Below are 142,415 nucleotides of genomic sequence, written 5' to 3' on the forward strand. Positions count from 1 at the left end.
TATTTTTTGTCATTGTCCTTTACTTTAGGAACAGTATCAACATAATTAACTTGCTCTAGGGACTGTCCAGTGAGAATCAGGAATATCTATGGTTAATACTTTAAACATGATCGGGCCATATTGTAAAGTAGCCCATACACAGACATAGAGGCAGACAGATAGCATCCTCTCTGCTGGACCTGTAACCCGAGCTGGTCCCTGAGAGAGATATTGATTTTACCTTTAACTGTTTGCTGTGAACCGAAAATGCAGGTTAAGTAGAAGGGAAACAGATACGCTCGGCAGCCCTTGTATTCTAGGGAGGCAGGCACAGCCACGGAGGAAAGCGGGAGAGCTGTGTTTATCCATGGGGCTGGTGAGAGTTGAGAAGAACTGTCCTATCTCACAGCGACTGATCACCTATCGATCTCCTCTATTGTCTGCTAAACACATGCTAAATGCACACTAACGACGCTAACCGCTGACATCCTACTCCCAGGGCTCTAAAGAGAGGAAATCTTGGAAATATTTTGCTGTGCAACCTGAAGTTTTAATTTGGGAGCACCAGTGCAAAAAAAATTATATATATATATATACACTGCTCAAAAAAATAAAGGGAACACTTAAACAACACAATGTAACTCCAAGTCAATCACACTTCTGTGAAATCAAACTGTCCACTTAGGAAGCAACACTGATTGATAATAAATTTCACATGCTGTTGTGCAAATGGAATAGACAAAAGGTGGAAATTATAGGCAATTAGCAAGACACCCCCAATAAAGGAGTGGTTCTGCAGGTTGTGACCACAGACCACTTCTCAGTTCCTATGCTTCCTGGCTGATGTTTTGGTCACTTTTGAATGCTGGCGGTGCTTTCACTCTAGTGGTAGCATGAGACGGAGTCTACAACCCACACAAGTGGCTCAGGTAGTGCAGCTCATCCAGGATGGCACATCAATGCGAGCTGTGGCAAGAAGGTTTGCTGTGTCTGTCAGCGTAGTGTCCAGAGCATGGAGGCGCTACCAGGAGACAGGCCAGTACATCAGAAGACGTGGAGGAGGCCGTAGGAGGGCAACAACCCAGCGGCAGGACCGCTACCTCCGCCTTTGTGCAAGGAGGAGCACTGCCAGAGCCCTGCAAAATGACCTCCAGCAGGCCACAAATGTGCATGTGTCAGCATATGGTCTCACAAGGGGTCTGAGGATCTCATCTCGGTACCTAATGGCAGTCAGGCTACCTCTGGCGAGCACATGGAGGGCTGTGCGGCCCCACAAAGAAATGCCACCCCACACCATGACTGACCCACCGCCAAACCGGTCATGCTGGAGGATGTTGCAGGCAGCAGAACGTTCTCCACGGCGTCTCCAGACTTTGTCACGTCTGTCACATGTGCTCATGTGCTCAGTGTGAACCTGCTTTCATCTGTGAAGAGCACAGGGCGCCAGTGGCGAATTTGCCAATCTTGGTGTTCTCTGGCAAATGCCAAACGTCCTGCACGGTGTTGGGCTGTAAGCACAACCCCCACCTGTGGACGTCGGGCCCTCATACCACCCTCATGGAGTCTGTTTCTGACCGTTTGAGCAGACACATGCACATTTGTTTCCACTTGTAATTCCGACTTAGAGGGTAGTTCAAGTCAAACCTTCCAGTCAGAACTAGAAATGTACGATAACTCTGATAGAACGCTGCATATGACACAACACTCCCTGGAAACTATATTGAGAATAATAGCCAAAACCTTGTGAGACAGAGAAATGTATATCTTCAGCTTCAAGGCTTTTTCAAGACTCATGGTAATGATGGGGGGAAAAGTTATTGTTCAAAAAGCTTTTGTTGTCTTGGCATATATCTACAAGTAACTAAAATGTGGATAAACAATCCAAATATTTATTTGTCTGTCTGTCTGTCTCTCTCCCAGCCTCTCTCTCTCCCAGCCTCTCTCTCTCCCAGCCTCTCTCTCTCCCAGCATCTCTCTCTCCCAGCCTCTGTCAATCAACAGGGCATCATAGCCTTTGATGACAATGTCAGGTCGCGGCGAGAACACCAGCTGTCTCTTATTAGAAGTGCTCCCAGTCAATCTGTTAGCAGGCCAATACAGAGCTCAAATCTGAGCCAATTAGGAGCAGTGTGTGAAAGGGCTAAAGGATCTAAAGGGCTATCTGTCGTCACTCTGATCGCACCAGAAACATAAACACATAAGAGTTTATGCGTTCACATGGATTAAGGAAATATGTCTGTCAACAGAACATGTACAGCAATTGAGACAATAATACATATGCAGTTCACACTCAAGAAAACTACATTTTTCAACTTAACCATCTAAATTATGATGATCATTCATTGAATTTAGATAGCACTTTTCCAATGCACAAAGTGCTTAACATTATAAGGAGGGTGGGACCTCACTTCACCCATTACTATTCTGCAGCACCAATTGGACATGAAAAACCAATAAGTCTTCAATGGGACCAGATAAACCAATAAATAAGTTGTCAAGATGTCTTACCTGTGATGACCGAGTAGCTCTGTGAGATGCTGGAGCCCAGATCTGAGCTGGCGCTGGTGGATAGGCAGGGTTTGGTCTCATCTAGACTGCTGTTCGGGGATGGGAAAGAGGACTCATTTGCCTGTGGAATAAAATACACAACATTAGCATTGGTCTTTTAGCACATACGCATGCAAGCGCTAGCACACACCCTCACTGCCTGTCTAAACTTGTCCTGTGAGTGACCCAAACAAAGCCTATCAAATGTCAAACCCACCGAATACAACAAAAGCTATCTCTGACTACAGTCAAGTCTTCAGCCAAAACCCAAAAGGAGTGTGACCGCTAATGACCATTTGGGAAGCCCATCCTTAAACAACAATGGTTTTAAGGTGTAGAAACCGATAAACACATCTGAAGGGCCTCTGTAATCTTCTAATTGCAATTCCTCCTGAATATTTATGCATTCTGCTGTGACCCCCTCGTGCTTGAACCAAAGGCCTGTGATGTATGCATACATTAGGCTATGTCTGAGAGGAAGAGAGAGAGGAATGAGAGAGGGATTGCGAGAAGGAGTGAAAGGCTAGGAGTGTCAGCTGGTTCTTTGTGCTCGGTTGCGGTCATCCCTGTGACCAGTCAAGGGAGGAGACATTCAGGGCTTTGTTACAGGAGGCACATGTGGTCGTGCTTTTTTAAAAGGGGAGGAAAAAACCTTGACATCAAAACCCGTGTTTTGAAGTTTCAGGATGAATAAATAAAACTTTTGTCGAATTTTAGGGGTTTGCGACGTCAAGATGTGAGATGAGCGTGGCTACTGTGTTTCTGTAGAAAACCACACATGTTAAATCTTGAAAGCATGCATTAAAAGAGATGCTTTTAACTTCATTGAGAGGAAGTTCCTGAATTTGGGAACTTTGTGTATTTGAATGTGTTTTATCAAGGTTAATTCACTTCTAAATCAGTCTATGAATGGGCAATAGCCCTTCTTTAGAGTAATAGTCAGCCATTACTTCCTGTTTGGTGTTTATTCCCCTTGAATTATTATACAATTATAAGGGTTAAGGCTCTATAGGCGGTGAGGAAGACTTCCTGTCTGTCCCTCGTGTGTGTGGGTCTCTGTCTGTGGGTGTGTTTGTATCAATGGGGGCCGCCCCATTCCCAAAGGGGCCGAAACGATGACCCCATCCTTGTCTGCCTCTATCCCCGTTCAACTCTAATTGTCTGCTTACCACTGTTCCTTGGCACTCCTCTGGATGTTCCTCTCTATTGCACTGGGCCTAGGGAGCACAACAGCCATTTTGTTATGCTAATGGGCTGTGGGCTGGGTGGAGGGTAGGGCGGAATGCTGGGTGGAGGCCGAGTGGCGAGCACAGAGGGCCCCTGAGTGGCCTGGGCCACATGGCAGCCAGAAGTGTGGGAGGGATGAGAGCCATTCAACCAGGCAGGCCTTCTCCAAAATTGCTTTTTAATGCCCTGACGCAGACACCCCAGATACGACCCTAATAGCCTAATAGTCAAGCACCTTTTCACCAGTTGAAAAAAAGAGGAGGAAAGAGGGGGATGAAAATAACGAAAAAAAAGGCTCCAATGAAAGCGGGCTAGTCTGATTAATATTACGTTAGATGAAAACAGATTTTTCTGGACCATTCTGGGGCGGCTTCTCTCCCCTCTCCCCCCTCCCCCCTCCTTCCTCCCTCCTTCTCTCCCCTCCTTCCTTTGTTTCAATACCTTCTCCTCCAATCTTTATGATTGCAAGTCATTTCCAATTCGTTTTGGTATTGATCTTGTGGTAGGAATCAGTTTGGTAATTAGTTGCATTAGGGGCCTGTCCCGCCAGCTGAGGGGCTGTCCCCATCCTGATTTATCACCGATCTAATTCGCTACGATCGCACCCGAGATGAAAATGAACTCAATTAGGCCACTAGCCACGGCTGCTAAGGCTGCATGGGCAGTAGCTCTGGGAGTTTCAAGAGAGAAACTAATAGTCTCTTGTTTAATGAAAGTAAATAAAGGTTATCCGACGAAATAGGGCCCATAGCTTTAAATAAGAAGTTGGAAGCAATTAGGGATTTATATTGTCGCTGGAGCTGGTTTGAGTGGGCCACCTCATTCAATGATGGAATGGCGTTCTCTGGAAATTTGACCTCAACTGCTCATACATGCGTGGGGAACAAAATTGTAAAACAGTGAACATTTTTAACAGTGAAATAAGGAAATTGCAACATTTTTATAATGAGGTACGCTATATAGACAGTCATTCACTATTGCATGTGAAAATGTCACTGGATGCATTTGTAGCCATTTAACTTTAAGTTTATGTTGGTGGCCTACTTTTTGATAGTATAGACCCCTTTCTGTGTTTGCAAACGTTCCCGCACGAGGGCAATGCAAGCAATTTGGTGGCAGAACACAGGGGAGTTCTCAGAGGTTGACAGCAAAAAAAGCCTCCATTTACATGTTGCATTTCACACTACTTTTGGATTATAATTGGATTTAAGGCTCGTATTTCAATTGATTAAGGATCCCCATTAGCTGCTGCCAAGGCTAACTCTTCCTTAGGTCCAGCAACATTAAGGCAGTTATATACAGTTTAAAATATTACATGACATTACATTTAATAACACTTTAGCCAATACATTTAGTGTGTTCCCTCAGGCCACTACTCCACTATCACATATTTACAATACAACATCCATGGGTATGTGTGTGTGTCTTATCATGTGCATGTGTGTCTGTGCCTGTGTGTGTTTATTCAGAGTCCCCCGCGGTTCCATAAAGTGTATTTTATCTGTTATTTAATCTGATTCTACTGCTTGCATCAGTTACCTGATGTGGAATAGAGTTCCATGTAGCCATGGCTCTATGTAGAACTGTGTGCCTCCAATAGTCTGTTCTAAACCTGGGGATTGTGAAAAGACCTTTGGTGGCATGTCTTGTGGGGTATGCATGGGTGTCTGAAGAGACCTCTGGTGGCATGTCTTGTGGGGTATGCATGGGTGTCCTAGCTGTGTGCTAGTAGTTTAAACAGACACCTCGGTGCATTCAGCCTGTCACCACTTCTTACAAAAAAAAGTGGTGATGAAGTCCGTCTCTCCTCCACTTTGAGCCATGAGAGATTTACATGAATGTTATTAATGTTAGGTCTCTTTGTACATTTAAGGGTCAGCCGTGCTGCCCTGTTCTGAGCTAATTGTAATTTTCTGAGGTCCCTCATTTGTGGCTCTTGACCACACGACTGAACAATACTCCAGATGCGACAAAACTACAGCCTGTTGATAGTGTTTGTTAAAAAGGCAGAGCAGCACTTTATTACGGACAGACTTCTCCCCATCATAGCTGCTGTAGTTTCAACATGTTTTGACCATGATAGTTTACAATCCAGGGTTACTCCGAGCAGTTTAGTCACCTCAACTTTCTCAATTTCCACATTATTTATTACAATATTTAGTTGAGGTTTAGGGTTTAGAGAATGATTGAAATATTTACAACTAACTTATTACTTGCTCTTTATTAGGTGTTTTAGTGATTTCACTCGCTGTACTAGCTGATGTGGATAGTGTTGAGTCATCCGCATACATAGAAACACTGGCTTTACTCAAGGCCAGTAAAATGTCATTAGTAAAGATTTTAAAAAGTAAGAGGCCTAGACAGCTGCCTTGGGGAATTCCTGATTCTACCTGGATTATGTGGTAGAGGCTTCCATGAAAGAACACCCTCTGTGTTCTGTTAGACCGGTAACTGTTCATCCACAATATAGCAGGGGGTGTAAAGCCATAACACATATGTTTTTCCATCAACAGACTATGACTGATAATGTCAAAAGCTGCACTGAAGTCCAGCAAAGCTGCTCCCACAATATTTTTATCATCAATTACACTCAGGCAATCATCAGTCATTTGTGTAAGTGTTGGGCTTGTTGAATATACTTCCCTATAAGCGTGCTGAAAGTCTGTTGTCAATTTCTGTACAGTAAAATAGCATTGTATCTGGTCAAACACCATTTTTTCCAAAAGGTTACTAAGGATTGGTAACAGGCTGATTGGTTGGCTATTTGAGCCAGTAAAGGGGGCTTTACTATTCTTGGGTAGCGGAATGACTTTAGCTTCCCTCCAGGCCTGAGGGCACACACTTTCTAGTAGGCTTAGATTGAAGATATGGCAAATAGGAGTGTCGATATTGTCCACTCTTATCCTCAGTAATTTTCCATCCAAGTTGTCAGACCACGGTGGCTTGTCATTGTTGATAGACAACAATATTTTCTTCACTTCTATCACACTGACTTTATGGATGTCTAAATTACAATGCTTGTCTTTCATAATTTGATCAGTTACACTTGGATGTGTAGTGTCAGCGTTTGTTGCTGGCTTGTCATGCATAAATTTGCTAATCTTGACAGTGAAAAAATAATGGATGGCAGGAATCTTGGCCCCAGTGATGTACTGGGCCGTTCGCACTACCCTTTGTAGTGCCTTGCGGTCGAGGGTGAGCAGTTGCCATACCAGGCAGTGATGCAACCAGTCAGGATGCTCTCGATGGTGAAGCTGTAGAACCTTTTGAGGATCTGAGGACCCATGCAAAATATTTTCTGTCTCCTGAGGGGGAATAGGTTTTGTCATGCCCTCTTCACGACTGTCTTGGTGTGCTTGGACCATGTTCGTTAATTGGTGATTTGGACACTGAGAAACTTGAAGCTCTCAACCTGCTCCATTGCAGCCCCGTCGATGAGAAGGGGGCAGGCTCGGTCCTCTTTTTCCTGAAGTCCACAATCATCACCTTTGTCTTGATCACGTTGAGGGAGAGGTTTTTGTCCTGGCACCACACGAGCAGGTCTCTGACCTCCTCCTTATACAATGCCTTGCAAAAGTTTATCCCCCTTGGCGTTTTTCCTATTTTGTTGCGTTACAACCTGTAATTTAAATGGACTTTTATTTGAATTTCATGTAATGGACATACACAAATAGTCCAAATTGGTGAAGTGAAATGAAAAAAATTACTTGTTTCAAAAAATGTGAAAGAATTCTAAAGGGAATACTCTTGCGTGCATATACTGTATATACCTGTTCTGAAAGGCCCCAGAGTCTGCAACACCACTAAGCAAGGGGCACCACCAAGCAAGCGACACCATGAAGACCAAGGAGCTCTCCAAACAGGTCAGGGACAAAGTTGTGGAGAAGTACAGATCAGGGTTTGGTTATAAAGAAATATCCAAAATTTTGAACATCCCACGGAGCACCATTAAAATCATTATATATTTTTTTAAGAATATTGCACCACAACAAACCTGCAAAGAGAGGGCTGCCCACCAAATCTCACAGACCATTCAAGGAAGGGATTAATCAGAGAGGCAACAAATAGACCAAAGGATAACCCTGAAGGATCTGTCCATAGGACCACTTTAGTCTGTACATTCCACAGAGCTGGGCATTACAGAAGAGTGGCCAGAAAAAAGACATTGCTTCAATAATAAAATAAGCAAACATGTTTGGTGTTCACCAAAAGACATGTGGGAGACTACCCAAACATATGGAAGAAGGTACTCTGGTCAGATGAGACAAATGTAGCTTTTTAGCCATCAAGGAAAACGTTATGTCTGGCGCAAACCCAACACCTCTCATCACCCTGAGAATACCATCCCCACAGTGAAGCATGGTGGTGGCAGCATCATGCTGCGGGGATGTTTTTCCATCGGCAGAGACTGGGAAACTGGTCAGAATTGAAGGAATGATGGATGGTGCTAAATACAGGGAAACTAAGGGGAAACTGTTAACCTCTCTGGTACAAGTGGGATGCTAGCGTCCCACCTCGACAACAGCCAGTGAAATTGCAGGGCGCCAAAATCAAAACAACAGAAATCCCATAATTAAAACTCCTCAAACATACAAGTATTTTACACCATTATAAAGATAAACTTCTTGTAAATCCAACCACAGTGTCCAATTTCAAAAGGCTTTACTGCAAAAGCACACCATGCGATTATGTTATGTCAGCACCTAGTCACAGAAAACCATACAGCCATTTTCCAGCCAAAGAGAGGAGTCACAAAAAGCAGAAATTGAGATAAAATTAATCACTAACCTTTGATGATCTTCATCAGACGGCACTCATAGGACTTCATGTTACACAATACATGTATGTTTTGTTCGATAAAGTTCATATTTATATCCAAAAATCTCAGTTTACATTGGCGCGTTATGTTCAGAGAGAAAGTGCAGAGAGCCACATCAAATTACAGAAATGCTCATCATAAACATTGATAAACGATACAAGTGTTAAACATACGGATAAAGGTAAACTTCTCCTTAATGCAACCGCTGTGTCAGATTTCAGAAAGGCTTTACGGAGAAAGCACACTTTGCGATTATGTTAGGTCAGCACCTAGCCACAGAAACCCATACAGCCGTTTTCCAGTCAAGGAGAGTCAAAGTCAGAAATAGCATTAAAATTAATCACTTACCTTTGATGATCTTCATCTGGTGGCACTCCCAGGTCTCCATGTTAGACAATAAATGTTTGTTTTGTTCGATTATGTCCCTCTTTATGACCAAAAACCTCCTTTTTGTTCGCGCGTTTTGTCCAGTAATCCGAATGCTTAACTTCTTGTGGCTATATATATCAATAATATTTCAACCGGACAAAAGCTTCTTCAGGAGGAAAGGAGAAACAGGAAAGGCGCGTTCCCGATCAGGCGCATGGCTGATGAATGGAAATTTCCACTGCCCACTGATTGAAAGTGCTGTATCTCCCTCATTCTTCAGAGTAAAAGCCTGAAACAATGCCTAAAGACTGGCCACATGAGGAGGAAGCCACAGAGCTCGTGAACTGGGTCCTAAGTCTTTGTATGGTGGATAGGCTTTCAATGGAAAAACAGCCTTTCAAAATAATAGTACTTCCTGGTTGAATTTTCCTCGGGTTTTTGCCTGCCATATAAGTTCTGTTATACTCACAGACATTATTTTTACAGTTTTGGAAACTTTAGAGTGTTTTCTATCCAAATCTACTAATTATATGCATATCCTATCTTCTGGGCCTGAGTAGCAAGCAGTTTAATTTGGGCACGCTTTTCATCCAAAAATCCAAATGCCCCCTACCCGAGTGAAGTTAGATGTCTTGGAATGGCCTAGTCAAAGCCCAGACCTCAATCCATTTGAGAATCTGTGGTATGACTTAAAGATTGCTGTGCACCAGCGGAACCCATCCAACTTGAAGGAGCTGGAGCAGTTTTGCCTTGAAGAATGGGCAAAAATCCCAGTGGCTAAATATGCCAAGCTTATAGAGACATATCCCAAGAGACTTGCAGCTGTAATTGCTGCAAAATGTGGCTCTACAAAGTATTGACTTTGGGGGGGTGAATAGTTATGCACGCTCAAGTTCTTTTTTTTTCTTATTATTTCTTGTTTGTTTCACAAGAAAATATTTAGCATCTTCAAAGTGGTAGGCATGTTGTGTAAATAAAATGATACAAACCCACAAAAAGTCAATTTTACTTCCAGGTTGAAAGGCAACAAAGTAACAAAAATGCCAAGCGGGGTGAAAACTTTTGCAAGCCACTGTAGGCTGTCTCGTTGTAGTCGGTGATCAGGCCTACCGGTGTTGGAGTCATGCCTGCCCGTGCAGTCATGAGTGAACAGGGAATACAGGAGGGGACTGAGCATGCACCCCTGAGGGGCCCCTGTGTTGAGGATTAGCTTGGCAGATTTGTTGTTACCTACCTGGGAGTGGCCTGACAGGAAGTCCAGGATCAAGTTGCAGAGGGAGGTGTTTAGTCCCAGGGTCCGTAGATTATTGATGAGCTTTGATGGCACTCTGGTGTTGAACGCTGAGCTGTAGTCAATGAACAGCATTCTCACATCTCCCAGATGTTCCTTTTGTCCAGGTGTGAAAGGGCAGTGTGGAGTGCAATAGAGGTTGCATCATCTGTGGATCTGTTGGGGCGGTATGCAAATTGGAGTGGGTCAAGGGTTTCTGAGATAATGGTGTTGATGTGAACCATGACCAGCATTTCAAAGCACTTCATGGCTACAGACGTGAATGCTACGGTTCGGTAGTCATTTAGGCAGTGTTCTTAGTATTCTTGGGCACAGGGACTATGATGGTCTGCTTGCAACATGTTGGTATTACTGACTCAGTTAGGGACAGTTTGAAAATGTCAGTGAAGACACTTGCCAGTTCGTCAGTGCATGCTCGGAGTACACGTTCTGGTAATCCGTCTGGCTCTGCAGCCTTGTGATTGCTGACCTGTTTAAAGGTCTTACTCACATCGGCTACGGAGCTCGTGATCACACAATCATCCAGAATAGCTGATGCTCTCATGCACGCTTCAGTGCTACTTGCCTCGAAGCGAGCATAGAAATAATTTAGCTCGTCTGGTAGGCTCGTGGCACTAGGCAGCTCATGGCTATGCTTCCCTTTGTAGTATGTAATAGTTTGTAAGCCCTGCCACATCCAACGAGCGACGGAGCAGGTGTAGTACGATTCATTCTTAATCCTGTATTGACACTTTGCCTGTTTGATGGTTCATAGCAGGATTTCTTGTAAGCTTCGTGTTAGAGTCCCGCTCCTTGAAAGTGGCAGCTCTACCCTTTAGCTCAGGGCGGATGTTGCCTGTAATCCATGGGTTCTGGTTGGGGTATGTACGTACGGTCACTGTGGGGACGACAGCATTGATGCACTTATTGATGAAGCCAGTGACTGATGTGGTGTACTCCTCAATGCCATCGGAAGAATCCCAGAATATTTTCCAGTCTGTGCTAGCAAAACAGTCCTGTAGCTTAGCATCTGCTTCATCTGACCACTTTCTTATTGACCGAGTCACTGGTGCTTCCTGCTTTAGTTTTTGATTGTGAGCAGGAATCAGGAGGAAATAATTTTGGTCAGCAGGCGAGGGAGAGCTTTGTATACGTCTCTGTGTGTGGAGTTAAGGTGGTCTAGAGTTTTTTTCCCTCTGGTTGCAGGGTAACATAAGATTTTACAGTTTTTAATGTACCGTTGGTAGGATATTTGTGATCATAGTTAATTTATTTTATTATCGATTGATTGTACGTTGGCTAATAGGACAGATGGTAAAGGTAGATTACCTTCTCAGCATCGGATCCTTACAAGACACCTGGACCTTCGTCCCCAATACCGCCTTCTCTTTCTCCTGCGAATAACGGGGATGAGGGCTTTGTCGGGGGTCGGAAGTAAATCCTTCCCGTCTGACTCGTTGAAGAAAAAGTATTCCTCCAGTACGGGGTGAGTAATCACTGTCCTGATATCTAGAATCTTTTTCGGTCAAAAGACACGGTGGCAGAAACATTATGTACAAAATAAGTTACAAATAACGTGAAAAAAAACATACACAATAGCACAATTGGTCACGGGATCGTAAAACGGCAGCCATCTCTTTCGGCACCATTCTCAACACCACAGACCAATAAATATTCTTTACATAAACAACATAGGAATCACTACAAAATGTTCTGTATAACCTGTTATACACTGTCTTAGGCTTAGCCTTTGGAACTTTGGTTTTCATAGATATGGCTACTATACTGTGATCACTACATCCAATGGATCTGGATACTGCTTTAAAGCAAATTTCTGCAGCATTAGTAAAGATGTGATCAATACATATTGATAATTTCATTCATGTACTGTTTGTAATAACCCTGGTAGGTTGACTGAGGGAAGGGAAGTTACAGTTTGAATATTTTTCTTGAGTGTGCAGCTTGATGAAATTGGGTCAATATTTAAATCACCCAGAAAATATACCTCTCTGTTGATATCACATACATTATCAAGCATTTCACACGTTATCCATATACTGAATGTTAGCACTTGGTGGTCTATAGGAGCTTCCAATCTGAATGGGCTTTAGGTGAGGCAGATGAATCGTTTGAATCTCCTGCTTAATATAATGTTTGTGTCATCATCGCAAAACAACTGCAATATACTTAAAAAACACTTCAACTTCAACCAATAAAATAGCTTTTGATACAGGTTGTTAATTAGCCTTCGCTAATTAACAACTGAGCCCTAGGACCATCTGGCCTGGCGATTCCTGGCTGTCCCCAGTCCACCTGGTTGTGCTGCTGATCCAGTTTCTGCTGTTCTGCTGGCGTTTTGGAACCCTGGCCTGTTCACCAGACATGCTACCTTGTTGTACTGCTGCTCCAATTTCTGCTGTTCTGCCTGCGGCTATGGAACCCTAGCCCGTTCACTGGACGTGCTACCCAGACCTGCAGTTTCAACCCTCTTTCTCCCTCTCTGTCTCACTGTACCGCACCTGCTGTCTCGACCTCTGAATGCTCGGCTATGAAAAGCCAACTGACATTTCCTTCTGAGGTGCTGACCTGTTGCACCCTGTATAACCTCTGTGATTATTAGTTGACCCTGCTGGTCATCTATGAACGTTTGAACATCATGAGGAACACTCTGGCCTTAATGTCCATGTGCTCTTAGGAACTCCAGACACAGCCAGAAGATGACTGGCCACCCCTCAGCCTGGTTCCTCTCTAGGTTTCTTCCTAGGTTTTAGCCTTTCTAGGGAGTTTTTCCTAGCCACCGTGCTTCTATCAGCATTGCTTGCTCTTTGGGGTTATAGGCTTAGTGTTTGTATAAGCACTTTGTGACCACTGCTGATGTAAAAAGGGCTTTATAAATAAATATTATTTGATTGATTGCTTAATCCAAAATAGGTATTTTGTAAAAATCACAACCAAATATAATGTTTGTGACTGTTCAAGCAATAATCAAAACATTGTAAGCGTATGACAACCCAATAAATTTATGGCTCTGGTTACAACAACCTAGGAGGTTTATTCGTGGCGCTGACCGATGATGGGTTTGGATGGGTCCTGCTTTCTTGCTTCATCCAAAAGTTGTGCGTGACATCAGTGTGCCATGTACTTAAAAGGGGCTTATACACATAATACAAAGTGTATAATAATATTCCTTCTATCTTCAGATGTCTTTTCTGTGTCCACCTACTGCGTTGTGTTTGGATATTTACACTATATACTGTTTTTCCATCATGGCATTGTCACTCACCTGTTCTGGTTTGATGTGTTCTGAGGTGGAGAAGACATCGGGGTAGGATGGCCGCTCGAACACCCGGTCCAGAGCCTCCAGTTGCTGCTGGGTGAAGGCGTCGGCCCAGAGGTACTTCCGTAAACTCTCCATGCTGACCTGAGAGTCACTGCATTGGCCAGAGCCATCCGACCCATCTAGGGAGAGAGGGGAGTATAGGGTTAAAGGACAGGATTATTATTAATATGGCCAGCTGTTAGGAAATGGGGTGATATTTTTGTGTGGGGGGGGGGGGGGGGGGGGGAGGTCTAAAGCCAAACAGAACTGAGAGGTGGAGATGCTATTCAAACACCTATAACAACCAGCATGGAATATTCCTGCAATACTCTCACAAAGTTCCAGTATGACGTTAGGACATGATGTTCCAAATTGTTCCCTGATCATACATCAGAAATCTATAATAAGTAAATCTATAAAATGCCTGGAATCAATGAAATTGGTTATGAGAAAACATTATAGGAACATTCTGCTAGTGTTGATAAAACAACACTGATAACTACAAGCAGGGAACATTCACACAAGACTCTTATAAGGTTACGGTGTGATGTTATGACATGATTGTTCCAATAATGTTCCCTAAAAATACAGCTGAAGTCAGAAGTTTACATACACTCAGGTTGGAGTCATTAAAACCCACTTTTCAACCACTCCACACATTTCTTGTAAACAAACTATAGTTTTGGCAAGTCGGATAGGACATCTACTTTGTGCTTGACAATTTTTCCAACAATTGTTTACAGACAGATTATTTCACTGAATCACAATTCCAGAGAGTCAGAAGTTTACATACACTAAGTTGACTGTGCATTTAAACACCTTGGAAAATTCCAGAAAATTATGTCATGGCTTTAGAAGCTTCTGATAGGCTAATTGACATAATTTGAGTCAATTGGAGGTGTACCTGTGGATTTATTTCAAGGCATACCTTCAAACTCAGTGCCTCTTTGCTTGACATCATGGTAAAATCAAAAGAAATCAACCAAGTCTGGTTCATCCTTAGGAGCAATTTCAAAACCACTGAAGGTAACGCGTTCATCTGTACAAACAATAGTACTCAAGTATAAACATCATGGGACCACGCAGCCGTCATACATTTTTTTAAACATTTTAGTCATTTAGCAGACGCTCTTATCCAGAGCGACTTACAGTAGAGTGCATACATTTTATTACATTTTACATACTGAGACAAGGATATCCCTACCGGCCAAACCCTCCCTAACCCGGACGACGCTATGCCAATTGTGCGTCGCCCCACGGACCTCCTGGTTGCGGCCGGCTGCGACAGAGCCTGGGCGCGAACCCAGCCCAGCCTGGGCGCGAACCCAGAGACTCTGGTGGCGCAGCTAGCACTGCGATGCAGTGCCCTAGACCACTGCGCCACCCGGGAGTTCAGCTCAGGAAGGAGACATTCTGTCTCCTAGAGATGAAAATACTTTGGGGTGAAAAGTGCAAATCAAACACAGAACAACAGCAAAGGACCTTGTGAAGATGCTGGAGGAAATAGGTACAAAAGTATCTGTATCCACAGTAAAACGAGTCCTATATCGACATAACCTGAAAGGCTGCTCAGCAAGGAAGAAGCCACTGCTCCGAAACCGCCATAAAAAAGCCAGACTACTGTTTGCAACTGCACATGGGGACAATGATAGTACTTTTTGGAGAAATGTCTTCTGGTCGGATGAAAGAAAAATAGAACTGTTTGGCCATAATGACCATCGTTATGTTTGGAGGAAAAAGGAGGAGGCTTGCATGCCGAAGAACACCATCCCAACCATGAAGCACGGGGGTGGCAGCATCATGTTGTGGGGGTGCTTTGCTGCAGGAGGGACTGGTGCACTTCACAAAATAGATGGCATCATGAGGGAGGAAAACTTTGTGGATATATTGAAGCAACATCTCAAGACATCAGTCAGGAAGTTAAAGCTTGATCGCAAATGGGTCTTTCAAATGGACATTGACTCCAAGCATACTTCCAAAGTTGTGGCAAAATGGCTGAAGGACAACAAAGTCAAGGTATTGGAGTGGCCATCACAAAGCCCTGACTTCAAACCCATAGAACATTTGTGGGCACAACTGAAAAAGCGCATGCAAGCAAGAAGGCCTACAAACCTGACTCAGTGTGGTTTTTGGAAGGCTACCCGAAACGTTTGACCCAAGTTCAACAATTTAAAGGCAATGTTACCAGATACTTATTGGGTGTATGTAAACTTCTGACCCACTGGGAATGTGATGAAATAAATAAAAGCTGAAATAAATCATTCTCTCTACTATTATTCTGACATTTCACATTCTGAAAATAAAGGGTTGATCCTAACTGACCTAAGACAAGGAATTTTTACTAGGACGAAATGTCAGGATTTGTGAAAAACTGAGTTTAAATGTATTTGGCTAAGGTGTATGTAAACTTCCGACTTCAACTGTTCTTCAGCAATATTACCTGAATACAATGGAAGTGGCTATGACAAAACAATATGGGAACATTACACTATCTTTATGGAGATGTTGCCCAACACATCTCCACAAATGACTGAATAACCCTCTGCCAAGGACTCTCATTAAGTTATTCTTTAACATTATGTTCTAATAATGTTCTAAGAACATACATCAATGACAATTGATGTGGTTCTGAAAACATTACTGCAATGTTCTGCTAATATTGATGTATAGTGTAACATTATTACAAGAAGTTACCTAACATAAACATAGCAAACTCTAATCTACTTACATCATAATATGTTAAGGCTATTGCCCCAACATACTGTAGTTATAGCTTCATAAAGGTCATGAATGAGATTTGAACCTATGACCTACCACTTCCCAGCCTGTACTTAGCACACTGAGCTATTAGGATGGAGCTGATAAATCTATTGAGTCAGGTAGGCTAAGATTTTCAAGTCTCATGGCTATATGTCTTAATAGATATATGTAACGGTTGTCTAAGTCGTTCTCCTCCTCAGACGAGGAGGAGCATGGATCGGACCAAAACGCAGCGAGGTGTGTAGACAATGAATGAATTTTAGACAAGACGAACACGAAGCACACTTGAATAAATTACAAAATAACAAAACGACGTAGACCGACCTGAACATGAGAACTTAACAAACAACGAAGAACGCACGAACAGGAACAGACTACACAAATGAAACAGTCCCGTGTGGTACAAACACTGACACGGAAGACAATCACCCACAAACAAACAGTGAGAACAGCCTACCTTAATATGGTTCTCAATCAGAGGAAACGTCAAACACCTGCCCCTGATTGAGAACCATATAAAGCTAATTAACCATGAACCTAAACAAGAAACAAATAACAGACTGCCCACCCCAACTCACGCCCTGACCATACTAAACAAATACAAAAACAACGGAAAACAGGTCAGGAACGTGACAATATATGAATCTATTGACACATCACCACAATCAAATAACATTTTATTTGTCACATGCTTCGTAAACAATAGGTGGAGACTAACAGTGAAATACTTACTTACGGACACTTCCCAACAATCCAGAAAGAAAGATATTAATAGAAAAGTAATAATAAACACAATGAGTGACATAATACACAGGGTCACAGTACCGAGTCGATGTGCAGGGGTACGAGGTAATTGAGGTAGGTATGTACATATAACTAGGAATAAAGTGACTAGGCAACAGGATGGATAATAAATACTTATTTTCCACCATAATTTGCAAATAAATTCATTAAAAATCCTACAATTTGATTTTCTGGATTTTTCTTCTCCCATTTTGTCTGTCATAGTTGAAGTGTACCTATGATGAAAATTACAGGCCTCTCATCTTTTTAAGTGGGAGAACTTGCACAATTGGTGGCTGACTAAATACTTTTTTGCCCCACTGTATGTGATGAGTAAAAAAAGTTAGCGCTGAAAGGGTCATATGTTCTGCTAATATTGATGTATAACATTATTATATTTGGTTAACTATTTAACTAATTATTTAGCAGTCTTATGGTCTGGGGTTAGAAGTTGTTCAGAGTCCTGTTAGTTCCAGACTTGGCAGAGAGAATAGTGACTTGGATGGCTGGAGTCTTAGAAAATGTTTAGGGCCTTCCTCTGACACCGCTTGGTATAGAGGTCCTGGATGGCAGGGACCTCGGCCCCAGAGATGTACTGGGCCGTATACACCAGCCTCTGTAGTGCCTTGCGGTCAGATGAGAAGCAGTTGCCATACCAAGCGGTGATGCTGCCAGTCAAGATGCTCTCAATGGTGCAGCTGTAAAACTTTTTGAGAATCTGATGCCCCATTCCAAATCTTTTCATCCTCCTAAGTGGGAAGAGGCATTTTCGTGCCCTCTTCACAACTCTGTTGGTGTGTGTGGACCATGATAGATCCTTAGTGAACTGGACAATCTGACATGCAATAATTTCATGCTAATAACCTCTCTGGGATATGTGGGACGCTCGGGTCCAACTGGCCAACATCCAGTGAAAATGCAGAGCGCCAAACTCAAATAAATTACTATAAAAATTAAACTTTCATGAAATCACACATTCAATATAACAAATTTAAGCTACACTTGTTGTGAATCCAGCCAATGTGTCAGATTTCAAAAAAGCTTTACGGCGAAAGCAAACGATGCTATTATCTGAGGATAGCAAACAAACACAGACCATCATATTTCAACCCTCCAGGCGCGACACAAAACGCAGAAATAAAGATATAATTCATGCCTTACCTTTGACGAGCTTCTTCTGTTGGCACTCCAATATGTCCCATAAACATCACAAATGGTCCTTTTGTTTCGATTAATTCCGTCGATATATATCCAAAATGTCCATTTATTTGGCGCGTTTGATCCAGAAAAACACTGGTTCCAACTGGTTCCAACTGGTTCCAACTGGTTCCAACTGGTTCCAAGTGGAAGCGATAGGAACTGCAAGAAGGTCCCTTAGAAATCTGGATTCCCAATGAAAACTCATTGAAAAGAGTGACCTCAAAAAAAACTCGGGGTTTCGCCTGCCAAATAAGTTCTGTTATAGTCAGACATGATTCAAACTGGTTTAGAAACTTCAGAGTGTTTTCTATCCAAATCTACTAATAATATGCATATCTTAGCTTCTAGGCATGAGCAGCAGGCAGTTTAATTTGGGCACACTTTTCATCCAAAATTACGAATGCTGCCCCCTATTTTAGAGAAGTTTTAATATAATTTTAAACATTTTGGCCTAGTTTTAATCCGGAGTAAATAAAATCCGCGATATAGCCCATTTTAATTTAAAGGGAATATTACCGTGTTTGCGGTGACTGCATTCATGGTAAACACTGTATATTTCAGATCAATCAGAAATGTTATTTACATTTCAATCGCAAATCTTCCTTTCTCCGAATTGAATCCAGACCAGAGTTTGTAAGGAAGTTGAAATATCCAAATTTGACAGTATATGAAGAGGACTGGTAAGTGTAAAATATTTCTATTTCTAGATTAGTTAACCCCTCTTATATTTTTTACCTTTATTTTAGCTGGGAGTCCCAATGACAGCATTGCAACAAACACGGCACCTGTTGGTTACCTGCAGGGTACCGCTGTATTTGTTAACACGCTACTAAGGGGCGATTACATGGAGCTTCGAGCTAAAATAACCCTGACTATAAAAGCGTAATAAAAAGAGTAGACCAGATGATCTGACGTTGAACAGTGTTAAGCCGGTTTGATACTAGACAGCGGAAATGGCATGGGAAATGGTCATTGTCTGCTTTCACTACTCCAGCCCCAATCAAAAAACATCCTATTTGAGCCAATTGCAATTTTCATAAGTCCTTTTTTGTGGCACCTGACCACAAAATGTTATTGCAAGTGTAGCAAAATGCTTGTGCCTCTGGTTCCGACCGTGCCGCAATATCTAAAATGTAATCTAACAATTCCACAACAACTAACTAATGCACACAAATGTAAGTAAAGCAATGGAATAATAATATATACATATACATATACAGTTGAAGTCGGAAGTTTACATACACCTTAGCCAAATACATTTAACTTCTTTGGGGTAGGGGGCAGTATTTTCACGTCCGGATGAAAAGCATGCCCAGAGTAAAAAGCCATACAAGATAGAATATGCATATTATTAGTAGATTTGGATAGAAAACACTCTGAAGTTTCTAAAACTGTTTGAATGATGTCTGTGAGTATAACAGGACTCATATGGCAGGCAAAAACCTGAGAAAAAATCCAACCAGGAAGTGGGAAATCTGAGGTTGGTCGATTTTCAACTCAGCTCCTATTGAAGATACAGTGGGATATTGGTAATGTTGCACTTCCTAAGGCTTCCACTAGATGTCAACAGTCGTTAGAACCTTGTCTGATGCATCTACTGGGAAGTGGGGCCGAAGGAGAGAGGAATGAGTCAGGTCTATCATAACCTGAACATGCCCTGACCATGCACGTTCACGTGAGAGCGAGCTCTGTTCCATTGCACTTCTGAAGACAATGGAATACTCCGGTTGGAACATTATTGAAGAATTATGTTAAAAACATCCTAAAGATTGATTCAATACTTCGTTTGTCATGTTTTTACGGACTGTAATATAACTTTTTTAACTTTTCGTCCGTACTTTCCGCTGGACCTGCCCGCGCGTCGTGAGTTTGGAAAGTGTACTGAACGCTAGAACAACAAGGTGTACCTGTGGATGTATTTCCTACCTTCAAACTCAGTGCCTCTTTGCTTGGCATCATGGGAAAATCAAAAGAAATCAGCCAAGACCTCAGAAAAACAATTGTAGACCTCCACAAGTCTAGTTCATCCTTGGGAGCAATTTCCAAATGCCTGAAGGTGTTTTGACTACGTTTTAGCCTGTGGATTACTGAAGAAAACGCGAACAAAACTGAGGTTTTTGGATATAAAGACACTTTATCGATCAAAAGGAACATTTATTGAGTAAATGAATGTCTGCTGAGTGCAACCATATGAAGATCATCAAAGGTAAGGGATTCATTGTATCTCTATTCCTGACTTGTGTAACTCTTCTACTTGGCTGGTTACTGTTTGTAATGATTTGTCTAGTGGGCTATGTTCTCAAATAATCGTAAGGTATGCTTTCGCCGTAAAGCATTTTTTAAATCTGACACCGTGGTTGGATTCACAAGAAGTTCATCTTTAAACCTATGTAAAATATGTTTTGTTTTCTGAATTTTTATAATGAGTATTTCTGTATTTGAATTTGTCGCCCAGCAGTTTCACTGGCTGTTGAAGAGGTGGGACGCTAACGTCTCACGTACCCAAGAGAGGTTAACAGTCTGATGGCCTTGAGATAGATGTTTTTCAGTCCCAGCTTTGATGCACCTGTACTGACCTCACCTTCTGGATGGTAGCAGGGTGAACAGGCAGTGGCTCGGGTGGTTGTTGTCCTTGATGATCTTTTTGGCCTTCCTGTGACATCGGGTGCTGTAGGTGTCCTGGAGGGCAGGTAGTTTGCCCCCGGTGATGCGTTGTGCAGACCGCACCACCCTCTGGAGAGCCTTGCGGTTGTGGGTGGTGTAGTTGCCGTACCAGGTGGTGATACAGCCCGACAATTGATGAAAGTCATGAGTGATCACCTTAGACACACCTTAGACATCCCTGTGAGGATCAACGCTGGGGAGAGGAACCAGGTACAGGGAGAACATTTAATAGACAACGGACATGAAACAGGACAGGAACAGCGTCTGGACAGGGGACAAAATAACAACCTCAATGCTGACACGGGTATGTACCAGAGGAAACAGACAGAAAAAGGGGCGGCAATAAAATAGTGATGGAGTCCAGGTGGGTCCAGTGAAGAGCAGGTACGGGTAACAATGGTTATAGTTGTGCATAATGACAGGCAGTCTGGCGCCCTCGAGTGCCAGAGAGGGAGAGCGGGGGCATGCGTGACAGTACCCCCCCCCCTCTAGGGGCACCACCCGGCGTCCCACCTGGGCGAGCCTGACGAGGCATGTGCGCTAGACAAGCCGCCTGGGGTGTAGAAGCCTGACGAACCGGCAGAGGCGTTGGAGCCTGGCGAACCGGCTGAGGCGTGGGAGCCTAACGAAACGGCTGAGGCATGGGAGCCTGATGGCCGGCTGCAGCATGATGTGGGGTGGGCGCCTGCCGAGCCCACCGAGGCAAGAAAACCTCTTGAGCCAGCTAGGGCGTGGAACCCCACGAGCTAGCTGAGGTGTCCCCAGTTCCATCTACAACGGCACCCGGACCTGACGTCACCAACAAAAAACAAGGCCTTCCTGATGCTTCCGATTTTGGTGTCAGCAATCTGTGAGGATCGACGCTGGAGATAGGAAGCAGGTACAGGGAGAACATTTAATAGACAACAGACATGAAACAGGACAGGAACAGCTTCTGGACAGGAGACAAAATAACGACATCAATGCTGACACGGGGATGAAACAGAGGAAACAGACAGATAAAGGGGAGGCACTAAAATAGTGTTGGAGTATAGGTGGGTCCAATGAAGCGCAGGTGAGCGTGACAGGTGTGCGTAATGACAGGCAGTCTGGCACCCTCGACCACCAGAGAGGGAGAGTGGGAGCAGGCGTGACATGGAAATGACGAGGTGTCACGGCCGTCGTAGGGAGGAGACCAAGGCGCAGTGTGGTATACGTACATTCTTCTTTAATATAAGAATGAACACAGGACAAAAATAACTAAATAACAAAACGAACCATGAAGCTATACAAATGAGTGCTGAACAGGCAACTACACATAGACGAGAACCCACAAAACCGAAAGGGAAAATGGCAACCTAAATATGATCCCCAATCAGAAACAAGGATAAACAGCTGCCTCTGATTGGGAACCAATTCAGGCCACCATAGACATATACCTAGACTTACCAAAACCCCTACACATACAAAAAACCCTAGACAATACAAAACAAGCATACCCACCCTCGTCACACCCTGACCTAACCAAAATAATAAAGAAAACATAGATAACTAAGGTCAGGGCGTGACAGTACCCCCCCCCCCCCCCCCCCCCAAAGGTGCGGACTCCCGACCGCAAACCTGAACTTATAGGGGAGGGTCCGGGTGGGCATCTACCCTCGGTGGCGGCTCTGGTTCTGGACGCCGCCCCCCCTCTTTACACTGATCCCTCCGCCTTTGTAGATCCAGACCGTGGATCATTGCCGGAGACCCCGGGCTGGGGATCGTCACTGGAGGCCCCGGGCTGGGTATCGTCGCTGGAGGCCCCGGACTGGGGATCGTCGCTGGAGGCCCCGGACTGGGGATCGTCGCTGGAGGCCCCGGACTGGGGATCGTCGTTGGAGGTTCCGAACTGTGGCCGTCGTTGGAGGTTCCGAACTGTGCCCCGTCGTAGGAGGTTCCGAACTGTGGCCCGTCGTTGGAGGTTCCGGACTGTGGCCCGTCGTTGGAGGTTCCGGACTGTGGCCCGTCGTTGGAGGTTCCGGACTGTGGCCCGTCGTTGGAGGTTCCGGGCTGTGGCCCGTCGTTGGAGGTTCCGGACTGTGGCCCGTCGTTGGAGGTTCCGGACTGTGGCCCGTCGTTGGAGGTTCCGGACTGTGGCCCGTCGTTGGAGGTTCCGGACTGTGGCCCGTCGTTGGAGGTTCCGGACTGTGGCCCGTCGTTGGAGGTTCCGGACTGTGGCCCGTCGTTGGAGGTTCCGGACTGTGGCCCGTCGTTGGAGGTTCCGGACTGTGGCCCGTCGTTGGAGGATCCGGACTGGGTACTGTCGCCGGAAGCTCTGGACTGGGTACTGTCGCCGGAAGCTCTGGACTGGGTACTGTCGCCGGAAGCTCTGGACTGGGTACTGTCGCCGGAAGCTCTGGACTGGGTACTGTCGCCGGAAGCTCTGGACTGGGTACTGTCGCCGGAAGCTCTGGACTGGGTACTGTCGCTTTAAGCTCTGGACTATGGAAGCGCAATGGAAGCCTGATGCGTGGTGCCGGAACTGGTGGTACCGGAATGAGGACACGTACCTCAGGGCGAGTGCGGGGAAGAGGCACAGGCCGTACTGGACTGTGGAAGCGCACTGGATGCCTGATGCGTGGTGCCGGAACTGGTGGTACCGGGCTGAGGACACGCACCTCAGGGCGAGTGCGAGGAGCAGGAACAGGACGTACTGGATTGTGGAGGCGCACAGGAGGCCTGGTGTGTGGGGCCGGCACTGGTGGTACCGGGCTGGGGACACGCACCTCAGGGTGAGTGCGGGGAGGAGGCACAGGATACACTGGGCCGTGGAGACGCATTGGAGATCTGGAACGTAGAGCTGGCTCAATGCGTCATGGTTGGATGCACATTCTAGCCCGGCAAATGCGAGGAGCTGGAATAGAGCGCACCGGGCTAAGAATGCGAACTGGAGACACCATGCGCATCTCTGCATAACACGGTGCCTGATCAGTTACACGCTCCCCACGGTAAGCACGAGGAGTTGGCTCAGGTCTCCAACCTGACTCAGCCATTCTCCTCGTGTGGCCCCCCCAAAAAAATTTATTGGGGCTGCCTCTCGGGCTTCCTTGCTAACCGTGTCCCCTCGTATCGTCGCCGTTCCTCCTGTGCTATTTCCACCTGCTTCCATGGCAAGGTCTTGTCCCCTGCCATTACCTCCTCCCAGGTCCAGGATGTCCTCCACTCATCTTTCTCCCGGGTCCAGGATGTCCACTCCTCATTCACACGCTGCTTGGTCCTTTTGTGGTGGGTTCTTCTGTCACGGCCGTCGTAGGGAAGAGACCAAGGCGCAGCGTGGTATGCGTACATTCTTCTTTAATATAAGAATGAACACAGAACAAAACAAACAAAATAACAAAACGAACCGTGAAGCTATACAAATGAGTGCTGAACAGGCAACTACACATAGACAAGAACCCACAAAACCAAAAGGGAAAATGGCAACCTAAATATGATCCCCAATCAGAGACAACGATAAACAGCTGCCTTTGATTGGGAACCAATTCAGGCCACCATAGACATACATATACCTAGACTTACCAAAACCCCTAGACATACAAAAAAACCTAGACAATGCAAAACAAGCATACCCACCCTCATCACACCCTGACCTAACCAAAATAATAAAGAAAACATAGAATACTAAGGTCAGGGCGTGACACGAGGAAAGCACAATGTTTCCTTTTGTCTACTCAATTAACCATTAATCCACTGCGTCCACATATGCTGGTCCCTCCCTGTATGCAAATTATTTTACAGATATTCTTTCAAATAATGTTAATTTTTTTAAATTTAGTTCCCATATTGATTTAATAAGTCAAGGGTGCCACCTTTCAATGATTTAGAAGGTGGGATAATGATGATTCAAATGGTTCACAGTCCAGATCCGTCTACACAATCAAAATACACATTATCCTCATTTACACCTTGCGCTAACATGTGGCTTTTGTATTATATATTTTTTTATTCCAGACCACCATTAGCTGCTGCCAAGGCAGATCACAATGGGTATTTTGTTTGTCTACACCTGTCAAAATGTATTATGTTTACAGATAATTGCCATGTGTGTTGTTTCTACATGACCTTGCTTTACAACACAATTCCTAATCAATAAAGAAAACTTAATGGAATGTTAATCATTTTATGACACAGTCATAACATTCTAAAAACGTTGATGGAATGTTATGACTGTTCTCATAAGCTAATGAATTGTTTTGGAAACCTCTTAAGGATCTGCCCCTTATAAAAAAAAATAATCTTCTAAAATGACATACCCAAATCTAACTACCTGTAGCTCAGGCCCTGAAGCAAGGATATGCATTTTCTTGGTACTATTTGAAAAGAAACACTTTCAAGTTTGTGGAAATGTTAAAGGAATGTAGGAGAATATAACACAATAGATCTGGTATAAGATAATACAAAGAAAAAACAACCGTTCTTTTGTATTTTTTGTACCATCTGTGAATTGCAAGAGAAAGGCCATAATGTATTATTCCAGCCCGGGTGCAATTTAGATTCTGGCCACTAGATGGCAGCAGTGTATGCGCACATTTTTTGACTATTCCAATGAACCATTGCATTTCTGTTCAAAATGTTGTATCAAGACTGCCCAAATGTGCCTAATTTGTTTATTAATAACGTTTCATGTTCAAAACTGTGCACTATCCTCAAACAATAGCATGGTATTCTTTCACTGTAATAGCTTCTGTAAATTGGACAGTGCAGTTAGATGAACAAGAATGTAAGCTTTCTGCCAGTTTCAGATATGTCTATGTCCTGGGAAATGTTCTTGTTACTTACAACCTCATGCTAATCGCATTAGCCTACGTTAGCTCAACCATCCCGTGGAAGGGACATTGATCCCAAATAAGTTTTAATTAAAGAACAGTAAAACAAATCTGTGAACATTTTTGCAACATCGGATGATTTTTTTGTGCACCCTAATAAAAACATTGTATAATCAGTACAACCGGACAGATAACATATTTTTGGAACTTTAAAATAAAATTGTGTTCTGTGAACATTCTTGCAACAACACAGGAACATGTCATATATCCTAATACAAACATTGTATAATCATCAGGACAGATTTGTTTTATTCAAACTTTTGAGGGGAATGTTCTTATACCTTTCCCACAACTTAATTAAATGTTCTGGGAACATTCATAGAACCAATGTTGGTTTGCTGGGCTCTCTCCAGGAAGAGAAAAGAGAGAGTGGATATTCAGGACTGAAAGAGAACGGGCACTGAGGGCACACACACACACACACACTCTATAAACAAATGAGCCTCTCCTCCTCTCCTGTCCTTCCTTGACCGCTGACCCCATCAACCTGCCCCATCATGCTGCACTGCTCTCCCCTCATCTAAAACTTCTTCACAACGTCCAGAGAACGTCGCCGTGAACCTCCACGGGGAAAATCTCTGCCACCATCATCATAGCTGCTTCCCAAATGGCACCATATTCATTATATATTACATTATTTTGACCAGAGCCCTATGGCCCTGGTCAAAAGTAGTTCACTATAAAGGGAATAGAGTGTATTTGGGACGCTACCCATTCCTCCTATACACCCTCCCTTCCCTTCTTCCCCAGGCCGGGAGGCAGCTAGCGGATGAGGTAGGGCTTTAGCTCCCGTAGTACAAAACTGTCATTCTAAATTTGCAGCAGATTATGTTCTCTCCAGGGTGAAGGCAGGTGTGATATATGATATGCAAGGCCACTATCGATTGCCTGATCCGGCCTGGGCCATGGAGGGGAGGCGAAATTAACTTGGAATGAACATCTTGCCTCAACTCATTATGTGTATAATACACGACTTAATTCCACATTTTTCTGTGCTATGGAATTCATTTGATCAATCATGTTCCACTGATGGTACCATTTCAGAGGTGTTATTGCCATTCTGCCTGCCTGCTTGACCTTTTTTTTAATGGCTGAGGCCACGGGATGAACCCGACTGATGCTGAGAAATAGATCTTTAGAGTAAACTGAATAGGGCACTGGAATTGGGTGCGGTTTCAAGTGTGTTAGGAGGGAAATGTGAGTGTGAGGGGGAAAGACGGGGTGTGTGTGTGTGTGTGTGTACGAGTGAGGGGGTGTGTGTGTATGCGTGATATTTGATGAGGAATGTGTTTTTTCTCCCTGCATGTGTTGTCCTAAAATCATCTGATCATGACCACCTTATTTTAGTGCAGGGATTTCTCTGACAGCTCCATTGGGTGCCTTTCTACCTTATTAAAAAGGTTCCAAAAAACAAATAGGTTTCTGTTTGAACCTTTACAAAGACGTTGCTCAAAAAACCTATTATTATTATTATTTATTTTAGCTTTTTGGATGACTGACTGAGAGCCCATCTGACATAAATGAATGCTGGATGCTTCAATTCTACCAATACAGAATGAATAATATTGCATTATCCTCTGCGTAGTTATTGATGTAGTTCACCACTCACTGCAAGTCCTCATGCTTCAGATGTAACCTGTGCTTGCTTGGGCCAGCTCTCTTTCTGATGGGAGGCATTAGACCATTCTCCTTGTATGACTGGTGGAGTCAGGCGTGTTCTACTGATGCTGAAAGACAGATTCCAGATACAAATATTTTAGCATTATTATACAATAGATGTGAAATGACTTTCTGAGATATCACTACACAGTTCATACACGTAATGTTAGCTAGCTAGCCAACCATCTCACATCAGCTAACGTTATCTAGCTAACAGCAAGCTTTAACTTGGGGTCTTTTGTTTAGACATGTAACGTTACTGTTAGCTAGCTAGCTAAACAATGAACTATAATCCCAAGCCATAGAGTACTAGCCATACAAACCGATTGTCATAGCTAGTTAAAGTTAACCAAATAAGTTCAATGTTAGCTAGCTAACATTAGGCTATAAATATCAATGCGAAATGGCATTCTGGTGAAAACATCACTAAAGTTACACACAGTTCATACACGTTGATCGCCGTTTCTTTGTTTACTTAAATCCAGGATTTACTCATCGTCTGATTCATTTTTCAGAGTCAGAGAGAGTCAGCATGGCACGATCGTCCTCCAGAAAGTAGTCCATCACAACTTTTTCCCACTGACCTTTGTCGATAGCACCTGATAAATTCACGGCAGCAATGTTATTGAAAGCAGTAGCATCATATTTGCAGTTCTCCGTGGCTAAAGTTATATCTTTCCAAAAAAACTGCAGTAGAAAGGATTATGTTTGCATAACGAGCAGCTCATTTTATAGACAGAAGATGCTACACCGCAGACCAATCTGCAACTCATCTCTCAGCATGTCCACCCCACTCATTATCTAGCCAATCGTGGCTAGCAGGTAAGGTTCCTGACTTTTTCTTTGGCTAAACCAATAAGGCTCGTAATTTAACAACTGTATTTGTATTTACAGATGACATAAAAGTATTTTTTTTCAAATGGCTCTCCTGTGAAGTCGTGATTTGCGACATACGCCTAGTTTCCTGAAACAGGTCACATTTATAAGTGCTGAAAAGATAGCATTAAAAAAAGTGGAAACCTGCTGACCATGTATTAATGAGTTAGGCCTACCAATATTCATACATTCTAAAAAATATTGCTTAAAAGCAAGTGGAAACCGTCTGGCCATTTATAACAGCGAATAATCTCCTCAAAAATGCAATTTAATAGGATACATTGGGAAAACAATTTGAATTGCAGTGACTCAAATATATAGCCTATCATTGGTATAGTGAGTAGCCTAGCTAATTCAGATAAACAGGAGGAGGGGTACTCCCCTTTTTAATACTATAAGTCAGAATAGAAATTGACAACAGATTAATAACTTCTTTGGGCTGCAGGGGCAGTATTGAGTAGCTTGGATGGATGGTGCCCATTTCAAATGGCCTCGTACTCAATTCTTGCTCGTACAATATGCATATTATTATTACTATTGGATAGAAAACACTCTCTAGTTTCTAAAACCGTTTGAATTATATCTGTGAGTAAAACAGAACTCATTTTGCAGCAAACTTCCTGACAGGAAGTGGAAAATCTGAAATCGATGCTCTGTTCCAGGGCATCCCTATTAATTTGCTTGATATGTATTAGTATACATGCACTTCATACGCCTTCCACTAGATGTCAACAGGCAGTGAGAGAAGAAATGGAGTGTATATCTTGATCTGAGGTCGAATAAGAGCTCTTGGCATGACTTGACACCAATTTCCTGTTTTCTGGAAGGCGCGAGAAGGAACCGGGGATTGCCTTCTGAAAAGCTGTCGTTATAGACGGCTACTATCTCCGGCTTTGATTTTATTTGATAAATGTGACAATATCATCGTAAAGTATGTTTTTTCAATATAGTTTTATCATATTATTGAAATTTTTTCGGGAGGTTAGGCGTGTTGCGTTCTCTGCGTTTGTTCAGGAAGGAGAGCTTCGCGCCACTTGGCTAGTGTGCTTGCTAATTCAAGAGGGAAAAATGCCATTCTAAAACCAAACAACGATTGTTCCCGACAAAGGACCCCTTGTACAACATTCTGATGGAAGATCATCAAAGTAGGACCCATTTATGATGTTATTTCATATATCTGTCGAACATGTGTACTATTAGTTTGCGCCCAGATTTTGGGCGCTCTCTCGCCATAACGTAAGCTGCATGTCGTAATGAAGTTATTTTTAGAATTCTAACACGGCGATTGCATTAAGAACTAAGCTATCTTTAATTTGCTGTCCAACATGTATTTTTTAGTAACGTTTATGAATAGTTATTTGATTAGATTAGGTGCCTCTCCAAGATTTCTCCGGACATTGTTATTGCATTTTGCCTAGTATTCACATTGTATAACCACGATTTGTGCCGCTAAATATGCACATTTTCGAACAAACAATATATGTATTGTGTAATATGATGTTATAGGACTGTCATCTGATGAATTTTAAGAAGGTTAGTGAAAAAATTCATATCTTTTGCTGGTTTATTCGTTATCGCTACTGTTGGCTTGAATCAATGCTGTTGTGTTTTTGGCTATTGTGGTAAGCTAATATAATGCTATATTGTGTTTTCGCTGTAAAACACTTAAAGAATCGGAAATATTGGCTGGATTCACAAGATGTTTGTCTTTAATTTGCTGTACACCATGTATTTTTCATAAATGTTTTATGATGAGTATTTAGGTATTTCAATTTGGTCTCTGTAATTGTTCTAGCTGCTTCGGTGCTATTTCCGATTGTAGCTGCAATGTAAAACTATGATTTATACCTCAAATATGCAAATGTTTCGAACAAAACATAGATTTATTGTATAACTTGTTATAAGACTGTCATCTGATGAAGTTGTTTCTTGGTTAGTTTGGTTGGTTCTTGGTTAGTTAGGTTGGTTTTGTGCAAGCTACCTGTGCTGTGAAAAATGTCTGTGCTTTTTTGTATTTGGTGGTGAGCTAACATAAATATACGTGGTGTTTTCGCTGTAAAACATTTAAAAAATCGGACATGTTGGCTGGATTCACAAGATGTGTATCTTTCATTTGCTGTATTGGACTTGTTAATGTGTGAAAGTTAAATATTTCTAAAAAATATCTTTTGAATTTCGCGCCCTGCACTTGGACGGGCTGTTGTCATAAGTATAACGGCACCGCCCTGCAGCCATAAGAAGTTTTAACTATTTAAAATACAACATAGGGTCTCATGATCACCTTCTGTGTCTTCATCTGTTTCTTTCTTGTTAAGCATTTCCCATCCTGGAGTCTGAGACCATATGAGAATCTGTGGGAGAGGAGGAATCTATGACAATTTAGCATAGACACTCTAGCTACACATAACTCTACAATCATCATTATTATACCATTTAGGCTTAGCTAGTTATGTTATCCACTGCTAGGTAATAATAATAATAGCTAGTGTTTAACATTATTTGCAATCACTAACAGCTAGCTACCACAGATTAAATGGGTTAGTTATCACAATTTTTGCTTCATACACTAGTTAGATAGGAAGTTAGCCTTAAAATTGGACCCACTAGTGTGCTGACAAAGGATGCTACTGTAGCTAGCTAACATGCCAGATACCTTGGTAGAGACAGAAACTGAGTTAAGGTTAGATAACTAACGTAAACTTGTACATCGCCTTGGTCCGTACAATTGCCCTTATTTTAGCGCCCCAAAAACGTAATACTTCCAGATCAACTGTAATGTCAATACCATTGTAAAGCACAATTTCTCCCCTTTCCAACAAAATCAATTACATGACCTAAACACTGCCCGTTTCTGCATAATTCAAGCAGGCAATGAGCCCCGTCGGGTCTTTTTAAAAATGGCGGGTGGGGAAGCGAAACTAATGCGTGATAGTGAGAAGGACAGATGTCGTGTGGGAAAATTTGCCTTTTTCACTCGATCTGTCCAACTTATCACCTTATCGCCTCTAAAATGTAAATAAAACACTATAAAGAGTTTATATAATGTGTCATTACATACCTATTTGAAGGTTTGTGTCGAATTTGAATCGGGTTTTTAGGGCGGTGCTAAAGTCATCTTAGAAGTAAACAGCGGCTTTGAGAATGATGATCGCATGCAATGATGACCAAAAAAATGACGAGGTATTCCCCCCTTACCCCCGTCACTGTCCATTTCTTGTTTTTAAACGATGAGAGAAGTGCTACACCTGGTGGAGAGATTGTAAGACAGAAATAGTTGCTTTATGCGTGCTGTACGTTACGACATGACACGTCAAGATGTAACGGAGGGTCAGGTTTTTTTCAACTTTTCTCCAATACTATAGAGCCATTACCATGTCGAACAACGCTTGAATAGAAACCAAGTTCACACCCCCGATTTTGAAGTCAACACACATTAGTTTTCTTTGTAGCCTTGTTTGAATGTCGCGGTTACGCACATTTGTACGGAATAGGGTGAGTTTACGTTAGCTAGCTAATCCTAAACAGCTAGCTAAACAAATTGCATGGACATTGTCATGTCGATGTTAGCTAGCTAGCTGGCAGCTAACGTTTGCTAGCTAGCTATGCCACAGATTATCTCATGCTAAATCGCATATTCAAAAATATGTTTGAGGTATTACCTAATACTAGCTAGCTAGGACAGAGGAGCTAGGAAACGTTATCTAGCTAGCTAGCTACTTAGCTGAGCTGCTTGCTAAATCATCCAGCAGAACTTCTGTATCCAAAAGTGAAACAAATTGCATAGAGAATTTACCCTCTGTCAATATTTGTATCTGTGAACAACATTTGTTTTGCGCAATTTCTTCTGTCTGGCCTTTGCACACTTCTCAAAGCCACATCCATCCTGATTCTTCACAACACACTGTCACAAGTAGTAAGTGTCAACATTAAATTCTGGGCACGTTCCAGGTCATCAATATTTGTATTTATTATGGATACCCATTAGCTGCTGCCAAGGCCACAGCTACTCTTCCTGGGGTCCAGCAACATTAAGGCAGTTATATACAATTAAAAATATTACATGACAGTACATTTCAAAACACTTTTTTTTTAAACTAAGAACAAATTCTTATTGACAATTATGTCCTACCTCAGACAATGCTGGGCATATTATGCACCACCCTATGGGACTCCCAATCATGGCCGGATGTATGCAGCCTGGATTTGAACCAGGGGCTGCAGTGATGCCTCTTGCACTGAGATGCAGTGCCTTAGACCGCTGCGCTACTCGGGAGACCATTAAGTGTGTGCCCTCTGGCCACTACTCTACTAGCACATATCAACAATAAAAAATCTGAGTGTAGAGTGCGTGTGTTAGCATGTATCTGTGCCTGTCTCTTCACAGTCCCCGCTGTTCCATAAGGTGTATTTTTATCAGTTTAAAAAAAATCTGATTCTACTGCTTGCATCAGTTACCTGATGTAACTGATGTAACTGAACATTGTCGTGACTCTCCTGTGTAACGGCAGCCTTCCCTCTCTTCATGAGAAGAGAGGGTGTAACAGGGATCGGACCAAGACGCAGCGTAGTTTGTGCTCAACATATTTAATTACGAAAATACTGTGAACACTAAACAAATACAAAATAACAAATGTGGCAAACCGATACAGTCCTAGCTGGTGCAGAGAAAACATAAAGACAGGAAACAACCACCCACAATCCCCAACACAAAACAAGCCACCTATATATGATTCCCAATCAGAGACAACACAAAACATCTGCCTCTGATTGAGAACCATATTAGGCCAAACATAGAAACGGACAAACAAGACACACAACATAGAATGCCCACCCAGCTCACGTCCTGACCAACACTAAAACAAGCAAAACACATAAGAACTATGGTCAGAACGTGACATCCTGTGAGGATCCAAAGATCAGGTTACAATGGATCAACTTCTACCAGATTGATGTGGGAGTTTGTGACACATCACGCCCGGTCGTAAATTATATGCATCAGAGGACTCTTTTTATCATGTAGTATTGCTGATTTAGAATGTCCTTTATTAACAAATACTTTTTGCCGCCCAAAAACTCTAACGTCCAAAAGTGAACACATTGTTCCAAACATTCGAATGTGGGGAATGATGAGATATGGTCTATGAAAAATGAATGTCGATTTTGTGATGTCATTAAAAATGGTATAAAAAGGTTTTAATGAAAATATTGTAACTTGAAAAGTATACACCCTGTATATGACAGGTTTTCATCCTTTACGTTGTGTAGGAAATATAAAAGATGTTGAGAATATTTTTGTTTAGATAGGAATGTGATTTTAGTTTTCTAACGAGATTATAATTTTTATGATACTTTGCCCCAGTAAGTAGCCACACCCTAGGGAGCTCAGAGAGCGTGACAGCATGATAGAAACGCCCCTTTTTTACCAAAGTGTATAAAGGATGAGTTGAGAATGAACATATCAGACTAGAAAGACCCAAGCTGCAGCTTAGGTCTCCATTGGTTACGACCCTGAAAATCAACACAAGGTGAAGACAACAAATTAGCCTCTCTAACAATCAATGTTACAGCATCTAAGAAAGTAAATGTAAGTAGGACCATCCTGTTACTCTCTTCAAATCATCATCAACTACACTGCTCTCATCACCCCACTGGAGATCATCAACACGGCTGATTAACTGTCTTCAGAGGACCCATCTTCCTGGGAGTGAAAGTTAACACCACCCTGTTAGTCTGCTTCAGACTACAGGACAAGGCCTTGAAGCCACAGACAACTAAGAAGGACACTGTGACCTCGTGTGGACAATCAGATCCTTACACTTAAGAGCTCGGGAGAAGGCCAATGGAACCCTTTCCTCTAAAGCCTGGATCCAACAGAGATAAACGACGAAGGAAGACATTCAAACACGTAAATACATTAATTATTTCTTACCCCAAACGGGCTGCGGTTCGGGGCAAAGTATTATGATTACTTTGAGCGTAGTTCAAGTGTATAAGTTTGTCTCTCTTTCTTTGTTCCTCTCTACTCCTCCCTCTTTCGATAAACAAGCAGTCATGTTGGTGTTGGACCGCTAGGGACCTGTTTTCACCGTATTACGTTTCAAATCAATAACTTATACCATGTGTGTGTGTCCTGTGTTATCATTTAGTTAGTTGGTAAATAAATAATTAAATCAATTTGTGTGGTACGGAATGATCAGTAAAGCTGGGGTTTGTGCAGATGCAAGAATGTTACGAGTATTCAGAATGAGAATTAATATGAGGTAATGATTAATAAATGACTTATCGATATATAACTTATATATCTTCTAGAGTTTCATTTGGGAGATGGTAACTCAATAAACAACTAATTATGTGGTGCCTCAAATCCTGATGAGTTAATTGTTACATGATTAATTTATCGAGTAACAATTAAACATAGTTAGTTGATTCGATACATAACAGTCATCAGATTAATGAAAGTAAGGTCACAACACCATGTAGCCATGGCTCTATGTAGTACTGTGCACCTCGCATATTCTGTTCTTGACTTGAGGATTGTGAAGAGGCCTTTGGTGTCATGTCATGTGGGATATGCATAGGTGTCAGAGATGTGCACTAGTAGTTTAAAACCTCAAGGATCTGCCCATTTTTGCGTTTCTGTTCAACATTTTGTATCAAGACTGCCCAAATGTGCCTAATTTGTTTATTAATAACTATCATGTTCTAAATTGTGCACTCTCCTCAAACAATAGCATGGTATTCTTTCACTGTAATATCTACTGTAAATTGATTAACAAGAATGAATGAGAATTTAAGCTTTCTGCCAATATCAGATATGTCTATGTCCTGGGAAATGTTCTTGTTACTTACAACTTCATGCTAATCGCATTAGCCTATGTTAGCTCAACCGTCCCGTGGAAGGGACACCGATTCCGAAGAAGTTTTAAAGCCAGTGGCATGTCATTTGTAAAGATTGAAAAAGTAACGGGCCTAGACAGCTGCCCTGTGGAATTCCTGATTCTACCTGGATTATGTTGGAGAGGCTTCAATTAAAGAACACCCTCTGTGTTCTTTTAGACATGTAACTCTATATTCACAATATAGCAGTGGGTGTAAAGCCATAACATATGTTTTTCCAGCAGCAGACTATGATCGATCTAATCTTTTTATCATCAGTTTCTCTCAGCCAATCATCAGTAATTTGCGTAAGTGCCATTCCTGTGGAATGTCCTTCCCTATAAGCGTGCTGAAAGTCTGTTAATTTGTTTACTGTATAACAGAATTGTACCTGGTCAAACACCCTTTTTCCCAAAAGTTTACTAAGGGTTGGTAACAGCCTGATTGGTTGGTTATTTGAGCCAGTAAAGGGGGCTTTACTATTCTTGAGTAGCGGTATGACTTTTGCTTCCCTCCAAGCCTGAGGGCACACACTTTCTTGTAGGCTTAGATTGAATATATGGCAAATAGGAGTGGTCATTTTGTCCGCTATTATCCTCAGTAATTTTCCATCCAAGTTGTCAGACCCCGGTGGCTTGTCATTGATAGAGAGCAATAATTTATTCACCTCTTCCACCTCTTCCACCTCTCCTTTACAGAATTCCAAATTACAATGCTTGTCTTTCATAATTTGGTCAGTTATACTTGGATGTATAGTGTCAGCGTTTGTTGATGGCATGTGATGCCTATTTTGCTAATCTTGCTAATATAAAAATCATTAAAGTAGTTGGCAATATCAGTGGGTTTTGTGATGAATGAGCCCTCTGATTCAATGATGGCACTGAGTTTGCCTTGGTGTATTTTCAATCCTCCTCTGGGTATACTTCCGGCGCCGACCGAGATGGCCGCCTCGCTTCGCGTTCCTAGGAAACTATGCAGTATTTTGTTGTTTTATGTGTTATTCCTTACATTGGTACCCCAGGTAATCTTAGGTTTCATTACATACAGTCGGGAGGAACTACTGAATATAAGAGCAACGTCAACTCACCATCGTTACAACCAGGAATATGACTCTCCCGAAGCGGATCTGGTGTTTTGCCTTCCACCCAATACAATGGATCTGATCCCAGCCGGTGACCCTAAACAACGACGCCGAAAAAGGGGCAAACGAGGCGGTCTCCTGGTCAGGCTTCGGAGACGGGCACATCGCGCTCCACTCCCTAGCATACTACTCGCCAATGTCCAGTCTCTTGACAATAAGGTTGATGAAATCCGAGCACGGGTAACATTCCAGAGAGACATCAGGGATTGTAACGTTCTTTGCTTCACGGAAACATGGCTCACTCGAGAGACGCTAACGGAGTCGGTGCAGCCAGCTGGTTTCTTCACGCATCGCACCGACAGAAACAAACATCTTTCTGGTAAGAAGAGGGGCGGGGGTGTATGCCTTATGATCAACGAGACGTGGTGTGATCATAACAACATACAGGAACTCAAGTCATTCTGTTCACCAGATTTAGAATTCCTCACAATCAAATGTCGACCGCATTATCTACCAAGGGAATTCTCTTCGATTATAATCACAGCCGTATATATTCCCCCCCAAGCAGACACATCGATGGCCCTGAACGAACTTTATCTGACTCTTTGTAAACTGGAAACCACACACCCTGAGGCTGCATTCATCGTAGCTGGGGATTTTAACAAGGCTAATCTGAAAACAAAACTCCCTAAATTCTATCAGCATATCGATTGTGCTACCAGGGCTGGTAAAAACCTTGGATCATTGTTATACTAACTTCCGCGACGCATATAAGGCCCTCCCCCGCCCTCCTTTTCGGAAAAGCTGACCACGACTCCATTTTGTTGCTTCCAGCCTACAAACAGAAACTAAAACAGCAAGCTCCCGCGCTCAGGTCGGTTCAACGCTGGTCCGACCAATCTGATTCCACGCTTCAAGACTGCTTCGATCACGTGGATTGGGATATGTTCCGCATTACGTCCAACAACAACATTGACGAATATGCTGATTCGGTGAGCGAGTTCATTAGAAAGTGCATTGACGATGTCGTACCCACAGCAACGATTAAAACATTCCCAAACCAGAAACCGTGGATTGATGGCAGCATTCGCGTGAAACTGAAAGCGCGAACCACTGCTTTTAACCAGGGCAAGGTGACCGGAAACATGACCGAATACAAACAGTGTAGCTATTCCCTCCGCAAGGCAATCAAACAAGCTAAGTCCCAGTATAGAGACAAAGTAGAGTCGCAATTCAACAGCTCAGACACAAGAGGAATGTGGCAGGGTCTACAGTCAATCACGGATTACAAAAAGAAAACCAGCCCCGTCGCGGACCAGGATGTCTTGCTCCCAGACAGACTAAATAACTTTTTTGCTCGCTTTGAGGACAATACAGTGCCACTGACACGGCCCGCTACCAAAACCTGCGGGCTCTCCTTCACTGCAGCCGAGGTGAGTAAAACATTTAAACGTGTTAACCCTCGCAAGGCTGCAGGCCCAGACGGCATTCCCAGCCGCGTCCTCAGAGCATGCGCAGACCAGCTGGCTGGTGTGTTTACGGACATATTCAATGAATCCTTATCCCAGTCTGCTGTTCCCACATGCTTCAAGAGGGCCACCATTGTTCCTGTTCCCAAGAAAGTTAAGGTAACTGAGCTAAACAACTACTGCCCCGTAGCACTCACTTCCGTCATCATGAAGTGCTTTGAGAGACTAGTCAAGGACCATATCACCTCCACCCTACCTGACACCCTAGACCCACTCCAATTTGCTTACCGACCCAATAGGTCCACAGACGACGCAATCGCAACCACACTGCACACTGCCCTAACCCATCTGGACAAGAGGAATACCTATGTGAGAATGCTGTTCATCGACTACAGCTCAGCATTTAACACCATAGTACCCTCCAAACTCGTCATCAAGCTCGAGACCCTGGGTCTCGACCCCGCCCTGTGCAACTGGGTCCTGAACTTCCTGACGGGCCGCCCCCAGGTGGTGAGGGTAGGTAACAACATCTCCACTCCGCTGATCCTCAACACTGGGGCCCCACAAGGGTGCGTTCTGAGCCCTCTCCTGTACTCCCTGTTCACCCACGACTGCGTGGCCATGCACGCCTTCAACTCAATCATCAAGTTTGCGGACGACACTAGTGGTAGGCTTGATTACCAACAACGACGAGACGGCCTACAGGGAGGAGGTGAGGGCCCTCGGAGTGTGGTGTCAGGAAAATAACCTCACACTCAACGTCAACAAAACAAATGAGATGATTGTGGACTTCAGGAAACAGCAGAGGGAGCACCCCCCTATCCACATCGACGGGGCAGTAGTGGAGAAGGTGGAAAGTTTTAAGTTCCTCGGTGTACACATCACGGACAAACTGAATTGGTCCACCCACACAGGCAGCGTTGTGAAGAAGGCGCAGCAGCGCCTCTTCAACCTCAGGAGGCTGAAGAAATTCGGCTTGTCACCAAAAGCACTCCCAAACTTCTACAGATGCACAATCGAGAGCATCCTGTCGGGCTGTATCACCGCCTGGTATGGCAACTGCTCCGCCCACAACCGTAAGGCTCTCCAGAGGGTAGTGAGGTCTGCACAACGCATCACCGGGGGCAAACTACCTGCCCTCCAGGACACCTACACCACCCGATGTCACAGGAAGGCCATAAAGATCATCAAGGACAACAACCACCCGAGCCACTGCCTGTTCACCCCGCTATCATCCAGAAGGCGAGGTCAGTACAGGTGCATCAAAGCAGGGACCGAGAGACTGAAAAACAGCTTCTATCTCAAGGCCATCAGACTGTTAAACAGCCACCACTAACATTTAGTGGCCGCTGCCAACATACTGACTCAACTCCAGCCACTTTAATAATGGGAATTGATGGAAATTATGTAAAAATGTATCACTAGCCACTTTAAACAATGCCACTTAATATAATGTTTACATACCCTACATTACTCATCTCATATGTATATGTATATACTGTACTGTATATCATCCACTGCATCTTGCCATCTTTAAGGTAATACATGTATCACTAGCCACTTTAAACTATGCCACTTTATGTTTACATACCCTACATTACTCACCTCATATGTATAGACTGTACACTATACCATCTACTGCATCTTGCCTATGCCGTTCTGTACCATCACTCATTCATATATCTTTATGTACATATTCTTTATCCCTTTACACTTGTGTGTATAAGGTAGTAGTTGTGGAATTGTTAGGTTAGATTACTTGTTGGTTATTACTGCATTGTCGGAACTAGAAGCACAAGCATTTCGCTACACTCGCATTAACATCTGCTAACCATGTGTATGTGACAAATAAAATTTGATTTGACTTCAATAAAAAATCTAGGAGGATCATGGTTCTCACCCCCTTCCATAGACTTACACAGTAATTATGACGACTTCCGGAGGATTTCCTCCAAACTATCAGAGCTCTTGCAGTATGAACTAACATCTTGTCCAGCCAATCAATTAATCTAGTACTGAAAGCATAAGTTACAACTAGCTACCACGGCATTGGATAAAGTGTGTCGAGTAGTTGACAGAGAAAGAAAATATTTGAACAGTTTTGAACAAATTAATGTCTTCAAAAATTAAGGAGAAGCAGCAGAGAGAGAGAGTGAGAGAGAAATGTAGTTGTATTTTCTCTTCTTCTTAGTTTACCTTTAACTTACTTAGCTAATGCAGTTAATTTAGCCTGCTCAACAACCTGACTCAAACAGAGGAATGCTAGCTGGCTAAGGCTATCCAACACGGCAACTCTTCCAACTTAAGTTAAGCTTTCGGTTTTATTAATTTATTGCCACCGGGGCTGGCCATTGTAACTGCTTAATGTACACTGTACTGCGTGATTGTACACATGGATTGGATTGTGGGTTTGCTCATGTGTTAGTTCTAGTTTGTTGACTATAACATTAATTTGGTGACAACTATGTAGGCTGTGTAACGGTTAGAGGGTATGGTTTAAAGGTTTGGCTTTGAGAGGTGTTTGCGCCTGGTCACAGACAGCTGTTGTGTTGTGCACTGAAGTCCACAAGCAAAAAGGTGAAAGGAGGAGGAAGACGCGAGAAGGAATTATATAACGAGCAAAGTGATGAAAGTGAACTGTGTGTGCAGGTGATAAGGGGTGTATTCATTCCGCCGATTCTGTTGCAAAACGTTTCTTAAATGGAACAAACGGAACGAAACGGGGAGGGACCTACCTGAATTTGTCCAATAGAAACTCAAGTTTTTTGGACACCCCAGATCAGCTAGATGCAGGCCAGAGTGTGCAAGGCGGTATTGAATGTGTCACTGTCACCTTGATTACTTCAATTTGACTCTCGACCTGTGCACCTACATTATAAACTTTCGTTTGGTAGGCTAGGTTGTAGCAACCCCATCGTATAGGGCAAATTCGAGTATCATGTAGTACCCTAAACCTATCGAATATGCTGTAATAGAAATAAGGCCATGCAACAACAACAAAAAGAAAAGTCCTCACTAATCTTGAATGGCACTAACTTCCACTGCTTCCATCCCTATCCCCACCCCGTCCGTCCAGTGCATGTAACATGCTACTTTTAATTTGCGATAACACATGACTTTGCCAGATTAATGGCTCTTATGACACCTGTGTCCCTGAGGCTTGTCTTACGGGAAGGCGGTGTACATAACGCATGTCACACTATATTATCTCTACAGCCTTTCCAGTAATGGGGACCTTTTTCTTCCTCAAAGGGCAGAGGCTACTAACTTCAACCTCTTCCTTAACCACAGCTGTGCAGAATACACAGAACAGAACGGCTTCACTCATACACAGACATAATCTGTTAATAACATGGTGCTTATCTTTTCACATTCATTTTTGAATCTACAAATCATATGGCCTGGGACAAGGACTCATCTTGATATTGGATTGTGTGTGGGGGGGGGGGGGGTTCCTTATGCAAAATTGTATTTAAAAGGTCATAATTATTCATTCATATTGTAGCATTTTGCATCATAAAGTCCCATCATATATTGAATTACAGTATATGTAACAGCCACTCTGTGCCTCAACATAAATGTGGAAATTGAACTGCATGCCTTTACGTCGAACATATGATGTGCTGAAGTCACTTCATGACAATTTGTTAAAGTTACTCCCGATTGTCGCCATGAGGATATCAATAGTCACAATCAAAGTGTCTTCCCTCTTCTTCCTCAAACCCACACAGACAACTACACTCCTATAGAGGTAAAAGGCCTCTGACAGACCTAAGCAAGACAAACGGTTTGCTAAAGTTAACTTACAATGTCCTATTTTCCGCCCATCCAAGTGGTTGCCACTCCAGTGAACTAAGGAGACGGAAACATAAAAGCAGCAAGTGACCTGCTTTGATGAATGCTGCACGAGAATGCACAATGCACACCAACTGGGTTGTGCGCACGCACGCACACACCATGCACACAGGCAGGCACGCACACACGTTCTTACACACACACACAACCAAGCAAAAACACACACACACGCACAGCAACCTCAGCCCCCCTGCCTGACTCCAAGGTCTGTTCCTACACCTGTTCAGGCCTTCACCAGGGAACATGTTAATTCACAGACATTAAAAAGCCAATTGTTTGCAGAAGCGATAATCTATTAGGCCTCAGGCACTATGTGTCCACTCATTATGTTTAGCCTGAGAATGAGGCATTCTGGGTCGGGAGTGCTCGGGCTTCCACTTAATCTTGGAACGTATCTACCTCTCACTCTCTCTCTCTCTGTACACGCTCAGTTTCTACAACTGATGTACAACACTTATGACAAAACAGTCTTTGTCTGCACATTATTTTACACAACCGTTGTGGAGACACTACAGAATGGTTGTGTAAACATTTTTGTGCAGACAAACTCGCTGTTGCATGCCAAAAATATATGTTGTATGTTGTATCACAACCATTATGTCAAATGCGTTTAACATCAGTTGTACAACCTGAGTGTGTATGGGGACTCTCTCTACTTTCTTGCACTTGTCTAAAGTCTTTCCCTGCATGATAAGTATTTTTTTTTCAAATTCCTCATCCTCTTACTGTTAAGCTCTCCACTCTCACTTGCTCAATAAACAACGAGCCTGCATCCTAATTCATTGTATGTAATTCAAAAGATCTCAATTTATTCCTACCGCTGTACTCTACACAAAACAGAAACAAATGAAGAATGAGTTGTGTTTAACACCTTAATGGTCTATAAGAAGAATTAAATAAGTAGTGATATAAAGAACAGCACCCCTGGTGCCTTGCCAAAATGGATTACACTTGTATGAAGGCTGTGTGTGATTTCTAGTGCCAAGCGTCAGATAAAATTGAGATGCAGCTCTGTAGGCATAGGTGGTAAAACATACTGTTTCTACAATCTGATTGATACACAGTTCACTCCCCGGCTTGCCTGCCGATAACACAACACAACAACAAACAGGAGAGAGCAGACACAAAAGCACATGGCTCCGGCGCTGTCATAAATGCCATCCTCTTTCACACACAGAAAAGTACAGAGACGAGGGGAGAGAAATAAAACGAGGTTCTTACCATCGTCTCCTTTCCTCTTTTCACCATTGGAGCGGGGGATCCCCAGGATACCGTTGATGGAGTAGGATCCTACCGGGTTGTTGGAGGCGCCGGTCACGGGGGGAGAGGCCGTGCTAAGGACTGGGAGAGAGGAATCACGAGTTGAAGTGTGTTGTTAGTACATTTGTTAGGACTACTACTTACTTAATACTTTGTAAAAAATATGATATACTATGTATAAATATTAAATTGAGGCCCTTCTCATATTTATGGTATGTCCACTATTTGTCAGTACTGTGTATTTGTGTTTATACAGAGCCCTTTCTTATACCTAAGGCTGTACCCAGTATTTGTCTGTACATACTGTTTTATATTGTATATATTGAGGCCTTATCTCTTACCTATGGCCGGTATTTGTTAATACATACTGTGCATATTGCCCTTTCTCAAACCTGTATGATGTGTCCAGTTTGTCAGTACATACACAGTATTTACTGACAAATACGTATGTTGAGTACCTTTCTCATACCTATGGTTTGTCCAGTAAAATTTGTCAGTACAGGTTCCTAGCATGTATATATTAAGGCCTGCTCTCATACCCCTGGTGGGGCCAGTATTTGTCAGTGAATACTGTGTATATACAGTATATTGAGGTCCTTTCTCCTACCTATGGTGTGTCCAGGCGTGGAGAGTGGTGTTATGGAACCGTCAGGTGATGGGTGGAATGGCTGCTGGACTTTGGTGCGAATAATCCTGCCAAAGTGAACAACATACACGGATCAATCAACTCTTCGCCTCAGGGCATGGAGATTTGACACTGTTCCCCCAATCCCCACAATACAGCATGCTTTAACATAGCACACATCACATCCATTTATAACCCTGCATGTCTAAAATTCCTCCATCGTTTTGGGGCCTCGTATCCCGATACTCTGGTTCTGTCACAAATAACCAATCTCAGGGCATTAGAGGAGTGTGGGAGTGAATAGGGGCTGCCCCCTGAGAGAGCGGATTCAATCTAGCAGCATTCTGGGGTTAGAAATATGATTAAGTCCCAATACCCTTAAGATGTGGTATGGAGGGAAGGTCTTCATTGCACTTCGGACTGGATGATCTTGCAAACAAAGCATGAAATCACATCAATTCACCTCAATGATCAGCTTCACTGAGTCTACCTAGCCTCCTCTTATAATCTCCCTGTCTCACTTCCTATACCATACCCTTATCATTTTCTCTCTCTCTCTCCACATCTCTCTTTCTCTTCTCCTGCTCTCTTCCCCATGCCCTCCATCTCTCCCTTTCTCTCATTCTACCCTCTCCCTCTACCCTCAATCTCTTATCGCTGTCCCCCCTTTACTGTTTTTGTATATCTGTCTCACCCATTTTCATTTAACACTCACTCTGCCCCCCCACCTCCCCTCTGTTTGTTGCTCTCTCCTCCTCCCTCCTCATATCTTTCGTCTCTCTCTCTCTCTCTCTTTCCTCAGATCAGTCAGATTAGCAGTGAGACATCTCCCGATGTCTATGCGGATCAGGCTCTATTGATCTGATCTTGGGGATAGAAAAGTTGGGGGAATGCGTGACAGAGAACAGATGCAAATGGCTAGGCTATAAAGTATATCTGACAGGAAAGCCAATAGTGTCTCGTCCAAGCCCACTGCAACAACCTATATTTTTTCAATAACCTGAAAACGGAGGGGCCACATTTGAACAGAATTACAGATGACACCTTGTTACCACGACAGAAACTCTGAGATAATTTTAGAACAGTGAGCAGTACATTTGTGCTTTATAGTAATTCAGCCAGAGAGTGTAGTGTATCACACTGGGTAAGCAGTAAGACTCACTGGTTCAAAGGCTGGAAATCTAATGTGACACAATCACTTGAACATTACAATCACTATACAAAAACAAAAGAGAGTTGCCTAAAAACCATGGGAGAAAAGCAAGTCTTCCTCCATTGGACCTGTATTGGTAACGGACGTCAAACAAGGTGATGTAACTGTAGCTAGCTAATCTACAGCACTTCTGATGCTTTTTACCCATATGCAGTGCATTCGCGAAAGTATTCTGACCACTTTACTTTTTCCACATTTTGTTAAGATACAGCCTTATTCTAACATTGTTTAAATTGTTTTTTCCCCTCATCAATCTACACATAATACCCCCAAAATGACAAAGCAAAAACAGGTTTTAGATATTTTTTTATACATTCGCAAAAATATCACTGTAACGATGTGCGCTGAGAGTCGGGAAGCAATTCCAGGGAGTGAGTGTTTTAATAAAATAATCGAAACATAATTCAAAACAAAAAACACTAACAGCACACAGACCAGAAACAGAAACAATGACGCCTGGGGATTGGAACCAAAGGGACAGACATATATAGGGAAGGTAATCAAGGAAGTGATGGAGTCCAGGTCAGTCAGACGATGCGTAGGTGCGCGTAATGATGGTGAACGGTGTGCGCCATAATGAGCAGCCTGGTGACCTAGAGGCCGGAGAGGGAGCACAGGTGACAATCACATGCACATAAATATTCAGACCTTTTACTCAATACTTTGATGAAGCTGGCAGTGATTACAGCCTTGAGTGTTCTTGGGTGTGACACTACAAGCTTGGCACACTTGTATTTGGAGAGTTTCTCCCATTCTTCTCTGCAGATCTTCTCAAGCGCCCTCAGGTTGGATGGGGAGTGTTGCTGCACAACTACAGTATTTTCAGGTCTCTCCAGAGATGTTCCATCGGGTTCAAGTGCGGGCTCTGGCTGGGCATCTCAAGGACATTCCAAGACTTGTCCTGAAGCCACTGATGCGTTGTCTTGGCTGTGTGATTAGGGTCATTGTCCTGTTGGAAGGTGAACCTTCGCCCCAGTCTGATGTCCTGAGCACTCTGGAGCAGGTTTATCAAGGATCTCTCTGTACTTTGCGCCGTTCATCTATCCCTCAATCCTGACCAGTCTCCCAGTCCCTGCCGCTGAAAAACATCCCCACAGCATGATGCAGCCACCACCATGCTTCACCATAGGGACGGTGCCAGGTTTCCTCCAGACAAGACGCTTGGCATTCAGGCCAAAGCGTTCAATATTGGTTTCATCAGAGCAGAGAATCTTGTTTTCCATGATGTGAGAGTCCCTTAGGTGCCTTTTGGCAAACTCCAAGTGGGCTGTCATGTGCCTTTTATTGAGGAGTGGCTTCCGTCTGGCCACTCTACCATAAAGGCCTGATTGGTGGAGTGCTGCAGAGATGGTTGTCCTTTTGGAAGGTTCTCCCATCTCCACAGAGGAACTCTGGAGCTCTGTCAGAGTGACAATCGGGTTCATGGTCACCTCCCCTGAACAAGGACCTTCTCCCCATGATTGCTCAGTTTGGCAGGGCGGCCAGCTCTAGAAACAGTCTTGGTGGTTCCAGACTTCTTCCATTTAAGAATGATGGAGGCGACTGTGTTCTTGGGGACCTTCAATGCTGCAGAAATGTTTTGGTACCCTTCCCTAGAGCTGTGCCTCGACACAATCCAGTCTCGGTGCTCTATTGGCAATTCTTTCGACCTCTTGGTTTGGTTTTAGCTCTGACATGCACTGTCAAGTGTGGGACCTTATATAGACAGGTGTGTGCCTTTCCAAATCATGCTCAATAAATTGAATTTACCACACGTGGACTCCAATCAAGTTGTAGAAACATCTCAAGGATGATCAGTGGAAACAGGATGCACCTGAACTCAATTTCGAGTGTCAAAGCAAGATAAATAAGTTATGTTTTTTTATTTTTAATACATTTGCAAAAATGGTTTAATCTGTTTTCGCTTTGTCATTATGGGGTACTGTGTGTAGATTGATGAAAAAAAATGATTTAATCAATTTTAGAATAAGGCTGTAACATAACAAAATCTGGAAAAAGGGAAGGGGTCTGAATACTTTCCGAATGCACTCTATCTCGGGCTCCCGAGTGGCGCAGCGGTCTAAGGCACTGCATCTCAGTACAGTCCTTGGTTCAAATCCAGGCTGCATTACATCTGGCAGTGATTGGGAGTCCCATAGGGCAGCACACAATCGGCCCAGCATTGTCTGGGTTTGGCCGGGGTAGGCCGTCATTGTAAATAAGAATGTGTTCTTAACTGACTTGCCTAGTTAAATTTAAAAAAACTGACCTTATGGCTCGAGAGAGCCTAATAGATTAAAATGTATTTCCAATCTATGTTCTTGAAATGGAATTTGGGCGGGGAAATGAATTAGGTGTGTTGGCATTGTTTTCCAGAAGAAAATAAATCCTAAATAAATATTAAAATGGGGATGAATATGATTGAAAGCAGCTTATGCTGCAGGACCTTGGGTTCAATTGTTATGTTCATTAAACATGTGGTTGTTGGTGGCAACTCTTTTCTGCAGCTACAACACAAAGTGAAACCCAGTCTCTGCTTTAAACACATGAATTATTAAAGATTACACAAAGACATTCTCTTTTATCAGCGGAGCAGAGGTCAACTCTTTAACCACATGCCACGATGTTCTCTCTCCTTCTCCCTCCCTCACATTCTCTCTCCCTTGCACCATTCTACCATTTCTTTTGAAGGTAAATTCCTTCCAAAATTCTGTAGGAACATCTTTTTAAACCAAAAGCAGGCGTACTGTTGTGACTACACTGAATGTGTTAAAAGAAGAGTTTGGAGTGTGACTGTTTGAGGTTGTGGACAGGTGTCTTTTATACTGATAACAAGTTCAAACAGGTGCCATTAATACAGGTAACGGGTGGAGGACAGAGGAGCCTCTTAAAGAAGAAGTTACAGGTCTGTGAGAGACAGAAATCTTGCTTGTTTGTAGGATTTCCATTTCTAAGGGTGGATTGCATCTTTAACCTCTACTTATAGTTTTGGGCTACATCAATTCACTTATATAGCCCATATTACAGCAGGTAAAATAATCCAGAGGACTTGTGGTGTATGCAAGTGTAACGGATGTGAAATGGCTAGCTAGTTAGCGGTGGTTCCGCGGCCCTTGCAGAGCAAGGGGAACCACTACTTCAGGGTCTCAAAGCGGGTGACGTAACCGATTGAAACGCTATTAGCGCGGACCACCGCTAACTAGCTAGCCATTTCACATCCGTTACACATTGTCTAGAGGATGTGTGCTATGTCCAAGAGCACACATCTTTTGTCTGTGCTCTCTTGAAAACTAAAATAAGAAACACCCCTCCTCAACTGTCCTCTAGCAATTCAGACACCCTTCTTTGCTTTATATAATACACATATCAAAAGATGTGTAGACTATAGACAAACTTAGTCCAACAATTAATGATTAAGTTGGACGGATGTCTTTTCATGTGGATACACATTTAGAATTAAATCTGTTCAAATCTAAAGAATGTATGATTATAAAATGTGTTTTCCCCCCTTCGGCTCATTAAAATGTAATGCTAATGGCCAGGTCTATGAATAGTGCCTCCTAACCAAAGTTCATTATTTGCGCTTGCAGGTATGGGGCTTTTTCACCTTGCGCACTTCCATTTGGGGTTTTCACCGTCTGCCGTCTGAAGATACTTTGTCTAGATTGTCCTGTATAATGTGAAATGTGAGGGTGTTGAACGACTGTTTAAACCTCTCTTCCTACAGCTATTCAGTTTAATGCACTAAGTAGGCCTAAAGGCTAACTTGCTAAAATTCTGTTTAAAAAAAAAGAATTATTTGACCTTTATTTAACTAGACAAGTCAGTTAAGAACAAATTCTTATTTACAATGACGGCCTACCAAAAGGGCTTCTGTGGGGATGGGGGCTGGGATTTTTTTAAATTAAAAAATAACATAAATATAGGACAAAACACACATCACAACAAGAGAGACAACAGAACACTACATAAAGGGAGACCTAAGACAACAACATAGCAAGGCAGCAACACAGCATGGTAGCAACACATGGTAGCAGCATAAAACATGGTACAAACATTATTGGGCACAGACAACAGCACAAAGGGCAAGAAGGTAGAGACAACAATACATCACACAAAGCAATCACAACTGTCAGTAAGAGTGTCCATGATTGAGTCTTTGAAAGAAGAGATTGCGATAAAACTGTCCATTTTCAGTGTTTGTTGCAGCTCGTTCCAGTCGCTAGCTGCAGCGAACTGAAAAGACGAGCGACCCAGGGATGTGTGTGCTTTGGGGACCTTCAACAGAATGTGACTGGCAGAATGGGTGTTTTATGTGGAGGATGAGGGCTGCAGTAGATATCTCAAATAGGGGGGAGTGAGGCCTTAGAGGGTTTTACAAATAAGCATCAACCAGTGGGTCTTGCGACAGATATAGAGAGATGACCAGTTTACAGAGGAGTGTAGAGTGCAGTGATGTGTCCAATAAGGAGCATTGGTGGCAAATCTGACGGTCGAATGGTAAAGAACATCTAGCCACTCGAGAGCACCCTCGAGCCGATCTATAAATTATGTCTCCGTAATCTAGCATGGGTAGGATGGTCATCTGAATCAGGGTTAGTTTGGCAGTTGGGGTAAAAGAGGAGCGATTACGATAGAGGAAACCAAGTCTAGATTTAACTTTAGCCTGCAGCTTTGATATGTGCTCAGTTGAACATTGTGCGATGGATTTCAAAATGTAGACTATGGATTGCTTGTTGGTAAATTGTAAATAATAACAACAATAATAGCCTAAAAATAAGCCCAACGACATGCCTAATAATAATAATAGTCATCATTATAATCATAATAATAAACAATGGTAATATTATAGTGATGTCAGGGGGTGCTGAAGAAATATCAATGTCAATGAATATTTTTCTCTGCTCATACAGGAGTAATAAAGGCCTAGCGTACTAATTTGGGGGGAATACTTTTCAAATATTTTTTATATTAATACATTTTTCATTGTTATTTATCTGGGGGTGCTGCAGCATAGTGCCCCATCAATTTGTATAGGCGACAGATTGGTGTGGCAGCTCTCCTTAATGGTTGAACATTCTGCCATGTCCTTTTGGTCTGTTTTGCCCTGTAGTCGCTACCAGTTTGGAAGCCTTTGTTGAGGCCACTAGAAGTGCAAGTGATATAAAACACCAACTATTAATTAATATACTTTGATGTGTAAACACTTAACTAGCAGCCAAACTCCTTGCACCAATCCCTTGTAATTACAGTAAAATACCATGAAATATAAACCCCTCCCCTCAAATACAAAATCCCTCTCATCATCCATTCATTCCGATTCTGGTAGCCTTTACTTTTTATTTAATAACATTTTTTACAGTATTGTCCTTACATAGTACTTGCTTTGATACCGTATTTAAATTACAGGAGGTGTACCATAAAATGTAAAACAATTTCTTGCCATCAAGCTGCCTGTAAACTACTGTCAAATTCACAATAACCCCTTTACAGAGTAGGCCTGTAGGCTATATCAAAATAATCATCTATTTTTTTTCTTCTTCTACCAAACATAAAAAAATGACTCTACTAATCTCCAAATAATACGAATAACATGTATAGGCCTATCAGTCTATACTAGGTTTTATTCGCAACGTCCCTGCATGCTATAACCTCTCGGGTTCACATGTGTTTACTATGGCTCCCACACCGCTCCTATTTGAAACAGAGATCGGTTGGCTATATAAAGCAGCTGCCGGCTCTGTCGCAGTGTGGTCCGCGTATTGAACGATTTGGTTGGGTATTTCTCGCTGCAGCTGGAGCTTTTCCCCGTTGAAGGTTTTTTTATCGAGATCTGATATTCGTGGCATAAATCGCCAATCCGATGCTGACTGTGGAGGGTTGCGGTACTGAATTTCCACTTCAAAGACCACCTTTGAGGTGGACGAAACGTGTGTGCATGTGCCCTTTCACCCAAATCTGGTAATGTACAGCGTGCAGCAGATATGGCAAAACCTCTTAATTTTCACACAAGTTCTAGATCCAATAGGCAGCATGTGTCTAAACCCATATAAGTCTGATATAAATTCATCTTCGCACACAAGTAGACTTCCGTGCTTCTATTGGGCAATATTACACATAGGCCTATTATTTTTGTTATCTGTTGGGTCTACAACGAATTGATTCACTGGTCAGAGTAGGTAGGTTTACGACAATTCTCCCCTCGATATGGAGAATATAGTGAAGTTATCGCCTACCTGTTGATGGATGACACACTGGGAACGGTGTCGTTGTCACAGACGTCCTCGGACAGAAGTCGGTCTCGAATCTCCCAAGCGAACAAGGTGGGGTTCTGACGCTTGTAATCTGCGATTTTATCAACTACTTTAGGAGTCGCCACCTTTGGTTTGGAGCCCCCAATAACTCCGGGTTTAATACTGCCGGTTTCATAGTACCTGTAGGGTCAAAATATGAATTGGCTTGAATGATATGGGAAAAATACTATAGCTGAGTATTGCTGAAGGAATTTATCTGAAATATCTTAGTTGTAGTTTCATGTATCGGCCAAAATGTTCCTTTTTTAAAGCCGATATTAAAGCAATAACTGTGCTTAATATACCTGAGTTAAAGGATAGTCTGAGTAGACTAAACATTAGTTGAAGAGAGCATCTGAGATTGAAATTCAACATACTAAAATATAAAGATAACCGAATTGCTGTAAAAAGTTATATTATGGAAGGCGAATAAACAATTCCAAAATCAAACAATGTTCTCATACTTTCATCATCCACTTTGTTAAATTTTCAGCCAATAAACGAATGTATGATTAGGGTTTAGGTTTAGAGTACGGGGTTAGGTTTAGGGTAAGGGTTGGGGTTAGGGTTGGGGGTAAGGGTCTAGGGTTAGGGTTAGGGTTCAATTTAAACATAACATCACTTAAATCCAGAAATGTAGTTTGAATATAATTTCAAAATATTTTCTCTAAATGTTGGTTTTCAAAATGAAAACATGAGCTTGAATCCAGAAAATGAGAGCCCAAACGCTTTTCAGATCTAGGCCAATAATACTGATAGTATAAACTATTGCCTTGTCTGAGGCCCATTTTATAAATTAAGGAATTCATCAAAACCATTGGGGGTGATGGATACCTAATCGTCGACACAGATTCAAGCAAATTCAAGAGAAATGCCGATGACTCTGGCTAAAATAAGTACTGTGCACACATATGTCAAGATATTTCTGTTTGACACCAATTTAATTGTGCAATTATGTTTCCCTTACCTGCTGAGTATTTTGCTGACGCAGCCGTGACTGACCCGTAGTTGGCGGGAGATGTCACATGGCCTGACACTTTGGTGCGCCAGCTCGACAATTCTCTGCCTCACTACATCAGGCAGAGGTCTGCCATTCACAAACACCCCGCCTAGCTGGTTCAGACCCCCATGCCCTATATGGGATACAACACACCGAGGGAAACACAACATTACATACAAACAGAAGACATGATGCATCGTGAAACACGACATCCCTTCGAACAACATGACAGCACATCGAGCAATTACAGTAAGAGCTCTTTCTATGTCAGTTTTAAAATACACATTCATAAAGTAGCTTTCACACACACACACACAATACATTTGTTTGTACTTTTTTGTTGCCTAATGGATGATTAGCCTAATAAATAGTGGTAGTAGCATATTGCAGATTAGGAGCAGGGACTGTAATACACTAAGACTTTTCTGTAATTTCAACAGTAAAACACTGTAGAATGCACAGTAAAATACCGTGTGTTTTAACAGAAATAATAAAGTAGGTTTGCACTGCATTGTCTGTAAAATTATGAAAAATCCTGTTATTAACTGTAATTGTAATCCTCCTGTAAAAATTACTCTAACATACTATTTTTTTTTTTTTTTACAGTAATAGCTTATGCTATCAGTTTCCAGCACCATTGCCATCTTGTCGGGTAAGATGCATGAAGCTCAGATTATTTTAGTATATTAAAAAAAAAGCTTCAATACTGCAGCCTCTGGGTGCCATAGTGAATAAACAGAGAGCAGATTCGTGACCATTATGTTTGCACCATTATTTTGATCTGCACTGTTGGAGCTCAGAGCATAAGAATTTCACTGTACCCTGTAAATTCCAATGACATTTTTGTTTAACATACGTTACTTTCAAGAAGAACTGTATTTCAAATGGCACTGCAATTCCACTGCACAGAATACCATACCCTACTGTGTTTTTGGAGCGCCAAGAAACTTTTGACCACTAGTGGGTGCATGGTATTGTTGTTTCTGTCTTATTAACATATTATGAGGCTGGCATTTCTTGTAAGAGGTTATTTAACTGATATGTGGTAGTTGTGCCCCAAATATTTAATTGTGTATAGGGAATTGATTGGAGTGACAGTAAGACTCAAACCTTTGGTTGAGTATTTACAATGTCCTTGGTCTGTTTTGCTCTGTAGCCACTGCACGTTTTACAGCCTTTGATATGACCTCTAGAAGTGCAAATCATGAATACATTTTTGGTATACATATAGAATCCCTGAGCTGACAAGGTAAAAATCTGTCATTCTGCCCCTGAACTAGGCAGTTAACCCACTGTTCCCCGGTAGGCCATCATTGTAAATAAGAATTTGTTCTTAACTGACTTGCCAAGTTAGATAAAGGTTAAATAATAAATGTTTTAAAATATACTGTAATATGAAAACACATTACCTAGCAGCCAATGCACTTGCACCAATCCCATGCAATTACCATAAAATACAAACTATGCCTACCCTAAATTAATTTAATCCATTCATTCATGCATTCATTCATTACAATTACTGTAAAAAAGATGACAAAACCAACAAATTAAATGACATGTTTAAATGCCTCTAAGCATAATGAAGCCTACACTGTACAACTTTTCCTTGTAAATTTACAGCATTATACTGGCAGCAGAGCAAACTGCTGTAATCATTACAGCAGGATTATATGATTACAGGAGTTTGCTCTGGTCCCAGTATAATGCTGTAAATTTACAGGGAAAAGTTGTACAGTGTAGGCTTCATTAAACTTAGATGCATTTAAACATGTTGTCCTTTAATTTGTTGGTTTTAAAATAATCTAATGTTCCATGACACAAAGCTATGCTATTTTGTTTGTAGTGAATTGGATAGCCCAAAACGTTATACAATTTTGCCTCAACAGCGACTACCTTCACTGTGTATTGCAATATTTCCACATAGTAACCGTTCCATTGCAGCCTAAAACATGTTGCAGATATTATGTTTCAAGCTGTTTAAATTGAATTGCAAAATTATTGTAATTAATTAAAAAGAGCTTTGATAACCGGGATAGCTGGTCCAATAATGATTAATTTATCATTTAGGCTACATTTGGCAATGGTCTCTCGTTGCCTTTACTCTAATCGTAGGCTAATACAATGTAAGGAAAAAACTCATTTTCACAACAACGGTGTGCTTTAAAAATACATCTAAAGGCATATCCTATATTTCTGACGGTTATTTCGCGTCAATGAAATGATAAAAATAGACAATGTTAGACTCAAATCCCCCCAAAATGAAAGGGTCTTCTTTGGTCTCTGCATTTGAAGAGTTTCATTCCAAAACGCTATAAATCCATTTTCAGAAATGTTGGTAAATTAGCTTTTATTGTTTAAAGAAATTATGAAAGATATTGGTGTGTTTTTTCACTATGTAATCATGCCATCTTAATGTTATATTTTTCAGAAAGACAAATAATCATGGTTTTTTTTTGTTGAAAATGCTATATATCCGCCTCATTCGCTGAGAAATATGTAGTACTGCTAGGGTTTTACACAGTCAAATGTAACGAATAACGACGTTTTTAATAAGGAAATGTACAAATGGTACATTTGTGACATCAATATAAAAAACATATTTAAACAAAATCATTCAATACAGTAAAATGTGATCTGTATGTAAAACATGTACATTTGGCATTTTAGTCATTTAGCAGATGCTGTTATCCAGAGCGACTTACAGTAAATGCATTCATTTTAAGATAGCTTTGTGTCATGGAACACTAGCTATGCTATTTTGTTCTTGCCTATGCCGCCGCTCATCCATATACTTATATGTACATATTCTTATTAATTCCTTTCCACTTGTGTGTATGAGGTAGTTGTTGTGAAATTGTTAGATTACTTGTTAGCACGGTCAGAACTAGAAGCACAAGCATTTCGCTACACTCGCAATAACATCTGCTAACCATGTGTATGTGACCAATAAAATTTGATTTGAGACAACCACATATCACAGTCAAAAATACAGGATACTCCATTCCAGATAAACAATGGATATATAGCGTTTCGCAACAACAACAAATAACATTTTTATACACATCTCAAATCTATGAAAAAAAAAATGTGATATTTTACACATACATTAAGTTACCAATAAGCAATAATTTCTGATGAAAAATCACAAATGTGAAAAAGTTGTGGATATAGCGTTTTGGAAGTAATCTCTTAATTTATTTCACAGGTGCCATTTATTTCAAAGGCAATAAAAAATGATTTGTATTCAAATGTAGGCTATGGAAGGTGCAATGATGCCTTCATTCCCCACCTATTCAGGAGCGCTCATTTCAACTGACCTCTAGATTTTAGTCAGTAAACGGTATCCTATTCAGAATACTATGCCGATACGACTAAAATACAAATATGTACAATCTGAAATTACAGCTTTTACTGGGATGAAGTCTGCAGGGAAACGTTATGAGGGCTACACTGGATATTCCAACAATGCTTATGGAAAGGTTCTCAATATGATGTTATTCGTTTATAGCCTGGGTTGTTTTGAACGCACATCTTCAATTACGAGAAATATATAGAGTATTTCCTGTGCCCATAGCGAAGCTAAAACGTATAGGCTACAAATAGACTAATAATAGGCAATGTTTTTATTAGCAAATTCTTCTGAGAATGAAATCTTAACGGATTCGTTTAAATGCAGTAATGAATGCGTAATCTAACGAGATTATCATGGTGAAACGAATTCTCTACTCACGGTGCATCGCCAGGAAGGGGTCTGTTTTGCAGTGAATATCCATGGGATAGCAAAGAAAAGAAAGGCAGTCTATTGAATTCGCCGTTTTTGCCTTAGTGATATAGCTCTTTTATGCGTAAGAAGAGAGATTGCGTGACAAACAGTCTGCTTCCGTGGCCAGTAGCTCGCAAAATAACTTCATAACAGAAACCCCGCGCAAAGTTGTCTCTCCTGTATAACTCAGTCCGTTCAGTGGATACCAATGTGTCAGGTGAAGAGCATGACCAACGTTTTCACAGAGAACACAAAACGCAGCTACGTTCGTCAAACCGGGGTCACTCTTAGACGTTGTTAAAACCACATTAAAGGAAAATAAGGGCCTAACAGTCAACCGAGTCTCCCACGGTCCAGTCACGAAACTGCGGTGGAAAATCCCTCTCCCTGTCAGCGGCAGGTACTGGTGAGTCTCGGGGTTTAATAATCATAGGGCGTTCGGAGATTACAGCAGGGGCAGTAAGGACACGCCGAGAGTGGGCTCTCTCTCTGTCCCCCTCTCTTCGAGGATGGACTGTTCCTAAACGGAGGTTTGGGCTGAGAATGAAGCCCATCTCCTTGTGTGTCTGTTTCTAAAATCTGCAGTCCTACCAATCCTCCCTCTCTCCAGTTCCCTGCCCTCTCTCTCACTCCATCCCACAGATCGTCTCGCATACGGATGACTTGTCAGACTAAGGCAATAGATTCCAACACTTTGTGATTCGCCAACGCAAAAAAACTGGAGACCAAATGAGAAGATACCTGCACACAACAGTTCGGAATGGGAGAGAGACGAACAGGGGAGCTATGACAGTATGAGGTGAGGAAACCGATGACATTTACAGACAGGAAGAAAAGAAGTGAAACAGTGGCAGACACCTCTTATTGTTAACCATCTAACCAAGTGTTTGTCCTTTACATTTGAAAGACACTTACTCTCCAGATTGTCAGAGCTATAAATGGGGATTTAGTAATAGTTTTAATCTCTAAAAAATGTATAATACATTTGAATGTGGTAATAACGTTTCACTTGTGAATTTCGATACTGGTAATTCACATAACAGTATCATGACGTGCAACCATCAGATTTGTTGTTATTTATAGTAAGCTTATTGAAAAGGGGGTCTTATGCATTTTGTTCATGTTAACAAACCCTGTAGGGCCTAATATTCAAATCACCCCCTTTTCTTGCATGCATTGGGGCTGTGAAATCGTTTTTTTTTTTTTTCAATCTGATCTGCTTTAGCCAACATATTGGTTGTTTTGATGTGTCAGAAGTGGAAGGAAATATGTTAGAGCTGTCAAATCTACAAGTGGCTCCAGGCATTATACCTTAACTTCACTAGGGTAGGGGGCAGCATTCGGAATTTGGGATGAAAAGCATGCCCAAATTAACCTGCCTGCTACTCAGCCATAAAAGCTAGAATATGCATATAATTAGTATATTTATATAGAAAACACTCTGAAGTTTCTAAAACTGTTTGAATTATGTCTGTGAGTATAACAGAACTCATATGACAGGCAAACACCTGGGAAAAAATCCAACCAGGAAGTGGGAAATCTGAGGTTTGTAGTTTTTCAACTCATTGCCTATCGAATATACAGTGTCAATGGGGTCATATTGCACTTCCTAAGGCTTCCACTAGATGTCAACAGTCTTTAGATCCTTGTTTGAGGCTTCTACTGTGAAGTGGGGGCAAATGAGAGGGGATTGAGTAAGGTCTCTCCCAGAGTGTCATGAGCTGACCACGCGCGTTCACGTGAGAGGTAGCTTGAGTTCCATTGCAATTCTAAAGACAAAGGAATTCTCCGGTTGGAACATTATTGAAGATTTATGTTAAAAACATCCTAGAGATTGATTCTATGCATCGTTTGACATGTTTCTACGGACTGTAACGGAACCTTTTGACTTTGTCTGCACCTAGTGATCGCGCCTCATGAATTTTGATTACTGGGCTAAACGTGCGAACAAAAAGGAGGTATTTGGATATAAATGATGGACTTTATCGAACAAATCAAACATTTATTGTGGAACTGGGATTTCTGGGAGTGCATTCTGATAAAGATCATCAAAGGTAAGTGAATATTTATAATGCTATTTCTGACTTCTGTTGACTACACAACATGGCGGATATCTGTATGGCTTGGTTTTGTGTCTGAGCGCTGTACTCAGATTATTGCATGGTTTGCTTTTTCTGTAAAGTTTTTTTGAAATCTGACACAGCGTTTGCATTAAGGAGAAGGGGATCTAAAATTCCATGTATAGCAGTTGTATGTTTCAGCAATGTTTGAGTATTTCTGTAAATTGTCTCTCTGCAAAATCAAAGGATGTTTTGGAACTACTGAACATAACACGCCAATGTAAACTGAGATTTTGGGATATAAATATGAACTTTACCCAACAAAACATACATGTATTGTGTAACATGAAGTCCTATGAGTGTCATCTGATGAAGATCAAAGGTTAGTGATTAATTTTCTCTATTTCTGCTTTTTGTGACTGCTCTCTTTGGCTGGAAAATGGCTGTGTTTCTGTGACTTGGCTCTGACATAACATAATCGTTTGGTGTGCTTCCGTCGTAAAGCCTTTTTGAAATCGGACACTGTGGCTGGATTTACAACAAGTGCATCTTTAAAATGGTGTAAATTACTTGTATGTTTGAGGAATTTTAATTATGGGATTTCTGTTGTTTTGAATTTGGTGCCCTGCAGTTTGACTGGCTGTTGACATACCCTTGTGAGGTTTTAAGCAACATTGCCATTGGTCACATTAAGAAAAATCCCATGTAGCCTTTTTTATACATTTGAACACTGATGATGATGATAGAGATCCTCATTATTAGTTTGAGTGTAACTAACTTAATTAACATATGGAATTGTTTTAAGATGTTCATACCATGGAGCATTCAGATATTTGATTTTGAATTTTACAACCCCTGTAGTTATCCCAAAAAATATGTAAAAATTATATTATAAAATATTGAATTTGGCCTTTACTACTATAGCCCATAGAAACGCATTGAATAACACTTTCATACATGTCAAAACAGTAAAAAAAATAAAATAAAAAAAATAAATCAAAAAAGGTGTTGATGTATCTTTCCTATATCTAGGAGATATAAGAAAGCACTAAAAGCCCATATTTAACTCCTTTTTTTGGCACAAAACTACCTCCATACCTGCATTCATTTTTTACACCAGTACCTGGTTACCTTCAGATGAGTCCCGTGACACTTGTGGGTGTTTGTGAGAGTCTCCCCTTTCCATAGTGGGGTCATATTAGTTTGTAGCCCAAACGGTTTGAACGGTACTGTCACGTTCGTTGTAATGAGGAGACCAAGGCGCAGCGTGATATTCATACATTCTTCTTTTAATGAAGAAAGAACACTAAACAAACTAACATGCCGCTATATAAGACGAGTGCTGACAGGCAACTACACATAGACAAGAACCCACGAAACCAAAAGGGAAAATGGCAACCTAAATAGGATCCCCAATCAGAGACAACGATAAACAGCTGCCTCTGATTGGGAACCAATTCAGGCCACCATAGACCTACAATATGCCTAGACTTACAAACACCCCTAGACATACAAAAACCCTAGACAATACAAAAACACGCATACCCACCCTCGTCACACCCTGACCTGACCAAAATAATACAGAAAACATAGATAACTAAGGTCAGGGCGTGACAGGTACAGACGTTTTCGTGAGAAGACCGATTTTAGGGATGTCTCAAGGTCTGACAAACAGCGCTGCAGCTCTGCCACTTTCCACCTCAGATTCGGGGGCCTGTGCAGCTCTGCCACTTTCCACCTCAGATTCGGGGGCCTGACATAGGTTGATGTGGTGGATTGAGATGTAGCCCATGCAACCACAAAAAAAATATCTCTAGCTTAAACTGATGGATTTTGATGGGGATTTTTGAATTATGTTAATTAGTTTTACGCATGGGTACGTCAATAGACTAAAGTTAATCACTTGAAACGTCTGAGGAGCCAAAGCTTAGACAGTGGCCACTATTTTTGACCATGGGTTTGATGGTATAAGCCTCTGAATTATAATGGTGGCTGGTCATCTCTCCAAGGGACAAGGTGTATTTACAGTAAAATTTGGTTTGTGCTTTGCACTTGTACACTGTAAAGGGTTACCGTGAATTTGACAGCAGCTTACAGGCAGCTCTGTGGCAAGTAAAATAATGTATTTTATATTACAGTACACCTACTGTAATATAAATACAGTATCAAAGCAAGTACCGTGTAATGACACAGTACAATATCATCAAATTGGCTGCATTATCACAGATAGAACAATGAGCCAGATATTTCGCAGGATGTATAAATGTGAAGCATCTGGTTGGCGTTTCCACTCACTACCAAATATGGTGATGAGAGGAAGCCCAGTGGCAGGCAGTGGGAAAAGATGGAGCGAGATGGATTTTGGCAGATATTCTTCTTACCTTGTCATCGATGAAACATTTGATCTCCATACAGTTTTTTGTTTCCAAAACTATACTGAACAAAAATATAAACGCAACAAGTTCAAAGATTTTACTGGCTTATAGTTCAAATAAGAAAATCAGTCAATTTAAATAAATAAATAAATGTGGCCCTAATCAATGGATTTCACATTACTGGGCAGGGGCACAGCCATGAGTGGGCCTGTGAGGGAATAGGCCCAGTCACTAGGGAGCCAGACCCACTCACTGGGGAGCCAGGCCCAGCCAATCTAAATGAGTTTTTCCCCACAAAAGGTCTTTATTACAGACAGAAATACTCCTCAATTTCATCAGCTGTCTGGGTGTCTGGTCTCAGATGATCCCGCAGGTGAAGAAGCCGGATTTGGGGGTCCTGAGCTGGCATGGTTACACGTCATCTACGGTTGTGAGGCTGGTTGGACGTACTGTCAAATTCTCTAAAATTAAGTTGGAGGCGCCTTATGGTAGAGGAAATTAACATTCAACTCCCTGGCAGCAGCTCTGGTGGACATTCCTGCAGTCAGCATGACAATTGCACGCTCCCTTAAACTTGAGACATTTGTGGCGTTGTGTTGTGTGACAAAACTGCACATTTTAGAGTGGCCTTTTATTGTCCCCAGCACAAGGTGCACCTGTGTAATGATCATGCTGTTTAATCAGCTTCTTGATATGCCACACCTGTCAGGTGGATAGATTTTATTGGCAAAGAACAAATGCACGCGAAACATGATGTAAACAAATTTGTGCACAAAATTTGAGAGAAATAACCTTTTTGCGCATATGGAACATTTCTGAGATCTTTTATTTCCGCTCGTGAAACATGGGGCCAAGACATTAGATGTTCTGCTCATAATTTTGTTCAGTATAAAATCTGTAACAAAGAGTGGACCTTAACCTTTTCCTAAGTTTCCAAAAATGGCATTGTTTAGATGGAGAGCAAGGGCGAATTGAGTTATTGCGCACACGGACCTCACGGACCTCACATATTTCCCTAAAGGAAATATGAAAATATATGCTAGACCAATAGGATCTCACTAGCTCGTGCTTGGCTCTGCCCACTTCCTTGCTTGTTCTGCCCACTATGATTAATTTGCTCCCGTTGGAAAGAACAGGCTCTGGTCTATCTTGGGTTAGTTATAAAAAATATTTGCCATTATACTGTAATAAAGTAAATGCTACCTAATCGGAATGAATGGACTAATTACATTTATTTAGGGGAGGGGTTTCTAGGTATTTCACAGTAGTTTACTGTAATTACAAGGGATTAGTGCAAGCAGGTTGGCTGCTAAGTAAAGTGTTCACACATTACAGCATATTAATGAATATTTGGTGTCACTTCTAGAGGCCTTAACAAAGGCTTCCAAACTGTCAGCAACTACAGGGCAAAACAACACTGCAAAATGCACAACCATTTAATATTTTATACTTGCTGGCACTCCAATCTGTCTCCTATCCATTTTATTTGATAGGGCACTATAACCACATACGAGAATAATTGGTACAGCGTTCATACTCATGGATGCAACAAGTATGTGACTCACCACCAGGATTCAGTCTTATGTATCAACATTTTAAATTGTGTTTTTTACATTAGATAAAAGTAGAGACTCAGAGCTACAAAATGGTATATCATACACTGCATTTGAGGAACAATGGGAAAGTAATTCTGATTTGAAAGTTGATCAACTTGTAAACTCACTTTTGAGAAAATCGCATTTGAATGTTTTGGTATCTAGTGAAGAGCTCTTCTTTGTCTACACTCATTCAGCATCATTCACACCCTCTTAAGCTTTAGCCCCACCCATCTCGTTTCGTTCTCGGAGCGCACACCTAACCAGCCTAACCAGCTCCGCTGGCAAATATTTCATTACGCTTTTTTTTTACTGACACCAGCCATATTCAACGGGTGTTGTACAAACGTCATGTAACGAGCCAGCCAGCTAATGTTAGCTAGTTAAACAACAACGAACAGTGCCAACAATGCCACAGAGTGCTGGGAGCTAACCAACCATGTTCAATGTTAGCTAGCTAACATTAGGCTCTAACTAGAACAGCACAGCTCTGGGAAACAAATAATAATGTCAGCTAGGGAGCCAGCCAGCTAACGTTAGCTAGCTAGATAACAGTACACTTTAGCTTGAAATGAAATCACTTTCTGTCAAAATTAGAAAACATGTAATATCTGAAAATGTATCTACTATGCAAAACTGTTACCTTTGTCCTTCATATCTTAAAGGAACATAGTCCTAAATAGGCCTGAATTACATTTTTGAGTAGACTAGGCCTACATTTTGACAACAGTTGTATTTCTAAACTAATTACTAGATTGTCAAAAGACTCCAGCCACCCAAGTCAAAGACTGTTATCTCTGCTACCACAAGGCAAACAGTACCGATGCATCAAGTCTGGAACCAACAAGATCCTGAACAGCTTCTACCCCCAGCCATAAGACTGCTAAACAGTTGGTTAAATAGTTAGTCCAGGTAGCTATTTGGTTATCTGCATTTACCCTTTTTGTGCAAACTTTTTTGACTCATCACATACACTATTGCTACTGTTTGTTATCTATCCTGTTGCCTAGTCACTTTATTCCTAGTTATATGTACATATCTACCTCAATTACCTCGCACTCCAGCACATCGATTCGGTACTGTTACCCCTTGTATATATAGCAAAGGTATCTTTACTTATTGTGTATTACTATTTATCATGTTTTATTACTTTTCTATTATTTCTTTATTTTCCTTCTCTCTGCATTGTTGGGAAGGGTCAATAAGGAAGCAATTCACTGTTAGTCTACACTTGTTGTTTACGAAGCATGTGACTAATAAAATTAGATTTGATATCGGAACACAATAAGATGTTCTTATTGTGACCCTGTGACCCTACAAAAGAGGGTCACATGCAGTTGCACTGACTGACGATGTGCAATGTTGCAGTTTCCTCATGTCCACATTCCAGAGAGGAGGGTTGTGCTGCATATGCAGTAGCTTGTGAAAGTATTCACCCCCTTGGCAGTTTTCCTATTATGTTTTCTTACAACCTGAAATTAAAATAGATTGTTGGGGGGTTTGTATCATTTGATTCACACAACATGCCTACCACTTTGAATATGCAGAATATTTTTTATTGTGAAACCAGCAAGATATAAGACAAAAACACAGAAAACTTGGGCATGCATAACTATTCACACCACCCAAAGTCAATACTTTGTACAGCCACCTTTTGCAGCAATTACAGCTGCAAGTCTCTTGGGGTATGTCTATATAAGCTTGGAACATCTAGCCACTGGGAATTTTGCCCATTCTTCAAGGCGAAACTGCTCCAGCTCCTTCAAGTTGGATGGGTTCCGTTGGTGTAGAGCAATCTTTAAGTCATACCACAGATTCTCAATTGGATTGAGGTCTGGGCTTTGACTTGGCCATTCCAAGACATTTAAATGTTTCCCCTTAAACCCCTCGAGTGTTGCTTTAGCAGTATGCTTAAGGTCATTGTCCTGCTGGAAGGTGAACCTCCATTCCAGGCTCAAATCTCTGGAAGACTGAAACAGGTTTCCTTCAAGAATTTCCCTGTATTTAGCACCATCCATCATTCCTTCAATTCTGACCAGTTTCCCAGTACCTGCTGATGAAAAACATCCCCACAGCATGATGCTGCCTCCACCATGCTTCACTGTAGGGATGTTGTTCTCGGGGTGCTGAGAGGTGTTGGGTTTGCGCCAGACATAGCGTTTTCATCACCAGAGTACTCTCTTCAATATGTTTGGGGAGTCTCCCACATGCCTTTTGGCGAACACCAAACGTGTTTGCTTATTTTTTTTCTTTAAGCAATGGCTTTTCTCTGGCCACACTTTTGTAAAGCCCAGCTCTGTGGAGTGTATGGCTTACAGTGGTCCTATGGAGCTTTGCAGCTCCTTCAGGGTTATCTTTGGTCTCTTTGTTGCCTGATTAATGACCTCCTTGCCTGGTCCGTGAGTTTTGGTGGGTGGCCCTCTCTTGGCAAGTTTGTTGTGGTGCCATATTCTTTAAATTTTTTAATAATTGATTTAATGATTATCCGTGGGATGTTCAAAGTTTTGGATATTTTTTTATAACCCAACCCTGATCTGTACTTCTCCACAACTGTCACGATCGTCTTGAGGTGAAAGAGTGGACCAAGGCGCAGCGTGATAATTATACATCTTCTTTAATAAAATGAAGACGAAACAAAATACTTATACAAACTAACAAAACAACAAACTGACGACCGTGACGCTATACAGACTGAGTGCTAACATGCAACATAGACATAGACAATTACCCACAATCACCTAATGCCCATGGCTGCCTTAAATATGGCTCCCAATCAGAGACAACAATAAACAGCTGTCTCTGATTGAGAACCACTCAGGCAACCATAGACATACCTAAACACCTACACTGAACACAACCCCATAAACTCTACCAAAACCCCCTAGACAATACAAACACCCTCGACTAGACAAAAACACACCAACATCCCCCATGTCACACCCTGACCTAACTAAAATAATAAAGAAAACAAAGATAACTAAGGCCAGGGCGTGACAACAACGTGGTCCCTGACCTGTTTGGAGAGCTACTTGGTCTTCATGGTGCCGCTTGCTTGGTGGTGCCCCTTGCTGAGTGGTGTTGCAGACTCCGGGGCCTTTCAGAACAGGTGTATATATACTGAGATCATGTGACAGATCATGTGGCACACAGGTGGACTTTATTTAACTAATTATGTGACTTCTGAAGGTAATTGGTTGCACCAGATCTTATTTAGGGGCTTCATAGCAAAGGCGGTGAATACATATGCACGCACCACTTTTCCGTTTTTCGTTTATTTTAGAATTTTTTGAAACAAGTAATTTTTTTCACTTCACCAATTTGTACTATTTTGTGTATGTCCATTACATGAATTACAGGTTGCAATGCAACAAAATAGGAAAAACGCCAAGGGGATGAATACCTTTGCAAAGCACTGTACATAATGAGTTAACAGACAAGGGTATCAAAGGTTTTTCCTGTAAAGGATCATTAGTTTTAGCAACATGCATATAGGATGTCCTCCATTGCCATAAGGCTAGTAATAATAACAACGACAGCTATGATAGGCTATACTATGGCTGGGCCAATAATAATAATAATAACTGTTTGGTGTAATTGTAATATCGATATATATATATATATTATTATGTTGTATTGTTATTATTAAGGCGGATGAAGGATACTGGCAGGTGGCAAAACCTAACTAGCAGTAGTAGAGTATACCTTTATTATTATTATTGTGTTATTATTAAGGAGGAAGAAGGATACTGGCAGGTGGCAACAGCTAACTAGCATTAGTACAGTAGGCTTCTGTTATTTAGACAGTGTGAGCTATTGCATATGTCCAAGTTTTGAACCGAACAGGAGGTCGTGTTGGGGAGTGCTTCTGGTACAATATGTAGCACCATGGGCTGTAATTTCACACATCGCTGCGCTTTTGCCCTAACGCTGCTGCTACTTCCCCCGAACTGCCCCCTGTCCTTTTGCACCGCCAAGGCGACGTCCCATGTTGTTGATAAATAGCCAAACAAATGGCGTGATAATTAATAAACGGTTTGTCTTGACTAATCCTTTTTTTTTATCACCAACTGGACGTGAGCATACATGTGTTTCGGTGTATTTTTTTTTGCGTTGTAAAATAGGCTTGCATTTATTGTATGGCCATAACCTGCTTAGACTTGGCCATCGAATAGGAGCTTCATTCCATATAGGTAGATTCATTTCCGATTTCTATTTTGGTAAATAGAAAAATACAAAATAATGAAAACTCAAATGTAATAGCTGGGTCAATCTAAAAACACAGGCAGAATAGCCTATATTTGTGGATTGGCATTTGAGACATTTCTAGATAATTCCAACTATGACAGACATCTTTTCAAAACCATATTTTCTTCAGCTGACGGGATAGTATTTAGCATTCTAACATGCTAATGAGAGGCCGATTAGTAGCTCTGAGATTGAGATCTGAAGGAAGAGTGAGGGGTAAAGAGAGCGAGAGAAAGAGAGAGAGAGGGTGGAGAGGGGGGGGGGGGGGTGGAGCGAAGAACGCTGCTCTTTGCACGGAGAAATCCTGGGGACCATAAAGTCGAACCTTAATACTTTATCCTGGCCTTCTGTATGTTACCATTCTGTCCATTGCATGGTTAACCAAGTGAACAGTGATTAACATCCAATGGAATTTGTTTCTTCCGTTTTTGAAGACTTTTATTCATGTTGACTGTGATGTTACATCGCAACGTCACCAATCGATAATGCGTTCTCTCCTTCATCTCTTGATATACCATCAGCCGCTGTTGGGAGCTGACATCGCAAGTTGGAAGTTAATCAAATCATATTATAGGCTGTATTAAGGGATATGCTTGATTTTGTTTTTAATGACGTGCTCCCGCGCTACATTTTGATGACCTAAACTATGTTTTACAGTATTACACATGAAGACTTTCATTCCAAAACGCTATTTATCCGTATTCAGACATTTTGGTAAATTAGCTGTAATTGTTTACAGACATTATGAAAGAGATTGGTATTTTTTTCACTATCATGGCATGGGGTTATTAAATGACAGACGTATTTTTTTTTACATTTTAATTTCATAGAGACAAAGAATCATGTTTTTTATAGTATATATCAGACTCACTCTCTGAGAAATAATTAGTAGGACCTAGGTTTTACATAGTCAAATGTAACAAAAAACGACATTTTTGGCAAAGAAGTGTACAAAAAAACACGTGTAAAAAATAAAATAATTGGAAACAAACTCTTCAAATAGTTAAACGAAATTACTTAATTTATTTTCCATGTCATGTTGCCTATAGGCTTTAGCGATTGTTCAAATAACTGAATGCTATTCATGCAATAATCTAATTGATATAAAAGAATGTGGGTAATTACTTTTAGGTCAGATTGTTGGAACTGAAACGCAGCAGGCCTTGTTTACGTCACTCTGTAATACACCTCAACATTGTAAATAAGATTAGCCTGAATCATAGCCTGTCGCTATTACAGGTAGCATTCTATCCACATGGCTCAGTTGAGGTTATATGCTTTATCACTAATAGTTCACTCAAATGTCCTATTTCGTTGTTTGAGTTTATCTTTTATAAAGTGCTTTGAAGTGTGTCTAAAAATTAAATGTATTATTATTATTATGATTACGATTATTATTATTATTATAAACCTGTATTATATTATTGTTTTTTATTTTTTATTTGTATTTTTTATTTTACCTTTATTTAACCAGGTAGGCAAGTTGAGAACAAGTTCTCATTTACAATTATCGAGCCAATTCTCAATTCTTTCAATAACCTGTTCTCATCGCAATTGATCCGCTGGGTAAATAGTGAGGGCATATGTCTAATTCAAGCAGGCAAAAATAATGATATCTATTATATGTTAGTCCCAAGATTGGCCTATTTTGTAATTCAATATGCACCATGTGTTGTCAATTCCATGTACTACTCTACAACCGTTTTCCATAGGCCTTATTATGTTTGATTACTCAAAGCATCGAAATTATTCCAGTGAATCATCTGCATTGTATTGAATGTATGCAAATGTTATCTGTACTTACACTAAAGAGCGAGGTGATCTGCCAAATGTCGGGATATAGATCACTTATTAATGTATATAAGGGGAGCAGATGTATTATCAATGTACCTCTTTCCCGGACAAGGTCAGAGATTTATTTTGTACTTGCTTTTCATTTGTAATGAATTAGAACATTACAACTTTTTTCCCATTGATCTTCCCATTTAAACCCACACTGTAATGGGGTTACTGTGAATTTGACAGTAGCTTACAGGCATCTCCGTGCCAAGTAACATTCTTTATTTCATATTACAGTATGCCTACTGTAATATAAATATGGTATCAAAGTAGTGTAACGACAAACATTACAATACTGTAAAATTGATTGTATTATACTGTAAAAAAATGCTACCATGATCAGAATGAATGAATCAATGAATAAACAGATGAATGAATGAAATTCATTGAGTGGAGGAGTTTGCATTTCACAGTATTTTACTGAAATTACAAGGGATGGCAGAAAGCAGGTTGGCTGCTAGGTAAAGTGTTTATATATGTATGTGTATATATAAAGTACCAGTCAAAAGTTTGGACACACCTACTCATTCAAGGGTTTTTCTTTGAAGATGTCAAAACTATCATATGGAATCAGATTCTTTAAAACTAACAACAGTTTGCCTTGATGACAACTTTGCACACTCTTTGCATTTTCTCAACCAGCTTCATGAGGAAGTCACCTGGAATGCATTTTTATTAACAGGTGTGGCTTGTTAAAAGTTCATTTGTGTAATTTCTTTCCTTCTGTAACGCTCGTCTTCCTCCTCGTCTGAGGAGGAGCAAGGATCGGACCAAAGCGCAGCATGGTTTGAATACATATTTTAATTATAGCAAATAAGACGAAAAACATTTGACAAAATACAAAACAATAAACGACGTGAACAAACGAACAAAAACAGTACCGTGTGGCGAACAAACACAGACACGGCAACAATCACCCACAAACAAACAGTGAAAACAGCCTACCTTAATATGGTTCCCAATCAGAGACAATGACAAACACCTGCCTCTGATTGAGAACCATATTAGGCCAAACGAACAAACCTAAACATAGAAACAAATAACATAGACTGCCCACCCCAACTCACGCCCTGACCATTCTAAATAAAGACAAAACAAGGGAAATAAGGTCAGGAACGTGACAGTACCCCCCCCTCAAGGTGCGGACTCCGGCCGCAAAACCTGAACCTATAGGGGAGGGTCTGGGTGGGCATCTATCCACGGTGGCGGCTCTGGCGCTGGTCGTGGTCCCCACCCCACCATAGTTAATCCCCGCTTCCGTGGCCTCCTCATAATGGTGACCCTCCAAATTAACCCCACTGGACTGATGGGCGCCTCTGGACGGAGGGGCAGCACCGGACTGAGGGGCAGCACCGGACTGAGGGGCAGCACCGGACTGAGGGGCAGCACAGGACTGAGGGGCAGCACCGGACTGAGGGGCAGCACCGGACTGAGGGGCAGCTCCGGACTGAGGGGCAGCTCCGGACTGAGGGGGAATTCCGGCATCGCCGGCGTGACAGGTAGCTCTGGCAGCTCCTGGCTGACTGACGATTCTGGCAGATCCTGGCTGACTGACGGCTCTGGCAGATCCTGGCTGACTGACGGCTCTGGCAGATCCTGGCTGGCGGGCGGCTCTGGCTGCTCCTGACTGGCGGGCGGCTCTGGCTGCTCCTGACTGGCAGGCGGCTCTGGCTGCTCCTGACTGGCGGGCGGCTCTGGCTGCTCCTGACTGGCGGGCGGCTCTGGCTGCTCCTGACTGGCGGGCGGCTCTGGCTGCTCCTGACTGGCGGGCGGCTCCTGACTGACGGACGGCTCTAGCGGCTCCTGACTGACGGACGGCTCTGAAGACTCAGGAAAGACGGGCGGCTTTGAAGGCTCAGGACAGACGGGCGGCTCAGACGGCGCTGGACAGACGGACAGCTCAGACGGCGCTGGACAGACGGGCAGCTCAGACGGCGCTGGGCAGACGGGCAGTGCAGGCGGTGCTGGGCAGACGGACAGCGCAGACGGCGCTGGGCAGACGGCCACACCTGTTGGGAGGAGACGGAGAGACAGCCTGGTGCGTGGGGCTGCCACAGGACCCACCAGGCTGGGGAGACCTACAGGAGGCTTGGTGTTAGGAGGAGGCACCTGAAGGACCGGGCTGTGGGGGAGCACTGGAGCTCTGGTGCGCAGGCCTGGCACCACTCCCCCAGGCTGGAATACTACTCTAGCCCGGACCCTCCAGAGTGCAGGCACAGGTTGAACCGGGCTGTGGGTGAGCACTGGAGATCTAGTGCCTACTACGCGCACCTCTCCCTTAGGCTCCACTCCCACATTTGCCCGGTACGAGCAGAGCGCAGGCATAGGATGCACTGCACCCTCCCAGCGCCCCGGAGACACAGCACGCAGAGCCGGCGCAGGATACCCTGGACCGAAACGGCGTACCGGAGACCAGACGCGCTGAGCAGGCACAATACGCCCTGGCTGGATACCCACACGACACTTTCGGGGGGCTGCCCTATAGCGCACCGGGCTATGGGTACATACTGGCGACACCGTGCGCTTAACCGCATAACACGGTGCCTGACCAGTAACGCGCTGCTTATAATAAGCACAAGGAGTGAGCTCAGGTCTGCTACCTGGCTTAGCCACACTCCTCTTTAGCCCCCCCCCCCCCAAAAAAAAATCTGGGGCTGCCTCTCGTACCTGTCGCGCTGCCCTGCTGCCTCCTCATATCGCCGCCGCTCAGCTTTCGCTCCCTCCAGCTCAGCTTTGGGGCGACAATATTCCCCAGCCTGTGCCCAGGGTCCTTCTTCGTTTAAAATCTCCTCCCATGTCCAGGAGTCCTGAGATTTTGGCCGCTGCTGCTGCTGCTGTTGCTACCCGTTACCACGCTGCTTGGTCCATTTGTGGTGGGTGATTCTGTAACGCTCGTCTTCCTCCTCGTCTGAGGAGGAGCAAGGATCGGACCAAAGCGCAGCGTGGTTTGAATTCATATTTTAATTATAGCAACGAAGACGAAAAACACTTGACAAAATACAAAACAATAAACGATGTGAACAAACGAACGAAAACAGTACCGTGTGGCGAACAAACACAGACACGGCAACAATCACCCACAAACAAACAGTGAAAACAGCCTACCTTAATATGGTTCCCAATCAGAGACAATGACAAACACCTGCCTCTGATTGAGAACCATACTAGGCCAAACGAACAAACCTAAACATAGAAACAAATAACATAGACTGCCCACCCCAACTCACGCCCTGACCATACTAAATAAAGACAAAACAAGGGAAATAAGGTCAGGAACGTGACACCTTCTTAATGCATTTGAGCCAATCAGTTGTGTTGTGTCAAGGTAGGGGTGGTATACAGAAGATAGCCAGCCCTATTTGGTCAAAGACCAAATCCATTTTATGGCAAGAACAGCTCAAATAAGCAAAGAGAAACGACAGTCCATCCTTACTTTAATACATGAAGGTCAGTCAATCCGAAAAATGTCTTCTTTAGTTTCTTTAAGTGCAGTTGCAAAAACCATCAGGCGCTTTGATGAAACTGGCTCTCATGAGGATTGCCACAGGAAAGGAAGACCCAGAGATACCTCTGCTGCAGATTATACATTTATTAGAGTTAACTGCACCTCAGATTGCAGCCCAAATAAATCCTTCACAGAGTTCAAGTAACAGACACATCTCAACATCAATTGTTCATAGGAGACTGCATGAATCAGGCCTTCATGGTCGAATTGCTGCAAAGAAACCACTACTAAAGGATACCAATAAGAAGAAGAGACTTGCTTGGGCCAAGAAACACGAGCAATGGACATTAGACCGGTGGAAATCTGTCTTTTGGTCTGATGAGTCCAAATTTGATATTTTTGGTTCCAATCGTCATGTTTTTGTGAGACGCAGAGTAGGTGAACAGATGATCTCTGCATGTGTAGTTCCCACCGTGAAGCATTAAGGAGGAGGTGTGATGTTGTGGGGGTGCTTTGCTGGTGACACTGTCAGTGATTTATTTAGAATTCAAGGCACACTTAACGAGCATGGCTACCACATCATTCTGCAGCGATACGCCATCCCATCTGGTTTGAGCTTAGCGGGACTATCATTTGTTTTTCAACAGGACAATGATCCAACACACCCCCAGGCTGTGTAGGGATATTTGAACAAGAAAGAGAGTGATGGAGTGCTGCGTCAGATGACCTGGCCTCCACAATCACCCGACCTCAACCCAATTGAGATGGTTTGGGATGAGTTGGACTGCAGAGTTAAGGAAAAGCAGCCAACAAGTGCCCAGCATATGTGGGAACTCCTTTAAGACTGTTGGAAAAGCATTCCAGGTGAATTTGGTTGAGAGAATGCCAAGAGTGTGCAAAGCGGTCATCAAGGCAAAGGGTGGCTACTTTGAAGAATCTGTTTCACACTTTTTTGGTTACTACATGATTCCATGTGTGTTATTTCATAGTTCTGATGGTTTCACTATTATTCTACAATGTAGAACATAGTAAAAATAAAGAAAAACCCTTGAATGAGTAGGTGTGTCCAAACTTTGACTGGTACTGTATATCATTTATTAGTACAAAATGGATTTAGCAACTACAGATTGGCCCTTTAAGTCTATCAAAAGTGTGTGAGTTTGAGCATGTGTCCATTTGGCTTATGCATGAATTAGATTGAGCAATAGAAGCCCCACTTTTATTCCATAGGCTGGGATCCGCACTATGCAGCTGCTGCAAGAGCGCATTTTTCACTGGTTGTCCACTGGTTTCAAAAACAGTGATTGATAGGCAGCTTAAACTTCTTGAATTCAAGCATTATTGGGTTCAAATAGACATTTAGATTTGTGAACAGCGATCCTCAAAAACCACAATCCGTAAGGCTCAAATAGCTAAATGAGAGAGCAGCATTTTGATTCACGTCCTTCACATTCACGTCATCATAGTGGTCTCTGACTTGTGGTCAGACTCGATCAGTTTTAGCAAACTTGAAAAAACGCTCAATGCTGATTTGATTGTCATTGAGAAAACAGAGAAGTGTCAAAGATTTATTTTCGCAAACATCCTTTCTGAATATAAAAGTAATCCTCAAAATAATCATCTAGTTTTGAAAAAGTAACTGTAATCTGATTACAATATTATTGCTGGTAAAGTAACGTGTAATCCATGTACATGTAATCAGTTACTCACCAACCCTGCTGTCTCAAAATATGTTAAAATAAAATATCTTTTAGAGAGGTGTTGGTAAAGGTATATTGTCCTGCTAATAGCCCATAATGGGCTATTATAATAGTGTACATGGTGTCCAGGTCAGGATAACCAAAACATTTCTTTATTAAAGACTATCAGAAAGAATGTTGGTACTTATTTATTTTGATCCAAAGCCATGAATGAGTGAGTCACTCAGCTTTATGTAGGACATTTTGAACACAACGAAAGTGAGTGATTGTAATCTGAATAAATGCCAAAATAATATTTGTAAAGGCCAAAACATTTATTTCTGTTTTTAGAGGGAGAGAAACGCTGGGCCAATTGTGTGCCGCCCTATGGGACTCCCAATCGGATGTTATACATAATAATAATACAAATACTTTTTGTTGTATAATTTGTTTTGTCTTTTCTGGTGGATTAAGCTGAAATTGCAACCAATCACGGCCGGTTGTGGTACAGCCAACCTAACTAAGAAATACATTTTACGATAGAGTTCTCCCCCTACCCTCTATCTAGGCAAGTCTGTTGTCCAGTTACCTGCTAATAGCCATAATGTCGCTGTACAATGTGATCGTGTGTGTTTTGAAAGAGTATTTTCCAGTAAGCAACAATTTGTTTACCATCATTAGACAGCTTTGTTCCAATATTTCTGTAATCAGTGATATTTATTCCCATAGTAATTAGATATGGGTCCATAACTAAATAAACATCGGCATTTTTAAATAGTTTTTTTATCATTATTTATTATCGAAAGCATAAAGATGTCGTTATTAGTTACATTGTTTTAGTTTGAATGTGCAGACTGGCACTAAGAACAGCGGGAATGTTTCCCTAGTCAGCGCCATTATTAGTGCAATGCCCCTTAGTGTTGCTCTGTGCTACCCAGTGTGGCGGGGTAGGGGTCCACCCCCGTCCCCCATGGGCTAGGTCCGTCTTCTGTGCGCGGCTCTGCGGCCCATCCCTTGCCCCCTGCCCTCGTGCCTTGAACCTCGCCCTCTTTCAGTGGATACAGCTGGAGAACTGCAAGGCAATCCCATTGTGCGCCACTCAGGAGCCATGACCAATATGACCAATATATATTGTCCTGCTAATTACAGGGTTAATAATATCTGTTAGAATATCCAAGGGGCTTTTATATCATTCTAAATTAATATGAATAATAATAATCGCTTTGTTTAAAAATGAAAATTTTTTGGAGATGATTTTGTTTTCAAGTAATGTAAAATTAGCGTGAAAAAGGCCCTTCTTGAACATGGGGTGAGGCATTGTTACTAATTTGTAAATAAAGCCAGTTTGTTATTTAGAATGACTTATTTCTGTTTGTAGAGGGAGATAAACCAAACACCTACAGTCATCTCATGGGTCTCCCAGTTGAGGCCGGCACGGGTGTCACGCCCTGACCGTAGAGAGCTTTTTATGTCTCAATTTTGGTTTTGTCAGGGTATGATTTGGGTGGGCATTCTATGTTCTTTTTTCTATGTTTTTCTATTTCTTTGTTTTGGCCGGGTATGGTTCTCAATCAGGGACAACTGTCTGTCGTTGTCTCTGATTGGGAACCATACTTAGGTAGCGTTTTCCCACATGGTTTTTGTGGGTAGTTGTTTTCTGTTTAATGTTTTGCACCTGACAGGACTGTTTCGGTTTCGGTTATTCACTTTGTTATTTTTGTTTAGTGTTCAGTTTAAATAAAAAGTCATGAACACTTACCACGCTGCGCTTTGGTCCGATTCCTCTTCATCCGACGACGACACCCGTTACAACGGGTATTGAACCAGCATCTGTAGCAACACAATTTGCTCTGCTATGCAGAATGTTAGACCATAGCACCACTCAGGCTCTGTACAATGTGACTGGTTGGGAGTGGGCTAGATTACTACAGTAAGAGCAAAATAATCCTAACAAAATAAAATAAAAACCTTAGTGTAACAACAGTTTTAGTAAGTAATACTGAAGTCGTGCACAATTATCAGTTCCTGTTTAGGTTTATGTCGCCCATTCATTGTCAGTTAGAGACACAGTAGGACCCAAAAGCATAATCAGTGCTCTAACTTCCCCTTGCGCTGGTCTGGAGCAATGAAGTGGTGATGCAGGGTATCGTACTAAACCACAAATTACCTCTAAATCTTGCAGCATAATCACAAAACTTTTAGTGGAGCAACCACTGTACAGTATGAAGGAAGTTAGAGGTAGTTTTGTGAGCCAACACTAACTAGCATTAGTGCAATAACTGGAAGTCTACAGGTACGCAAGCATATGCTACTGTATCTGTTATGCTACTGTATCTGTTATGCTACTGTATCTGTTATGCTACTGTATCTGTTATGCTACTGTATCTGTTATGCTACTGTATCTGTAGACTTCCAGTCGATATAATTTAGGTGTGGTTTTGATGAGCCATTATCTGATGGGCAGCCAATTATCAGGCGATGGAAGGACAGCGGGAGAAAATGACATGAAAAAACTGCTTATAACACAAACTTGGTTTGTGATATCTACAATGACACAGGGACGAGACCCAGATGCAGACACAGGAGGCAGATGGTTAGAGTCTCTGATATTTATTAGAATAAAAGGGGCAGGCAATAGGCAGGTCGAGGACAGGCAGAAGTTCATTAACCAGGTCTGAGTCCAAAAGGTTCAGGGGGGCAGGCAGGCGGGATCAGTGTCAGGGCAGGCAGAACAGGTCGGAACCGGGAGGGCTAGAAAACATACTAGGAAAAACAGGAGCATGGAAAAACACGCTGGTAAGCTTGACGAGACGAACTGGTAAGAGACAAACAGGCAGCACCAGTATAAATACACTGGGGATAAAGGGGAAGATTGGCGACACCTGGAGGGGGGTGGAGACAAGCACAAAGACAGGTGAAACAGATCAGAGTTGGCATAGGAATAACAACTGATACAGCCAACCTAATCAAACACATGCTGCTAACCACTCATAAAAAGGATCAGACCAAAAAGGTAACAAAACTTTGAATGGGGATCCAATGCTTAGCACGGCCTCTGAGGAGGAATATCGAAATTCCAATGATGGTCTCAGTGCTTCTAGTGTTAAAAGCACTTCCTAAAACAACGATGAGATTTTAAGTTTTAATGTTAATGAATCACTCTTTTTAGTGCTTTTTCAAGTGTCAATGTATAATTCAAACCCTTAATGAAAGATACATAATGGTCAAACACATTAACTTATCTACCATGACAGAGTTGGTCAGCATCTCACTCAATGACCTGGTAGGGTATGGGTCACAAACTAAGCCAAAGTCTCTGACAATATCTGTTCCAATCAATATAATATGACTATGTGTTTTAATCATTATCAATTGAGGCTGAAATATGAACAGTTATTTAAGTGGTTCTCAACATGCAGGATGCACTTAGCTGCTCATGTATGTTTCTCTTTGGGTCAGTAAGTCCTCTTCAAGGATTATGAATCAGGCACTCAGTAGACTCTGTTTATTACCCTATTTTGAAAAATATTTAAGTTGTTTTATTTTACCAACTTTTTTGATAACTGCATTTTGATTGGACAATTCAAGCACCTCATATTGCGTCTTTTTAAGAATAATTATGACGGGGCCTCCCGGGTGGCGCAGTGGTCTAGGGCACTGCATCGCAGTGCTAGCTGCGCCACCAGAGTCTCTGGGTTCGCGCCCAGGCTCTGTCGCAGCCGGCCGCGACCGGGAGGTCCGTGGGGCGACGCACAATTGGTCTAGCGTTGTACGGGTTAGGGAGGGTTTGGCCGGTAGGGATATCCTTGTCTCATCGCGCTCCAGCGACTCCTGTGGCGGGCCGGGCGCAGTGCGCGCTAACCGAGGGGGCCGGGTGCACGGTGTTTCCTCCACACATTGGTGCGGCTGGCTTCCGGGTTGGAGGCGCGCTGTGTTAAGAAGCAGTGCGGCTTGGTTGGGTTGTGCTTCGGAGGATGCATGGCTTTCGACCTTCGTCTCTCCCGAGCCCGTACGGGAGTTGTAGCGATGAGACAAGATAGTAATTACTAGCGATTGGATACCACGAAAATTGGGGAGAAAAGGGGATAAAAAAAAACAATTTTAAAGAATAATTATGACAATTTATTATCATTATGTATCTTTCAAAAGGAAGTAAAAAAAAATATATTACAAAGGCCCTTTGATAAAGGATAGAATTGCTATTTTTTGGGTTGGAACTTTGACAAAAAGTCTAAGTTCCTACCATTTCTGTATCTCTTCTCTAAATGTATTCTGACTAGGTAATTGCAAAATTAGCATGAGTGTGTGTGTGTGTGCTTACAAATCTTGTATGTGTGCGTGCGTGCGTGTGAATGCCTTCGTCTGCATACATCTAAAGCCCTCAGAAAAAGACACAATAATGATCTCCCCTGAAAGGTAAATCAATGAAATAACAGCAACAAAAGCATTGTTTTGTCATAAAATGCTAATTCGTTTGGGTCTTGACCTCCCCTCTTGACGTTTCGACTACCCCAGCTGAGGACCGATGCCATGTCCAGAGTCCCCACTTAACAACACATCGGCATTACACACTGGCTGAGCATTGTGGGGGCTCTTCATTCAGGGGTGATTAAGTTCTTGCCCCGTGTTTATCAATCATCGATAGGCTCCAGCTGTTCTGCAGGCTTTGGCCTGCCTTTAACAGCCGGCCTTACAAATTGTCTCTGAATAGCGACGAACAACGCACAGAAAAACACCCACACAAACACACACACCCAAAGAAACGCATGCACAATGCACACACTCTCACAAGCACGAGTGCACACAAACACACACACAAACACACACACACACACACAAGCCTGCACATAGAAACACATGCATACACACTACCCCCCTTTGTTGCTGTCTGCTGACAAATGTTTTTCTGTAGCCTTTTCACAGACATGTCCGACCCTACCTTCTGCTCCTCCCCATTAGAAGACGGAAATGTGCATTATTGTAAACATGCATCTATCTCAGAGAGCCTGATACCCATTGTTACCAAATGGACATAAGATTACACTGAAAATGTATACACTCAGTACTGTAAGTCGCTCCACTGACACTTTGTCCTCATATTCTGTACGTACACAGAGAGTGAAAATGGGAGAGGGGGAGTAAGAAAGGAAGAGAAGTGTATTGTTGGGTGACCAGATCGTTCACAGTCATCTTGGGTGGATGGATGAATGTCTTTGATGGGAGCTGCAGGTTCAGGCAAAGAGAGCGGCTGAAAACACAAATTGGTTGTGGCCCTCGGGGAGGGGAATCAATGTGAGGGGCATGCAAGCACTGTACAGTTGTGTTCTTTTTTAAGGAAGGGGGGATGGGGAGAAAGGGGAGTGACAGAGATGTTAGATTGTTTAACTTTTGAATGCACTCATGGTCATGTTAGAGGTACTACAATATTAGGTTAACGTTTTTGAAATGTGCTAACTGACAGCTTTTCTTGGTTAGACTACTGAACTCAGATTAATCGCTTCTGTTTAGGATTTAAGAAACCTTCAGGAAGCATGTTTAAAGGGATTGCAGCTATCAAGATACAGAGACAATTCAGACATCAGGCTTCTATTTTCCTTAGGGCCTAAAACCATAACCGAGTCATTCAACTTTCTATTTCCACTACACCAGCCTCTAATCGAGAGATTTGTTAAAGGTCTCCATGTTCCATTTAGAAGAACAACTGGGTATCGTCTGCTTAACAATAACCATGTTTGCAGATTACATAACTGAGTGGTGGCATGTATAATGACAACTTGAATGGTCGAAGGACCGAACCCTGCGGAGCGTCATATATAACGAGTAATGAGTGTTTTGAGTATTCAAATCAAATCAAATATTATTTGTCACATACACATGGTTAGCAGATGGTAGCGAAATGCTTGTGCTTCTAGTTCCGACAATACAGTAATATCCAACGAGTAATCTAACCTAACAATTTCACAACAACTACCTTATACACACAAGTGTAAAGGAATGAATAAGAATATGTACATAAAAAAATATATGAATGAGTGATGGTATAGAACGGCATAGGCAAGATGCAGTGGATGGTATAGAGTACAGTATATACATATGAGATGAGTAATGTAGGGTATGTAAACATTATATGAAGTGGCATTGTTTAAAGTGGCTAGTGATACATTACATCAAGACGGCAAGATGCAGTAGATGGTATAGAGTACAGTATATACACATGAGATGAGTAATGTAGGGTATGTAAACATTATATGAAGTGGCATTGTTTAAAGTGGCTAGTGATACATTTATTGCGTAAGTTTTTCCATTCTTAAAGTGGCTGGATCAACTGCTGTAAGGCTCTCCAGAGGGTAGTAAGGTCTGCACAACGCATCACCGGGGGCAAACTACCTGCCCTCCAGGACACCTACACCACCCGATGTATGTTGGCAGCAGCCACTCAATGTTAGTGATGGCTGTTTAACAGACTGATGGCCTTGAGATAGAAGCTGTCTCTCGGTCTCTGCTTTGATGCACCTGTACTGACCTCGCCTTCTGGATGATAGCGGGGTGAACAGGCAGTGGCTCGGGTGGTTGTTGTCCTTGATGATCTTTATGTGCCTTCCTGTGACATCGGGTGGTGTAGGTGTCTTGGAGGGCAGGTAGTTTGCCCCCGGTGATGCGTTGTGCAGACCTTACTACCCTCTGGAGAGCCTTACGGTTATGGGCGGAGGAGTTGCCATACCAGGCGGTGATACAACCCGACAGGATGCTCTCGATTGTGCATCTGTAAAAGTTTGTGAGTGTTTTTGGTGACAAGCCAAATTTCTTCAGCCTCCTGAGGTTGAAGAGGCGCTGCTGCGCCTTCTTCACCACGCTGTCTGTGTGGGTGGACCATTTCAGTTTGTCCGTGATGTGTATGCCAAGGAACATAAAACTTTCTACCCTCTCCACTACTGTCCCGTCGATGTGGATAGGGGGGTGCTCCCTCTGCTGTTTCCTGAAGTCCACGATCATCTCCTTTGTTTTGTTGACGTTGAGTGTGAGGTTATTTTCCTGACACCACACTCTGAGGGCCCTCACCTCCTCAACTGTAGGCCATCTCGTCGTTGTTGGTAATCAAGGCTACCATTGTAGTGTTGTCTGCAAACTTGATGATTGAGTTGGAGGCGTGCATGGCCACGCAGTCGTGGGTGAACAGGGAGTACAGGAGAGGGCTGAGAACGCACCCTTGTGGGGCCCAAGTGTTGAGGTTCAGCGAGGTGGAGATGTTGTTACCTACCCTCACCACCTGGGGGCAGCCCGTCAGGAAGTCCAGGACCCAGTTGCACAGGGCGGGGTCGAGACCCAGGGTCTCGAGCTTGATGACGAGTTTGGAGGGTACTATGGTGTTAAATGCTGAGCTGTAGTCGATGAACAGCATTCTCACATAGGTAATCCTCTTGTCCAGATGGGTTAGGGCAGTGTGCAGTGTGATTGCGATTGCGTTGTCTGTGGACCTGTTGGGGCGGTAAGCAAATTGGAGTGGGTCTAGGGTGTCAGGTAGGGTGGAGGTGATATGATCCTTGACTAGTCTCTCAAAGCACTTCATGATGACTGGAGACTGGGATAAGGATTGATTGAATATGTTCGTAAACACACCAGCCAGCTGGTCTGCGCATGCTCTGAGGACGCTGCTGGGGATGCCGTCTGGGCCTGCAGCCTTGTGACGGTTGACACGTTTAAATGTTTTGCTCACATCGGCTGCAGTGAAGGAGAGCCCACAAGTTTTGGTAGCGGGCCGTGTCAGTGGCACTGTAGTGTCCTCAAAGCGAGTAAAGAAGTTGTTTAGTCTGTCTCGGAGCAAGACATCCTGGTCCGCGACGGGGCTGGTTTTCCTTTTATAGTCTGTGATTGACTGTAGACCCTGCCACATACCTCTCATGTCTGAGCCGTTGATTTGTGACTACTTTGTCTCTATACTGATGCTTAGCTTGTTTGATTGCCTTGCGGAGGGAATAGCTACACTGTTTGTATTCGGTCATGTTTCCGGTCACCTTGCCCTGATTAAAAGCAGTGGTTAGTGCTTTCAGTTTTGCGTGAATGCTGCCATCAATCCACGGTTTCTGGTTTGGGAATGTTTTAATAGACGCTGTGGGTACGACATCGCCGATGCACTTGCTAATAAACCCGCTCACCGAATCAGCGTATACATCAATGTTGTTGTTCGCCGCAATGCGGAACATATCCCAGTCCACGTGATCGAAGCAATCTTGAAGGGTGCAATCCGATTGGTCGTACCAGCGTTGAACAGACCTGAGCGCGGGAGCTTCCTGTTTTAGTTTCTGTCTATAGGCAAAGAGCAACAAAATGGAGTCGTGGTTAGCTTTTCCGAAAGGAGGGCGGGGGAGGGCCTTATATGTGTCGCGGAAGTTAGAATAACAATGATCTAGGGTTTTGCCAGCCCTGGTTGCACAATCGATATGCTGATAGAATTTAGGGAGCCTTGTTTTCAGATTAGCCTTGTTTAAAATCCCCAGCTACAATAAATGCAGCCTCAGGATATGTGGTTTCCAGTTTACATAGAGTCAAATGAAGTTCGTTCAGGGCCATCGATGTGTCTGCTTGGGGGGCATAGATGCGGCTGTGATTATAATCGAAGAGAATTCTCTTGGTAGATAATGCGGTCGGCATTTGACTGTGAGGAATTCTAAGTCAGGTGAACAGTAGGACTTGAGTTCCTGTATGCTGTTATGATCACACCACGTCTCGTTAATCATAAGGCATACACCCCCTCCCTTCTTCTTACCAGAAAGATGCTTGTTTCTGTTGGCGTGATGCTTGAATAAACCAGCTGGCTGTACCGACTCCGATAGCGTGACTCGAGTGAGCCATGTTTCCGTGAAACAAAGAACGTTACAGTCTCTGATGTCTCTCTGGAAGGCTACCCTTGCACGGATTTCGTCTACCTTGTTGTAAAGAGACTGGACATTGGCGAGTAGTATACTCGGGAGCGGTGCGCGATGTGCCCGTCTACGGAGCCTGACCAGAAGACCGCTCCGTCTGCCCCTTTCTACGGCGTCGTTGTTTTGGGTCGCTGGCTGGGATCCGATCCATTGTCCAGGGTGGTGGGCAAAACAGAGGATCCGCTTCGGGAAAGTTTATCATCATCTAACTAAACAAATTGGTACCTGTTTGACAGAACTGATCTGAACCAGGTGGCCAAATAGAAATACAAAATTACAATCATAAAGGTTGCCAGTGACCTGCTGGGAATCTAGTCTTCACTGTCCTCCTTGCTGCGAGCCTCAGGAAGGCACCAACTGTTCCAGAGAACTCCATTCCATTTTCTAGAATGGTGAAATCTGTGGATCACCAAATGGTGATATGTCTCTGTAAATCCCTAGGCTGGCATTTTTAATCTTTGACCATAGGTTGTGGGTGAATACAGGCAGGTGTTTCAATGCTTGAGGGAGCTTTGGGCTGAGAGATAGGGGTTGGACATACAATTTATCACTAAAAATATATGTTATTGTACTCTAGCTTCCTTACATGTTGGCTGATGTGCAAGATATTATTGTGGTTTGCCAGCCAACAGTCCAATGTAGCATTTGTTTAATTTCATTGTTTCATTCAACCTAAAGGAATAGTGCAAGATTTTTTGCAATTAAGCCCTAATTTTACTTACCCAAAAGTCTATGGGAAGTTATTGGATCAGCTAGCTGATTGCGCTAACGCTAGCTGACCCCTTAGATGTCAAGTCATTGTTAGCAATGGCACGCACCACTACCTTCAACTTCTTTCAAACTGCACTCAGAGACATAAAAATGGTATCCATGAGTTAATCTTACTCTCCGCTCTATTTAACAAATCTAATGCAATGGTAAATCTTAATGCTGGCAGTAGGGCTATAGGTCCGGGGGTGTGTCAGAAATATTTTTGCTATTTTTACTGTGGGAATTATGAGCGCAATAGCTGGCGGCAGTGCGAAAAGCCTGAGTTTTGATTAATAAATAAATTATAAGTGTGAAGAGGGCTTGCCCACTCAGTGGCCAATCAATGCGTTTTATGGCATCATTTTGCACGTTCTGTAGGTCATTGACGGTCTTTGCATTGTCATCAACTCCAATGCGGCTAAGGGGCACGGAATATTCTCTTCCTAGTCAATTGTGGATTGATAATGTTTATTAAATAGCATAGGCTACAGTAACGAGTAATAGCAACAGTACAAAAAACTGTCAACATTGTTGTAATTGGTTTGAACAAGTATAGGCCTTTACACATTGCACTTCTTCTCAAATAAAAAATACTAGGCTCCCGTAAATTGTATATATGTGTGAGGCACGTACTCAATAAGTAAAATAAAGCCTAGGCCTACCGTTGATATGGCATTATATTACTGAATAAATGTAATATTTTTGGAGGAGCGTGCCTTTGGTAACCGGACAAGAGGCGCTCTTTGGAAATGGATACAAACCGAAAGACGCATTGCTGTTGAACCAGCTTTCGTCATAGTAGGGTAAGGGTAGTTTATACATGTTTCTAAATAAGAGCGTTATTGGATCATCTCATCTCTCATTCCATGATGGGCATATAGCCTACATGGAGGGGGTTTTATGCACATCCAAAAGAATATCAAGAGCTGGCATAAATAATGTACAAAGCCTAAATAGATAAAAAGGGGGTGCTCCCAAACTTGATATTTTAATAAAGCTTTGGTGATAAAGATTTATTTCAAAGCAGTCTCAGGAGACAAACCTTTTATGACAGTCTTGACTACTTGGCGAATGCATTGGGCAGGGGGGAAAAAACAGCCTTCATTGAGAGGGGAGGCTGTGATTGTTTTTTAATCAAATTAAACTAAATGGGAAAAAACATATGTTTTTTACATTCGGAAATACTAGGTTTATGAGTACAAAAAGCAAATTTTTCTTGTTCCATGTGCATATAGGCACTGTGGTTAGGCTGCGCTTCCGTTGTCAAAATCCATGCCATAACCAACCACATTACCCCTAAGACCAATTTTTGGTTGGTCTTAAATATCCCCACTGGGGAAATTGGCACTTTGGCACATATTTTTAAGGACATGACTCAGATATTGCCACCCTTCCCACCTCAGCGCAAGCAAGCTCATGTAAGATAGGTAAACTACCAATCCTGGCACTAGGGTTTGAAAACAGAAGAGCGTCTGCTTTAACAGGTCCCGTGTAGCTCTGTTGGTAAAGCTTGGCAGGCGCCAGGGTTGTGTGTTTGATTCCCACGGGGGACAGTACAAAAAAAAGTATTAGAATTAAAATGTATTCACTCATTACTGTAAATCGATCTGGATAAGTGCATCTGCTAAATGAGTAAAATGAAATTGCAAACAAGCGTACTAAATCATTAGATGGCCTGCAAATTATTATTGCCTGTGTGTGGACTAGAATGAGGCTCTCTCCTCATTATCAATTGTTCCTGGTGTGAGGAATTACTATCTTCAGAGAATTTTTGTATAACTTATCTTTGTCGGGAGCTCAAAATGCAGTAGTAACAGTAACGCAAATCAGGGAGCCAAATGAACGGCCCTTTCACAGATACGATTCAGTTCCAGACGTTCACCAAAGATATTTTTTCAAGAAGAATTTATCAAGTTACAAATATATATTAAATTCCACTTAACGACCATTTTTCATTTTCTGGAAATTGTCATTTTCTGGCTTGTGAATCAGGTATAAGGAGCTAGTTCTGTGAGGATTTGAGCAAAAATAACCCCTAATTGTAATGGATAATGGAAGAGAAATGTGGTAGATTAAAGGCAGTATTTATCTTTTTACATTTCTGTCTTTCTCCGGTGATGGCTGCACTCCCCAAGGAAAATAGTCATAAAATGAAATTGAAGTCATAATTTAAAAGGTTATTAAATTGTTTGAGTGCATATCACTCCCCCTTTCGCAACGCTGTAAATTTAAATTGAAGTTTGCAGCACTCAGAGTCACAGACAGGGAGTTTTTTTTATGGTGGCACAATAGAGGAGGAACATGTAACTCTTTTAGAAGGGTATTTGCCTTTCTAAATGTATGGAAGGCCAGATTATCAGGAAGGAATGTCTGTGTGCCTACGCAGAAGGCTTACAACACCTCAGCCCGGAGCCATGTGTTTCTATCAGGAGGCCCTGGCATCCAGGGTTTTATTCCTGCTATTATTTTCCATTTCTCCCTTTTATCTTGATTTTAAGGAAGTCTCTCTCTCTCTCTCGGCATGACATAACAATGTACATGTTGCCAAACCTCATCCCCATATTATTACTTACCCTCTTGCTCTTTTGCACCCCAGTATCTATACGTGTGCATCATCATCTGCACATCTATCACTTCAGTATTAATGCTAAATTGTAATTATTTTCGCCTCTAGGGCCTATTTATTGCCTTACCTCCCTACTCTTCTACATTTGCACAGACTGCACATAGATTTTTCTATTTTTAATTTATGTTATTGACTGTACGTTTGTTTATGTGTAACTCTGTGTTGTTGTTTTTGTCGCACTGCTTTGTTTTGTCTTGGCCAGGTCGCAGTTATAAATGATAACTCGCTCTCAACTGGTCTACCTGGTTAAATAAAAAGGACAAATAAATAAAATCAAACTTTGAAAAGTAAGTTATTAATTTACTATATTAACATAATAAACAATAATCAAGATTGTCAAGGGCTTGGTAATGATATGAGAGGCAGTCACTGTATTTTAGATGTTTCCTAAACATAATTGCTATTTTTTGAGTTTTTATTATTAGTGAATATTGGCCTAATTTTTCCTTGCATGCATTGTTTGTCGTTTTCCTCTGGACTTCTAGGAGAATCTTACAGAACTCTGCATGCAAGACTCCACACCTTGCTGCCATAAAAAATCATAATTTTAGTTTTTGGGGGGTTTACTGCCAAGACCAGGGACAGACATTACTGCTCTGGCAGGTCCAGGTTCTGCTGTAGGCCATGTGTTGTGGGTGACAGCAGCACAAATTATTTGCAAAAAGCAGGCATTTAACATCTGAATTGTGGAGACTAAAACCAGAATAGTGGCTAATTCATTGATGTAAATATTGACGAGCGCGAGGCTGAGATTGCAACCCTGGCTGGTTGAACAAGTATGTTGTTTTCTTGCCAATTTTGATTAAAGTATGTCATATTTTACCCCCTACATCACTTTCAATAACTTTGTAGAATGTATTTTTGTTTTTGGAAGTTAATAAAGCAACCATACATTTTGGTCTTATCTATTAGGGGTGTAAATCAAATTAAATTAAATTTGCACATGCGCCGAATACAACAGGTGTAGACCCTACTGTGAAATGCTTACTTACAAGCCCTTGACCAACAATGCAGTTCAAGAAACAGAGTTGAGACATTTTTTTTAATTTTTTATAAAAAGTAACACATAACAATAATGAGGCTATATACAAGGGGTACCGGTACCGAGTCAATGTGCGGGGGTACAGGTTAGTCGAGGTCATTTGTACATGTAGGTAAGGGTAAAGTGACTATGCATAGATCATAAACGGCGAGTAGGAGCAGTGTAAAAACAAAGGGGGGGGGGGGGGGGGGGGGCAATAGGCCGGGTGAACATTTGATTAATTGTTCAGGAGTCTTATGGCTTGGGGGCAGAAGCTGTTAAGGACCTTTTGGACCTAGACTTGGCACTCTGGTACTGCTTGCCGTGCGGTAGCAGAGAGAAAAGTCTATGACTTGGGTGACTGGAGTCTTTGGCAATTTTTTGGGCCTTCCTCTGACACTGCCTAGTATATAGGTCCTGGATGGCAGGAAGCTTGGCCGCAGTGATGTACTGGGCCGTATGCACAACCCTCTGTAGCGCCTTACGGTCAGATACAGAGCAGTTGCCATACCAGGCGGTGATGCAACCGGTCAGTATGCTCTCGATGGTGCAGCTCTAAAACTTAAGGACCCATGCCAAAGGGACCCATGCAAAATCTTTTCAATCTCCTGAGGGGGAAAAGGTGTTGTCGTGCCCTCTTCACGACTGTCTTGGTGCGTTAGGATCATGCGAGTTTGTTGGTGATGTGGACACCGAGGAACTTGAAACTCTCGACCAGCTTTACTACAGCCCCATCAATGTTAATTAGGGCCTGTTCAGCCCTCCTTTTCCTATAGTCCACGATAATCTCCTTTGTCTTGCTCACATTGAGATAGAGGTTGTTGACATGTGCACTACACTTCCAGCTCTCTGACCTCTTCCCTACAGGCTGTCTGTAGTTATTTTTTTCATTTCACTTCACCAATTTGGACTATTTTGTGTATGTACATTACATGAAATCCAAATGGGTCAGGGTCAGGACAGGCAGAATGGTCAGAACCGGGAGGACTAGAAAACAGAAACTATTGATACTGGAAAATGGGAGAAAGCACTAGTAAGACTTGACAAGACGAACTGGCAACAGACCAACAGAAAACGCAGGTATAAGTACACGGGATAATGGGGGACACTTGGTGGGGGGTGGAGACAAGGTGAAACAAATTAGGGTTTGACAGTTTGACAACATTGCGACCAGGAATACGACTTTCCCGAAGCGGGTCCTTAGTTTGTACCACCAGCCGGGACAGTGGATCTAATCCCAGAAGCCGACCCAAAACAACGTCGCAGCAGAAGAGGCAGACAGAGCGGCCTCCTGGTCAGGCTCCGTAGGCGTGCGCATCGCCCACTGCTTCCGAGTATACTGTAGTGTACTACTTGCCAATGTCCAGTCTCTTGACAACAAGGTAGATGAAATTAGCGCAAGGGTTGCCTTCCAGAGAGACATTGAGGTCTGGGCTTTGAGTAGGCCATTCCAAGACATTTAAATGTTTCCCCTTAAACCATCTCGGGGTGATGAGAGGTGTTGGGTTTGCGCCAGACATAGCGTATTCCTTGCTGGCCAAAAAGCTCAAATTTAGTCTCATCTGACCAGAGTTCATTCTTCCATATGTTTGGGTAGTCTCCCACATGCCTTTTGGCGAACACCAAACATGTTTTCTTATTTTTTTCTTTAAGCAATTGCTTTTTTTCTGGCCACTCTTCCGTAAAGCCCAGCTTACGACCACTTTAAGCCGTACACCAGATCTTATTTTGGGGCTTCATAGCAAAGGGGGTGAATACTTATGCATGCACCACTTTCCGTTTTTTTTAATTCTTTGAAACAAGTATTTTTTTTAATTTCACTTCAGCTTGGACTATTTCATCCATTACATGAAATCCAAATAAAAATAAAAATCTATTTAAATTACAGGTTGTAATGCAACAAAATAGGAAAAACTATACTTTTGGAAGGCACTGTATACAGGGGGTTCTTTGAAGGACCATACATAGAGGGTTCTAGATAGAACACTCTGCAAAGGGTTCTACTCAGCACCGAAAGGGTTGTCCCATGGGGACAAACCGAAGAACCCTGTGCCGTTCTGCTTAGCACCTTTTTTTCTAAGATTGTGGGTTGTGAGCGTCATAGAGGGAAACAGAGGACACATACGTGTTCCTCCAACCGTTAAAGAGTTAGAGACAAATTTGTCGGAAGAAAACAGAAAGCGCTCTGTTTGTCCCAACTGCTAATGTAAAACATGGACAAGAGTATCACAAATATAATACATTTTTTATCATTTTATCATTTTCAGCAACCATCACTCCTGTGTTCCGATGGCACGTTGTGTTAGCTAATCCAAGTTTATAATTTTAAAAGGTTAATTGATAATTAGAAAAAACCTTTTGCAATTATGTTAGCACAGCTGAAAACTGTTGTTCTGTTTAAAGAAGCAATAAAACCTATTTTGACTAGTTGGGTATCTGGAGAATCAGCATTTGTGGGTTCGATTACAGGCTCAAAATGGCTAGAAACAAAGCACTTACTTCTGAAACTCGTCAGTCTATTCTTGTTCTGAGAAATGAAGGCTAGTCCATGCGAGAAATTGCTAAGAAACTGAAGATGAAAACTTGTGAAATTGTTGCAGAAATCAGCCTTGTTTGCATAGCGATGATGAAAATAATGTCATTTAGGCTGTAATAATCTCCAAAACTCTAATCATTAGGTCATCACACCGTTGATATAGTAATGGATGCTAATAGTTTATCGAATCCCATTGTGACCCAGAGGGGCACACGTTTTGGCCAGGGTACGTTATTTGGAATGACAGGCCCTCAAATCCTCAAAAACAAATCCTCAAAAACACTTCTACAGCTGTACCATTGAGAGCATCTTGACTGGCTGCATCACTGCCTGGTATAGTAATAGCACCGCTCTTGATCGCATGGCACCACAGAGGGTAGTGCGGACAGCCCAGTATATCACTGGGGCCGAGCTCCCTGCCATCCAGGACATCTATATCATGCAGTGTGGAAGGGAGGCCCGGAAAATTGTTAAAGACTCCAACCACCTAAGCCATAGACTATTCTCTCTGCTTCCGCACCTCAAGCGGTACCGGTGCATCAAGTCTGATACCAACAGGCTCTTGAACAGCTCCTATCCCCAAGCAGTAAGACTGATAAATAGCTAACAAAATAGCTACAAGGACTATCTGAGTTTACCTTGTATCTTTTTTTTGCACTGTCTCTATGCACACTCACAGGGCCCTACACCCACAAACACACACTCACTCCATCATCTGCTCACTCACACATAAAATGCACATACATCCATACTTATCCTACGCACACCCACTCACTCACATACAAACTGCTGCTGCTCTGTTTATCTTATATCCTGTGGCCTAGTCACCTTACCCCTATACATACTGTATCTACAGTGGCTTGCAAAAGTATTCACCCCCCTTGGCATTTTTCCTATTTTGTTGCCTTACAACCTGGAATGAAATTAGATTTTTTGTGGGTTTGTATCATTTGATTTACACAACATGCCTACCACTTTAAAGATGCAAAATATGTTTTACTGTGAAAAAAACAAGAAATATGGCAAAAAAACTGAAAGCGTGCATAACTATTCACTACATCAATCTTTAAGTGATACCCCAGATTCTCAATTGGATTGAGGTCTGGGCTTTGACTAGGCCATTCCAAGACATTTAAATGTTTCCCCTTAAACCACTCGAGTGTTGCTTTAGAAGTATGCGTATGGTCATTGTCCTGCTGGGAGATGAACCTACATTCCAGTCTCAAATTTCTGGAAGACTGAAACGGGTTTTCCTCAAGAATTTCCCTGTGTTTAGCGCCATCATTCCTTCAAATCTGGCCAGTTTCCCAGTCCATGCCAATGAAAAATATCCCCACAGCATGATGCTGCCTCCACCATGCTTCCCTGTGGGGATGGGGTTCTCGGGGTGATGAGAGGTGTTGGGTTTACGCAAGACAGCGTTTTCCTTTATGGTAAAAAAGCTCCATTTTAGTCTCATCTGACCAGAGTACCTCCTTCCATATGTTTGGGGAGTCTCCCACATGCCTTTTGGTGAACACCAAACATGTTGTCTTATGTTTTTCTTTAGGCAATGGCTTTTTTTCTGGCCACTCTTCCGTAAAGCCCAGCTCTGTGGACTGTACGGCTTAAAGTGGCCCTGTGGACAGACACTCCAATCTCCGCTGTGGAGCTCCTTCAGGGTTATCTTTGGTCTCTTTGTTGCCTCTCTGATTAATGCCTGGTCCGTGAGTTTTGGTGGGCGGCCCTCTCTTGGCAGGTTTGTTGTGGTGCCATATTCATTCCATATTTTAATAATATATTTAATTGTTCTCTGTTCAAGTTTCAGATATTTTTTTATAACCCAACCCTGATCTGTACTTTTCCACAACTTTGTCCCTGACCTGTTTGGAGAGCTCCTTGGTCTTCATGGTGCCGCTTACTTGGTGGTTCCCCTTGCTGAGTGGTGTTGCAGACTCTGGGGCCTTTCAGAACAGTTGTGTGTATATATACTGAGATCATGTGACAGATCATGTTGCACTTAGATTGCACACAGATTAACTTTATTTAACTAATTATGTGACTTCTGAAGGTAATTGGTTGCACCAGATCTTATTTAGTGGCTTCATAGCAAAGGGGTGAATACACCACTTTTCAGTTTTTTTTTATTTTTGAAGTTTTTTTTTTCATTTCACTTCACCAATTTGGACTATGTTGTGTATGTCCATTACATGAAATCCAAATAAAAAATATATTTAAATGACAGGTTGTAATGCAACAAAATAGGAAAAATGCCAAGGGGAATGAATACTTTTACAAGGCACTGTACCTCCATCACTCGAGTATCCCTGCACATTGTATTGGAACACTGTATATACTGTAGTATGCTTACTTTTTCTCATGTGTTTTTTCTAGTATTACATTGTTATTGATTATTGCACTGTTGGGTTTTGAGTTTGCAAGAAAGGCATTTCACTGTACTTGTGCATGTGACATTAAAACTTGAAACTTGAAGCCTGAAACTAGCTAGTAATGTTATAGCTATGGCTACCTCTCCAAACGGTAATGTCCAAAGAGGAGGAATGCCTCTGCTGTCTGGAAAGTGCACAGGGGCAGGGACTGCTCGAAGAGATCTGGGAGGGTGCATGCCTCCACGCCCCCACCCCAGCGTTGGCCCCCACACAAACTGAGGGATACTTACCACCTTCTTCCACATACCAAAAAATAACTGTCGTAAGCAGCCCAGATCAGAGAGAGCGGGAAGACAGATGTCCATCAGGATAGTTCGTTATTTCATTGAATTCATAACTTTTTTCACATGCTCCTTTGCTGCATGTAAGTTAGCTAACGTTAGCTAGAACCAGTCTCGCTAACTAGCAATCGCAACTAGTAGGCCATGTATGCTTGGTCACGTCTACCCATGACTTATTTCTCTCTCATTTCCCGAGATGATTTAAACACCTCTGGTAAAAAAAAGTAGGTCTTATACATTGTAACATATTCAAGTGTACAAATCAAAAATTTCATGACTTCATGCATATTTAGTGATATAAATGTAATATTTTTGTATTATTATTTATATTTTTTTGTATTTTATTTATTTATTTTTGTATTTATTTTCCTTTATTTAACTAGGCAAGCCAGCTAATAACAAATTCGTATTTACAATGACCACCTACACCGGCCAAACCCGGACGACACTGTGCCAATTGTGCGCCGCCCTATGGGACTCCCAATCACGGCTGGTTGTGATACAGCCTGGATTCGAACCAGGGTGTCTGTAGTGACACCTCTAGCACTGAGATGCAGTGCCTTAGACCGCTGCGACGGCCTCAATTCTACGTGACCTAATGTACAGTTTAAGCTCTTAAATTATTAACTCGTGATTTCCCGGCTGCTGCCAGCTCCTCACTCGTCACCTCAAAAAACTCTTTCCATTTAGCTCATCACCCCTGGAGGTTATCACTGAGAACTCAACGAGCTAATTTTTGTTCCACAGCATTTTATAGAAAAGTCCATCCTCCTGGATGTTCAAGACAAATCACAGATGACAGAATTTAAACAAATGCACATTGTGCTCTCATGCAACAGACATCAAGATTTACATGGCAACAAATATCTGTCTCTAGTTCATTTACTGCATGCTTGTACAAAAATACTAATGTAACCTAGAATACTAAATCCTTCCTTTAAAGAAACGGGAGAGTGGTTCTCCCTGTTTCCGACAGACAGGGACACAGACACTAATCATGGATTGGAATGTTGTCTTTATCACCAATTCATCGTAAATCCACTGTCAGTATTAAGTGTCCCAGAGGCCCACTTTCAGTCCACACACAAAGATGAGTGTTCTAAAAAAAACAACTATTAGACAAATCACAGTATTATAACATAATCTTGTAATTTCTCCACCATAAGGTAATTTTTTTTTTAAATAAAAAATCCCCATTAGCTGCAGTCAAGGCCTCAGCTACTCTTCCTGGGGTCCAAACACATTAAGGTACTTACATTACATACAAAACTAAATATAAAAAAGCACATCATATAACATTAATACAACACTACATATATAAAATACAAAATGTATAATACCAGCATACAACAATATTACAATGTGCGTGTGTGTAGACTGTGTGCTAGCTCTTGTGCGTATGTCTGTACCTGTGTGTGTGTGTGTGTGTGTCTGTACCTGCGTATGTGTGTCTGTACCTGTGTGTGTGTCTGTACCTGCGTGTGTGTGTGTGTGTGTGTGTGTGTGTGTGTGTGTGTGTGTGTGTGTGTGTGTGTGTGTGTGTGTGTGTGTGTGTGTGTGTGTGTGTGTGTGTGTGTGTGTGTGTGTGTGTGTGTGTCTGTACCTGCGTATGTGTGTCTGTACCTTTGTGTGTGTCTCTTCACAGTCCTCGCTGTTCCATAAGGTATATTTGTATCTGTTTTTAAAATCTGATTCTACTGCTTGCACCCGTTACCTAATGTGGAATAGAGTTCCATGTAGTCATGGCTCTATGTAGTACTGTGCACCTCCCATAGTCTGTTCTGGAGTTGGGGACTGTGAAGAGACCTCTGGTGGCATGTCTTGTGGGGTATGCATGGGTGTCCGAGCTTTGTGCTAGTAGTTTAAACAGACAGCTCATTCCATTCAGCTTGTCAACACTTCTTAAAAAAACATGTAGTGATGATGTCAATCTCTCCTCCACTTTGAGCCATTAGAGATTGACATTCATATCATTAACATTAGCTCACCGTGAAATTTTAAGGGCTAGCAGTGCTGCCACTCCCCAATTGTAATTTTGTGCGACCTGACCACACTACTGAACAGTAGTCCAGGTGCAACAAAACTAAGGCCTGTTGGAGGCCTGTTGTTAAGAAGGCAGAGCAGCGCTTTATTATGGACTGACTTCTCCCCATTTTAGCTACTGTTGTATCAATATTTTTGACCATGACAGTTTACAATCCAGGGATACTCCAAACAGTTTAGTCACCTCAACCTGATAAATTTCCACATTATTCATGAGAAGATTTATGTTGAGGTTTAGTGAGTGTTTTGTTCCAAATACAATGCTTTGAATCAAATCAAATGTTATTTGTCATTTACACATGGTTAGCAGATGTTAATGCGAGAGTAGCGAAATGCTTGTGGTTCTAATTCCGACAGTGCAGTAATATCTCAGAAGTAATCTAACAATTCCCCAACAACTACATAATACAAACAAATCTAAAGGGGTGACTGAGAATATGTACATGTATATTGATATACAGTGGGGAGAACAAGTATTTGATACACTGCCGATTTTGCAGGTTTTCCTACTTACAAAGCATGTAGAGGTCTGTAATTTTTATCATAGGTACACTTCAACTGTGAGAGACGGAATCTAAAACAAAAATCCAGAAAATCACATTGTATGATTTTTAAGTAATTCATTTGCATTTTATTGCATGACATAAGTATTTGATACATCAGAAAAGCACAACTTAATATTTGGTACAGAAACCTTTGTTTGCAATTACAGAGATCATACGTTTCCTGTAGTTCTTGACCAGGCGTTGACCACGCTAGCGTTCCACCACGACAACAGCCAGTGAAATTGCAGGGCGCCAAATTCAAAACAACAGAAATCCCAAAATTAAAATTCCTCAAACATACAAGTATTATCCACCATTTTAAAGATACACTTCTTGTAAATCCAACCACAGTGTACGATTTCAAAAAGGCTTTACTGCGAAAGCACACCATGCGATTATGTTAGGTCAGCACCTAGTCACAGAAAACCATACAGCCATTTTTCCAGCCAAAGAGAGGAGTCACAAAAAGCAAAAATAGAGATTAAATGAATCACTAACCTTTGATGATCTTCATCCGATGGCACTCATAAGACTTCATGTTACACAATACATGTATGTTTTGTTCGATAAAGTTCATATCCAAAAATCTCAGTTTACATTGGCGCGTTATGGTCAGAAATGCATTGTCTCAAACAAATATCCGGTGAAAGTGCAGAGAGCCACATCAAATTACAGAGATACTGATCATAAACATTGATAAACGATACAAGTGTTAAACATACGGATAAAGATAAACTTCTCCTTAATGCAACCGCTGTGTCAGATTTCAGAAAGGCTTTACGGAGAAAGCACACTTTGCGGTTATGTTAGGTCAGCACCTAGCCACAGAAACCCATACAGACATTTTCCAGCTAAGGAGAGTGTCACAAAAGTCAGAAATAGCATAAAAATGTATCACTTACCTTTGATGATCTTCATCTGGTGGCACTCCCAGGTCTCCATGTTAGACAATAAATGTTTATTTTGTTCGATAGCTATTGTCCGGTTGAAATATTATTGATTATTTATTTATGACAAAAACAACCGGAGGATTGATTTGAAACATTGTTTGGCATGTTTCTACTAACTTTTATTGTACTTTTTTTGACTTTTCGTCTGGACTTAGTGCAGGCGCCTTAAGCATTTGGATTACTGGACAAAACGCGCTAACAAAAAGGAGGTTTTTGGTCAAAAGAGGGACATTATCGAACAAAATAATGTCCCTCTTTTGACCAAAAACCTCCTTTTTGTTTTCATTGGAGCTGGTAGTGCAGGGTGAGCTGCATAAAGTGATCTTCCTACTATTGCACACCGCCTCAGTGCTAACAGTGTAACTCTGGTTTATAGGCTTATAGGCTTATGATTACTGCTTACAATAGCTGTAGGATAAACAGATGTATTTGGTGCAATTAGGGGTACATAAATAAAATTGCTTACATTGTGTTTGACAATGCACCTATGACCATGTACATTTGATGCAGCATTATGACGATTCATTGTCACAATGGTAGGGATTAACTGAGCTGGTCTTGGATCATTTACCAGTCATTGTTTCAACGCAGCCTTGAAATGTGTGGACAGAGTCCAGGAGCCATGATGATTTGGATGGACTCCGTCATTCCTGTAGAGTATCTTCTGTTTCCAGAAGGTTCCAAAGTTATCAATAAAAGTGACTCCAGCAGAGCTACAGTAGTCTTTTAATGTAATGCCAGCAGTCTGCTAAATCTTTCACACCCTGAATCTTTCACACACTTTAGTAGTGGTTTCTTTGCAGAACTTTGACAATGAAGTCCTGATTCATTCAGTCTCCTCTGGGCAGTTGATGTTGAGATGTGTCTAATACTTGAACTCTGTGAAGCATTTATTTGTCCTGCAATCTAATGTGCAGTTAACTCCAATGAACTTATCCTCTGCAGCAGAGGTAAGTCTGGGTTTTTCTTTTCTGTGGCGGTCCTCATGAAAGCCAGTTTCATCATAGCGCTTGATGGTTATTGTGATTTCAAGAACTTTCAAAGTTCATAATATTAACTTGGTCTTTTACCAAATAGGGCTATCTTCTGTATACCACCCATACCTTGTCACAACACAACTGATTGGCTCCAGTGCATTAAATTAACTTTAAACAGGGCACACCTGTTAATTGAAATGCATCCCAGGTGAATACCTGATGCAGCTGGTTGAGAGAATGCCAAGAGTGTGCAAAGCTGTCATCAAGGCAAAGGGGGGATACTTTGAAGAATCTCAAATGTACTGTTGAAGTCGAAAGTTTACATACACTTAGGTTGGATTCATTAACTCATTTTTCAACCACTCCACACATTTATTGTTAACAAACTATAGTTTTGGCAAGTCGGTTAGGACATCTACTTTGTGCATGACACAAGTAATTTTGCGAACAATATTTTACAGACAGATTATTTCACTTATAATTAATTGTATTACAATTCCAGTGGGTCAGAAGTTTACATACACTAAGTTGACTGTGCCTTTAAACAGCTTGGGAAATTCCAGAAAATGATGTTGTGGCTTTAGAAGCTTCTGATCTGACATCAGTTGAGTGAATTGGAGGTGTACCTGTGGATGTATTTCAAGGCCTGCCTTCAAACTCAGTGCCTCTTTGCTTGACATCATGGGAAAATCAAAAGAAATCAGCCAAGTCCTCAGAAAAAAATTGTAGACCTCCACAAGTCTGGTTCATCCTTGGGAGCAATTTCCAAACGCCTGAAGGTGCCACATTCAGTATAAACAAGTATAAACACCATGGGACCACGCAGCCGTCATACCGCTCAGGAAGGAGACGCATTCTGTCTCCTAGAGATGAAAATACCTGTGAGAAAAGTGCAAATCAAACCTCGAACAACAGCAAAGGACCTTGTAAAGATGTTGGAGGAAATAGGTACAAAAGTATCTGTATCCACAGTAAAACGAGTCTATATCGACAGAACCTGAAAGGCCGCTCAGCAAGGAAGAAGCAACTGCTCCAAAACCACCATAAAAAAGCCAGACTACGGTTTGCAACTGCACATGGGGACAAAGATCGTGCTTTTGGAGAAATGTCTTCTGGTCTGATGAAACAAAAATAGAACTGTTTGGCTGTAATTACCATCGTTATGTTTGGAGTAAAAAAGGGGGAGGCTTGCAAGCCAAAGAACACCATCCCAACCGTGAAGCACGGGGGTGGCAGCTTCATGTTGTGGGGGTGCTTTGCTGCAGGAGTGACTGGTGCACTTCACAAAATATATTGCGTCAATGAGGACGGAAAATGAGGTGAATATATTGAAGCAACATCTCAAGACGTCAGTCAGGAAGTTAAAGCTTGGTCACAAATGGGTCTTCCAAATGGACAATGACCCCAAGCATACTTCCAAAGTTGTGGCAAAATGGCTTAAGAACAACAAGGTCAAGGTATTGGAGTGGCCATCATAAAGCCCTGACCTCAATCCTATAGAAAATGTGTGGGCGGAACTGAAAAAGCATGTGCGAGCAAGGAGGCCTACAAACCTGACTCAGTTACACCAGCTCTGTCAGGAGGAATGGGCCAAAATTCACCCAACTTATTGTGGGAAGCTTGTGGAAGGCTACCCATAATGTTTGACCCAAGTTCAACACTTAAAAATCAATGCTACCAAATACTAATTGAGTGTAAACTTCTGACCTACTGTGAATGTGATGAAATAAATAAAAGCTGAAATCATTCTTTCTCCTATTATTCTGACATTTCACATTCTTACAATAAAGTGGTGATCCTAACTGACCTAAAACAGGGATTTTTTACTAGGATTAAATGTCAGGAATTTTGAAACTGAGTTTAAATGTATTTGGCTAAGGTGTATGTAAACTTCCGACACACTGTAAATACATTTTGATTTGTTTAACACTTTTTTTTGGTCACTACATGATTCCATATGTTATTTCATACTGTTGATGTCTTCACTATTATTCTACAATGTAGCAAATAGTACAAATAAAGTAGGTGTGTCTAAACTGTACATGTTGTTATTTGTCTTATTTTTCAGACGAAAAATACAGTGCTCATTGGCAAGATTGCTGGTTCCATGAAAAGGAAAAAAGCAGCTCAAAAAGGAGCAAACAAAGAAAGTAAACAACCAAGGACTTCATATTTCCTTGACAGCCAGCAAATCTGCAGATAGTCACTCAAATTCCTACACACAAGTTCTTTAAGAGTAATACAACTTTTGTTTTCTGTTAATATTGGGGCTGAAGCAGTATTGATGTATTTAATTAAGAATGAGTACGAGGCGGTATCATGAATAGAAAAAAAGAGATTGTGCCTTTCAGCACATAATAAAGGCATGTTTTAAATATATTTTCTGGTTTCATAATTTCTACAGATCAGCTGACTGCAGTGATACAATTCTACAAGGAACATGGTGTGGTTGTCTCCAAGAAAGAAGAGGTGTGGTGGTCGTCTCACCAGCAAACGGGTGTTGTCCTACCAGTATCGACCTGTCATTCAGGGAAGTTGGGGCAGAGCCCACACCTGTGTTTAGCTAAAAACATTCTGGCATTAATTCGTGTCACATATAAGTTTGCAAACAACGTTTTTTGAAATTATCCTCAAGTTAATAAAGCCGCGTTGAAAAATGGTCTCTTTCTTGAGTAAGGCAGCTCCAAAATGCAGGTGTTTCAGGCTAGCTCAGTGCTTTCTGTGGTGGAGGGGCAGCCAGCGAAAGCACAGACCATAGGCGTTGGCCGATCACTGATCGTGTTCTGTCACTCATGAGGACACTATGTTGCCGCAGAATCTACTGGGAGATCTAGGCAGTTTTATCATTAATAATATGCATGTTTATCTCTCATCGCTCAAAGTAGAGGAGAGATTGACTCAAGTCCTCATGGGTGCTGCCATAGATTTATAGTAGAAATGCCCTTCCAAGAAGGCTCAAGGTCATTGGCCACAGATACAATTATGTCAAATCCCATTAAATCTACTGTAGCTTTGATTGGACTGTCAACATCATACTTTAACAATCTTAGCTAGTAAGCTAGCTAACTAGATAAGCATTCATCATCATGAATCACGTCAACAATCTACTGGCAAATCCATTTCAATCCTTGTCCTTGTCATATGAAGATAAATTATAGATAAAACATATCGGTGCCCATTGGCCATAAACATTACACAACAAGTTGGAAATAACGAATTCAACAACGAGAGGTTTGGAAGGACTCAGTGGCTAACTGCGAGCATCGCAAAGCAATCACAATTTTGCTTCCCCTGCCTGCTATTCGGTGGAAAGGGTGTCTGGTCCAAGTCTGGGTTTAAGAGTTTAAAACATGTCTGAAAGGGTCTCTTTTCCAAGCTTTAAAGGATAAACATTCACATGAAACACCATGGGCCAGAAAAGGCAGAGTACATTGGCCATTCTGTCAATCCAGCAAATGCCAGACTTTGACGACAAGGTTTGCCAACAAGGACCACCATGCCACCTTCCTGTTCAAGAGAACACAACACAACAACCGTGACTCCAAAAATATGGCTTGTATGTTGCTACATAAATGATGTTATATGCCGGTGAGATATGTACACTGTAGATAAGAAAGTATTACTTTGTGTATGTTTTGTAGTAAGCTGTTAGTAGCCCATGTGTCTCACTAAGAATTTGATCCCTCTCCCCCTTTAAACTTAGCCTACTGTTCTGACTTGGTGGTGCACATGTAGCCTATAGCCTGTTTTAGAGTAATGTCATCATCGAATATTGTAAGAGCTTTCATTGTCTGCCTATATGCCCCCGTTATTTATACATTTACATTACATTTTAGTCATTTAGCAGACGCTCTTATCCAGAGCGACTTACAGTAGAGTGCATACATTTTTATTACATTTTACATACTGAGACAAGGATATCCCTACCGGCCAAACCCTCCCTAACCCGGACGACGCTATGCCAATTGTGCGTCGCCCCACGGACCTCCCGGTTGCGGCCGGCTGCGACAGAGCCTGGGCGTGAACCCAGAGACTCTGGTGGCGCAGCTAGCACTGCGATGCAGTGCCCTAGACCACTGCGCCACCCGGGAGGCCCATTTATCCTATGGTTCTGACTTGGTGTACAGGGAGAACACTGTAAGAACGGCACATATTCAGAATTCTGCCGCTATCCATTTCAAAAGTGCTGAACAAATAGGCAAATCGACTACGTCCATCTCATCTCGCTCATTAATATCTTAATCAAAATTATGGCTTCTTATCCACTCATCACTCCCTTATGCCACAGTTTGTACATCTAAATTCTTATATTGCTTATATAAACTCAGCAAAAAAAAGAAATGTCCTCTCACTGTCAAATGCACTTATTATCAGCAAATGATAATATTTGTATGAACATAACAAGATTCAACAACATACACTGAACAAGATCCACAGACATGTGACCAACATAAATAAAAATAAAAAATTAAATAATGTGTCCTTGAATAAAGGGGGGTCAAAATCAAAAGTAACAGTCAGTATCTGGTGTGGCCACCAGCTGCACTAAGTACTGCAGTGCATCTCCTCCTCATGGACTGCACCAGATTTGCCAGTTCTTGCTGTGAGATGTTACCCCAGCACCTGCAAGTTACCAAGGAACCTGCAAGTTCCCGGACATTTCTGAGGGGAATGGCCCTCACCCTCCAATCCAACAGGTCCCAGATGTGCTCTATGGGATTGAGATCCGGGCTCTTTGCTGGCCATGGCAGAACACTGACATTCCTGTCTTGCAGGAAATCATGCACAGAACGAGCAGTATGGCTGGTGGCATTGTCATGCTGGAGGGTTGTTTCAGGATGAGCCTGCGGGAAGAGTACCACATCAGGGAGGAGGATGTCTTCCCTGTAACGCACAGCGTAGAGATTGCCTGCAATGACAACAAGCTCAGTCCGATGATGCTGTGACACAACGCCCCAAAACCATGACGGACCCTCCACCTCCAAATCGATAATGCTCCAGAGGACAGGCCTCGGTGTAACGCTCATTCCTTCGACGATAAACGCGAGTCCGACCATCACCCCTGAGACAAAACCGCGACTCGTCAGTGAATAGCACTTTTTGCCAGTCCTGTCTGGTCCAGCGACAGTGGGTTTGTGCCCATAGGCGACGTTGTTGCCGGTGATGTCTGGTGAGGACCTGCCTTTCAACACGTGTACAAGCCCTCAGTCCAGCCTCTCTCGGCCTATTGCAGACAGTCTGAGCATTGATGGAGGGATTGTGCGTTCCTGGTGTAACTCGGGCAGTTGTTGCCATCCTGTACCTGTGCTGCAGTTGTGATGTTCAGATGTACCGATCCTGTGCAGGTGTTGTTACACATGGTCTGCCACTGCGAGGACGATCAGCTGTCCGTCCTGTCTCCATAGCGCTGTCTTAGGCGTCTCACAGTAAGGACATTGCAAGTTATTGTCCTGGCCACATCTGCAGTCCTCATGCCTCCTTGCAGCATGCCTAAGGCACGTTCATGCAGATGAGCAGGGACCCTGGGCATCTTTCTTTTGGTGTTTTTGTCAGAGTCAGTAGAAAGGCCTCTCTAGTGTCCTAGGTTTTCATAACTGTGACCTAATTGCCTTCCGTCTGTAAGCTGTTAGTGTCTTAACAACCGTTCCACAGGTGCATGTTCATTAATTTTTTATGGTTCATTGAACAAGCATGGGAAACATTGTTTAAGCCCTTTACAATGAAGATCTGTGAAGTTATTTGGATTTTTAAGAATTATCCTTGAAAGATAGGGTATAGAAAAAGACCTAGACTCAGCAAAAAAGAAACGTCCCTGTCTCATTAGTATCTTATTCATCATTTTAGGCAATGTTGTTTTTCCTACTTTGTGAATTATAATTAGCTCATGAGCTTTTCTCCACGCGAAAGGAATACTAAGCAAAAACAGGTTTTAGTTTTTTTTTAGGTTTTTCAGGTTTTTTTTGTTGTTTGCTAAATAAATGTTAAATACAAAACAAAACAATTTCATTAGTATTCAGACCCTTTACTTGGTACTTTGTTGAAGCACCTTTGGCAGCATTTACAGCCTCAAGTCTTCTTGGGTATGACGCTACAAGCTTGGCACACCTGTATTTGGGGACTTTCTCCAATTCTTCTCTGCAGATCTTCTCAAGATCTGGCAGGTTGGATGGGGAGCGTTGCTGCAAAGCTATTTTCAGGTCTCTCCATAGATGTTTGATCGGGTTCAAGTCCGGGCTCTGGCTTGGCCACTCAAGGACATTTAGAGACAGGTCCCGTAGCCACTCCTGCATTGTTTTGGTTGTGTGCTTAGGGTCTATGTCCTGTTGGAAGTGAACCTTGAGGTCTTGAGTGCTCTGGAGCAGGTGATCATCAAGGATCTCTCTGTGCTTTGCTCCGTTCATCTTTTCCTCGATTCTGACTAGTCTCCCAGTACCCGCTGCTAATAAAAATTCCCACAGCATGATGCTGCTGCCGTCGTGCTTCACTGTAGGGATGGTGCCAGGTTTCCTCCAGACGTGACGCTTGGCATTCAGGCCAAAGTGTTGAATCTTGGTTTCATCTGACCAAAGAATCTTGTTTCTCATGGTCTGAGAGTGTTCTTGCTCATTTTGGCAGGGCGGCCAGCTCCAGGAAGAATCTTGGTGGTTCCAAACTTCTTACATTTAAGAATGATGGAGGCCACTGTGTTCTTGGGGACCTTATTTTATATTTTGGTACCCTTCCCCAGATCTGTGCCTCGTCATAATCCTGTCTCAGAGCTCTACGGACAATTTTTTCGACTTTATGGCTTGGTTTTTGCTCTGACATTATATAGACAGGTGTCTACCTTTTCATGTCCAATCAATAAAATACCATAGGTGGACTACAATCTCAATCTCAAGAAACATCTCAAGGATGATCAATGGAAACAGGATGCACCTGAGCTCAATTTCGAGTCTCATAGCAAAGCGTCTGAATACTTATGTAAATAAGGTTTCTGTTTTCATTTTTTACACATTTGCAAAAATTGTATTTGTCATTATGGGGTATTGTGTGTAGAGTGCTGAGATGTAAAAATAAATTGTCCATTTTAGAATAAGGATGTAACGTAACAAGATGTGGAAGAAGTCAAGTGGTCTGAATACTTTCCGAAGGCACTGTATGCATAGTCACTTTACTCCTACCTACATGTACAAATTTCCTCGACTAACCAGTACCTTGACTCGGTACTGGTACCCCCTGTGTATAGCCTCATTATTATTATTTTTACTTTAGTTTATTTAGTAAATATTTTCTTAAATCTATTTTCTTAACTGCATTGTTGGTTAAGGGCTTGTAAGTAAGCATTTCACGGTAAGGTCTACACATGTAGTATTCGGCGCATGTGACAAATAACATTTGATTTGATTAATTTATCTTATGCTACACAAAGATAAATAACAATTTTTTCTCAACTAATCTGTTACCTGTTACTGAAATAGTTGTTCCAGTTTAGATGGTTTAGGTAGTTTCATATAAACATCCGGCACTGGCAGTCATTCAGAATGCAGGTTTTGGGAAAAATAAAAGTTCAAATTGTTGGCTATTCCCTCTCAGGCTGGATTCCGATAGGAAGTAGACATCACTCTGCAAGCCAGCATTATGTGACAATGCTGGTTTTGCGGGTGACCAGTAGTGATGCGTAAAACGAAGCTTCTTGATGCATTAAGAATTTCCAGACAATTGTGTTGAAAATAGGTTCATTACTCAAGGGTTTGATTAACACAGTGTACACTAGTGGCACCTGCTGGTCAAAATAATTTAGAGCGCATGCGCACGGTAGCTTTTTTCTTTTTCCTACCGAAACCAATTCCAAACCAATCAAGTTGTGGTTCGATGAAACGAAGCTTCGGACGTCATTGATCAGAGGATTCTAATAAAATTATGCAGGCATTGGCACACTGCTTTGATTGTAAACTGCTTTACGAGTTTGACGCATACCTCGGAGCTCCGGTATCAAACGTAGCATCACTAGTGACCAGCATATGCTGGTATGCCGGTGACCAGTTTATGCAGCACAGGTTGGTCACCAGCGAAAACACAGCGAAGGCTGGTCACCAGCGAAAACACAGCGAAGGCTGGTCACCAGCGAAAACACAGCGAAGGCTGGTGTAAAAACCGACACTGGATATGAGAAGTAGATACAGGGAGTTGAACATTTAATGAACAGACAAGTGACAGAACAGGAACAGCGTCAGAACAGGGGGAACAAAACGACATGACGACAATAATGCTGAAACGGGGAACAACCTCGGGAACAGAGATATAGGGGAGGTAATGAAAGCAGGTGATTGAGTCCAGATGAGTCCAATGAATCGCTGATGCACATGACAAGGGAAACAGGTGTGTGTAATGATGGCGGCATGAGTGTGTAGTGCTGGGCAGCCTGGCGCCCTCGAACGCCAGGGAGGCAGAGCTGGAGCAGGTGTGACAGTAACCCCCCTCTAGGGGCTACACCTGGCGTCCCACCTGGGTGAGCTTGACGGGCCGGCCGAGGCATGGGTGCTGGACAAGCCGGTTGGGGCGTAGAAGCCCGACGAACCGGCTGAGGCGTGAACCCTGATGATCCTGTTGAGACGAGGGAGCCTGGTTTCCTTTTTGTAGTCCGTGATTGACTGTAGACCCTGCCACATACCTCTCGTGTCTGAGCCGTTGAATTGCGACTCTACTTTGTCTCTATACTGACGCTTAGCTTGTTTGATTGCCATGCGGAGGGAATAGCTACACTGTTTGTATTCGGTCATGTTTCCGGTCGCCGTGCCCTGATTAAAAGCAGTGGTTAGCGCTTTCAGTTTTGCGCAAATGCTGCCATCAATCCACGGTTTCGGGTTGGGGAAGGTTTTAATAGTCGCTGTGGGTACAACATCACCGATGCACTTGCTAATAAACTCGCTCACCGAATCAGTGTATTCATCAACGTTATTGTCCGACGCTATGCGGAACATATCCCAGTCCACGTGATCGAAGCGTGGAATCTGATTGTTCAGACCAGTGTTGAACAGACCTGAGCACGGGCGTTCCCTGTTTTAGTTTCTGTCTATAGGCTGTGAGCAACAAAATGGAGTCGTTGTCAGATTTTTTGAAAGGAGGGCGGGGGAGGGCTTTGCGTCGCGAAAGTTAGAGTGACAATGATCCAGGGTTTTGTCAGCCCAGGTCGCGCATTCGATATACTGATAAAATTTAGGGAGCCTTGTTTTCAGATTAGCCTTGTTAAAATCCCCAGCTACAATAAATGCAGCCTCAGGATGTGTTTTCCAGTTTACATAGAGTCCAATCAAGTTCTTTCAGGGCCGTCGATGTGTCTGCTTAGGGGGGGGGGGGGGGGGGGAATACACGACTGTGATTATAATCGAAGAGAATTCTTTTGTAGATAATGCGGTCAGAATTTGATTGTAAGGAATTCTAGGTCAGTTGAACAAAAGGACTTGAGTTCCTGTATGTTGTTATGATCACACCACGTCTTGTTAATCATAAGGCATACACCCCCGCCCTTCTTCTTACCACAGAGATGTTTGTGTCTGTCAGAGCAATGCGTGAAGAAACCAGGTGGCTGTACCGACTCTGATAACGTATCCCGATTGAGCCATGTTTCCGTGAAACAAAGAATGTTACAATCTCTGATGTCTCTCTGGAAGGCAACCCTTGCTCGGATTTCGTCTACCTTGTTGTCAAGAGACTCGACATTGGCGAGTAGTATACTTGGGAGCGGTGCACGATGTGCCCGTCTACGGAGCCTGACCAGACGACCTCTCCATCTGCCCCTTCTGCAGCGCCGTTGTTTTGGGTCGCCGGCTGGGATCCGATCCATTGTCCTGGGTGGTGAGCAAAACAGAGGATCTGCTTTGGGAAAGTCGTATTCCTGGTCGTAATGTTGGTAAGTTGACGTTGCTCTTATATCCAATAGTTCCTCCCGGCTGTATGTAATGAAACGTAAGATTTCCTGGGGTAACAATGTAAGAAATAATACATAAAAAAACAAAATACTGCATAGTTTCCTAGGAATGCGAAGCGAGGAGGCCATCTCAGTCGGCACTGGAAGTTGATGTGAAAGCAGGTGATTGGGTCCAGGTGAGTCCAATGAATAGCTGATGCACGTGACGAGGGAAACGGGTGTGCATAATGATGGTGGCAGGAGTGCGTAGTGCTGGGCAACCTGGTGCCCTCGAGCGCCATGGAGGGAGAGCGGGAGCAGGCGTGACAGCTGGTCACCAGCCTATGCTGGTCTATGCTGTTTTTTTCACCAGGTACTCTCTTCACCTGTCTTAACTAACTCATTAACAAAATCTAAACAATGTTTGATGGGAGAATAAAAGAGGTGGTTATATTGTGACTATGATGGAGGAGGGAAGGGGACTTGAGAAAGAGGGAGGAGGAGGGAAGGGGTCTTGAGAAAGAGGGAGGAAGGAGGAGAGGTAGACTAATGACAGGTGTGTTGGTAAATTCTTCCTTCAACACAGAAAGCAGAGAACTGCTCGGCAGTGCGCTCATCCAAGACTTTACAACTAATCTCGTTTTATCGTCGGCAAACTTTGGCTTTGATTTATCCGCTTGTTCCCGCACATGCTCCCCAACATAACATAATTTATGACTGCCTCTGGTCCTGATGACAGATTATTAAAAGTAGAATTTGTTTTTTGCTGTGGAGTGTGTGTGGGAAAGAGAGATATCATGTGTTAGAGAGAGCAAGAGAGAGAGGGGAAGAAAAATAAAGACTGTTTGAGAAGAGAGTGGAATCTGAAGGGAGGCACCAGGGAGTGGGTAACAGTTATTGTAGAGAATGTCTACAGTAATTAATACATGTGGACACTCTGATAATATGACTGTCAACCCCCTCCCCAAACACACACATAGAGAGACTGCTACAAAGACACACTTATGTACACATATAAATACACATTCCTCTTTCAATCTCTTTCTCACGACGCACACTTTCTCTTCCCTTCCCTCTCTCCCACACAAAGAGTTGTGCCTCTCTCCCTCCATCTCTCCCTTTCTCACTGCATGGTTCACCTGATGGCCATTGGAGCCTTTCCCCCCTGCGTGTGCCTGCAGCCTGAGGGGAGCCTCAGCACAGCTGAGAGGCTCGGCTTAATCTTATGCATCATTAAGCACTCAGTGGCACGCCACAGCTCGTCATATATATCATCCACGCTTAATAAACATAATGATGACATAAGAAATTTCCTGTATAGAAAGAGGGAATGAAAAATAAAAAAGAGAGGAAGGAGAGGGAATTAAAGAAGGTAAATGATCTGGGAAGTACAGAATAAATGTTTTTTATGTGGAAATGGATGGTGGAGGTAAGGGAGGTGTTGTGGAGTGGAAAGGAGGTGAGGGAAGATTGGAGGAGTCCTGGGTGGAGGGTGCAGGGGCAGTAGGTTACAGAGAACGGAGTGGTGGATTGGAGTGGGGGAGGGGAGAGAAAAATGTTAGTCATTCCGGTGTTTTAATGGCAGGCCTTGATGGAGAGGCGGAGAGGGCCTGGGTTAGGGCCATCCATCATAACCAAGGGAGAGTGGTAGTGTAAGGGCTCGAGTTTCAGGTTGGTGGGGCACTCTCTTACTGGGGGGGGGGGGGGGGGGGGGCAAATGTGTAAAGGCCAACCAGGCACCAGATAGGGCAACGCAGGACTGAGAAAACAACTCTCTATACCGGGAACGGGAGGAGTGAAGGAGGGTGTGTGTGTGCGTTCACATTCATGTGGGAAAGGGACTGTACTGTTTATCCTTACTTGTGTGTGTCTGTGTGTTTTTGTGTGTTTGTGCATGTGTGATTATGTGTACATTATGAGAGGAATTCAGACTAGTGCTATTACGGTGACAATGTTGCTGCCACATCAAATTCCATGTGACCATTTAATCACAGTAAGTAGGCTTCTCCAAGCTCTGATGCTGCCAATGGTCATTAGTACCCTACCAAACTTGCTAACTGCCTGGTACTCAGCACTCTATTGTCCCTCTAATCACTCTGACATCATTGCAAAGATATTCTAAAATGTAATCAAATACTTAATGAGAGCCCATTAGCTCATGTTGCGCAACATTTCTATAGGCTATGCAATTGCGTGAGAAAATTGTTTTGATGGCCTCTTAAAAAGAGGAGGATGTCATCAACTTTTTATAGGCTTGGCCTACTATATTTATTTCTCATCTTTCCCAAAGTTAATCACATTGCTTCACTTTACAACAGGAGTATAGCCTACCTGGCTGGCATGAAAATGAACCAGGGGAAAAGCGTCCTCCATTTGCTATTAAGTGCATCAATGACATGTTTTTTTCCCCTCTCTTTGCCTCTATTTCGAGACAGGTGCATGATAATGGTCCATTCTAAATCAAAACAAATTTCACACATATTATTTAGTATATGTAAAGACAAGATTGAATTAAGAATAGTCTGATGGGGGCGACAATATTAGCCCAGCTTGTGTGCAGTATGAAAAAAAAGACTTTTTCAAATAATAGTTGCACACCTCATGTAGCCTAGCCCATAGGCCTATATGTTTTGATAAGGTTTGTATCATAACTAAAGTGGCCAAATAACTTCTTAAAATTAAGCACACTAATCCGCTTTACAACCGGTGAAGAGCCTAACTGTCATACATAGGCAGCGCGTGAGTTTCAATTTTGAGGAAGATCATTTTCACCATAAAAATGCACCTTTATAATAAAGCATTACATGCGTAATCACATTTGCGGTCACTTTTGAGAATGGTGTTTTCCCGCTAATTGATTGCATTTTGGAACATTTGCACGTATAGCCTACTGCCGTGTGTGCATTGCTTCACCTACAATGTGAAGAAATAGCCTAATAGTTTATCAACATTTTAAGCTAAACGTTCTGATCTGTAAAAGGTTTTTGAAGGTAGTGGTTGTATTCATTTAGGATCTTTCGTATCCTACAACTGTCCCATTCTACCGTATGTTTGAAATATTTATTTATCTCACAGAAGGAATAGAATAGGAAATGTTTGTACTATGGGAGATAGTAGATTGACATAGGCTAGTGCTATTGTTGTTCGTTAGGCCTACTCATCTTGTTGGCTGACTAAAAGTAAATGTGGATAGTTCTTCCAACATCTTCAATATGCGCCTCGGAATTCGATAAGGATGCGCGCCCCGATGTGTCTGTCTTCACTTCTAGCCTGTGAGAAGGACACGAGATTGCCTGTGAGAAGGACCCGATCACATGACGGGCATTGGCTAACAAGAACTGAGATGACTGTGAGAGCCATTTGAGTGAGAGGTGCTTCGGAGCACGCAGCCAGGAGAAAGGAAATCTAATTACTATATTCAGCCCAAGGACACAATGGCCACTGGCCTCAAAAGGCATGGCTTTTTTTAGGGGGCATTACGGCCGAACAAAGCAGATGCCGCTGGGAAATTCTAGGCATTATCAAGTGCTTGTCAAATTATAAGTGAGAGACTGATGAAGTGTGTGCAGCCTGCTCAAAAAAACAAAGCAGAGCTCATGCCTCTCATGCAACTTTTTCAAACCATCATTAGAGTCGCATCATGCAGCCTAATAATTGTATCACAACTGAAGTTGCATAAATAACTCTAAATTAAGGATAGAGGAGAACCTGTTTCTTTGGTAACTGCTCAACACAGAATAGCCACATGTGCACACTCAAATCGTTTGGAGAAAATATTCTTTCTATTTTCTTCAGCTATGTTCAATTGTATTCTTCATACTATAAAATAATGCCAAGGAATTCTAAGCAAATCTTGTCTGCTAAATTAATTAGTGTAGCCACAGCCATATGGCATAGGCAGATCAGGGCCTAACATAAGGACAACTCAGAGTATGCTATTATGTTCTTCTGAAATAGACTACATTTTATTTATATCATGTTTCTTTAGACCTGTCTAAAATAAATAATGGATTTATTGTGATGGTGTAGGCTATGTTAAATGGATTTATTAGACTTTTTAAAATGTCGATGTTACAAAGGTCTGCATCAGTGGCTTGTAGGCTAAGCTTAGAAGCCTGGAGATGCAAAATGTGTTTGTTAGGTAATGGTCAAATACCATGAGACCGGCAGTTATTTGCATGACAATCACCTGCTTACAAAATTTCATGACCACCACAGCCCTAATTCAGACTTCAGATATGCGCACTCAACTGGAACTTAATTCCTTTTTCACACACTTTCCTCTCTTATGCGTGAGAACCTAGAATAAGTTTGCAAACCTACAGGTTGCAAGTGGGAAAACACCTCATGATTTTCCCTGATAGGAATGACACCCTTCTACATGCACTATATTTGCTACATTTACAAGAGCTATTATAGTTAAATCAGTAATCCGTTTGGAGAAAAAGACGGTAAATACAGATACTGACAAAGCATAGCGATTATTTTAGATTATTCCTTATGCTCACTGGAGACATGTGAAACCAATAGTATGGCAGCTAACTAAAAATCCCACAGTTAAATATAAATAGCTGTACTGTTAGAGGCTGGTATCAACTGATAAGCCACAGAAAGTGACACTTCTGCGGAAAGTGGCTTCACGGTACATGATGCATAAGTCAATAAATTTAGAAAACCCTGAGCATTCAATGCAAAAAAATATACTTAAACGGGCATTGACACTTAGATATGGGTCAAGGGTACTGGCGCACAAGTCAATACATTGCATTCAATGCAAAAAAGTTGTTGATACAGCTGCGAAGGCTGGGTTGTTGATGCTGGTTTATTGAGCTATGATTCACCGGGTCAGTTCAGAAGACTGTAGGACTGGTTTAGTAGGGGTGTGGCTTTCAGATAAGGATTTTTGGTCACCCATCAGAGTAAATGTCATTCCGGTTCATCTGTTCTGTTGTCAACACACATGAAGGTTGAGGACTAACCCTTTGGTACCTTTTAATAAGGTTTACACAAGAGTATAAGTTTCTTTAGTAACTGTGCAAATCACACTGTTGGGATAATTACCACCTTGTTAAAATATTTAAATTATAATGTTAATAGTTTTTTATAAAAAATATGTAACTTACTTAACTATTGAAGGAAAATTAAAATGTGCAATGTACAAACTTAACATGATTTTATATTATTAGGGTCCGACGCCAATGGCGACAGCTAGTAATGTAACATTTGATGCCAGAGCTCCGAGGCATGCATCAAAATCGCAGAGCAGTGTACTTCGAAGCAATGTGCCGAAGCCCATATCACTTTATGAGAAGCACGTGGTCAATGATGTCTGAAGCTTTGTTTCGTCGAACAACCACGTAATTGGGTTGGTAGAAGACAAAAAGTTTATGGTATAGCATACAGTGGTTTGCGAAAGTATTCACCCCACTTGGCATTTTTCCTATTTTATTGCATTACAACCTGGAACTAAAATAGATTTTTGGGGTGGTTTGTATCATTTGATTTACACATCATGCCTACCACTTTGAAGATCAAAATATGTTTTATGTGTAACAAACAAGGAATAGGACAAAAAAACAAAAACTTGTGTACATACCTATTCACCCCCCACCCCCCCAAAGTAAATACTTTGTAGAGCCACCTTTTCCAGCAATTACAGCTGCAAGTCTCTTTGGGTATGTCTCTAAAAGCTTGGCACATCTAGCCACTGGGATTTTCCCATTCTTCAAGCAGAAACTGCTCCAGCTCCTTCAAGTTGGATGGGTTCTGTTGGTGTACAGCAGTCTAAGTCATACCACAGATTCTCAATTGAATTGAGGTCTGGGCTTTGACTAGGCCATTCCAAAAAAATGTAATGTTTCCCGTTAAACCACTCAAGTGTTGCTTTAGCAGTATGCTTAGGGTCATTGTCCTGCTGGAAAGAAAATCTCCTTCCCAGTCTCAAATCTCTGGAAGACTGAAACAGGTTTCCTTCAAGAATTTCCCTGTATTTAGCACCATCCATCATTCCTTCAATTCTGACCAATTTTCCCAGTCCCTGCCGATGAAAAACATCCCCATAGCATGATGCTGCCACCACCATGCTTCACTGTGGGGATGGTGTTCTCGGGGTGATGAGGTGTTGAGTTTGCGCAAGACAGCATTTTCCTTGATGGCTAAAACTCTAAATTTTAGTCTCGTCTGACCAGAGTACTTTCTTCCATATGTTTGGGGAGTCTCCCACATATCTTTTGGTGAACACCAAACGTTTTTTCTTTAAGCAATGGCTTTTTTCTGGCCCCTCTTCTGTAACGCCCAGCTCTGTGGAGTGTATGGCTTAAAGTGGTCCTATGGACAGATACTCAAATCTCCGCTGTGGAGCTTTGCAGCTCCTTCAGGGTTATCTTTGGTCTCTTTGTTGCCTCTCTGATTAATGCCCTCTTTGCCTGGTCCGTGAGTTTTGGTGAGCGGCCCTCTCTTGGCAGGTTTGTTGTGGTGCCATAGTCTTTCAATTTTTTAATAATGGATTTAATGGTGCTCCGTGGGATGTTCAAAGTTTCAGATATGTTTTTATAACCCAACCCTGATCTGTACTTCTCTAACAACGCTGTCCCTGACCTGTTTGGAAAGCTCCTTGGTCTTCATAGTGCCGCTTGCTTGGTGGTGCCCCTTGCTTAGTGGTGTTGCAGACATGTGACACTTAGATTGCACACAGGTGGACTTTATTTAACTAATTATGTGACTTCTGAAGGTAATTGGTTGCACCAGATCTTATTTAGGGGCTTCATGCACCACTTTATTTTTTAGAATTTTTTGGAACAAGTTATTTTTTTTCACTTAACCAATTTTGACGATTTTGTGTATGTCTATTGTGGTGGTTAATTTCTGTACTATCAAATGAGGATTGACAAACTTATCAGACAAGTCAGAGTTATACTTAAACTAAATCTTTAATAGTGAGAGCTTTGCAATAGCAATGACTTGTCAACGATTCACCATTTTCTAATGATCCGTTGAGTCACAACACAATGGCTACTGAGATCTTTTACAGCAAAGATCCACCCCCTAGTCGACATAACAAACCACAGATATTAGGAACAGTTCACAAAGTGAGACTTTATAAATGAGAAAGGAGTATCCCGTAGCCAGATAGCATTCGATATAAATTATCGTTCAGTTTGGCCCCTAAGACGAGGTTGCTATCTTGTTCCTGTTACTCCTAGCACAAAAACACCAACTCTACAAATGGCATAAATCAATTGTCAACTCCAGACACTACCACACACATCCCCCAAGGTCAAAGGAGGGAGTGACTGGCACACAAACAATATGGAAACCAGTAATTGGTTCCCCATTAATCACGCCATCCCTTCACATGGTTTAGAATAGGTAAAGACACATTCACATATGAAGACAATGTTCCCTCCTCTTCTCTTCCCTTTCTGATATTCTGCATAGCACCAGGGACATGTAAAAGACAAGCCTGACCTCTCCCCTCTCTGGGCCCCAGTTGACTGAGCCCCAGCTGAGGGAAGAAGTGCAACTGCCAACACCAGAGTCCAAAGGGATACATTCTAATAACAAGTATATCACATAAGCATATTATGCAGATAGATAATTAAGATGTCTTATGTTACCCAACTAATTCTGATTCATCCGCCACACCATTTACATGAAATCCAAATAAAAATCAATTTAAATTACAGGTTGTAATGTAATAAAATAGGAAAAACAGCAAGGGGGATGAATACTTTTGCAAGGCACTGTATGCAGTTTTACTACGCAATGCATTTTTTTTTTAAACGTGTTTGACACGATTATCAAGACATACTGACCAGCTCCGAAAGACTGATGCGTGCTATATGGCAGACCAATCTAAACTCATCTCTTGGCATCCTGCCCAAACATTATCTCAGCCAATCATGGGTAGCGGGACGGTTGCTGGCTTTTTCTGCTGCTAAACCAACTAGGCTCGTAATTTTACAATTGCATTTACAGATGGCACACAAGTTTGATATTAAGGCACATGAAAGTTCACATGTTGAATAATTTATTTCTGGCTTAAAACGTATTTTGATCAAATATTTTTTGCATTGAAACAGCTCTCCTGTGAAGTCATGACATGTGACATATGCCTAGTTTCCTGAATAAATTCCTGAATTTATTTACATGGTAAATAAAATGCTAAAATGTATATTAAGTTGCTTATTCCTGCGTTAAAACATTGTATTTGCAATACTTTTCTTTATAGCGGTACAACTAAACTTTTGATATATCCTGCGCAATATTGAAAGTACATAGTAATTACACTAATGTGCTTTAATTAACAACGTTTTTTCTAGGTTCAGCTAGATTCCCATTAATCACAACTACAGGTACTATATTGGGTGTCTGCCAACGTTTTAACATAGTAACTAAATAGTAATTACATGAGTAATTCATTATGTTTCACTTTACATTAAGTTGCTTGTTCCTGTGTAGAAACATTGTAGTTACAATACTTTTCTTTATAACAACATTGTAATAACTGAGATGTTGATATATCCTGTGAAAGGACGGTGAAATTATACTTACAGGTGCTGTAACATTTATTCTGCATTGAAGTCTATTGTAATAAAAAGGTTTATTTGAAGCTGCTTGGTCAATAACATTATACATTATATTATTTTGAATAACCTTTCACTTACTTTAAACCTTTTGAAGCCAGGAAAATAAACCACAAATCCCTTTTCAAAGGCAGGTACATAGTATTTACAAAGGTAATACCATTGTGTTTCACTTCACATTAAGTTGTTTGCTCTTGGCTAGGTCCATTATAGTGACATGCATATCCATTGTAAATACATTGCTCTTACATTTAATTCAGTACATTCTTGAAGCAAAATTAATATGGAAAAAGATTACTGAAGCTGTAGTGACAGGGTGTGAATTGTTACTTCAGAGTCCTAGCCTAGCTTATTTTGGTGGTAGTGACTTATTTAGTTATATATTATGATGCATTGTTAACATGGTACTACACAGGAGACTGAATAAGTGTTGTTTTGTTTTGAATTTGGCGCCCTGCAGTTTCACTGGCTGTTGACGAGGTGAGACGCTACCGGTTAATGTTACTAGCTCAGTATTTAAAGTTGCTATATTATCATTAATAGTCTATTATCAGGTTAAAGCATATACTTATTATTCATAATTTCTCAAATATTTATTAGCTAATCATTTCTATAAAATTGTTTAAGTTGCTCACAACACATCAAGTTACATTTGTTTTCCTATTTAGAGTTGGCTACCCCCTGGGTACAAATATCATATTTCTTTACTTGTGGAGAGACCTACCCAGAGAGACCACTCAACTTTTGAATTGAGCCTAACCCTAGGACTGAAGTCTGTTGAGGAGTTACAAGAGTGGCTTCTAAAGACACTGGAGACACTGGAGGGGCAGCGTAACAAGACCCAGGAAAGGACATACAATTATTTAAGGTAATGATTGAAGGGGGTAAAATTATATTTTGTTAGTGGGATAGAGCAAATGTAAGGCATGCAGACATTCAGATAATAAATACAATACACCTTCTGTGTAGGCTGATTACAGGTGCCAAACAAGATGTACAGTAGATCCCCCACTGCAGACAAGGGAACATCAAAAAACACTTGATGTCCATCCAAAATGAGTATCACTCTGATACGATGTGTCACCGGAAAGGGGAGGTGTGAATGGTTTATTTACATATACAAGACTGCCCATTGTGGTTAATCGTTCTCTAACTTTGATTTAGCTGAAGACAATCAAATATTTGTTCTAGGGTCAAGGACCCACATCTTCCTATGTATCTAGCCATGGTGCGTGTGTCCAATGTCCACAACCACAATCTCTTTGTGGATGATGCACTTAAACACCGGGATGTTGGGGCCAAAGCCACAGAGACCATGTCAAGGCTATTTGAGATTGGGCACTCCCCTTCAAGAGCGTTGGATGTGCTAAAAAGTGATCTGCAGATGGAACATGGGGAGAATTACATATTTGCCTCTGCAAATAGAGCTCTCTGTCCAGACCTGAAGTTCTGTTACCGGTAGGTATGCCTTATTCCCAGCACCAACATAAATATGTTTAAGAACGAGAGAAGATTAAGGTAATTCAGAACTGTGTGCACACTGACAGTGGTAACTTTTTTTACACAGATACAGTACTATATGAGGCATATGTGGGTGAGACCAATGTAAGTGTTTTTGCTGTGGACTCACAGGGGATGTGTCACAATTCCAATGGTGAAATGAAGGAGTCAGGTGCAGAGAGCAGGGTAGTTCCGAGCAAGTGGATATTTATTATTTCAACCAGAAATAATCTATGAGACGGCTACGCCACACAACAAAGGGCGCGTCAAAAAATACAGTCCAACATAAATTAGGACAGAATCCACTATATAAATCACCACCACAAAAAACAGAATAACAAGCCCGCACAAAAGTCGGCGGGCCAACTGGGTTTAAATAACCCCCTACCCTAAACACAAAACAGGTGTAACCAATTAGACAAACCTAAATGAAAACAGAAAAGGGGATCGGTGGCAGCTAGTAGGCCGGAGACGACGACCGCCGAGCGCCGCCCGAACGGGAAGAGGCACCATCCTCGGCGGGATTCGTAACAGGATGATCCAGTGTGTAAGAAATGCTGCTCCCTAGAGAAATAATTAAAGCCATTCAAGATACACATGTTTCAGATACATGGGTCTCACCCACATACATCTCATAAACTCAGCAAAAAAAGAAACTTCCCTTTTTCAGGACCCTGTTTTTCAAAGATAATTTGTAAAAATCCAAATAACTTCTCAGATCTTCATTGTAAAGGGTTTAAACACTGTTTCCCATGCTTGTTCAATGAACCATAAACAATGAATGAACATGCACCTGTGGAACGGTCGTTAAGACACTAACAGCTTACAGACGGTAGGCAATTAAAGTCACAGTTATGAAAACTTAGGACACTAAAGAGGCCTTTCTACTGACTCAAAAAAACACCAAAAGAAAGATGCCCAGGGTCCCTGCTCATCTGCGTGAACGTGCCTTAGGCATGCTGCAAGGAGGCATGAGGACTGCAGATGTGGCCAGGGCAATAAATTGCAATGTCTGTACTGTGAGACGCCTAAGACAGCGCTACAGGGAGACAGGACGGACAGCTGATCGTTCTCGCAGTGGCAGACCATGTGTAACAACACATGCACAGGATCGGTACATCCGAACATCACACCTGCAGGACAGGTAAAGGATGGCAAAAACAACTGCCCGAGTTACACCAGGAATGCACAATCCTTCAATCGGTTCTCAGACTGTCCGCAATAGGCTGAGAGAGGCTGGACTGAAGGCTTGTAGCCCTGTTGTCAGGCAGGTCCTCACCAGACATCACTGGCAACAACGTTGCCTATGGGCACAAACCCACCATCACTGGGCCAGACAGGACTGGCAAAAAGTGCTCTTCACTGACGAGTCGTGGTTTTGTCTCAGGGGTGATGGTCAGATTCACGTTTATCGTCGAAGGAATGAGCATTACACTGAGGCCTGTCCTCTGGAGCGGGATCAATTTGGAGGTGGAGGGTCCGTCATGGTCTGTGGCAGTGTGTCACAGCATCATCGGATTGAGCTTGTTGTCATTGCAGGCAAACTCAACGCTGTGCGTTACAGGGAAGACATCCTCCTCCCTCATGTGGTACCCCTCCTGCAGGCTCATCCTGACATGACCCTCCAGCATGACAATGCCACCAGCCATACTGCTTGTTCTGTGCATGATTTCCTGCAAGACAGGAATGTCAGTGTTCTGCCATGGCCAGCAAAGAGCACAGATCTCAATCCCATTGAGCACGTCTTAGAGTTGTTGGATCGGAGGGTGAGGGCTAGGTCCATTCCACCCAGAAATGTCCCCCCAGGAACTTGCAGGTGCCTTGGTCGAAGAGTGGGGTAAGATCTCACAGCAAGAACTGGCAAATCTGGTGCAGTCCATGAGGAGGAGATGCACTGCAGTACTTAATGCAGCTGGTGGCTACACCCGATACTGACTGTTACCCCCCCCCCCCCCTTTGTTCAGGGACACATTATTAAATTTCTGTTAGTCACATGTCTGTGGAACTTGTTCAGTTTATGTCTCAGTTGTTGAATCTTGTTATGTTCAAACAAATATTTACAAAATAAATGCAGTTGACAGTGAGAGGACGTTTCTTTTTTTGCTGAGTTTATGTTATCTGTGTTTAGGAAAGTGGCTATAACAATGTATTTTCATATCATATACAGTTTAAGATTGCAAATCTTGGGAGACTACACAGCCAATTTTCTATTAAAAAAACAAAAACATTTCTGTGGATTTTTTTGTTGGCGGCAGATGCATTTGCTGGGAGAGGTCAGGCAGGGCCTCATCTTTTTCTATCCGATGACAGCAAGGCAAAGAGATGAGCATTAGGCCTTCCTGGAGGCAACCCTCCTCCTCTGTTTTTCACCTGCTCTAAGCAGTCTGGAGGAGGCTATAGAACAAAGCACATGGCATTGAGATGAAGGACAGTCAGGCCCTCTTTAGCATTGTCAAGGACATGCTTTATGCTAGGGATATGGACAAGGTGAAACAGCTCTATCATCTGACTCTTGTCAACACAGTTGCAGTCAGGTCAGTGTTGAGTAAGTTTAGGTCAGTGTTCAGTGTAGAATAACAAGAACAAGACCTTAATGGTCCTCCTCACATGATGTAACAAAAGTAAACTCTTCAATACTGGTATTCACAGAACAGAATAGTTTTACCCGCACAAATGTTAACAGTGAGGCAATACATGTCAGTTGTTTCATGTGTGTTCATTGAAGAATTGCAAGTACAGCAAATTCCTGGCTTACCTGGAGAAACTCTATGGTTGTAAGGAGTGTTGGGCCCTGAGTTTCAGAGAGGACATGCTTACCTGTGGGAATGACACCAACAACTACGTGGAAGCTGCTATGAGAGTCCTGAAAGACTGTGATTGTGTGGGCCGAGACAAGTGTACTGGAGGCAGAGCAGATCCCCACCAGCTGCAACCTGTTCCATAATCAAGACCTCTACAAATACTCAACCCTGCCACTTTCACACTGCCAGATCGTAACCTCTGCTCATTCTCCCCGCTCTGACTTTGGCCCATCTCCAGTCCCACGTCTCCTCAGTCCTGCTACTCTGTCCAGGACCCTCCACTGCGTCCTTGGATTCCTCTCCGGACCTGCTTACCCAGTCCCAACTCCCCTTGCTCCAGCCTCAGCCTCTGCACCTGGCTTCCTGCAACGCGCCCGAACTTCCCCTGGCCTGCACCCCATCTTCCCCCTGTGTTTCTATAAATACCTTGGTTACCTCATCCCAGTCTCTTCATCTGAGTCTGCTCTTGGGTTCACCTGTTCCGCTTCGCTTGACACATACAGGAGCACCATGTAAACGCCAGGCTGCAGTGGTGCAGAACTTTGGATGCTTTTCCAGCAACTTCTTTCCCACAACACCGGAGATGCGGGCTGAGCTCTTTAAAATAACATCAGGAGGTAAAACAGTGCATACAAAACCCAACATGAAATTACTGTACATAAATACATGCGTCAATGTTCATTGTATGTACTTTGAATACCTGTTACAGCTAACATTTCCCTGGAGTTCCTGCAACCCCTGAGGGACAAAAGTCAGCCAAAAGGTAAGTCAGACACAGGTAACATGCCTGTACTCAACAAGTACTTACACTGCTTCACAGACATACTAGAACCACTAAAATAGCTTGTCATATAATTTACCAGCATGATTCTAACTATTACCTACAGCTCATTCCAATCAACAACTTGGGGATCCAAGCTCACCAGTAAAAGGTTTGAAGCTTAAACATCAATGTTCAGTACATCTGCACTTCATGAATGAATACATGAAAAGTAAGTAGACTGGCACTTGTATTCTGTTTGGTTTATTGTTTTCCACTGTTTTTAAATAATGGTATATGGTGTTGTCGCCCATTTTGAGTGCAGTTGAACAAATATACAACCTTCATTGTGCATTGTACCTTACTAGTCGTATCTTAGTATTTTCTATGTTCAGTTGCAGACATGGCCACCTGCTTGGAGGAACAGAGTGTGCTCCTGACCAACAGCCTGTAACCAGTGACAATGATAAGGGAATTGTACTTCTAAGCAGTTCACATTCAGCACTGACATTATATTTACAGTGACACGTTTTCTGTAACTTCAGTTGTCTGTCCCCTAAGAATGGGATGAATTACTAGACTTTTACATTGCACAAAAAAAAAAGTTTTATTTTAATTATCACCAACTGAATTATCACCAACTGACCTGGTTGCTGGAATGCTGGATGACCTCAACAGGCTGAGTATCGACGACAACTTTAGTGAGGCACTGGTGGCAATTGCGAAGCAGTTAAAGGCAATCCATCAAGGCTTGTGTCAGCCATTTCTTTGGGAAGTCTCACATTAGCCCAGCGGCCAACAGAGCAGCAGCACTCTGAAGAGCTGCCAGATGACCAGGCCATATGATTCCCTGTCAGCTTACAGCTGTTGCCCATCGTTCCACCAAGGATGGTACAAAACGGCGCCTCACGACTGGACGACCAAAAGGCCAGAACAGTGGCTCTGAGCACCCATACTGTTCACATGCTAAAAGGAAAAGGCCATCAGAAATTAGATATCAAGTTGTTTGACTCAGTGTATGCAAATAGTAATCACCCAAAGTGAATAAAGCACATGAAGTAAAATGATGTTCCTCGAAGTTCCTACTATCTCAAAAAAATACAAAATGCTGAAGGGGAGTGGTTAGCCACTGGCATAGAAAAAATATGTATGTATTAAGGATTTAGCAAATATGATGTAAAACATAACTAATCAGTCGAATACGCTATGCTACAGCCATTGAATCTGTCTTTGAGTATGATATTCACTTCCAGACATGGAGACTTGGAGAGCGCTCAATCGTTGTAGAACGACCCTCTGAATTACGGGCGTGGTTTTGGCTTAACTGCGTTGGGAAAAAGAAAAATGCCTGAGAAACAGCTCGGTGTGGGGCGGTGCTTCCTTTTTTGGCCCCATCATGCATTGTGCAATGGCCATGAATGCTGGCTGGTCCTTGTGGTTCACTAGGAGCAGACAAATACACAGGATTGACTTCCTGATTCTATCGTTGAAAAGAAAATCCACTCGTTCTTGCTTGTGGTGAGGAGATTTTTTAGGTTTATGCCAAAACGTAATGTTTTTAATAGGGTATTGACTATGTACACTGGCAGAGCCAAGATGAAATTCCTCTTTAACTGTTTCCCCCCACAGTTAGCCAAATTATGAAGGTAGCCACTGCTCCAACAATCAATCTTGCTAGATACCATAATGCTGTTTTGTCAAAAGCTTGCATCCATAAATTACGAGGTGTCTCCAGTTATGTTTTCATTTTATTTATTTAACCTTTATTTAACCAGGTAGGCAGGTTGAGACAAGTTCTTATTTGCAACTGCGACATGGCCAAGATAAAGAAAAGCAGTGTGACACAAACAACAACACAGAGTTACACATGGAATAAACCAACATACAGTCAATAACACAATAGAAAAAGTCTATATACAGTGTGTGCAAATGAGGTAGGATAAGTGAGGTAAGGCAATAAATAGGCCATAGTGGCGAAATAATTACAATTTAGCAATTAAACACTGGTGTGATAGATGTGCAGAAGATGAATGTGCAAGTAGAGATACTGGGGAGCAAAGGAGCAAAAAAATATATATAAATAAATAACAGTATGGGGATGAGGTAGTTGGATGGGCTATTTACAGCTGGACTATTTACAGGTGCAGTGATCTATGAGCTGCTCTGACAGCTGGTGCTTAAAGTTAGTGAGGGAGATATGAGTGTCCAGCTTCAGTGATTTTTGCAATTCGTTCCAGTCATTGGCAGCAGAGAACTGGAAGGAACGGTGGCCAAAGGACGAATTGGCTTTGGGGGTGACCAGTGCAATATACCTGCTGGAGTGCGTGCTAGGTTTGGGTGCTGCTATGGTGACTAGTGAGCTGAGATAAGGCTATTTTACCGATTGTGACACAATTTACTTTGAAGTGTATAGTTTAATCAAATGTTTGTGTTAAAATATATCATATTACACATTTAGTAATGACATAATGCATTAAACTTCACGCAATGTAACACTTTTGTATGACTTAATAAAGTCCGAAAAAAGGTGCATTGATAAGCACACCAAAGCACAACAAAAACTGCATTAACGATAAGTAATAAAATTATGTCGGAACTTCTAAAAGCCTATTTCACACCAAACCCTGCTGAATTTGCAATAACTTTTCTTTCATTTTGATTTCGGTACAAATTAAAATGTGGCACTGACTCGCCCATGGATTGATGTTTCAGCATTGTCTCAATATAGAGTTCGGCATTCGACTAGCCATGTGCAACATGCACGCAGTTACAAGCCTGCGAGAGTTAGCACCAGGCGGACGAGCTGGAATGTGAAGCTAGTTAAGCTTTAGAAAACCCCGAGTAGATCTAGCTTGCTTCATAGGATTCCCCTCAGCCTACACATACCTGAGAACCATTTGTTCTATACTGGACAAATAGTTGTATTTGACTCTTGATTTGATGTTGATAAGAGTATTGTGCATGACACTTTTTTATTCTGCCAATGATTATCGTTACAAAACATCTATTAGCATCTGTTGAAATGGCAGAATTTCAAACTTACAAGAAATGCAGACACTGGTTTGTCAGATGACAGGAAAAAATGCAGGAATGCATCCTTTGATCCATATCACTTCCGAATTAACTTTCTGTCAGAAATTAGCCAGAATTTTGTTTACATAATTACATTGGCAATTTAGTTACAACATTTCTTTCACAATGCATTACAAAGATCATTATGAATACTAATCTAAAGCAGCATTAAAAAGCATTTCCCAGAAGTCATCCAACAGCCACGGCTACGAATACAGATCGCCCAACTCACACCATTTCTCCTGCAGCCATGAAAATAATAATAATGATCTATAATATTTACAATTATTATTTCTTATCTCGTGGATGGATCCGTTCCCTGCTTCTCAATGCAGTGAAGTTTTAATTAGACACACACACTGGGGCGGAGGAAGGGCTATCGTTAATAACGCGGCATAAAAGCAATGCCAGACAGCCTCTGACACTTTTAGTAGTTGGGGAAACACGATGTAATCTGCATTTGGTGCCAGGAACAAGCCTGTACTGTGAGGAGAGGGAGTGTGGCTCAGTAACTCAGAACAGAGTAATGGAAGTACATCACTGATGGAGACATTATCTGTGAGTTATACACAGGCAAGACAGAGGTTGGGAGAGCATATAGACCATAGGAGAGAAAGAAAGAGATGGTCTGCTACGGCGGCCGCTAATCCCTGATACACGTTCTCTGATTTCTCTTCCCCATCCCTGGGAATTAAAGGGATAGTTCACCCAAATTACAAAGGGCCTGATATAGAGTTGAGATAAGCACAGTTTTATGGGAATTTTTAAGATGAATTAAGATCATATTCAGTTAAGAACATTTAACTAAATGTTTCAGCATGTTATATATTTTCCCTTTCTGTAATACACATTGCAGTGTTCTGTTTGTGACATGGGTTGAGGGTCACTAGACTTGATATTGAATGTTATGGATTATTGCAATATCTGTTTATAGTGATTGACGCCAGACATGGGGTCCAAGTACATGGTGTTACGCACGCATCTATAAAGAGGGAACGCAACTCCCTGCTGCAACTCAACTCCCCGTGAAGTGAAAGAGGTATGGACTGTAGGTGCGAATAAGGATGACAAAAGTCAGAATTTACCGTTACTAGGATTTATTTCCTACACGGTAATATGGGGAAAAGGGGCTGGACGGAACCAAAGGAAAGAAAGTAAATATCAAAGCTCCCCCTCTCCTATCTAACCTGCCTACCCACTTAACTTACCTAACTTAGCACCACCTGGTGCCCTAACCAAAATACAGGGGGTGGTCCACCCAGGTCTTACCTAGTGTGCCTAGACATTGAATATACTACGGGTATATGTATGCCCTCGGGCCTCTTGCCTAAGCACTCCCTAAGTGCCTTCCCCTTCCCCCCTGGGAACAAATGAAACAGAATTATTATTAACAATTTCACAAACACTTTACAACAAAACTGAGTAAACTAACTCAGGCCACTAAAGAACTTTTGACAAAGCAACAAACACAGAACATATCAAAGCTGCTACCAACAACAACTAACACATTACATACCACACTTTCTGTTAAACAACCAACACTATATCACAATCTAATTCTCCAGCAAAAAAAATCTCTCTCTCTCTAATCTTTCTCATGATCTCTCTTCTCAACAGAACACTGGCATTTATAGCTTCAGGTGGCAATAGTAATTAGGGTCAGCTGCTTCTTGACGAGGGGGCGGGGTCAGCTCCAATAATCAATTAGCCTGGAGTCGACCAATCAGCTGCTTGAGGAGTTACAGGAATTTCTCCTGAAACACACACACTCAAATACAACACAGAAACTGGGGAACGTAACACATGGACTGAGGACACACTAATTATTCAATGTTGTGTTTTATTGATGACATTCTATGAACACTGTGTGATTCTGCAGCAGATAACAAAGTCACTGCCTTTTTGTTTTGAGTTTCTAGAAACCTTTTGACTGGTGTTGTCTGATTAGTATTCAATGGGACATTTTCTCCGCTTCTGCACCGTAGGTGTCTCCCTGTTGCAACTTGTAATAAACCGGATAGATTTTTTATTGACGTTATCTGCAACTGCTCTCCTTTTAGTTCACCCCTAAATTCCTATTATACACAGTCAACTTAAAAAGATAATTGATGCCAGTGGGAGACTTCTGAGATGTGCAACAAGAACACAAGTTAAAATACCAGACCAAATGAAGTCGTCAAAGAGTGATTGTGGCCCATTTAATCTAGGTGAACTATTTCTTTAAAACTCCCTTTAGCGGGATCATTTTCATCAACAACCGCTAAATTGTGCCAAATGAAAAATGTTTTGCTAAAAACATTTATATTCATGAAATCACAAGTGCAATATAGCAAAACACATTTTAGCTTGTTGTTAATCCACCTGTCGTGTCAGATTTTGAAAATATGCTTTACAGCAAAAGCAATCCAAGCGTTTGTGTGAGTTTATCGATCACTAGACAAAACATTAAGAACACCTAGCAGCAGTGTAGATTGGTCACGAAAGCCAGAAAAGCAATAAAATGAATCGCTTACCTTTGATGATCTTCAGATGTTTGCACTCACGAGACTCCCAGTTACACAATAAATGTTCCTTTTGTTCGATAAAGATTATTTTTATATAAAAAAACCTCCATTTGTTTGGCGCGTTATGTTCAGTATTCCACAGCCTTAGGCATGTCATCAAGGGTTGACGAAAATTCCGAAGATTATCCGTAAAGTTCATAGAACATGTCAAACGTTTTTAATAATCAATCCTCAGGTTGTTTTTAACATCAATAAACGATAATATTTCAACCGGACTGTAAACTATTCAATACTGGAGAGAAAGAAAATGTCGAGCAAACCATGCGCGTAAAAATGTTGACAGTTTTGGAAACTTTAGAGTTTTCTATCCTACTCTGTCAATTATATGCATATTCTAGCATCTGGACCTGAGAAATATGCAGCTTACAATGGGAACGTTATTTTTCCAAACATAAAAATTCTGCCCCCTAGCTTCAATTAAGGTGCCTTTTGGCAAACTACAAGCGGCCTGTCATGTGCCTTTTACTGAGGAGTGGCTTCCGTCTGGCCACTCAAACATAAAGGCCAGATTGGTGGAGTGCTGGAGAGATTCTGGGCGGTGGGGGTGGAGCCTCTCTGGGGGGCAGAAGTGGATTGGGTGGTACGTTCTATATGAGCAGGGAGCTCAGGTGTGTCATCCTGAATACACACATCCTCCTCAGACGAGGTCCTGGAGTCAGAAAGAGGTAGTATTCATTAGGGCACACCATAGCAAAATGATTTGCAAGCGTTTCTTATTGGACAAGGTCAGGTAGTCCCTCTCTCTTTCAGTCAACTTCCACTACCCTCGTCAAACTAGTCAATACGTGTCCCTCATTAAAAATGTGTTAACTTTTATGGCTGCAGGGGCAGTATTGAGTAGCTTGGATGAAAGGTGCACAGAGGTGCCCAGAGTAAACGGCCTGCTCCTTAGTCATAGTTGCTAATATATGCATATTATTATTAGTATTGGATAGAAAACACTTTGAAGTTTCTAAAACTGTTTGAATTATATCTGTGAGTATAACAGAACTCATATGGCAGGCAAAAACATGAGAAGAAATCCAACCAGGAAATGAGAAATCTGAGGTTGGTCGATTTTCAACTCATCGCCTATTGAAAACACAGTAGGATATGGATCTGTTTGCACTTCCTATGGCTTCCACTAGATGTCAACAGTGTGTAGAACGTTGCATGAAGCTTCTACTGTGATGTTGAGCCGGATGGGAGCTGTTTGAGTCAGTGGTCTGGCAGAGAGTGTTAGGATTTATGTTTATGCACTATAGCCTGCTACCATATTGTATGAAGATGAATATTGTTTTGTTACACACACAAACAATACAGATGTAGGTGTATAAAGACTGACCAACATTGAGTGACAGGCCATAAAAGCTGTGGTCAATCTGGAGAGGGGAGGGGTGCAAATCTCTCTAGGCCAACCAGGGAGGTTAGATTACTGGACAATACCATATTAGGAACTGTTTCAGTGTAGAATCGACAGACACAAGACGGATCTAATCTACGCAACGACCAGATGCGGACATCTGAAAGAAGGGGACCAGTCTGAGTAACGGTGATAGGCTGGGCAAACTCAGCCTCTACTGTGATAGGCCAACAGACGCGTTGGAACTACATCATCACGGTATAAGAACAGCTGTTTACGTACTTCCTGCCAGTTCCCTGCTTTACCCTGCGTGGTGATACAGTGAACCCGTATATACGAAAATTGCATTTGCCATTCATTGCTTGCGGTAATTAAACATAATTAAAGAAAGTTAGCAGACCTTGCTTTTTATTTATCCTGATACCGGATGTGTTACACGCAGCGTTCACAAGAGCCAGGTCCTGGTCACACGCATTCCACATGATATCGACTTGCGTTCCATTACTTCTATAGACACAGAGGAATTCTCCGGTTGGAACGTTATTGAAAATTTATGATAACAACATCCTAAAGATTGATTCTATACTTAGTTTGACAAGTTTATTCGACCTGTAATATAACTTTTTGAAGTTTTCGTCCTACGTTCGCCTGGACCTGCACGAGCGTTTGGATATGTGTACTAAACGTGCTAACAAAAGTAGCTACTTTGACATAAATGATGGACATTACCGAACAAAACAAACATTTCTTGTGGAAGTGGGAGTCCTGGGAGTGCATTCCGACGAAGATCAGCAAAGGTAAGTGAAGATTTATAATGCTTTTTATGAGTTTTGTTGACTGCACAACTTGGCGGGTAACTCTATGGCTTACTTTTGTGGCTGAACACTGTTCTCAGATTATTGAATATTGTGCTTTGCCGTAAAGCGTTTTGAAATCTGACACAGCGGTTGCATTAAGAACAAGTGTATCTTTAATTCTATGTAAAACATGTATCTTTCATCAAAGTTTATGATGAGTATTTCTGTTATTTGACGTGGCTCTCTGCAATTTCTCCGGATATTTTGGAGGCATTTCTGAACATGGCGCCAATGTAAACGGAGGTTTTTGGATATAAATATGAACTTAATCGAACAAAACATATATGTATTGTGTAACATGAAGTCCTATGAGTGTCATCTGATGAAGATCATCAAAGGTTAGTGATTCATTTTATCTCTATTTCTGCTTTTTGTGACTCCTGTCTTTGGAAAAATAGCGGTGTTTTTCTGTGATTTTGTGGTGACCTAACATAATCGTTTGTGGTGCTTTCACTGTAAAGCCTATTTGAAATCGGACACTTTGGTGGGATTAACAACAAGATTACCTTTTAAAATGGTATAAGATACATGTTTTTTTTTTTATTATTATTATTTTTTTTTTATCCCCTTTTCTCCCCAATTTTCGTGGTATCCAATCGCTAGTAATTACTATCTTGTCTCATCGCTACAACTCCCGTACGGGCTCGGGAGAGACGAAGGTCGAAAGCCATGCGTCCTCCGAAGCACAACCCAACCAAGCCGCACTGCTTCTTTAACACAGCGCGCCTCCAACCCGGAAGTCAGCCGCACCAATGTGTCGGAGGAAACACCGTGCACCTGGCCCCCTTGGTTAGCGCGCACTGCGCCCGGCCCGCCACAGGAGTCGCTGGAGCGCGATGAGACAAGGATATCCCTACCGGCCAAACCCTCCCTAACCCGGACGACGCTAGCCCAATTGTGCGTCGCCCCACGGACCTCCCGGTCGCGGCCGGCTGCGACAGAGCCTGGGCGCGAACCCAGAGACTCTGGTGGCGCAGTTAGCACTGCGATGCAGTGCCCTAGACCACTGCGCCACCCGGGAGGCGATACATGTATGTTTAAGGAATTTTAATTATGAGATTTCTGTTTGAATTTGGCGCCCTGCACTTTCACTGGCTGTTGTCATATCATCCCGTTAACCGGATTGCAGCCATAAGAAGTTAAGGACTTTCAAACCATTAGAAACAAGATTCTCTGGTCTGATGAAACCAAGATTTAACTATTTGGCCTGAATGCCAAGCGTCACGTCTGGAGTAAACCTGGCACCATCCCTACGGTGAAGCATGGTGGTGGCAGTATCATGCTGTGGGGATGTTTTTCAGGGACTGGGAGATTTAGTCAGGATCGAGGGGGAAAATGAACGGAGCAAAGTACAGAGAGATCCTTCATGAAAACCTGCTCCAGAGCACTCAGGACCTCAGACTGGGGCGAAGGTTCACCTTGTAACAGGACAATGACCCTAAGCACACAGTCAAGACAATGCAGGAGTGGCTTCCGGACAACTCGCAATGTTATTGAGCGGCGCAGCCAGAGCCCGGACTTGAACCCGATCTAAAATCTCTGGAGAGACCTGCAAATAGTTAGGTCTGGAAGGCCAGCATCCTGGACTCGCCTCTTCACTGTTGCCGTTGAGACTGGTGTTTTGCGGGTACTATTTAATGAAGCTGCCAGTTGAGGACTTGATTCATAAAGCCTCTCAGGGTAGGGGTGGTGATCTAGGATCAGGCCTCCGGGTAGGGGTGGTGATCTAGGATCAGGCCTCCGGGTAGGGGTGGTGATCTAGGATCAGGCCTCCGGGTAGGGGTGGTGATCTAGGATCAGGCCTCCGGGTAGGGGTGGTGATCTAGGATCAGGCCTCCGGGTAGGGGTGGTGATCTAGGATCAGGCCTCAGGGTAGGGGTGGTGATCTAGGATCAGGCCTCCGGGTAGGGGTGGTGATCTAGGATCAGGCCTCCGGGTAGGGGTGGTGATCTAGGATCAGGCCTCCGGGTAGGGGTGGTGATCTAGGATCAGGCCTCCGGGTAGGGGTGGTGATCTAGGATCAGGCCTCAGGGTAGGGGTGGTGATCTAGGATCAGGCCTCCGGGTAGGGGTGGTGATCTAGGATCAGGCCTCCGGGTAGGGATCCAGGATCAGGCCTCCGGGTAGGGGTGGTGATCTAGGATCAGGCCTCAGGGTAGGGGTGGTGATCTAGGATCAGGCCTCCGGGTAGGGGTGGTGATCTAGGATCAGGCCTCCGGGTAGGGGTGGTGATCTAGGATCAGGCCTCAGGGTAGGGGTGGTGATCTAGGATCAGGCCTCCGGGTAGGGGTGGTGATCTAGGATCAGGCCTCAGGGTAGGGATCCAGGATCAGGCCTCCGGGTAGGGGTGGTGATCTAGGATCAGGTCTCTAAATGACCCCAAACTTTTGAACGGTAGTGTATATTTGCAAAAAATAAAAAGAACTGTTTTGGCTTCGTTATTAATGGGGTATTGTGTGTAGATTTGAGGGGGGAAAAAACAATTTATTCAATTTCACAATAAGGCTGTAATGTAACAAAATGTGGAAATGTCAAGGGGTCTGAATACTTTCCGAATGTAATGTTGGTTTTTAAATGGTGACTTGGGCTGTTTCCCAGACACAGATAAAGCCTAGTCCTGGACTAAAAAGCAAGTTAAATGGAGAATCAGGACTAGGCTTAATCTGTGTCTGGGAAACCTCTACATAATGTATACTATATGTTAACCCTAAGTGTTCTGTTGTGGCCCTCCTGTAGATGTGGACAGCAGAGGAGACGGGTGAAGGAGGGAGTGAAGAGCTATGGAGTGGGAAAATGGGTCCGAGTGAAGGCCTCTTTCCCCTTCTTGAGCCAAACAAATGTGAACATCAAGGATAGGTATAGATGAACAACTTAAAGATGGTCTGAGAGAACCAAACAGGACACTGGCTAAAACAGCGAGGGATAATTGTTGTGTAAATATTTCATTAAATATTAAATTCATTAATTTTATTAATTAATTTTATTTAATTAATTTTATTTCTTTATTTTAATAATTAATTTAATTAATTAAAAAACATTAAATTCATTCATTCATTGATATTCAATTAAATTCATTCACATACCAGCCATTTTTAATTGCTTTTCAAAATGTTGTGTCAATGTTTGATTCTGGGTTAGTTTCTTCATTGTGGCTACCCCAGTTGGTAACAGATGTCCAGATTTTCTGCATCAACCCACTTTCTTGTGGTTTTGCCATTGTCTTAGTTGGTGTGCTAGTGGGAGGTGAGTCTACAATTTCTTCAAGCTCCAATGTTTCCGCATGATCAGAAACGGTGTCTCCGGTCATGCCAAACTAGCGACATTCCGGATAGGGCCTAAAGAAATATTTATTGGCCATTTTCGTTAGTGGTTACGGTTAGGGTTAGGGGTTGGGTTTAGGGGTTGGGTTAGGGTTAGGGTTAAGAGAAAATTGCCTTTCAAAAGGACCAAATACACGGGCACATGTTCTATTGCTCCTAGGGATACATAATTATTATACGGGAAATTAGGAGATGTTCCCCAGAGGAAGGAGTTATGGTTCATACCTGAATAAGGACAGGTAAAAATAAAATGTTCCTCTAAGACAGGGGTGTCAAACTCATTCCACGGAGGGCCTAGTGTCTGCAGGTTTTTGGTTTTTCCTTTCAATAAAGCCCTAGACAACCAGGTGTGGGGAGTTCCTAACTAATTAGTGATGTTAATTCATCAATCAAGTACAAGGGAGGAGCGAAAACCCGCAGACACTCGGCCCCCCGTGGAATGAGTTTGACACCTGTGCTCTAAGAGGATAAACACCCAGACAGTACACCAACACATACTCTCTAATTACCCGGCTCCTCAGGATACATCTTTATGGAGCCCTGGTTAGAGTGGTTAGAATGGTTAAGGTTAGTGTCCAGGTTAGAAGGGTTAAAGTTCTCTCATACTTTTCATTCAGGCCTGTGGGATTCCTGATATCCACTTTGAGTCAAAGGGGTTAGGCTTGGGATTAAGGTTAGGTTCGAGGCTGGGGTTAGAATTAAGGTTTGTATCAGGGTCAGAGTTCAGGGTTAGGGATTGAGGTGGGGTTAAGGTTAGGATTGTGGTTAGGGTCGGGATTAGGGTTAGGATTGAGGTTATGATCAGGGTTAGGATTAAGGTTATGGTTAAGGTTAGGTTTAGGATTAAGGTTAGGGTTATAGTTAGGGTGAGCTGGGGTTAGGATGGTTCAGGTTAGTGTTTAGATCAGGGTTAGAAAGGTTAAGGTCTCTAATACTTTTCATTAAGGCCTGTGGGATTGCAAGTACCCAAATTTTTTATCCAATATTGTTCCTTGTTCTGTCTGTTCAACCCTGCTATTCTTAACTGAGCTACTGGATGAGATCTAAAGTGGGTGTATGGTGTGGTTTTGCTAGACTCTTTACTAATATGATATAGATGTTGTTTGAGTCTGGCTTCCATGGAGTTCCTAGTTTCTCCAATATACAGTTTTCCAAATTGTAGACATTCAATGAAATACCTCCCATACTGGAGCCCCTAGACCCGACCATTTATTCTGAATGTATTTTACTTGTCTAAAATGTGATCCACTCCACACCGGCTTCTCCCTGAATCCAGAGTGTACCAGCACATCTTTCAAATGTTTATTTCGCCGATATGCTGATATTACTCTGAACTGTTGGAGAGTCTCCACATCCTCCCTTGTCTGCTTAAAATGATCCTTCACTATGGAGTTAAACTTCATAGAAGACTGTGAATATGTGGTGACAAATGGGATAATACACCCATTACTAGTCTTCCCATATATAGGTTCAGTTACAAACATAGTATTCACCTCTGCTCTTATAGTACGGAGGAAATGTTTCGAGTAACCTCTGGGTCTGAGAGCCTTAACATGAAGAAATTAGCAACAAAGGTTTATTTCAAACCTATGGACACTCATTCCCTCTTACACAAATCCAGTTTTCATCCAAAACACACATACAGAGGGTTGATAAAGTCGCAGGGTCCCACTCCCAAGCCAAGCAGGAGCAGTCTCTGTTACACTCTGACAACAGGCTGCCATCGTACACCAGGGGACAGAGAAAATGGCTGGTAATAATGATGTTTAAATAATTGTTACTGAACTATCATTGACATAGGCACAGTGACAAAACAGCCAGGAATCCTGGCTCAGTAACAACCATACTGTATATTCCCATAAGAGGGAGCCCCGGCACAAGCCCATGTGTGTTTTGGTCTAACTCTCCCTCATATTCCACTGATCAAAACATTAGTTTTTATCAACCCACCAACCAACCAATCAGATGTCATATTTACCCGTTGTAGGACACGGTCAGACCAGCCACCTGAACGTTGTCACACTTAGTGCCAGACTGCAGAGGGAGGAGGAGGTAGGCCATGAAGGAGGTGACAAAAGACAGCTGGGCTCCAGACACAACGCCAAGCTTATACCTCTTCATCAGTAGACCTCCCAGGAATATCCCCACCGCACCCACAGGCAGGTTCAACTCACCAAGAAAAGTTATACTCACACGTCTTTAGTGCTACCAGTGTGCTGGAGTTTCATTTCCACTCATGTTCAACAAACCTACAGAGGATGAAAGAGAACAAAAAAAGTACTGACAGGATGGAACATTTCAGTTGGAGCATGTCCAGGTTTCTATGGCTTCGTTGAGACAGGCTGCCCAATTCAGTCATTTGTTTAAGTAATTGGTCTTTTGACCAATCAAATATACTCAGAAAAAGAGCTGATGTGAAAACATGTAATGTGATTGGTCAAAAGACCAATTAGTGGAAAAAATATCATAATTGGGCTGCCTGTCTAAATGCATCCCTTGTCTCTCTCTCTGACCCAAACCTCAGTCCTTGCATCGATTACAGAGGGCTGAAAAGGATTGCGATCAAGAATCGTTACCCCCTTTCCGATGTCCGCCGCCTTGGAGTTGGCCCTAGGAGCCCAATTCTTCACCAAACTGGACCTCCGCAACGCTTAAAATCTGGTGAGAATCAGGGAGGGAGATGAGTGGGAAACTGCCTTTAACACCCCTAGTGGTCACTGAGTATTTAGTCATGACCTTTGGAATATCGAACTCACCGGCAGTCTTTCAAGCATTGATCAATGACCCTCTTAGGGATTTGTTGAACCGGTTCGTCTTTGTTTACCTCGACGACATCCTGATCTTCCCCAAAAACCATTCCGGAACACATTCAGCCCTGTCCCACCTCACTCAAGCAGGTTTTTGCTGGAATCCCGAGGTTGACAGAGCTCAAGGGATGTTTCACCTCCGGACCCATCCTCGTTCATCCTGATCCTACTCGTCCCTTTGTGATAGAGGTGGGTGCCTCGGACACCGGAGCTGGGGCGGTCCTTTCACAGCGGAACGAGGAGGACAAGAAACTGCACCCACACACCTTTCTCTCCAAGCGGTTCTCGCCAGCAGAAGGCAACTACGATGTAGGCAACTGGGACCTCTTGGCAGTTAAGTGGGCCCTTGAGGGGTGGAGACACTGGTTGGAACCACTGCTTCATCTTCTGGTCTTTTCTCTGCACCAGGGTCCAACTTTACCACATCACAGCTAAAGCATCTCTCAATCCCTTCTCTTCACATGTATGGCCCCAAAACATTATCAAGCAGCTGACCAATTACGCAAGACTTTAGTTCTAAGTTAACTGAGATTAATCAACAACTGGGTACATTTCTTTATTTCTAAAGTGAAACTATCCTCCGCATTGGAGTATCTCTACAAGTACAAGTTTAACCAGTATTTCAGTTGTTTTACCGTCCCATGAAGAAGTGTGGCAGGCCTGTGAGGAAGGATCCTACAGCCATGAGGAAACAGCCCATAGCAATGAGCCTGGGCCGGTGCAGCTTCGCCCCAAAATGGCTGACCACAGCCAGGGACAGCAGGTTACCTGCAAGAAACCACAACACTACAGTAGCCAGGAATCGCAAATTATAAATGCTGTTTTTTTTTAACTAAAAAGGGCATATCAGTTTGGATACTAGGCTGCAACAACATTTCGTTTTTGCAGGGGGGTGTTGTAAGGGGCTTATTGTATTCCAGCCACTAGGGGGTACTCCGGTGAAGCCCATGGGAAATAAAGAAATATAGTTTAAGTGAATTGGGAAGAGTAAGAATGAAAAACTAAAGAAAGACTGTAAACGGCTGTTACCTGTGCTAACATGATTAAAAGTGAAGTAAACCGTACTTTTCGCATTGTAGTTTATATGATAAGCTCATTGGAAGGGTAACATATACAGGATGTACATAAAAATGGGCATAAACACGTGACACAGAAAATAGGAATTCAAAATGCATCTAAATATATTTTGTTCTGTCTGTGGAATACATCATAAAATATATATATATATATTTTAAATATATGTATAAAATATACTTGTCTGCACAGTAAGTAAATGTAGGAAATCCAAAATAAACAAAATATGTTTTTGTAATGTCTAAAATAAAATATATGTGTATAATATATACTTGTCTGTAACGTAAAGCAATGCAGAAGCAATAAACATTGTAAATGATGATAGAACACATGAGGAAAAAAGGAGAGATTTAATTAAAAGATAATCTTTTAATGCGGAACTTTTTTAATGCTGAAAAAATCAATGTATGGCAAATCCACTCTGGGCAAATGGCCTGTTGGACAAAAATTCAAAATAGTTACTTCAGCCATTTGCTATGTTAAAGTAAAATCTCAGTTAATGATGAATGGATACAATTTGGAAGGATTTTCCAGAGTCACACCTCAGTAGGGTAGAGTGTCAGGTGGCACAACCATTGGTGCCATGAGGTCAAAGTGTGAAGGAGGGAGCAAGCCAGAGAGCTGTCTAGGAAGCAGTCCAGGCCCATGGCTTGGAGGCTTTGAGTTGGTCCCATCATTGTAATGCATTGTAGGGTATCTGCTGCCCCATAGACCTGCTGGTAGTGGGAAAGGTGTTAGCAGGAGACCACCAGGGACATCTATGATCGGCTGACACAGTCTTGGTTAAACCACATGTATTCTAAAGCAATATTCACCTGCTTTCATAGAGTAAGGATTCACTCCTTTGGGGACACTGCCAGTGTTCCCCTGATATCCATATGTCCCCATCGGTGGAGGTGGTGGTACACACTTGTTCTGTAAAATACATCAACACATTTTCCAAATTTTTAGTAATATTATCACAGTTAAAATACAATGGTTTTTCACTGTTTTTAATTTCATTGAATTTAAGTGTGTACCTCAGCCTTGGGCTCAGTTTTGTTAACCCATCTGTGCAGAGTTGGATCCCAGACAATCTGAGGAAGAAGATATTAGCAATGTGAAGCAAGCCACAATTTGTTTTATATCATAGCAGGATGCTCAACATATCTAAGTCGGACATCTGTAATAAGTGGGAAAAGTCAGGCCACTCTGCTCATGTCACCACACAGAACAATTACTAGATGACAGGTAGGAATGTCTCGCTCTGATACTCTTTTACAACCCAATCTTAACCTACACGCAGTCACAGGGATTACTGGGAGGTTACTCCAGGACTCTGCCATCGCATTGTTTTGGTTGCAAAATCAACAATTCCCTGCATATTATATGAGGGCTTGCAAATTTGACCAATCACCAAACAATTTCTGCATAAAATAGTCACATCATCACAATATTATCGCATAGAACTGACCCATTACCACAGTACAAAAAGAGGGCTCGCAATTTCAACCAATCACCGCACATTTACTGCATAATATGGTTCAATCAAGCCACACGTCAACACAGTTTTTTCCTTTGTCAGTGCATCTTTGCAACAAATTGGACAAAACAATTGCATATTGCTATGCAAAATGTCATATATGTCGCTGCAAAATCTAGCATATTTATCTGCAAATATCAAAAAAATCCATGTGAAATCCTGGAGAGATTCACTGGAGTATGAAAATGTATACACTGACTACTGTAAGTCGCTCTGGATAAGAGTGTCTGCTAAATGACTAAAACGTAAAAGTAAAATGGAGCTAAACCTGTTTTATGTAGAAAATGCATGAAAGTATTACAGCTGTACACTGACATGAGCCATACATTTGATCTATCACAACTTATTCTCACAATGGTAATTTCTTTACTAATTAGGTAAGTTTAAGTGACCTCTTCTCTTGGAATAGAAATCAACAGGTGGAGTGCATGCTCCACCATCTCATTTCCACAGTGGTGCCACCATGGGGATGATGGGACGTGGTTGTGGATGATTGTTTCCATCTTCACAGGGACACTGGCTGTGAGGAGGATCTCCTCCCTGTGCGCAGGGACACTAGCCTTTTGGACGATCCACTCCCTGTGCGCAGATGACATTCATGACATCTGCGCTCATGACATCTGCGCTCTCTTTGATTTTAGCCGTGAGGATGCGGACGATGTTGTCCTGTAGCTGGCTCATTGATGGTTCACTTCTCAGCTTCTTTGGAAGTTGCTCCTTGGTTGGGGTATTCGGGAATTAATCGCATTCACCCCCCTTTTTTACACTGCAAGCATATGATTGAGTTTCAACAATGCCTCTTTTCTCCTTGGAAGTTTCAACATCCATCATCTCAGCAACAGTTTGGTCATGTCCTGATTACATGCTACTATCTATGAAGAAGTTAGCAGGCTAACTTAACTACACACGCTGAAACTTTTCGATAGCTAGCTTGTTCGTTGGAAATCGTAAAAAATATATGTCAATGGTTTGATTAATTAGAAAATTATTAATTGTATGGTTAATTATCATTTTTTGTGAAACAAACAAATTGCAACTGCAGCCTTAAACTATAAACTTTGTGAGAAAACCCTAAAATTGTTCCTCAGCTAGTAATGTTACACCCTCTCATGCCGCCATCTTGACCATGTCACTGATTTCATGGAGCTCTACTGCGCATCATTTCCTTCACAAAATCCCGCAAACGTGAAAGCCCCAGAAATAAACATCGCGAGATTGTAAATATGTGTGAGAGAGTCAGAGATTTGAAAGCAGACGCTTTCATCCAAAGCGATCTACAGTAATGCGTACATACATTTTACTTTTGGGTGGCCCAGGGAAAATAGACTTTTTCGAGTTTTTCGAAACTATTTTTGTATCTCTTTCTTTGTAATACTGTATGTATTCAATCATTTCGAATTGATCACTTCCCACTGGGCACATACATCAATTCAATGTTTGTTCCACGTTGGTTCAACGTAATTTAATTGAAATTTCATGGATATTGTGTCACAGTGAATTATATAATCTGCAGTCTATTTAATTATGTTTTCATGTGCCATGATTCTGACATTTCATGTGGTGCAGTAAATGTAATCTCAATTAAATACGATGTGCATATACTGTACATAGAGCCAATATAGCTATTAAACCCATGTTCAGTGACTGTAATCTGTGACGCAAGTGGCCTAATATGTTTGTGACGTTCCATGGAACCCACGTTATTGTTTAAAACTAGATTCTGATTGGCTTGCAGGTCATTCTACAGTGTAAATTATAAATGAAAACGTGCTTTTATATCATTGTTACAGATTCACATTACCGAGCGTGTCTCAACCCGTACCCCGCTTCTATCTGCTTAAAGGTATCTTCACGCACGACTGGATAGGCCTTTTGGATATGCGTCAAGCTATAGCCTACTTTTAATGTTTTATGTCCGAACTCAAGTTACTCCAGTCAAGTGATTCATCGTAAAAGTTAGTTGTTTTGACTGAGCAGTCCAATGGCCAATAACATGCATAGATTATGCATTAGGCATTGCACAAGTCAGTGTCTAGGTCAGAATATAAAATTGCTACTTCCGTCAACTTAAGTTACTCAAGTCAAGTGATTCATCGTAAGAGTTAGTTGTTTTGTCTGTCAAAATAAATAGCTTTGATGGAATATTCCAAATTACAATGGCAATTATGCATCACAAATTCACAATATTACTTGTATTTCAATGGTTCATCCAGGCCCAAGACATAAAGTCGCCTGAAAGCTGTGTAGCAATCATTCCATTGCTGACCCATAGGATGGTTCACATACATGATTGGCTTAGTCTAGAATCATGGATACCTTTCATGTGACCAGATTTTTTTTTACATACCTCAGAAGGAAGATACCTCAATATCTGGAAGCACTGTCTCATGTACAATTGTTAATGCTATCTCTGAAATGTCTAACAAAATTTTGACTTGATCGTTTCATCAAGACCATCTCATCACAAGTTGGAACTAGTGGACAATGCAGCCATAAATAACATGGACCAATATTTTCATGGAGGTAAGCACTACACTTCTGATGGGTTTCAAGATTGTATTACATTATCTAAAAGTGAGAAAGTAAACCCCAGCTGTTATTCTTTTCACAGGGAAGAACAATCCCCATTATGCCATGAATGTTTCATTGCCGAACAACTATAGATATTTTTGCTCTAATTTGGCTCCCGTTCATCCAACAGTGAGCAAGACCTGCCAGCAGAGCTCACTGGAGCAGGGAGACATCCAGTCATCCTTTTGGCGCCTGACAAAGTACACTTTTTTTCTTCTAAATAACACTATAGTAACATCTTCTGCACAAAGTTACATTGCTAATAAGATTGGTGTTAAGTGAGAAAGAATCCTAAAGCTGGTCCAATCGGCATGGTCTAAAGCCTCTCGTCATCTCACTATGTTGAACCACCTGATTTCTTGCAGGCTTGAGATTCAGATCCTGCTGAATGATGTTAAGCAGTCGATTAACCACATGCAGGGGACGCTGAACACCATGCAGGGGCAATGTATTGAGTTGCAGACTGCCATGTCTAAGGTAGTGTCAGATGAGTCTCAGATACAGAAGAATAAGTCTATGATGGTATGGTGATAATGATTGAAATGGTGATTATAATAATGATGATGACTAGCGGTACCCCACCCTACGGGCGGTAAATCATTAATTCAATTCAATGCAATTCAATCTTTGAGGACTGCAACCATAGAAATACAATTTATTTACACTAATAATAAGCTATTGTCAACTTCCCGTCTATGTTTATCTTGCTCATTGCTCACTGTCAATTGCTGACTGTTACCCTATGTGTGCAACTATTATTGATTTCTCACAGAAAAATAATTTGATTGCAAATGTACCTGGGGCCATGTAAATAATTGTTAGGCTACTCATTTTGAATCCACCGGTGGCAACTTGTGTGACCATAAAAGTCTGTGTGCGACTGGGCACAGTAAAATAATTTGGTTACTGACCTGCCCTACATCATAGAAGGCCCTTCAAGTCGGAACAAGGAAATTCTGACATTTCTGACTCGCTAACTCGTTATGGAATGATGATTTCAAGTTTCCCACTTGTGAAGTGTCAACCAGTAGGAAGCTTTACTCTAATTTCTTACATTCTTTTTAACTCTGAGGTTTCAAGTTTCCGATGGCATGTGAATGCGTCATTAATTGCCATGGTAATTTTGAATGTTCAGTCAGTGAGCATTATTGGTAATTGCCCTACATACTTACATCAAATGCTGTAGTAACAGTGCCATTCCAAACACAATAAATGTGAAATATAACAAAGATACAAAATATTGCTAAAGTGAAGAAAATCAGCTCAAAATTGTAGGAGGAAAAGCCCCTGCAGCAGGGAGGCTTACGGTATTATAATATATTTTAGATAATTTTAGATATTTACAGTATCAGTACACATACAAATGAAAGTATATGCTAGGGATTGATCTACACTGAGTGAATAAAACATGAAGAACACATTCCTATTGAGTTTCCCCCCCCTCCCTTGGTGGTGGACCATTCTTGATACCCAACAGCATTGCAGTTCTTGACACAAACCGGTTCTTCTGGCACCTACTACCATACTCTGTTCAAAGGGACTTAAATCCTTGGTCTTGCTCATTCACCCTCTGAATGACACACATACACAATCCATGTCTCAATTGTCTAAAAATCTATCTTTAACCTGTCTCCTCCCCTTCATCTACACTGAGAAGAAGATTTAACAATTAACATCAATAAGAGTTTATAGCTTTCACCTGTTTAGTCTATGTCACGGAAAGAGAAGATATTCTTAATGTTTAATACACTCAGTGTATGTGTCAATGATGTTATAGATTCCAAGTGGTTGATTTTTTAGGGAATGACTATATGCTCTATATTATACCTGCAGATTATCACAGCAGCCAAAGTTGCTGTGCAGAGGGAGATCCTCCGAGCATCTGGCCTCATCCCGTCACAGAGGGAGGGTATCCTCCAAACAGCCAGTGTCCCTGCACAGAGGGAGGGGATTCTCAAAACAGCCAGTGTCCCTGCACAGACGGAGGGAATCCTCCAAAGAGCCAGTGTCCCTGCACAGAGGGAGGGGATTCTCTCAGCAGCTAGCATCACTGCACAGAGGGAGGAGATCCTCCGAACATCAGGCCTCATCCCTGTGTAACAGTATAACTTTAGTACGTCCCCTCGCCCCGACACGGGCGCGAACCAGGGACCCTCTGCACACATCAACAACAGTCACCCACGAAGCATCGTTACCCATCGCTCCACAAAAGCCGCGGCCCTTGCAGAGCAAGGGGCAACACTACTTCTAGGTTTCAGAGCAAGTGACGTAACTGATTGAAACGCTATTGCGCGTACCCGCTAACTAGCTAGCCATTTCACATCCGTTACACTTGCACAGAGGGAGGGGATCCTCTGAGCATCAGGCCTCATCCCGTCACAGAGGGAGGGATTTCTCTCTGCAGCCAGCATCGCTGCGCAGAGGGAGGAGATCCTCCGAGCATCAGGCCTCATCCCGTCACAGAGGGAGGGAAAATGGATGGACGGTTTCCCCAGGTTTAATTACATTATGAGTAGTGGTGTCGTGGAAAATTGTCTCAGAAATATAACACTCTTACAAGAACTTGTGAATTCAATATAGACTTTAATACAAAGTAGCAAAGCCGAGTCCTTCCATGGAAGGACCCTATCACAAACGTAACAGAGCCGAGCCCCTCCATGGAAAGAGACGAAATTCTCATATTACAGAGTCCTGCCTTTATAGGATTCTGTCTTTGCATAACATATAGAGTCCCCTCCCTCTATATGAAAATAGCTTCCCTTGACATTTCTCCATTATTATCTTTCCATCTCAGAGCTTGCTTGTTAACGCCCACATCTGACAGCTGTATAGGTTATATCGGTAGCGGGGCCCTGGTCCTATATGTTCCATTCCTTATATAGCCATTCTGTCTCAGCTCTTCAAAATGGAAAGCCTAAATTCTGCTAATAATGGAAATGTAATCATGGTCATGAGTTTTGCTCCCACACAGGCCGTTTACTCTGGGCACCTCTGGGCACCTTATTCATCCAAGCTACTCAATACTGCCCCCAGCCATAAGAAGTTAATTAAAAGAGCCTTTGGTTGTGCATAGTGTAGTCTATGGTGTTGCCCGGGAACAGCACCCTTTTAAAAGAGCCTTTGGTTGTGCATAGTGTAGTGTATGGTGTTGCCAGGGAACAGCACCCTCTTTGAAGAAGCTAGTTGGCTAGCTATCTATCTATACAGTATTGGAAGTTGTCTAGATAGCTAGTTAATATGAAGTTAGGTAGATGGTGATATTTAATTCACTTAGCTAGTTATCTATCTATACAATATTTGAAGTTGGCTAGATAGCTAGCTAATATGAAGTTAGGTAGATGGTGATATTTAATTCACTTAGCTATCTATCCATACAGAATGTGAAGTTGTCTAGATAGCTAGCTAGCTAGCCAACTAGCTAGCTCATTTAGCAGCTCATTTGAGTTAGCCTGCACTGTAGCTAGTTAGCTAATAATACATCGTTGTTTTTTACATTTTCAAAATCTATTTACTTACTTACTTACTTGAATAGGTTCTCCCAGCCATGTGGACAATTGGAAACAGGGCAGCAAAGTTTGACACCAGAGCGTTTTAGAGGATATTACTATTGAACTATGTACCCATTTAATAACCAGATCTTCATACAAACTTGCTATGCTGAATTCTTGACAGAGTCACAATGGGCGGCCTAAGCGGCATCTA

General features: G+C 42.1%; 2 protein-coding genes across 2 annotated transcripts; both read right to left on the reverse strand.

The window, feature by feature from the left end:
* Positions 1 to 2,473: 2,473 nt before the first annotated feature.
* LOC120060587 (paired box protein Pax-2a-like) lies at positions 2,474 to 55,743 on the reverse strand. The gene is made up of 8 exons (XM_039009962.1): positions 55,701 to 55,743; positions 51,938 to 52,103; positions 50,914 to 51,111; positions 43,468 to 43,553; positions 42,822 to 42,941; positions 41,553 to 41,597; positions 13,495 to 13,670; positions 2,474 to 2,608 (listed from the first exon to the last, which is right to left on the reverse strand). The coding sequence occupies exons 1-8, from the start codon at positions 55,741 to 55,743 to the stop codon at positions 2,474 to 2,476; spliced, it is 969 nt and encodes a 322-aa protein (XP_038865890.1).
* A 79,226-nt stretch (positions 55,744 to 134,969) lies between these two features.
* On the reverse strand, positions 134,970 to 137,261 carry LOC120060588 (protein transport protein Sec16A-like). Its single transcript, XM_039009963.1, has 5 exons — positions 136,535 to 137,261; positions 135,640 to 135,696; positions 135,436 to 135,535; positions 135,163 to 135,336; positions 134,970 to 135,054 (listed from the first exon to the last, which is right to left on the reverse strand). Exons 1-4 carry the CDS (start codon positions 136,736 to 136,738, stop codon positions 135,164 to 135,166), a joined length of 534 nt encoding a protein of 177 aa, XP_038865891.1. The 5' UTR covers positions 136,739 to 137,261; the 3' UTR covers positions 134,970 to 135,054; position 135,163.
* Between the last annotated feature and the right edge of the window lie 5,154 nt (positions 137,262 to 142,415).

The sequence above is a fragment of the Salvelinus namaycush genome, chromosome 16 (assembly GCF_016432855.1).
Source record: "Salvelinus namaycush isolate Seneca chromosome 16, SaNama_1.0, whole genome shotgun sequence".
NCBI lineage: Eukaryota > Metazoa > Chordata > Actinopteri > Salmoniformes > Salmonidae > Salvelinus > Salvelinus namaycush.

Excerpts from the sequence above, each read along its gene's own strand:
- LOC120060588 (XM_039009963.1), bottom strand. The coding sequence starts at position 136,738 with ATGTCATCTGCGCACAGGGAGTGGATCGTCCAAAAGGCTAGTGTCCCT. Across the intron at positions 135,697-136,534 it reads TTTCTATTCCAAGAGAAGAG|ATTGTCTGGGATCCAACTCT; the intron begins GTCACTTAAACT and ends CTTCTTCCTCAG. Across the intron at positions 135,337-135,435 it reads TCCTTACTCTATGAAAGCAG|CAGGTCTATGGGGCAGCAGA; the intron begins GTGAATATTGCT and ends TCCCACTACCAG.
- LOC120060587 (XM_039009962.1), bottom strand. The coding sequence starts at position 55,743 with ATGGATATTCACTGCAAAACAGACCCCTTCCTGGCGATGCACC. Across the intron at positions 51,112-51,937 it reads GTCAGCAAAATACTCAGCAG|GTACTATGAAACCGGCAGTA; the intron begins GTAAGGGAAACA and ends TTGACCCTACAG. Across the intron at positions 2,609-13,494 it reads AACACATCAAACCAGAACAG|GCAAATGAGTCCTCTTTCCC; the intron begins GTGAGTGACAAT and ends TTTATTCCACAG.